Raw genomic sequence first — 144,179 nt, forward strand, 5'->3', positions numbered from 1 at the left:
GTTATGTATGGGGGGGAGGGGAACAGGCGGGGGGTGGAATATTAATTTTGTTCGTCATTCATTTTTTTAGAATTAATGTTTAATTCCTCTTGATTGCATATTAATTTCTGGGCTGAGGCAGAGGGGAAGGAACTAGCTCCATCAGAATGATACCAGAACTCAGAGGTTATACCTATCAGGAAAGATTGAACAAGCTGGGGCTCTTTTCTCGAGAAAAGAGAAGGCTGAGGGATGACATGATAGAGGTCTTCAAGGGTTTGATAGGGTAGTCATAGAGAAGATGTAGGCAAGACCAGAACTAGGTGCCACAAATATAAGATAGTCACTAATAAATCCAATTGGGAATTCAGGAGAAACTTCTATACCCAGAGAGTGGTGAGACTGTGGAACTCGCTACCATGGGGAGTACCCTATAGTTGAAGCAAATAGGATAGATAAATTCAAGGGGAAGCTACATAACCACATGAGGGAGAAAGGGATAGAAGGACATGTTGATGGGGTTAGATGAAGAGAGGTGGGAGGAAGCTCATGTGGAGCAAAAACACCAGTATGGACCTGTTGGGCCGAATGGCCTGTTTCTGTGCTGTAAATACTTTGTAGCTCACTGAGGAGATACAGTACAACTGCTTCAATATCAGAAAGTGCAGGAATTGCAGCCCCTCAATTACTCTTCATTGCCATCCTGGAAGTCTCCGTGCAGACAGTGACATTAAGGCAGCATTCCTGATGCAAACGGCTGAGTTTCAACATCACCATGGGTGGGGGAAGAGAGGAAGAGCAAAGAGAGAGAGAGAGAGAGCGAGACCAAGATAAATATGTGAATTTATTGCATAATCCTGCTGCATATCTATCCCAACATGGTTGAAGCTGTGGCATTGACTACTACAGTGACAGTGATAACTACACTTCACTGACTTGACTGGGACAACAGAAGCTGGTTCTTTGTATACACTGTGTGTATAATGCCAGATTGTGATGACCTTTAGTATTAAAATTAGATGATTAAGAAAAATGTAATGTTTCACTTAAATGGACATCAAGAGTAGCTGATGGTCTTAGAGTAGACTTGCAGCTGTAATATTGAGGCAAGTTTACTCTAAGATTCAGTGGAAAGGTTTCCTCGGTGTGCTACATGTAGCAAAGTTATAATCGGGTCAATAAAGTTTATGCAAAAACAAAATACTGTGGATGCTGGAAAGCTGAAAAACAGAAACTGCTGGAAATACTCAGCAGGTCAGGGAACCTCTGTGGAGAGGGAAACAGCGTTAACATTTCAGGTCGATGAGAAGGTGTAAATACCAATAGCAGAGCTCTACTTGCATAAAGCCTGTTTTATCTCCAACTATTTCCGGTTCTGATGAAAGGTCATCGACCTAAAACGTTAACTTTGTTTCTCTTTGCATAGTGGCTGCCTGATCTGCTGAGTATTTCCAGTGTTTTCTTATTTTTTTTAAATGTTTATGATTTTACTACATTGTCCTCACAAAGGACACCATCTTTGCCCTAAGAAGGTAACATATATGGTAGAACCTGAAATGTTCATCACTTTATTTACAAACAAGACGCGGTTCACAATTACATACAGGACCGATTGGTTCGGGCTTGTGTATTTGGTGGGATTATTTACCTACTGCATAAATTTCAGACTTAAGAATCACAATTACAGAGCTGACAGCCATTAATCATAGATAGCCGTGAAGCACCTGTTTGTCTGGTTGATATTCTTCTTCTGAAGACAGAATAAGTCATTCAATGTAGGAAATAAAGAGCAAAGTAGTACATTGGGGCTTGACATTAAGTCCAAAGTTCTACTAGAAGTTTTTTTCACTGGCCTATGTGGATTGCCTTTAAAAGCAATCACTGTTGCCGTTGTTAAGATGTACTAAAGACCGATGATTTTCAAGCATATACATCACACACCACAGCTGCCATGTTGAGTTGTGCAGGTGCATCAGATCATGGTGGGCACCCAGAAGGCACAACAATACATTAGACTTCCCAGTCGCAGGATTTAATTGTGAATTCCAATGACTCTACAGCCTTGTTATCAACTGCCTCCCAGTGCAGATCTCGTTAATGCTACCTGAAGACTGGTTTCATTGGGATTTACAGCTTAATTGATGATGGTTATAGACGTGTGTGATTTATCACTAAATCAATGCAAATTAAAAAGATCTAGAAAAAAACACAATAATGAGAATGTTTATATTCAAGTATAAAAGCATTCCTGAATGTCTACCACGGTCTGGTATTTTGTGTATAGACTGGCACCACTTCCTAAGCAGTCTATAGGCTGCCACTGGCACACACATTGGTTGCTGCAACTGAATCTGAGGAGAAGGCAGGATCAGCGAAGTTAGGAATGAACAAACAGCTAAGAAAAAAAGTTTGAATAAACACGCTCAGTTTTGATTTAAAACAGTTTATTTAAAAATATTACCGTATATACTCGCGTATCATGCGACTTTTGAAGACCTAAATTGTAACCTAAATTTGGGGGGTCGCATGATACGCGAGATACAAAATTTGCGGGTGTGAAGTGCTGTCCAAGATTAGGCTGTTAGGCTGTTAAGCAGACCGTATCCACGCTGAATCTCGGCATGCTCCAACAATCCTCTATATAAAGACATTTCTCTTGGTTTCTCCTCTCACTCTCCATGATGGTTGTAAATCGAATATCCCTGGTTGATATTAGTTCCTCGATACTCATGACCAAATCATTAGTTTATGTGGAAAACAAGCCAAGTTCCTGCAGCACACCACTAACTACATCCTCCCAATGCAAAAAAAAATCCATTTGACTCCTGCTGAAATTCTTCTCTTCAGGGGGAGAGAGAGTCGGGGAGGTCGGGGGGGGAGAGAGAGAGTCGCGGAGGTCGGGGGGGGGGAGAGAGTCGCGGAGGTCGGGGGGGAGAGAGAGTCGCGGAGGTCGGGGGGAGAGAGAGAGTCGCGGAGGTCGGGGGGAGAGAGAGAGTCGCGGAGGTCGGGGGGGGAGAGAGAGTCGAGGAGGTCGGGGGGGGAGAGAGAGTCGCGGAGGTCGGGGGGGGAGAGAGAGTCGCGGAGGTCGGGGGGGGAGAGAGAGTCGCGGAGGTCGGGGGGGAGAGAGTCGCGGAGGTCGGGGGGGGAGAGAGAGTCGCGGAGGTCGGGGGGGGAGAGAGAGTCGAGGAGGTCGGGGGGGGAGAGAGAGTCGAGGAGGTCGGGGGGGGAGAGAGAGTCGCGGAGGTCGGGGGGGGGAGAGTCGCGGAGGTCGGGGGGGAGAGAGTCGCGGAGGTCGGGGGGGAGAGAGAGTCGCGGAGGTCGGGGGGGGAGAGAGAGTCGCGGAGGTCGGGGGGGGAGAGAGTCGCGGAGGTCGGGGGGGAGAGAGAGTCGCGGAGGTCGGGGGGGGAGAGAGAGTCGCGGAGGTCGGGGGGGAGAGAGAGTCGCGGAGGTCGGGGGGGAGAGAGAGTCGCGGAGGTCGGGGGGGGAGAGAGTCGCGGAGGTCGGAGGGGAGAGAGAGTCGTGGAGGTCGGGGGGGAGAGAGAGTCGCGGAGGTCGGGGGGGGAGAGAGAGTCGCGGAGGTCGGGGGGGAGAGAGAGTCGCAGAGGTCGGGGGGGGAGAGAGTCGCGGAGGTCGGAGGGGAGAGAGAGTCGTGGAGGTCGGGGGGGAGAGAGAGTCGCGGAGGTCGGGGGGGGAGAGAGAGTCGCGGAGGTCGGGGGGGGAGAGAGAGTCGCGGAGGTTGGGGGGGGAGAGTACGGAGAGAGAGTACGGGGAGAGAGTACGGGGAGAGAGTACGGAGAGAGAGCACGGAGAGAGAGCACGGAGAGAGAGCAGAATCCACTCGATGTTTCATGTTAAGGTCTGTATTCGATCTCAAAAAAGTGACTCGCATGATACATGAGATATATGGTAAAATCATGTTTTGGGGACGAAAATTTAGGGGTCGCATGGTACGCGAGATCGCAGGATACGCGAGTATATACGGTATGTAGAATTACAAAGTCTTTACAGCACAGAAACAGGCTGTTTGGCCCAACTGGTCCATGCTGGTTTTTATGCTCCACATGAGCCTCCTCTCACTCCTCTTCATCTAACATTATCAACATATCCTTCTATTCCTTTTTCCCTCATGTGTTATCTTGCTTCCCCTCAAATGCATCTATGCTAGTCACCGCAACTACTCCATGTGGTAGCGAGTTCCACATTCTAACCTCGAGGTAAGGTCGTTTCTCCTGAATTGTCTATTGGATTTATTAGTGATTGTCTTATATTTACGGCCTCTAATTTTGGTCTCCCCCAAGAAGTGGAAACAGCTTCTCTATAAAACATCTGCCCTTTAAAACCCCTTCATAATCTAGAAGACCTCCATCAGGTCACATCTCGGCCTTCTCTTTATTAGAAAAATGAACCCCAGCCTGTTCAATTTATCCCGACAGGTATAACCTCTCAGTTCCAGTATCACCCTTGTAAATCCTTCTCCTTTTTATAATATGGAGACCCAGAACTGTACACAGTACTCCAAGTGTGGTCTAACCAAGGTTCTATACGTTTAATGTAACTTCTGTGCTTCTACAAATGTACCTGTGTTGCTCCTTTTAGTGATTAGTGTATCTGTACCCCCAGATCCCTTTGCTCCTCTACCTGTTTAGACTCTTATTTTCCAAGGAGTATGTGGCCTCCTTGTTCTGTGTTATGTGGTTCAAGAAGTGTTGTAAATCTATGGAATTCTCTGCCCCAAAGAGCTGTGGAGGCTGGGTCATTGAATATATTTAAGGCGGAGATAGACAGATTTTTTAACGATAAGGGACTAAGGGGTTATGGGGAGCGGGCAGGGAATTGGAGTTGAGGCCAAGATCAGATCAGCCATGATCTTATTGAATGGCGGAGCAGGCCCGAGGAGCCAAATGGCCTACTCCTGCTCCTATTTTTTATGTTCTTATTAAGAAGAAGGCCCACCATTACTTTCACAAGGACAACTAGGGATTAGCAATAAATGCTGGCCTTGGCAGCGACACCCACATCCCGAGAATGAATTTTAAAAATTGCTTCATCACGTACATTTAAAAAAACCTCGGGTTGAATCTTTTTGGTAATCAGTTGAGTTTTCTAATGCTGCCGAGGAAAATTTGAGTGAGGCAGTCATCACTGAACGAGCAATGGGGGAAAAAATCCTAAATTAGAAACCATGTAGTCAAGAAGGGAAAATTGGTGAATGAGTGTGGAGATAAAATGACTGATTTCTTTAAAAAATGTTTCTGAATCCGGTTTAGCTCATCTTATTGCAATTTTGTGAAACCTTTGTTGTAGGTAATGTTTGAGCTCCCCCGATGGTTCAGTTGGTCAGTTCACTGCTAATTGTGGAAATGAGCTACACAGACCAAGAAGGCCCCCACATTTGACCCCAATCCATGTTGATTTGGCTAATCTTAGAGCTGATGGCAGGGGTGGTATAATTTGTCTCAGTGCACTGGGAAAGGGAAAGCAAACATTGAAGGGGGGAAAGTTGTGGTCGGAGGCTTCCTTCGTATGAACGCCTCTGACCCCCAAAAAATCTACAAATGTACCTGGTGGTCTTGGAGGAACATTGGATTCCGGTCGGAGACCTAGATTCGTTGTGCAGCACATGGGGAGATGTTTTTCACATATGCTGAAGTCACGTGGGCCTGGACCACCAATCACTATGCAGCATTCTCATTACTAATAATGGGAACTCTGTTTGTATGGACTCCCATTAGTATCATTGAGAAAAACCCTTAAAACACCGAAACATAGCATAATAAATAAATAAAACAGTTCACATATTTATAATTAATTGAAATTAAATGTAATTAAATGTTTAAAAAAAAATATATATATATTTTTTGGAATTTTTTTAATGTGTTTTAATAGGGTTAAAAATAAACTTACCTTAATGGACAGGGTTTTTAATACAAAAATGAATGTTTAAATTTAATTTTTATATGTTTTAAAAGTGTTACACTCGTAAAAGTAAGCTATGCGCTTGCTTTTACCAGGCGTAAAAGTTTGAAGGATATTTGCTGGGCATGAGTTGGGCAAATAGCTCAATCTCTCCCGGGCAGATGTCCTTCTCCTGGGGATGCGGAGGGTCTATACAGAGAAATCTTGACAAATCGGAAAAGCCAGTTCTCGGCACATGCGTGCGCACTTTGTACGGACCCAGGGAGGCCAGAATTTTTAGCCCTGACAATCCTGATTCTGAGGGCCATGGAGTGATTGCTGCGGGAGAGTGCCCATGTGTGTACAGGATTGGGTTCAGCTGTGATGCTCCATTTGGCCAAACATCCGGACAATTCACACGAGGCTCACACATGAAGAATGCCGCTTGAGTGACAAAGCAGCCAGTTTGAGTCAGCACTTTCAGCAGAAGATGGGAGAAACCTAGAGAAGCAAAAAAATAAACAAAGAAAGAAATAAAATTTGAGGCTAGTCAGTATTTCAATTGTGCAAATCTAGTTATTTATCTTTTGAGTCTGTTAAAGATTTTCAAGTGGTATAGTTCCACATCTCATAGCATATGGGCAATGGACATTCATATTGGCCCTGAATTTGCAGTTGGAGGCTTCCTGCGTGGAAATGCCTCCGATTCGCAAATAAAATGCCCACGTACCTGGTGGTCCGGGAGGTACAGAGACTCACGGTCTTGGGCCTCTCTGGGTACCTGCAGATAGAGGCCCACGTACCTCAGGGGCGCACACGGTTTGCAAGCATCCCTGGGATCACATGGGCCAGCCCAACCAATCAAAGGAGGGGATCCCCATTCATAATTATGGGGATTCTGTATATATAGAATCCCCATTTTTTGAATGGGAATATCCCAAAAAATACAACTGCACTTCAAATCAATAGAAAATCCATTACATATTTAAAATTATGGAGTGATTATTTGCAACAATTTTTTGTGTTTCCTTCTCCGTATGCGCGCCCTGGACTCTGTCCCCCTCCGTCCCACGCATGCGCAGACTCGAACCCCAAACCAGAAGTGGGGCCTGTATCGAGCCCAGAGTTGATGCCGTCCACATTGCTTTGCAGAGGAGCCCGGACCTTCTGTGCTGTTGCTGACCACGTTGCTTTGCTAATTCAGACGTTTGCCTAAAATATTGCTGTGATTATCTAAACGAACATTTTCACTGCCTTCTGTGGGGGAGAACAAAATCAGAGGAGACTCCCCCAGTGAGAGACTCGGGGGAGAGACGGGGGAGAGAGAAACTGGGGGGAGAGAGAGAGTGCTTGGGTGGAGAGTGAGAGAGACTGGGGGGAGAGTGAGATAGACTGGGGAAGAGTGAGAGACTGGGTAGAGAGAGAGAGACTGGGGAGTGAGAGATAGACTGAATGGAGAGTGAGTGAGACTGTGGAGGGAGAGCGAGAGATACTGGGGAGGGGGAGAGAGAGCGGCAGAGAGAGAGAAAATGCGGCAGATAGAGAGAGACTGGGGTAGTGAGAGGAGACGAGTGAGAGGAAACACGGCAGAGGGGATTGGAAGGGAGAGAGAGAGTGAGAGGGCACTCAGGGAAAACCCCACCCCCTTTACACCCACACCCAATTTTTCGGAAAGCTCGGTGCGTGTGTGACAAGTGATAGCATTGGAGTGGATGAAATCCAGAAGTCACAGCACTGTCACTATTCACTTCATACCCAATAAACCTGTTAACAATCTGTGACCCACATACAATGCCCCATCTATGGTGCAGCAGGAGGGCTAAGGTCAGGAACTTGGGCTGGAGGGGACAGGAACTTGGGCTGTGGGGGCAGGAACTTGGGCTGGGTGGGGAGGGTTGGTGGGTGCATGAACTGGGATGAGGCAGGAAATTGGGATGGGGCAGGGACTTGGGCTGGGGGGAATCAGGAACTTGGGCCAGGGGATGGGGCAGGAACTTGGAAGGGAGGCAGGTCTTAACCTGTGCAAATGAGCTCTGTCCTGTCTGGAGTCAGTAGTTAGAATGGCTCGAATTTCACTTTGCAAAGTCACTGAGAACTTGGGCTGGGTGGTTCTAATTACACATTCGAGAGAAACTGCTAGGTGTATCTTATCCTCCAAGGGGACCAATCAGCAATCAGGTAATGTGATTAAAGGACCCAATCAGAGCATTTTTCTGTTGCAAATAAGCATGTCCTTAAAATTAATTAAAATGGCATTTAATTAAATATATTAAAACAAAAATGTAATTTTTTCAAAAATAAATGTACATGTTTTAAAGAGGTTAAAAATTAACTTACCTTATTGCATAGGGTTTTTAATGCATAAATGATTGATAAAATTTTATTTTTATGTTTTTTTTAAACTCTTATGATGGCAAAAGCAAGCCTTACGCCTCCTTTTACCATGCTTAAGAATTTCACGGGCATTCGCTGGACAGATGTTGGGCAGATAGCCCAACTCTCTGCCGTCAGATGTCCTTTTCCCAGGGATGCATTGGATCTGTCAAGAAAATTCTCGCAGATCACAAGTTCCGGATTTTTGCACATGCGCTTTGCGCGCAAACCCTGAACTTGCGTGGCCCCTACCAATGCATGCGCACCCCGTACTCACCCGTAAGGGCAGCAAATTATGGCCTAATGTGTTTCGCAGTGATGGCATGGTTACAAATTAGTGCGTATGTAATTTTGACAATTGCAAGAGAAATGCAGGGAACAGCACCAGCCCCTGTACATGACCTTCTTTGACCTTACAAAGGCTTTGACACCGTAAACCACGAGGGACTATGGAGCGTCCTCCTCCGTTTCTACTGTATATGGTCCACATCTCTGAGCCATACGGGAGGGCAGGTATTACTACAGACCTGTAGACCATAAGCTTGGTGCCAGATTTGACGGCCTTCAAACACTCTCTTCCTCAGGCGGCCGAAGGCTGCGCTGGCGCACTGGAGGCGGCGTTGAACCTCGTCGTCGATGTCTGCCCTTGCTGATAATCGGCTCCCGAGGTATGGAAAGTGGTCCACATTGTCCAGGGCCATGCCGTGGATCTTGATGACTGGGGGGCAGTGCTGTGCGGTGGTGTAGTAATACCTGCCCTCCCGTATGGCTCAGAGATGTGGACCATATACAGTAGACATCTGAAATCGCTGGAGAAATACCACCAACGATGTCTCCGCAAGATCCTGCAAGTCCCCTGGGAGGACAGACCCACCAACGTCAGTGTTCTCGATCAGGCCAACATCCCCAGCATTGAGGCACTGACCACACTCGACCAGCTCCATTGGGTGGGTCACATTGTTCGCATGCCTGTCACAAGACTCCCAAATCAAGCGCTCTATTTGGAACTCCTACACGGCAAGCAAACCCCAGGTGGGCAGAGGAAACGTTTCAAGGACAACCTCAAAGTCTCTTTGATAAAGTGCAACATCCCCACCAGCACCTGGGAATCCTTGGCCAAAGACCGCCCTAAGTGGAGGAAGAGCATCCGGGAGGGCGCTGAGCACCTCGAGTCTCGTCGCCGAGAGCATGCAGAAAACAAGCACAGGCAGCGGAAAGAGCGTGCGGCAAACCAGTACCACCCAACCCTTCCCTCAACGACTGTCTGTCCCACCTGTGACAGAGACTGTAATTCCCGTATTGGACTGTACAGTCACCTAAGAACTCAGTTTTGGAGTGGAAGCTTCCTCGATTTCGAGGGACTGCCTATGATGATGATGATGTATTTTTGACAACTTTTCCCCTTTTGTTTTCTTAATAACTTTCTTCTGCACACAAATAACTGCAGCTGAGGCTGAGGTGATGGTGGGAGTTGATGAAAAGGGATTACAAACATTTGTTTGAGTAAATAGGGCTCATTATGAAATGTGCTTTCTGTGACCTCATGCCACTTTTTCCTTCTATGACAAAGGTTACTTTGCCACTATACGGTGCCTTCCTCTCCAGTGCCCCAAAGGCAAATTGGCAAACATTGGGAGCCACCAACAGCCATATTTATGGATTTGTGTTCAAGCGCACAGATTGTATTATGAACAGGAATCATATATAGAACTAAGTCCTGATGTCACATTATTAAACGAATGACATAAACTAAACACTTCAAGGGGGGACAGTAGGTAGCGTAACTATGACTTCATTAGAGATAATTAAAATAAAAAATGATGATTGATCGGTACCCAATACTCTAAATACTTAGAAGAGCCTCACTGGAACATAGGAACCTTGATCTTTGATATAACATTTCTTTCTTATAGGTCCTTATCTGACACCATAGAAAATACACTCCAAATTCTTTGGCATAACACATTTCTATGTCTTATTAATATAATGCTAATCTATTGTTATTATTTCAGTCATAGTTTTATTTTTTTAGAATTGGTATTTCCTCTTTGACTTTGGGGTAGTTCCTTTGAAATTAGGAAGTATTCTATCCAACAAGGAGGTTAAAGAGAGATCATTTCACTTTTCCCAGCCAAATAAAGGTCAACTGTTTGACTCATCTGTCATGCTTAATCAGCTGATGAAAAGTCGACTGAGTTACAGCTTGCGGCGCCTCTATTTCAGGCATAAATCTTACACAGTATCTGTTCATAATGTGTTACTTCCTGATAACTTTTGTTTTCCCCTAATAGCATTGTACTCAAGGGTGTACTCCTGAAACTGTAAGAGTGCACACGTAGTGAGTTTTTATTCTGGTTTTGAAATGCAGTTGTTGTTTTTCGGGAAATTTTACAGAAGAACTTTGTAACCTCCCAAAACTTCTGTTTCCCAATTCTATCCAAATAAACTTGGCTAAGTACACACCTAGGTTCAATGCAAGCATTTTACTTGGGCCTGAAAGGACTCATTATTCTGATTCTGTTGTATTATGTGCGTAGATCTGGAGATTGTAGAGATAGGTAAAGTCTGAGAAAATCAAATACTTCACACAATATGCTGGGCAGGGGAAAGGGGAATATTGCCTGTCAAGTACAGCAAAGCCAGGATTCAATAGGGGAAATGTGAGGATAGATGAGAGTTCAAGAGTTTTGCTTGATTACCTTTGTGGATCTTGAAGCATTTGTGCAGAGATTAATGGGGTAATTTTATAAAAATTGAGCTCCCAGTACAGAGTATCGCTCTCCCACTTTCCCCGGTTGCATATTGGGAATTTGGGCAAGAGCCCCACTCACCACCCCCCCCGCCAAGATATTCTGTCAAAAAAAACCATAGGAGTGTGAATTTGTAAAAGAGTGTGTCAGCTGTGGCTCAGTGATAGCACTCTCCTCTCTGAATTAGAAGGTTGTGGGTTCAAGAGACTTAAGCACATAATCCAGGTTACACTTCAGTGCAGTGCTAAGACAGTGCTGCACAGTCGGAGGTGCCATCTTTTGGATGAGACGTTAAATTGAGGCCTTGTCTGCCCCTTTAGGTAGATGTGAAAGATCCTGTGGCAATATTTAAAGAAAAGCAGTTAAGTTCTCCCTGGTGTCCTGGCCAATATTTACCCATCAAACAACATCATTATAACAGATTATCTGGTAATTATCACATTGCTGTTTGTGGGAGCTTGCTGTGTGCTAATTGGCTGCCGCATTTCCTATATTACAACAGTGACACTAAACATCCGGAAGACAAAGGTCCTCCACCAGCCTGTCCTCGCTGCACAGCACTGCCCCCCAGTCATCAAGATCCACGGCGCGGCCCTGGACAACATGGACCATTCCCATATCTCGGGAGCCTCCTATCAACAAGTGCAGACATTGACGACGAGATTCAACACAGCCTCCAGTGCGCCAGTGCAGCCTTCGGCCGCCTGAGGAAAAAAGTGTTTAAAGATGAGGCCCTCAAAACTGCCACTAAGCTCATGGTCTACAGGTCTGTAATAATACCCGCCCTCTTGTATGGCTCAGAGACATCATCATCATCATAGGCAGTCCCTCGGAATCGAGGAAGACTTGCTTCCACTCCCAAGGTGAGTTCTTTGATGGCTGAACTTGTTACAGACCTTGTTACAGACATTCGTCGGGGGAAGGGATCGGTGGGGCTGGTTTGCCGCGCGCTCCTTCCGCTGCCTGCGCTTGGCCTCTTCATGTTCCTTGCGTTGAGACTCAAAGAGCTCCTCGCCCTCCCGGATGGACTTTCTCCACCTCGGGCGGTCTGCGGCCAGGGTCTCCCAGGTATCAATGGTGATGTCAGGGAGGCTTTGAGGGTGACCTTATAACATTTCCGCTGTCCTCCTTTGGCTCATTTACCATGAAGGAGCTCCGCATAAAGCATTTTGCTTAGGGAGTCTCGTATCTGGCATGCGTACTATGTGGCCTGCCCAGCGAAGCTGATCGAGTGTGGTCAGTGCTTCAATATTGGGATGTTAGCCTGGTCGAGAACACTGATGTCGGTGCGCCTGTCCTCCCAGGGGATTTGCAGGATCTTGCGGCGACATCATTGGTGATATGTTTCCAGCGACGTGGACCATGTACAATAGATACCTCAAGTCACAGGAGAAATACCACCAACGATGCCTTCGCAAGATCCTACAAATCCACTGGGAGGACAAACGCACCAACATTAGCGTACTCAACCAGGCCAAAATCTCCAGCATTGAAGCACTGACCACACTTAATCAGCTCCACTGGGTAGGCCACCTCGTTCGCATGCCAGACACGAGACTCTCAAAGCAAGCGCTCTACTTGGAACTCCTTCACGGCAAACGAGCCAAAGCTGGGCAGAGGAAATGTTACAGGCACACCCTCAAAGCCTCCCTGATAAAGTGCAACATCCCCACTGAAACCGCCCTAAGTGGAGGAAGAGCATCCGGGAGGGCGCTGAGCACCTCGAGTCTCATCGCCAAGAGCATACAGAAATCAAGCGCAGGCAATGGAAAGAGCGTGCGGCAAACCAGTCCCACCCACCCTTTCCCTCAATGACTATCTGTCCCACCTGTGACAGGGACTGTGGCTCTCGTATTGGACTGTTCAGCCATCTAAGGACTCATTTTAAGAGTGGAAGCAAATGTTCCTCGATTCCGAGGGACTGCCTATGATGATATGATGATGACATTTCAAAAAGTATTTCAATGACTGTAAAGCGATTTGGGACATGCTGAGGCCGTGAAAGACGCTATATAAATACAAGTTTTTCTTTTCTTTTTCTTGAAATGATTTGGGCATGGTCCCTGATGGGGAAAGTTGCATGTGGTCTGTGGAAAGAGTGGGGTTGATGAGTTGAACGACCTTTTCCCATTGTAGGGTTCTTATGCTGGAATTAAACCAATGACAAATCTTCCCAATCTGTCATCTCTAACACTAATCAAAATAAAACTCGAACCAAATCTCTTATCATGAATTTCACTTAGTCAGCCCTGGGCACAAATTTCTATTTTGTCTTTCATTCACTTTTTTAAGGATTTTTTGTTGTTGCTCTGAATAAGGTAGTTTGCTTTCCTTCCCCTTATAAACCCCATAACCAAGTTCACTGCAAGGGTAGGATTTCATAGGCTTACGCATAGGATTACATAGGATATACAGCACAGAAACAGGCCATTCGGCCCAACCAGTTCATGCCGGCGTTAATGCTCCACTCGAGTCTCTGTCGTTTCTCCTCATCTAAATCTATCAGCATGACCCTCTATTCCCTTCTCCCTCAAATGATTGCCTAGCCTCCCTTAAATGCACCTATACTATTCGCTTCAACCACTCCCTATAATAATGAGTTCCACATTCACACCACTCTTTGGGTAAAGGTTTTTCTCCTGAATTCCCTATTTGATTTCTTGGTGACTATCTTATATTGATGGCCTCTAGTTATGTTCTTCTCCACAATTGGAAACATTCTCTCTGTAGCCACTCTATCAAAACCTTTCATAATTTTAAAGACCTCTATTAGGTCACCCTTCAGCCTTCTTTTTTCAAGAGAGAGGAGCCCCAGCCTGTTCATCCTTCCCTGCATTTCTGATATCCTCCTTGTAAATCTTTTCTGCACCCTCTTCAGTGCCTCTATATCCTTTTTATAATATGGTGACAAGAACTGTGCACAGTGCTCTAAGGGCTGGATTTTAGGCTGTTACGTTTTTGGGGCGATAATGGCAGCAGGGCGGGAAAGTTAGCAGCCGGGAATAGTTTGCGCCTCAGTAGGTAAGTTTGGGCATTTGGGCCCGGCGTCAGGGGAAGCAGCGCTAAGGGAGGCATTGTACACCTCTCGGTGCAAGGATGGGAAACTCCCTAGCTAAAGCGCCAGCCTGGGATTGCTCCGAGAGAGGCCTGGTGGTGGGGGGGGGGCGGTTGGGAGGGGGGGGAGCGGGGTGGAGAGCGGCGAAACCTGAAAAAAACACAAAAACATTCCTAAAACATTGCCCACGCCACCACAACTCAAATCGCAAACAAAAATGTAAAGAAAAAACAATCACACTTACCTTAGGAGTCCATTACTCACCTCTTCACCGATGGGATCATTGAACCGCCCTGATTTCCCAGGCGGTCATTGCGAGGCGCGATTCCGAGCATACGGATTTGACAGGAGCTCAAACTCGAGCCGGTGTCGCAACCAGGGGCGTTGCACACCACCGGCGCAGCTCTTCCAGGCAGTGTTGCTCCACGCCAGCACAAAATCGGACCCAAGGATCGCTGCGGGACACTGGAGGCTGACCGCCCACCCAGAAGACCTCACCACCACCATTCCCGCTGCTCTGGGGCAAAAAACGGAGTGGAGAAGACCGGAAAATCCAACCCAAAGTGTGGTCTAACCAAGGTTCAATACAGGTTTAGCATAACTTCCCTATTTTTCAATTCTATACCTCTAGAAATAAACCCTAGAGCTTGGTTTGCTTTTATTCATCATCATCATAAGCAGTCGCTCGAAACGAGGATGACTTGCTTCCACGCCAAACAGGGATGAGCTCACAGGTGGTTCAATGAAGGACCTAATATTCCAGATCCCGAACTACATCTTGAAGGGTGGAAGATGCCTGTGTGTGGATTTTTTTAACGTGTGGTGGCCATTGCACACCAGCCACCACACAGGCTTGACAAAGCTAGGTCTTGGTCCAGTGGCAAGGATTACCCCAGGACAACTGGAGACCAGCTCTGCTGCACAGACCGAGCGCGCACACATATTGCAGTGTGGGCTGGCCCATGCTGCACCTGGGCCCTCGCCTCTTCTGGGCCCCAGATTCACGCCTCTCCTTTTATTATGGCCTTGCTAACCTGCGTCGCAGCTTTTAGTGACTTGTGTATTTGTACTCCGAGATCCCTTTGTTCCTCTACCCCACCCAGACTCATAACCTCCAAGTAATAAGTGACCTCCCTATTCTTCCTACCAAAATGTAATAACTCACATTTATCTGTGTTGAACTTCATTTGCAAATTATATGTCCATTCTGCAAGTTTATTAATATCCTCCTGTAATTTGTTGCAGTCCTCTTCAGTATTGACAACCCCCCCCCAATTTGGTGTCAGCTGCAAATTTAGAAACTGTGTTTTTGATTCCAAAGTCTAAATCGTTAATATAAATTGTGAACAACAAAAAAAAGTGCTCATTAAAATAATCTAGTTATGAATGATTTGTGCATATTGGGTTTTTTTGTGACCTAACCTCCAATGTCGTTGATGTTGGGATGTCAGATACTACAACTCATATTGCTGGGTACAACGCTACAGAGGTAGATACTCCAGTTGGACTCATGCCAAGTGCCAGATTTAGCAGTTAATCAGTTAATCTACTTAATTACCTTGTTAAATTAAGAGCAGCAGATCAAATTTGTTCATCTCATAAGGGATGTTGACTCCAAAGAAAATTAAAACATCTTGCCTTGTAACAGTACCCTTCTAGCCAGGAGACTGTCAGGACAAACATTTGCTGAGCTCACCCATCTAACCCTATAAATGTATCTAAGTGGCTTCTCCTCACTATCAGTATGTTTACCAGTGATCATCTCTGCTGCACCACATTTCCAATAATTCCTTTAGAGTTGTATATGACTTGGAAACATCAGTGAACTCCTTAAATAGTAATGACTACATGGTTGGCGGGGTGGGAGGTGGGAGATGAGGACTGGGACGTTTGAACTTCGGGGCTTCATTACCATCTCCCAGGTGAGTCCGCATACCTGACTCTGGCAGGAATCAGTACCTGACCGGTGGGCAGGAGCAGGATTTGGGGCAACAGGAGACCATCATCAGGGACCTGCGGAACTGGTTCCTGTCACTAAGATAAGTAGATTGTGGGTGAGTACGGAGGAGATGGCTAATTGGGTAGGTGGAGGGAAGCCCAGGGCATGGGAGGCCCATTTCCTTGTGGGACCCAGAGGAACAACGCCCATGTTCCTCCTGACCCACAAAGAACCCCTCCTCCCCACCTCCCCCACCGCGCCCCACCCCCAAAAGCACCTTCACGGCCTAATTTTGGGCTTCCTCCTCCTCCTGCTTGGCAGCAGGACTCTCTGCTCTTCCACTGGATATCGCTCACCCGACTATGCCCTAAATCACATTGGGGTCCTATTTGTGTCATATACCCCTGATATTTGCAGGGAGGCCCTCACACCCTGCCTGAAACACGACGGCAGGAGTGCACAGCCAATTCAGAGGGAATAATGGGGCCTTGGTTTTCAGCCCAGGTGTAGGTGGAGGGGTTAAAATCAGCCCTTTGGTTTGCTGACGAGGTCCTGGATATTACTGTAGGAGGAATGCCCTGAATGGGGCAGAAGACCAACCAACAAATAGGAACAGGATGCAGACAATTTTTTGAGGCGATGTCACGGGAAATAAACATGGTTCCTGTCACCCACCGAGCAGGGAAAGATACCAATAAGATGTCCACCTTGAGGAAATGTGAAAAGACAATTAGTGAGGATCTGAATTCCTGAAGATTGCCAGCCTGGCAAAGGCAGCCATTTGACCTTTGACCAGATGGTCTGTTTTTTGAGAGGTGTGTCTGGAGATCTGTCACTGAAAGAAAACACCAAAGGATAGGACTTTCCATTTCTCTTTTCATTGACCGCATCTCATATGTGTGGAGAGGGGCAGAACTTCCATCCACCACAGAGGCACACCCCTGATCATAGCCAATGATCCAGCTTGAAGAACATTTATGTTTTGGGAGGGAGCTCCCTGTGTGCTGTTGCAGAGTCATGCCAGATTGGAGGGGGTGGATGGGTGGGTGGGGACTGAGGGAGCGAGCCCCACTCCCCACCCCATCAGTTTGTCTCAACCCCCTTTAACTGCTCACTCCTGGCTCAGCTTCCCCAAGATGCTGCCAGCTTCTCACATTGTGGGGGAGCTGCCTGCCAGCGCTCATTGGGTGCTCGCCAGCTTACCTCAATAACATTCATGAGGCCCAATGCAGACATTGGGCAGGTTCACACCACTGTCTCTGTGCCCCTATTGAATGGGAGCTAAAAATTGATCCCACAATGCTCTATCAAGATGCCGAGCAATGACCATGAACTGATCATCTGCTGTCTCCTCTTTTTGCAGAAAGCCAATGAAGGAGTAAACCAGTCCCTTGGGTCTTCAGTCCACGTTATAATACTCTGCATCTGGCCTTGGAGAGGGTGCAGAGGAGATTTAGCAGAATGGTAAATGAGGGATTTCATATATGTGGAGAGACTGGAGAAGTTGGGGTTGTTCTCCTTAAAGCAAAGAAGTTTAAGGGGGGATTTGATAGAAAGAAAGACTTGGATTTATATAGCATCTTTCATGACCACCGGACGTCTTAAAGCGCATTACAGCCAATTAAGTACCTTTTGGAGTGTAGTCACTGTTGTAATGTAGGAAACACGGCAGCCAATTTGTGCACAAGCAAGCTCCCACAAACAGTAATGTGATAATGACCAGATAATAAGTTTTTGCTTGAGGTATAAATATTGGCCAGAACACTGGGGATAACTCCCCTGCTCTTCTTCAAAATAGTGCAGTGGGATCTTTTACATCCACTTGAGAGAGCAGACAGGGCCTTGATTTAACATCTCAGCTGAAAGGACAGCACTCCCTCAGGAGTGTCAGCCTAGATATTCATGCTCAAGTCTGGAACTTGAACCCACAAACTCCTGACTCAGAAGCAAGTGTGCTACCCACTGAGCCACAGTTGACACAAAGTGTTTAAAATCATGAGGTGTTTTGATAGAGTAAATAGAGAGAAACTCTTTCCAGTGGCAGAAGGGTCAGTCACCGGAGGACACAGATTTAAGGTATTTGGCAAAAGAACCAGGGGCGACTTGAGAAAATTTTTTTACTGCAGTGGATCGTTATGATCTGGAATGCATGCCTGAAAGGGCGGTGGAAGCAGATTCAACAGTAATTTTCAAAGGCAATTGGATAAATGCTTGAGAAGGAAAAATTTGCAGGCTGTGGGAAAAGAGCAGGGGAGTGGAGCTCAGCAATTCCCCTCCTCCAGTCTGGAAACATACACTGCAATGCAGCCTCCTGCATGAGGCAGGTGTCCTAAATGTGCCCCTGGAGACTCAGGAGCCTGCCGGGGCGTTTTAATTAGGTGATCTGTATGCTAAGTGCAAGGGTCATTGACCTGTTGATTTTGGGGTCCAGTAATGTTATCTAAAAAGTAGCAAAAAGGAATTTTCAAAATAAACCAAGCAAAAATGAATGCACTTAAGCAATCATTAAGTAACTGAAGTTTCCATGTGCAGAGTTCAGGAGCAGGACTGACCCATTACACCTCTGATGTACCAGTCTTGCTCCTTGTACAGGATGCTTGTGACTTGTGCTCACCATTATCCTCCTTTGGTGACATACATGGCTGACCTTCATCTTCAGGTTGTGTGGTGATGCCTCTGTTTGCTGCTGTGTTGTGCATCATATTGCAAACAACAGCGATTCGCCTCTCTCTCTCCAGCGCATATTTCAACAGCACGGGCAAATGTTACCCACCATTCCGTTACCACGGACACACCAAATTGGTATGTCTTAATGCATATTCAGCACCGTGCTGCCTATAACACAAATAGAGCAGTTTAGCCCCTACCCCCCTGGGAGAGATTACAAGGCAGTAGTCCAAAATGGTTCAAGTGATCTCAAATGAAATAAGATAAGATTTCAACCTTGAATTCACACCATGCTTTCAATTATTTGTTTATGAGTTCTGTGGGGTCATATTTGGGTTTGGGCCTGTTTTTATGCTGGTGGGGGATGGGGGGTGGGGGGTGGAGGGGGTTCGGTGGGATGGGGGCTAGATTATCAACTTCTGCTCAAAATAGGGTGCCCACCCAAGGCTAGTCGGGAGGCCCAAATCATTTTGAGGTGCGGGTGTGGTTTAACATTTACCGGCGCGTTCAGAGTGCCAAACGGGCACTCCACCACAGCTCGCTGGTTTCAGGCGGTGGAAAATCATTTGGCTTCTGCACGGAGCTGACCGGCATATGGGGGTGGGAGGAGGGGGGGTTGGAGGGGGGGCGGGTGGTGGGGGAATGGATCTTACATGGCTGGGGGCCAGGAATGAGAACAGGCCAGCAATGCTCCTCCTGGACGGACAAACCTCCTAAACAGAAAGCAAAGATTTACCCTCTTACTCAGTGGCGCTTTAAGGACTATTGGTTAGGCCGCTGAAACTTTAGGCCCTGTACAACTTTGACTAACATGCACAATGTATGCTCGGCCCATTTTTCCATTAACATTGCATGCAGGGTCCTACAATCCGTGTATCTCCATGCTTATACAGCTTTACGCCTATTTTAGGAACCTATTTATAGGCCTGGCTGTAAATTGAATCTGGTGAACGATTGGGTGTCCGAGGTGCCCACCAGATTCTGCTCTGCCAATCGCCCGTTGTGCAGGTGAGAACCGGCCGGCCGGAAGGTGAAGATACACCCCACCACTCCTGTGTCACTGGCACTGACAATACTGTACAGCTGATTACCAAGAAATAATGGTTGGAATTATTCCCTCATTTTTCAGTGGCGCAAGGGATGAAGAGCTTTCCCAGTGTGTATGTATATCACAGCAATCCCAGCTCTGAGTAAAAGAACAAAAGAACAAAACAAAGTGTGGAATGAGAAAAGGCAGTAAGCCTGTAAAGTTGGCATTATGATACAATAAAAACCAATGTATGCACACAAGAAAAATATAAGATTAATCCTGACTGCTCCCAGAATAGATGGATCTAAAATTCAATACCCATTGTTTGAGGCACAGTGGTGCACAGACAGATGACACAGACAGCTTAATAAGAGAGAGTGCTTTCAAGCCTTACCAAGAGCAAAGGTTGGTTAATATTATAGAGAAGCAGTCTATGCTTGACAGATTATGGGTTTCAGCAAATGACTATGGCTGGCGTCAGTCATTCCTTTCAATGTTTACCTGTTGAAAATCTTTGAAGGACAAACATCTAACATCTCGACTCCTGCTGCCTTTATTACTCCCATAAAACTAAGGCTGAGGCAGTATTCTTACCAAATGTAATTTTGTGTTCAGTCTTCCAATATCTTGCTAGCGCAAATATTCATTCCCCCTGCCTGAACAGCACAGTTTAACTAATCACAGTGTTATCACCTAGGCTGAGGCTTCTAACAGATAATCCTATCTTTATCCTAAGAAAAAAAACACAGTCAGATACTGGAATTTAATCCTGGTATAGCCAAGGGGGAAAATAATTAACAATCTACTTGAGTGGGAGAAAGAAAAACTTTAACTGTTTTATGAACCCCTTTGTACTTCAAATGAACTTCAAGCACTAAATAACATTGCAATACTGAACCTCTCTAGCAGTAACTCAGAGCCCCAGTGGCCCATGCTGATGATGATGCCAACATAAATATCAAAGTGTTAGCACCGTGTCATTCAAGCTTTGAGATGTCTAATTGCACCTGTATTAAAGAAGCTAACATCAGGCTGGGCGCAGAGATTGAATTTAGGCCGGTGCTTTGTGCACACCTGATCCCTGTTTGCTCAACACTGCATTATATTATCTGACATGAGTGCTGACTTGGTTAACATCACCCTTTATAAAGACATCGTGCCACATGTAATTATTTTTAAAAGGAAAAAATGTAACAAAAGAACTCTTGTCTTGATGAATGCTCGCTTGTGTTTTTTTTTCAAAAATAAACTTTTGTCCTTGCACCTTATTTGATGTGGTGCCAGGTCATTCCTCTGAGACCTTCTTGTGACACCCATGGAGGCACGAATAAATGTCACTAGTTGTACTGATCTGCGATTTACTTGGGATGGACCGCTCGGTGCTGTTTGTACAGGCAACGACAACAAAAAACAGAGCTGAAATCCCTCAGGTTACATTAAGATTACCCCCAACCATGTTCTCCACCATGGCCCAGCTGGAGTTCGAGGGGTCCGTGGAAAGGTGTCTAATTTGCATGGGCCAGGCAGCCACCAGCAGCACATCAGGCTCCTCTCCTGCGGCCTGTCCATCCACTACCACTGCAAACTGATGCCCTCCAGCCCATTATGCTTGGGTATTGCCCAGCTGCCTCAACTCCAGCAAATTTCCAATCAGCCCCCTGAACAAGGGGGCAAATCTTTAAAAAAAATCTTCTTCAGGATTCCAGGCTACTCACCTGGTTTGCACGCCACTGGTGAACTTCACATAAATCCTATGGAGGCCAGATTAGCCTACCCACCACATAAAGACTGGGTTCCAAAAGTGTCTCAAAAGCTGGGAGTCCTGGCTTGGGGAGACTCAATCCCCTGCCCATTACTTGCCTTGCGAGACGGAGTTTCCACCCCTTACAAGTTAGTGAAGGAACTTGTGGAAATGGTGGAGAAATGGTGAAAACAGGTCTTCGGTTTCCACCAGTTATGGCTCAAGACCGACTGCACCTCAACGGAATCTCAGGGCCATAGTATCTTTGCTCTAGCTGCAGTTTGACACAAACTCCCCAGAATTTAGAACCAAAGAACAACAGTTATTTACCAACATAACAAAAGTCATTACATTTGAATCCAGTTAATTGAATGTGAAGCGCTGGAAATGCTTCTGAGAGATGTGGTAAGGTGCTGTAGTCTTTCTTTCAAAAATGCTTGTGCCCTGGGGGATGAATCTCACAGCTGAGGTTTAAAAGGACAGTATCTTCATGAAAAACAGTTCAGTGAGTTTATTTACTGATAATTATTAATTGCACGATGTGTTTACAGAAATTGAACTCGAAATGTGCCTGCGAGCATCCGTTTGTGATGTCATTATGACAAAGGTGACATGTGACTTTCCTGGCTGTTCTCCCTCCACAAAAACAACAGCTTTGCCAAATGCTTTTTACGAGGTCAGCAGCCCTTTAGCACAGAGTCGCATGCATTCTAGGCTAATCATTTAACACCCTTTAATAAAGTAATGGAACATTGAAAGTTTTTTCTTTTAAAATGTCCCATAGTGGTTTAATTTATGGTCAGCTGGTTGATCATAGCAAGGGAAATGTTGCAACACTTGTAGCTGCAGGGATTCCTGAGTCGAACACAGACAAATGCAGTGTCTAACGTACACAGGTGCTGATTGTGTTTGTGTGGAAAAGAAAAGAGGGCAAATATTCAGCAGGCCACTGACTGATATAAACAAGGTTGCTGCACTGAGTGTGGCTGTGAGCACTCAATGCTGGACCTGGGTTCTGATACCATCAGTTATCAGAAAGACTGCGCAATTTAGGTTTCCTCGTCCATCGACTTCTTCCTTTCACATCCCGATTTTCAGGCCCTTGAACCTCTGTAGGCAAGCAGCTTTCTGCATTAAACTCTCCTCCATGATGAAATGGTAGCTGTTTGCAATAACTCTTACTAACATTCACCGGATAGCCAGTATGGTATTGAACATATAGGGGGGCTCCATGATCCATGTAAAGGTAGATGGGCACCTCACTGAAGCTTTTTCTCTTAACAGAGCAGTCAGATAAAGTTTCTCATTATCACCAATGTTCCCATTAAGTTGAGCAGCCACATGGCTGCCCAAAGCTCTGGAGCTCCCGCGCAGGGAACATTGATTGTCACTCATTTTATTCAATGGGCTGAAAGTGATCACGGGCGGTGATGCAAAATAGACGGTATTGCACGGGTCGCCCCTTATACTCTCCGGCCAATATTCACTTCCATTGACTTCACTCGAGTTGACTATTGGGCGTGTCGTATGACAGTCGATAAGTGCGATTCCGCCTGTTTTGTATCCCACCCATATCCAATTTCACCCCCAATGTATTCATCCACAATGTGTTAAATGGCATCATAAAGGATAGCCTCAGGGTGTCCCTATTGAGCGTTTCTGAAACAAACTCCTTATCATGGTGTATTGTTGGCAGACTCACCCGGGGATCGAGCATGCTCCACACACTGTCATTTTTGGCTTCAAAAGGCAAAATAACAATCGATTTTGCACTGGGGGGAGTATATCCCTAGACACCCCCCAGAAAATAATTTTGTATAAATACTGTTCATTTGCCTCTTCGATTTTTAAAAAATCCACCACTGCAAAAATTGCACTTTTGTATACGTCAGGTTTTTTTCCCTATAATAATACAAGTGATGAGATATTGTGAACCAGCTGCAGCTACAGTTATGACAAGCTGATGTCCCACTGCACTCCCACTGTAACTATTTCCTTTCATCTGACATAGCTGAGGCCATTGAGTTTCAGTTTCTACAGAAAAATAACTGCCATGCAGAAAGTATATTAAAAAATCCTGAAATCCAATGTAATAAAAAAGAAACAACTTAATTAGTTGCCTTCAAGTAATGATCTTGACGTCAGTCTTTACAAAGGGCTGTTTTTCAGTTGTGTGTTGTTCTTTAAAGATTTGAGTTCTTTTTTAAGCTTCCTTCAGCTATTTGAGAGTTTTGTAGGTTGGCAATATGGGGAAGTGCCTGGGTAAGTGCTGAGTGAGGAGAGGATAAGATGTGACCATAATGACTACCCCCTCCGCTCCCCATCCCAGAGCTGGAATGCCAGCCTGCCAACACTCATTGTCTGATGAAGGGTCATCGACCTGAAACGTTATCCCTGTTTCGTTCCACAGATGCTGCCTGACCCGTTGAGTATTTCCAGCATTTTCTGGTTTTATTTCAGATTCCAGCATCCGCAGTATTTTGCTTTTGTACTCACTGTCTAGATTTGCACATGAAGGGGCCAAGTTTCGGCCTGAGTTGCTCCTGTTTTTTTGGAGCAACTGGTTTAGAATGGAGTATCTTAGAAATTGCAATTCTCGGCATTTAGTTTGCTCCAGTTCTAGTCAGTTAGAACAGTTTCAGTTTGGAACAGATTTTTTTTTCAAAAGGGGGCGTGTCCGGCCACTTATGCCCGTTTTGAAAGTTTAGGCAGTTTAGGAAAGTTTAGGAAAACATACTCCAAACTAACTTAGAATGGAGTAAGTGTAGATTTTTGTACGCTCAGAAAAACCTTGTCTACACTTAGAAAATCAGGCGTAGGTTATAAATCAGGTGTAGGGAATGGGGGGGGCGGGTGGGTTTAAAGGGAAGTTTACAAACATTAAACACATCAGTTTTACAAATAAAGAGCCATCATCAATAATAAATGATAAATACATCAATAAATCAACCAATAAATCAATCAAAAAAAATTAATAAAAAATAAAAAAAATAAATAAAACATTTTCTACTTACCGACTGCAGCACCGGGAGTCCTCCAACAGCGTGTTGGGATGGCCCCCCCCCCCCCCCAGTGTGTCTCTGTCAGTGTCTCTATCTCTCTGTCTGTCTGTGTGTGTGTGTCTCTCACTCTCTGTCTGTCAGTGTCTGTTTCTGACAGTGAGGGGAGGGGGGTGGGGGGGAGAGGGGGAGGAAGGAGGAGGGAGGTAGAGGGGGGGATTGGGGAGGGAGGGGGAGAGGGCGAGAGGGAGAGGGGAGGGGGGCAGGAGGAGGAGGAGGAGGGGAGGAGAAGGGGCAGGGGGGAGGAGGGAAGGAGAGAGGAGAGAGGGAGGGAGGGAGAGGGGAGGGAGGGGAAGGGAGGGGGGAGGGAGGGAAGGAGACAGGAGGGAGGGGAGGGGGGGGAGGGAGGGAAGGAGAGGGGATGGGAGGGAGGGAGGGAGAGAAGGAGGCTGAACGGACGGGCCCAAGATTTCGGGCTGGATTTACAGGTAGGTGGCGTCGGGTCTCGGGTCCGGGGGGGGGTTGCGGAGATCGGGGTGGGGGGTCGCGGAGATCGGGGGGGTGGGAAAGAGAGTCGCAGAGATCGGGGGGGGTGGAAAGAGAGTTGCGGAGATCGGGGGGGGGGGTGGAAAGAGAGGCGCGGAGATCGAGGGGGGAGGGAAAGAGAGTCACGGAGGTTGGGGTGGAGGAGAGTCGCGGAGGTCGGGCGGGCGGGAGAGAGGGTCGGGGGGGAGAGAAAGAGAGTTGCGGAGATCGGGTCGCCGGGGGGGGAGGGGCGGAGGTCGGGTCGTGGGGGTGGAACGGAGGTCGGGTCGCCGGGGGGGCGGGGGGGAGCGGAGGTTGGTGGGGGTGGGGAGCGCGGAGGTCGGGTCGCCGGGGGGGGGGGGTGTTGGGGGAGCGGAGGTCGGGTCGCCGGGGTGGGGAGAGTGGGAGTCAAGTTGGGTCGGGATGGAGCTGGGCGTGGGAGGTGAGCCTTATGCACGCAGCCCCAGTGAGGCCATTGGGCCAGGGCTAGGGGCTGCGTGCTTCAGGCCCCTCCCACAGTTTTGGGCACCTGGAGCTACTGCACATGCTCGCCCACTGTAGCGCGCATGTGCAGAGGTCCCGGCACTGTTTTCAGTGCAGGGACCTGGCTCCGCCCCCCCACAGCTCATGCTGCGCTGCGCCCAGCTCCAGAGGACCTGCAGGGAGCCGGCGAATAGGTGAGTTTTTTTTAGGCGCATTTTGTGGCGCGAAAAATGGGCGTCCAGGTCCAGGCTGCGCCGTTTTAGGCGCGGCCCGAAACTTGGGCCAAAGAGTTGCCACTTGGACAAAGTACAGAAGTGTGGTATCCATGGTTCAAACATTCGGCAGCATTTTCAGGTTTGGAGGTGAGGAAAAACTGGATGTAAGTAGAAATCATACCACTCACCCAGCAGGATGGATAAAGGATAAATTTCTGGGAGACTGCAAAAATAAAACACTGAGTGGCAATGAAGCGGACATAACTCATTAATGCAAAAGGTCAGTTCATAGCCCACTTTCACAACCTGCTTTACTTTTCAGTAAACCGCATGTCATTTATCTGGTTCCAACCACTTGTTAGTGGTTTGGGAACAATACTATTAAAGCCTGGTAAATTTATGGCTGTGGTGATGGTCCTGATTCAAAGTCACATGGCATCAAAGAAACCTTCTCCAGGTGAAAAATCTACAACTGTAAACAACTCTGAGGCCTAGGGGCTACATGTGTGGTACAGCATGAGAGCACGAATGCTGGCTACAATATGTGCTCCTTAAAGCATAACTTCACAGAACATTTGCATGGTTTAAATCAAATGGGATTTATTTGGCATAGCTCCGCAGAGCACGTGTGCTGTGTAACTCTTTAGCACCCTTTCTAAGGTCTCTAGTTATATTGTTTCCTTAAAGGAGCTAACCCTGTATTTCAAAACAACAATTTTGTTCCGATGCATGGTGCCTCCCGCACTCCCAAGACAGCAGAGCAGAGCGGTTCAAAGTCCTGTCAAGTGCACGCTGCCTGTTTAACAATTCTTGCCAATGCTGAGCTGCTGACTCACTTGGAGGATGGCATCTCTTTTTCTGTGATAAATCATTACACAGGATGTTTCAGTTCACTGATGCTCATGGCCTAATATTCGCACTCCTGGCTAATTCTGGCTGCCGCGAGCAGAAGCAGACAGCTCCTCTGGTTGGGCGAGTCCCTCTTATCATCTTGACATGTTCTCCTCCAGATCTGGCTCTTCTCAGAATGAGCTCCATGTGATTGCAGTACAGTATTGGAGAGAAAATGACAAATACATTCCACCTAAAGCAAGTTGGCACAACTGTGTTGTGTCACTTCAGTCACTAATGCCGTTAAATTTGATATATATATAAAAGAAATAGCTTTCATCAGTTGCTATGAGTGACTCATGGAGTTGCTTTAAATTAATCAAATATCATTTCAAACTACAGTACAATATGATCCATAAACAATGCTTTTATACATACCCTTTGACTCTGCAGGCCTTGCTTGGATATATAACACAGACATTATACAATTTCTGGCCACATTTTCATAATGCCCCAGCTGGAACAAAAATGTTTTGCTACAAAAATAAGATTCTTCACAGTGTGAGGTCCTAGCTGATGAATCAGTGGCTGCAGTAATAACTGCACAGTGCAAACTCTGCTGTGATTTTACATTGAGGTCTAGATTTGAGTGGAGCTGTGTTGCAAGGGCTTTTACTACTGGCAGGAAATAGACACAATAAAAAAACATTTTTTCAAATGAGGAATTCCACAAATCCGGCCCTTAATACTTAAAACTGCCCAAGCTGCAATGTCTATATTTTGACCCTTGACCCTTTTATATCTCACTGAGGGAAGGGCACCATGGGTATGCTTGCAGCTCGGAGTGGCAACCCACAAGCACAGTGCCTTTCTGGGGAAACTGGAGTCAAACTTCTACAAGGCGGGTGTAACAAGGGCACGCTTTGCTTCTCACAAGTGAAAGCGTATTGTTTAACGTACCTCGCTCATGCCAACGTTCTGTCGCAACCAGAAGTAAAGCAAAAGCCTTGGCGGATCAGAGGAGTGGCTGGCATGAAAAATAATAGTGTTGTACTGATATACTCAGGATGCTGTGCTGAGATTAGTATTAAATCGTGCTGGCAGAACAGAGTAAAGGCAACTTCACTCTGCATCCCATGCTCTCGCTGATTGAGAAAGGCTGGATCTCAGATTCACCTGAAATAGTAGAAACTGCTGGATACACAATTACAAAAAACATATCACAATTTTCAAGTTAACTGAACTCAGAGATCATTTGAAAGGAGTCAGCTAATTTCCACATGATGATCACAAAGGACTATGTATGAAATCGATAAATATAGTAATCAGAGAATATTGTTATTATTTGACAATTTTCTTTTAATTAACTTGAGGATTGTAAAGCATTTCTACAGCAGGAAAACAAACTTAACAAGAATGTAACATCTCTGGTTTATTGGCAAGGTATTGTGCTTAAGGGGTTGTTCCCTGGATTACTATATTTGTCAAATTTTCATGGACAATATTCCACATAGGAAGACATTCTATCAAATGTTACATAATAGAATCCATCTGTGTGTTGTGGGAGTAGAAAAGAACCTTTAAATCTCTATGTTAATCATTTAAATCTAGTCTGGATATGTTATTTGCATTGAATTTTAAAATATATATTTCTGCCCCTCCAATTCAAGCCAGTTTGCTCATTTAAAGGATGTTACAGTGAGGCTTGCAAAAGGCTATCAATGGCAGGAGGTGTGCTTGTGTAAATAATGCTGCAGCTTATACTGCAGATACCAATCTCAGACTCGCAGACCTGAGCTGTACCATCAACAGTACCTCGCATGAAATTTAGCAGCAAAGTGCTCTAAGCACTGTGAGCTTGGATGCAGTGAAGAGTTTTGCTCCCTGGATAATTCACTTTGAGCCTTAGGAAAATGCAGACGGGAATGGCCTAAAAATTTGCCTCCTTTGGGACTCCTGTTAGCGCCTCCGGAGGGGCGATAACGGAGCATGAAGGGCTTTGCGACCGGTCGCAGCGAGACTATCGATGCCCGCAAAATTCCCGTCGAGGTTTGCGGCAGCAGTAACCCGTAGCGCCACGATCTCCTGCACCCGACGATCGCGACATCATCGTGTTGCGCATCGCGCCGGTAACGCCCCGGATCCGAACTTCGGTTCCACCCCCTGCAGCATTGCGGGGTGACAACACCGACAGCTGCAGGAGGCGTTGTTGGGGAGACCGGGCGCTTGGGGAGTGGCATTTAAAGGTAAGGCTGCTTGTGTCCATAAAAAAATTTTTTTCACTCTTTATGTTGTGTTTTGAACATCTTGATGGATTAGCCCTGCCCTCTGTTAGAGTGCTTGGGCTGATCATTGCAGATCGCAGTTGGCATCGGCGATGAGGGACGGCGTTGAAATGCAGAGCCTGCAATGCTGGCCCTCCCCTTTAAGGGAGGGAAGGAGCCTCCGTTCCCGGCAGCCAGGTAGTAGCTGGGATACTAGTGGACAGTATTCGCAGATGTGCTGAATTCAGCACTGCTTGTTTATACTGGCTAGATTCCATGTACCTCTGAATCGCCACAAGTCTCAGGCCACCTGGATTTCATTGGGCAGCTGTAAAATTACCAGTTGAGGTTGTTTAAAATGGCAATCGAGGATTGCTTATTTTGGCAATAAACAGTAATAATTTGGAGTTTAAAATTAATGTCATAGTTACCAGCTCTACCCTTGTAGTGTCTCATTGACTAAACAAATAACTCTACACTGTACATGGTCCATGTCTCTGAGCCATACAGAAGGCAGGTATTACTACGGCCCTGTAGACCATGAGCTTAGTGACAGTTTTGAGGGACTGATCTTCAAACACTCTTTTCCTCAGGCGGCCAAAGGCTGCACTGGAGGCGGTGTTGGATCTCATCATCAATGCCTGCTCTTGTTGATATGTGGCTCCCGAGATAGGGGAAGTGGTCCATGTTGTCCAGGGCCACGCCGTGGATCTTGATGTTTGGGGGCAGTGCTGTGCGGCGAGGACAGGCTGGTGGAGGACCTTTGTCTTACTAATGTTTAGCGTAAGGCCCATGTTTTCATACGCCTCGGTAAATACGTCGACTATGACCTGGAGTTCAGCCTCTGTGTGTGCACAGACGTAGGCACTGTCCGCGTACTGTAGCTCGACGACAGAGGTTGGAGTGGTCTTGGACCTGGCCTGGAGACGGCGAAGGTTGAACAGCTTCCCACTGGTTCTGTAGTTTAGCTCCACTCCAGCGGGGAGCTTATCAACTGTGAGGTGGAGCATGGCAGCGAGGAAGATTGAAAAGAGGGTTGGGGCGATGACGCAGCCCTGCTTGACTCCAGTCCGGACATGAATTGGGTCTGTGATGGATCCATTGGTAAGGATCACGGCCTGCATGTCGTCGTGGAGCAGGTGGAGTATGGTGACGTACTTTTGGGGGTTGCATCCGAAACGGAGGACGGTCCATAGACCCTCGCAGTTGACAGTGTCAAAGGCCTTTGTAAGGTTGAAGAAAGCTATGTACAGTAGACACCTCAAGGCGCTGGAGAAATACCACCAATGAAGTCTCTGCAAGATCCTGCAAATCCCCTGGGAGGACAGACGCACAAACATTAGCGTCCTCGTCCAGGCCAACATCCCTAGCATTGAAACACTGACCACACTTGATCAGCTCCACTGGGCAGGCCACATAGTTCACATAGAAACATAGAAAATAGGTGCAAGACTAGGCCATTCGGCCCTTCGAGCCTGCACCGCCATTCAATGAGTTCATGGCTGAACATGCAACTTCAGTACCCCATTCCTGCTTTCTCGCCATACCCCCTGATCCCCCTAGTAGTAAGGACTACATCTAACTCCTTTTTGAATATATTTAGTGAATTGGCCTCAACAACTTTCTGTGGTAGAGAATTCCACAGGTTCACCACTCTCTGGGTGAAGACGTTTCTCCTCATCTCGGTCCTAAATGGCTTACCCCTTATCCTTAGGCTGTGACCCCTGGTTCTGGACTTCCCCAACATTGGGAACATGCTTCCTGCATCTAACCTGTCTAAACCCGTCAGAATTTTAAACGTTTCTATGAGATCTCCTCTCATTCTTCTGAACTCCAGTGAATACAAGCCCAGTTGGTCCAGTCTTTCTTGATATGTCAGTCCCGCCATCCTGGGAATCAGTCTGCTGAACCTTCGCTGCACTCCCTCAATAGCAAGAATGTCCTTCCTCAAGTTAGGAGACCAAAACTGTACACCATACTCCAGGTGTGGCCTCACCAAGGCCCTGTACAACTGTAGTAACACCTCCCTGCCCCTGTACTCAAATCCCCTCGCTATGAAGGCCAACATGCCATTTGCTTTCTTAACCGCCTGCTGTACCTGCATGCCAACCTTCAATGACTGATGTACTATGACACCCAGGTCTCGTTGCACCTCCCGTTTTCCTAATCTGTCAGACGCATGCCAGACACGAGACTCCCAAAGCAAGCGCTCTACTCGGAACTCGTCCACAGCAAACGAGCCAAAGGCGGGCAGAGGAAACGTTACAAGGACAGCCTCAAAACCTCCCTGATAAAGTGCGACACCCCACTGACAGCTGGGATTCCTTGATCATAGACCGCCCTAAGTGGAGAAAGTGCATTCGGCAGGGCGCTGAGCTCTTCGAGTATCGTCGCCGAGAGCATGCAGAAATCAAGCGCAGGCAGCAGAAGGAGCATGCGGCAAACCAGGCTCCCTGCCCATCTTTTCCCTCAGCGACTATCTGTCCCACCTGTGATAGAAACTGTGTTTCTCGTATTGGACTGTACAGCCACCTAAGAACTCATGCTAAGAGTGGAAGCAAGTCTTCCTCGATCCCGAGGGACTGCCTATGATTACTATGATTACTATGAACTTTATAGATTGCCTTTTGCAAGAGGAGTTTACTGGAATATGTATTGCAACGTGAAGAAAAAAGTGATTCGCAATGTGGATTTCTTACTCATGTTTTCAATCATATTGGCTGTTCTTTTTTTAAAAAAAAAAAGCAAGGCATTGGAATCTGAAGTCATATGTATCGTCTCACCATATCTCAGATTATTTTTCTGAAGGATTTTCTGTTTTGAACTCTTGCTTTCTTTCACAGCACTAAACCGTAGATAAGAGAAATGAGTTGGCTCACGGCTGACCAGCGCTGGATGGAATGACTAATTTGGTAATATGCAGGGTACACAATGACATTTACTGTATTTTTCAGTTCAAGTGATATGAAACATACAGCTTAGCGAGCCTTCTGGTATTTGTTATGTGAGAGCTACACAGATCAGACCCATTCTGATTTCTGCAAGCATGCCTCCTGTCATGTCTTAATGCAACACCACTGAGTATAAGCAACTAAAAGGCAGCTGAGATGTAACAGTCACTGTGTTTTTATTATTAGTTAACTATTCACGGTTGTCATTTGTTATACAGTTAATAATATCCCTATACTTAACTTGATAAGCGCCTGTGCGCATTCTTGCATTATGTTCCATAGAATCATACAGCACAGAAGGTGCCATTCAGCCTATCATGCCTGTGCTGGCTCTGTGAAAGAGCTAGCCAATTAGTCCCACTCCCCACACTTTCCCCATAGCCCTGAAAATTTTTCCTTTTCAAGTATATATTTTATATTACGCTACCATGTGCTTATGACCATTTGTTTTGTTCTAAAGCTACTATTCTGCACATGATGTGTGCATGTGTGTGAACCCAGCTCAGCGAGGCGGGAAAATTAAGTCAGGAGAATTTTAAGTAAATGATGAAAGAACATGTTAGGAGTGGAAAAAGTATTTATTTCATGAAGAAAATTTAAGACAGCAGCATAATAGTATTATCCTTTCTGAGTTTTCATGAATTTAATGCTGTCAACTTTTTGCTCTCATTTAATGCTGCAAGTTCTGCACAGATAAATAAAGTAACTCAGCTTTGCTATTGATAATAAGAATCAGCAATTCATTCAAACCACAGAGGCTCTGATCAGTTATTAGTTTCTTCTTGTCCTCTCTCAGCCTATCTTTTCTCTGGACATCCTACTGCAGTATTTTGCCTGTGGGCCTCCTCTCACACTTCCCTGCATTACTCCTATCATCCACACTGTAGGTTCTGTTCCTCCCCCCCCAATGGTAAAAACTGGACTATTGAATATAAATACTCAGAACTGCATCACAGCTTGCAAAAAGAGCTGGGCAGGAAAGGGTTAATTCTTACATTGTGGCCAAACCATCAGACATCATGAGGGACAATAATACAGGATATCTGCCATCAACCAAAATCACTAGACAATGGCAGCAGAAGAGAGACATTCACATCTTCAATGGTTTCCTGCCTGAAAAGATACAGGAACATTCATATATTCATTTACCTTAAGGGGTTGGTTACATTGTTTAAAGAATGTACCCTGGACTGTGGCTCCAGAAAAGCTGGTATCAGGGTAGACCTAGACAATGGACCAGACCCTGAGCCACGCGGATATGAATACTAATAGAAAATCCCATCATCATAGGCAGTCCCTCGAAATGAGGATGACTTGCTTCCACGGCAAAAAAGGGATGAGTTCACAGGTGTTTCAATGAAGGACTCGAACTACATCCTCAAGGGTGCAACATGCCTGTGTGTGGATTTTTTTAACATGTGGTGGCCGTTGCACACCAGCCACCACATGGGCTTGACAGAGCTAGTTCTTGGTCCAGTGGCAAGGATGGAAACATAGAAACATAGAAAATAGCTGCAGGAATAGGCCATTTGGCCCTTCGAGCCTGCACCGCCATTCAATAAGTTCATGGCTGAACATGCAACCTCAGTACCCCATTCCTGCTTTCTCGCCATACCCCTGATCCCCCTAGTAGTAAGGACTACATCTAACTCCTTTTTGAATATATTTAGTGAATTGGCCTCAACAACTTTCTGTGGTAGAGAATTCCACAGGTTCACCACTCTCTGGGTGAAGAAGTTTCTCCTCATCTCAGTCCTAAATGGCTTACCCCTTATCCTTAGACTGTGACCCCTAGTTCTGGACTTCCCCAACATTGGGAACATTCTTCCTGCATCTAACCTGTCTAAACCCGTCAGAATTTTAAACATTTCTATGAGATCCCCTCTCATTCTTCTGAACTCCAGTGAATACAAGCCCAGTTGATCCAGTCTTTCTTGATATGTCAGTCCTGCCATCCCGGGAATCAGTCTGGTGAACCTTCGCTGCACTCCCTCAATAGCAAGAATGTCCTTCCTCAAGTTAGGAGATCAAAACTGTACACCATACTCCAGATGTGGCCTCACCAAGGCCCTGTACAACTGTAGTAACACCTCCCTACCCCTGTACTCAAATCCCCTTGCTATGAAGGCCAACATGCCATTTGCTTTCTTAACCGCCTGCTGTACCTGCATGCCAACATTCAATGACTGATGTACCATGACACCCAGGTCTAGTTGCACCTCCCCTTTTCCTAATCTGTCACCATTCAAATAATAGTCTGTCTCTCTGGTTTTACCACCAAAGTGGATAACCTCACATTTAGCCACATTATACTTCATCTGCCATGCATTTGCCCACTCACCTAACCTATCCAAGTCACTCTGCAGCCTCATAGCATCCTCCTCGCAGCTCACACTGCCACCCAACTTAGTGTCATCCGCAAATTTGGAGATACTACATTTAATCCCCTCGTCTAAATCATTAATGTACAATGTAAACAGCTGGGGCCCCAGCACAGAACCTTGTGGTACCCCACTAGTCACTGCCTGCCATTCTGAAAAGTACCCATTTACTCCTACTCTTTGCTTCCTGTCTGCCAACCAGTTCTCAATCCACGTCAGCACACTACCCCCAATCCCATGTGCTTTAACTTTGCACATTAATCTTTTGTGTGGGACCTTGTCGAAAGCCTTCTGAAAGTCCAAATACACCACATCAACTGGTTCTCCCTTGTCCACTCTACTGGAAACATCCTCAAAAAATTCCAGAAGATTTGTCAAACATGATTTTCCTTTCACAAATCCATGCTGACTTGGAGCTATCATGTCACCTCTTTCCAAATGCGCTGCTATGACATCCTTAATAATTGATTCCATCATTTTACCCACTACCGATGTCAGGTTGACCGGTCTATAAGTCCCTGTTTTCTCTCTCCCTCCTTTTTTAAAAAGTGGGGTTACATTGGCTACCCTCCACTCCATAGGAACTGATCCAGAGTCTATGGAATGTTGGAAAATGACTGTCAATGCATTCGCTACTCTGGGATGCAGTCCATCAGGCCCTGGGGATTTATCGGCCTTCAATCCCATCAATTTCCCAAACACAATTTCCCGACTAATAAGGATTTCCCTCAGTTCCTCCTTCTTACTGGACCCTCTGACCCCTTTTATATCCGGAAGGTTGTTTGTGTCCTCCATAGTGAATACCGAATCAAAGTACTTGTTCAATTGGTCTGCTATTTCTTTGTTCCCCATTATGACTTCCCCTGATTCTGACTGCAGGGACCTACATTTGTCTTTACTAACCTTTTTCTCTTTACATATCTATAGAAACTTTTGCAGTCCGTCTTAATGTTCCCTGCAAGCTTCCTCTCGTACTCTATTTTCCCTGCCCTAATCAAACCCTTTGTCCTCCTCTGCTGAGTTCTAAATTTCTCCCAGTCTCCGGGTTCACTGCTATTTCTGGCCAATTTGTATGCCACTTCCTTGGCTTTAATACCATCCCTGATTTCCCTTGATAGCCACGGTTGAGCCATCTTCCCTTTTTTATTTTTACGCCAGACAGGTATGTACAATTGTTGTCGTTCATCCATGCGGTCTCTAAAATGTCTGCCATTGCCCATCCACAGTCAACCCCTTAAGTATCATTCGCCAATCTATCCGAGTCAATTCACGCCTCATACCTTCAAAGTTACCCTTCTTTAACTTCTGGACCATGGTCTCTGAATTAACTGTTTCATTCTCCATCCTAATGTAGAATTCCACCATATTATGGTCACTCTTTCCCAAGGGGCCTCGCACAACGAGATTGCTAATTAATCCTCTCTCATTACACAACACCCAGTCTAAGATGGCCTCCCCCCTGGTTGGTTCCTCGACATATTGGTCTAGAAAACCATCCCTTATGCACTCCAGAAAATCCTCCTCCACCGTACTGAAGTTGCATGTTCAGCCATGAACTCATTGAATGGCGGTGCAGGCTAGAAGGGCCGAATGGCCTACTCCTGCACCTATTTTCTATGTTTCTATGTTTCTATGTATTGCTTCCAGTTTGGTTAGCCCAATCTATATGCATATTAAAGTCACCCATGATAATACCTTTATTGCATGCACCCCTAATTTCCTGTTTGATGCCCTCCCCAACATCACTACTACTGTTTGGAGGTCTGTACACAACTCCCACTAATGTTTTTTGCCCTTTGGTGTTCTGCAGCTCTACCCATATAGATGCCACATCATCCAAGCTAATGTCCTTCCTAACTATTGCATTAATCTCCTCTTTAACCACCTTCTTTTCCTTTTATTCTATCCTTCCTGAATGTTGAAGACCCATGGATGTTGAGTTCCCAACCCTGATCATCCTGGAGCCATGTCTCTGTAATCCCAATCACATAATATCTGTTAACATCTATTTGCACAGTTAATTCATCTACCTTATTACGGATACTCCTTGCATTAAGACACAAAGCATTCAGGCTTGTTTTTTTAACACCCTTTGTCCTTTTAAAATTATGATGTTGTGTGGCCCTTTTTATTTCTTGCCTTTGTTTACTCGGCCTTCCACTATTGCTTTTTACCTTTCTACCATCTGTTTCTGACTCCATATTACTTCGCCCTATCTCGCTGCATAGGTTCCCATCTCCCCGCCATATTAGTTTAAACACTCCCGAACTGCATTATCAAATGTTACCCCCAGGACATCAGTTCCAGTCCAGCCCAAGTGCAGACCGTCCGTTTTGTACAGGTCCCACTTCCCCCAGAACTGGTTCCAATGTCCCAGGAATTTGAATCCCTCCATCTTGCACCACTGCTCAAGCCACGTATTTATTCTAACTATGCTGCTCCCTCTACTCTGATTAGCACGTGGTACTGGTAGCAATCCAGAGATTACTACCTTTGAGGTCCTACTTTTTAATTTAACTCCTAGCTCCCTAAATTCAGCTTGTAGGACCTCTTCCCGCTTCTTACCTATATCGTTGGTACCTACATGTACCATGACAACTGGCTGTTCACCCTCCCTCTCCAGAATGCTCTGCAGCCGCTCCGAGACATCCTTGACCCTTGCACCAGGGAGGCAACATACCATCCTGGAGTCTCGGTTGCGGCCGCAGAAACTCCTATCTATTCCCCTTACAATAGAGTCCCCTATCACTATGGCTCTCCCACTCTTTTTCCCGCCCTTTTGTGCAGCAGAGCCACCCACGGTGCCATGAACCTGGCTGCTGGTGCTTTCCCCTGGTAAGTCATCTCCCCCAACAGTATCCAAAACGGTATATCTGTTTTGGAGAGAGATGACCGCAGGGGACTCCTGCACTACCTTCCTGTTCTTGCCTTGTCTCTTGGTCAACCATTCACTATCTGTCCTAACCCTTACCTGCGGTGTGACCAACTCACTAAATGTGCTATCCACAACATTCTCAGCATCGCGCATGCTCCAGAGTGAGTCCATCCGCAGCTCCAGTGCCATCATGCAGTCTGTCAGGAGCTGCAGCTGGACACACTTCCCGCACACATAGTAGTCAGGGACACTGGAAGCGTCCCTGACTTCCCACATTGCACAGGAGCAGCATGACATGGGTCCAAGCTCTCCTGCCATGACTTAACCCTTAAATTAATTTACTTACTAAAATTTACTTAAACACCAAACAACTAGTTAGTAGTTCGCTGCCAATTAAACCAATCTGAACATCAGTCTAAAAGAGAGTTATACTTACCAGTCGAACAGCCAACCACTTACCAGCTTGGCTGTGATGTCACCTCTCGATTTTGCACCCCTCTATCTTTGTCTGCAACTAGTTGGGCTGGTCTCTGGGTCTCCGTCTCCTATTCTCGCAGTCCTTATCAGCTGCTCTAGTGTCAGCACTGGTAGGAAAAACAAGACAAAACAGCACCTGCTACCCCGCTTGCCCGAACTCACCCACTTACCAAACTCACAAATGCCACTCAATGCTGTTGCAGTCTGTGCTCTGCATGAGCTGCCTCTTTTTAAACTGTATCTAGGTCAGATTACTCACTACTGGTCAGTCGTTTACAGAACTGGTTTTTAACTAGCTGCTAATTGCCTCCTACTGGAGAGTTACCTTGTTTTTCTCTGCCTAAACCTGAAAGATTCCCAACTATTTAACTTTTCCCCTTTAAATTAAACTGCTACTTACTTAGAAGCTACTGGCAAGATTACCCAAGATGACTGGAGACCAGCTTGCTGCACGGACCTAGTGTGCACACATATCGCAGCGTGGGCTGGCCCGTGCTGCCCCTGAGGACCTCATAAAAATCATGGACAATAACTCTAGATGGGGAATAATTAGCCAGCAAAAGTTCACATTTGATGCGGCCATCATGTTCAATCTGTTCCAAGATTGCAAGTTGGTTTTTGATATAAAGAAGACCCATTTTCGAAGGCAGAAGTCAGCAGAACACAACAGTAAAGGAACAGTAACAGAAGCCAGTCTTTGGGACATAAGCTGCAACCAAGGAAAGGGCCTACAGTCAGCCTCAGAAGGCAGCCAAGGAATTGGTGATTGTATGTTTTGTTCCAGCCAAATTATAGAAGGGTTTTGTGATTGGGTTTGGGTAACTTTATATGTAATAGTCAAATCGCGTATGAGTTTAATTTTGTCAAGTTGTGCCAATGCAAAATGACCTTTTCATAGAGGTTTGTATTCTGGGTTTGTTAGTCCCACATAGATCGTAGTGATTTATACTAGGGAGGTAGTTGTGTGTATGTTCAATAAAACGTACAAATCTTGGTTGAGCTAAAACCCTGTGCCGTGTGTGATTTTGTTCTTATAAAACCTGACGTCAAGAACTGTGTAATGGGGGACTAGGCATTTAGTAACCCTTACAAGGCCAAAGCTCTTATCACCACTGCTGCAGATGCTTCAGTACTTCTGCCAATTAGGGGACTTAGTTGAAAAGATAGAGTTGCACTGTTGAGACAGTTTCAGAAAGCTTGGTGTTTAATGCTAGCCATTGCCAAGTCTGGCTTAGAATTGTTTGAAAAAGAATCAAAACACAATATTGAGGGTCTAAATACAAAAGTAGACATAGTTAGTGGTATCAACAGATTGGTTTTGCTGTCTGACACGAACATACAAACAATGACAAACGGGTAAACACCTTCTTGTCCATCGAGCCTGTCCCACACAATTGCGATGCATCACAATATATACTCTCCCCACCTCACCCGAAACCATGTGATCTCCTGGGAAAGGCAACAAACAGATAAAATCCCAGGCCAATGTAGGGGGAAAAATCTGGGAAATTCCTCTCCGACTCATCTAGGGGATCGAAACTAGTCTAGGAGATCACTCTGGCCCTGAATTCTCTGAAGTACCTACCTTCTGTCAGAGGTAATGTCCGCCCCAACCACAAAGAGGTCCAACTTTCCCTTGAAGCAATTCAGCGAGTTCGCGTACACCGCACAAGACAGCAGCCTGTTTCAGAGGTCCATTATTCTCTGGGAGAAGAACCACCTCCTGACATAAACTAGATCTGGCCTTATACAACTTAACATTGTGACCCCCTGATCCTCCTTAACCTATTTAATTGAAACAAATTCAATTGGAACGCAATCTATTCACTTCATCATCTTACAAACCTCAATCAGATCCCCCTAAGTCTACACTTCTTAAAGAGTACAGTCCCAATTCTTTTAATCTATCTTGATAACTGAGATGCTCTATACTTGGAATAAGCCTCAACATCACCATGAGATGGGACCAAAACTGGACAGAGTCTTCCAAGTGCGGCCTAACCAATGTCTTGTACAAGAACAAAATAGTGTGCCTCATCTTATACTCAATTGTCCTATGAATACACTCCAACACCCTATCTGCTCTAGCTATTGCTTCCCAGCATTGCTCATGTACCTTTAGAGATGTATGCACTAAACTGCCCAAATCTCTTTCTTTCTCATGAAGGGTGTATGAATGTTGAACGTTGGTGATGCCCACTTGCACTTATCCAAGTTAAACATCATTTGCCAGTCATGAGCCCAATCTTCCAACACATTAAGATCTGCCTGAAACAGACAAGAATCATCTACAGTTCTAATCCTCGCACAGATCTTGGTATCATCTGCAAATATGCAGATCGTGCCTCCAAAACCTACATCAATAAAAATAACAAAGTGTAAGAGTCCCAACATTGATCCCTGCGGGACACCATTGGTGACCGGTCTCCAGACAGATCCAAATCCATCTGTAATGACTTTTTGCCTACGTCCTGTCAGCCAGTTCTGAATCTAGCTCAATATATTACGACTAATACCAAAAGCTTCGATCTAATAAAGAAGCAAATTGTGCGGTACCTTATCAAACGTTTTTTGGAAGTCTATGTAGACAATATCTACTGGGCTTCCCTCATCCACCAAGTTCATAACTTCTTCAACAAATACAAGTAAGACAAGACCTCCTTTTTATGAAGCCATGTTGGGTGTCCCTAATATGTCCCTCTCTAGCCAAGCATTTATATATTGCATCCCTAATGATTCCCTCAAGCATCTTTCTTATTACTGATGTCAAGCTAACGGGCCTGTAGATAACCGGGTCTGTCTTGTCACTCTTTTTAAAGATTGGGACGATATTAGCCTTCTTCCAGTCTACGGGAACCATCACAGAGTGCAGTTAGCTATTAAAAATATAGGGGCTCGCACAGCATGACCAGTGATGCGTGGGCAAATGCAAGATTTACGATTGAATAAAATCAGATTATATAGTAGAGATAAAAAGAAGTAACTGAGAAGACTTTTTAATATAACATCTAACATGTTACACCTCTTTCCAGTGTTTTAACTCTAATTACAGGCTATTAAACTTTTAGCTGCCTTTTTATGAAAATAGTCAGTGGATCTGCACTCTTGACCTCCACCTGTTCCATTCCCACTTTGATTTGCTGTTGCTTCCCAACGTGACCATGCTGGTTCTAACCAAGGATCCCACTGTAACTAATAGCCCTGTTTTTCTCTATGCGCTGCAGAATGACGTCTCCAATGCTCCTGTTTGAAAATTAGGAATTATGTTTTAAATGTCTCTTTAAAGGTCGATGATGGTAAAATTAACCCTCAACACGGAATTTCCCAAATTGATTGTTTTCCTATGGTACTTGTCAATCGCCTAATGACTGAGTAGTGAATCTACTCCTTGAAAGGGGGTGGGGGGGGAGGGGAAGTCCCTTTGGGGTTGAGTCAGCTCCAAAATGGCTCTGCTGGCAATGGAGAAAGGAAGTGAAACAACTCCTTGTGGCAGATTCGGCAACTTGATACCCCTGAAGCAGGCGGGCTTGCAGTATGCCAGGAGGCCTTTAAAGATTGACCACTTAAACTCCCCATTCGATTCCAGATAAGCTTCCAAGACAATGTTGTAATGGATAGGGCAATCCTTTCTGAATAAGCAGCTGGAAGCTCGTTGTGCTGGTCAACTGTGTAGTTTTTAGTTGACCAAACCTCACCAGTATCCCCTGTGCAAATTTGGTGGTCCCGAAAGCTTAGCTCTTGGTGACCTGTGCCTAAATTCTCTCGGATTAGGTCAGGATGTGTTCCTATGGGGAGAGAGTGCGCACTTTCTATTGGGCAAACAGAAAAATCACCTGTGTGGATTTTGTCATGTTTTAGGTTTGGAAACTCTTAAGCACAATGATGGGTTTCTACAAATCAGGCAACTAGGTCACCGAAAGGAAAAGTCATACATCCAACTACTCAATACCTTGAAGCTTATTGTTTAAATTATGACTTTTTCTTTATATGTGACAGTGCTTATTTTACATTCTTAGCAGTCTCAGAGCCGATTTCCCTGGCCCACCTTTACTCCATTCCTGGACAGGAGCAATGCAATCAAGGTGTGCAGTCCCTCTCCAGATCAAGCCGTGGCTAATTTCGGTGTCCCTGGCCATTAATGTTACTTGGGAGAAATCCCAACGCAGGCCTGCCCCCGGCTGGGATTAATGTTGGAAAGCTGGGCAGGAAAAAAAGAATGCAGCTGTGGGCCTGGCCAGAAACCTTGGGCTCTTCTAGCTGTTGATGGAGAGCAGCAGACAGAAGGCCAACGGGTATTTCCTTGAGTTTAGACAGTTGAGGGGTGATCTAACTGAGGTGTTTAAAATGATAAAAAGGATTTGATAGGGTAGATACAGAGAAGTTATTTCCTCTGATGGGAGAATCCAGAACAAGGGGGCACGATCTTAAAATTAGTGCTAAGCCATTCAAGAGTGAAATCAGGAAGCACTTTTTCAGACAAAGGGTAGCAGAAATCTGTAATCCTCTCCCCCAAAAGGTTGTGGATGCTAGGTCAATTGAAATTGTCTATACTGAGAGTGACATGAGATTTCTATTAGGTAAGTGTATTAAGGAATATGGGTCAAAGGAGATCATCCATGACTTTCAGAAGAGTCTCGAGGACTCCTAATGTTTTTATGTTCCTAATGTTTTTATGTTCCAATCAACACCAGACCCTATCTAGCCATTCGTTCATTTGTTGTTTGTGGAAGTTTGCTTTGTGCAAATTGGGTGATGCATTTGCCTATATAACAACAATGAATATACTCCAAAAATGGTCAGTTGGTTGTAAACTGCTTTAGGGTTTCCTGAGGTGAGGTGCTGTACAAATGCAAGTCTTTTTTTGTTTAATGCCTAATTAGGACCAGGCTTACACTGTAGCCCCCATGTTCACTAGGAATTGGATTACGATTGCCCAAACTAATTTCACGTAGGATCTTTATAGCTAGCGCAGAGAGGAGACCTACATCTCATCTGGGTTGGATTAAAACCCAGGGCCGAGAGTGAAAAGATTGCATGTTATCCCACTGCGCCACCTAGGAACATCAAATTAAAACAACAGTTACTGCAACTAAATGTATTAAATTTAACACAAATTGCAATAATTCTATTGTGAGACATTTACTCATTGGTAACTCCTCACAGTGACTGCCATCTTCAAACTTCAAAATATCCAATATTCATCCAGTTTTATGTCAGATTACCAGCACCATAATATGTCAATGAACTTCATTTTGAAACAGCACCATTTCTCTTCTAATAAAATATATCCCTTTGTTTATCAACACATCACTTCAAGGTGTGAACCTCCAAACTATTTCATTTCCCACATTGTTCACTTTCCTTATTGAAAGTGCATTCAGGTTACTTAAATTTCCAGTCTTATATCATAAGGTTTTTTATGCCTCTTTTACAGTACAGGGCTGATTTTACAAAATTGCTCTCCCATCGGGGGACCTCACCCACTGGTAGCGCATGTTAGGAAATCATAGATGTACACCCTATACATGGAAAATTGTTACATGTCCCCTCCTGATTTCCTGTTATGCACCAAGGGTGAGTGAGGCATCACACTGGGGCATGGAATTCATAAGATTGGCCCTTACAATTCTGTTACTGGCCCTTACAACTGTTATTCACGGCAGCCATGATTGTTGCGGCAGTGTTGACTTGACTATTCCAACGCACTCCTGGTTGGCCTCCCACATTCTATCCTATGTAAGCTAGAGGTGATCCAAAACATGGCTGCCCATGTCTTAACTCACACCAAGTCCTGCTCAACCATCACCCTTGTGTTCCCGGTTAAGCAGCACCTTGATTTCAAAATTCTCATCCTTGTTTTCAAATCCCTCCATGGCCTCACCCCTCCCTATCTCTGTATTCTCCTTCAGCCCCACAACCACCCAAGATAAGCATAAGAATTAAGAAATAGAAGCAGCAGTAGGCCATACGGCCACTCGAGCCTGCTCCGCCATTTAATAAAATCATGGCTGATCCGATCATGAATGCAGGTCCACTTCCCTACCTGCTTCCCATAACCCCTTATTCCCTTATCAGTTAAGAAACTGTCTGTCTTAAATTTATTCAAGACCCAGTTTCCACAGCTCTCTGAGGCAGCGAATTCCACAGATTTACACCCCTCTGAGAGAGGAAATTCCTCCTCATCTCAGTTTTAAATTGGCGGCCCCATATTCTAAGATTATGCCCCCTAGTTCTAGTGTCCCCTATCAATGGAAACTCTAAAAATGAATCCTTAGGTGGCTGAACAGTCCAATACGAGAGCCACAGTCCCTGTCACAGGTGGGATAGATAGTCGTTGAGGGAAATGGTGGATGGGACTGGTTTGCCGCACGCTCGTTCCGCTGCCTGCACTTGATTTCTGCATGCTCTCAGCGACGAGACTCGAGGTGCTCAGCGCCCTCCTGTATGCACTTCCTCCACTTCGGCCGATCTTTGGCCAGGGACTCCCAGGTGTCAGTGGGGATGTTGCACTTTATCAGGGAGGCTTTGAGGATGTCCTTGTAACGTTTCCTCTGCCCAGCTTTGGCTTGTTTGCCGTGGATGAGTTCAGAGTAGAGCGCTTGCTTTGGGAGTCTCGTGTCTGGCATGCGAACGATGTGGCCTGCCCAGCGGAGCTGATCAAGTGTGGTCAGTGCTTCAATGTTGGGGATGTTGGCCTGGTCGAGGATGCTAATGTCGGTGTGTCTGTCCTCCCAGGGGATTTGTAGGATCTTGTGGAGACATCATTGGTGGTATTTCTCCAGCAACTTGAGATGTCTACTGTACATGGTCCATTACTCTGAGCCATACAGGAGGGCAGGTATTACTACAGCCCTTTAAACCATGAGCATGGTGGCAAATTTGAGGGCCTGGTCTTCGAACACTCTTTTCCTCAGGCAGCCGAAGGCGTGCTGGCTCACTGGAGGCGGTGTTGAATCGTTGTCATTGACCCAGCTTCCACAGCACTCTGAGGCAGCGAATTCCACAGATGTACAACCCTCTGAGAGAAGAAATTCCTCCTCATCTCAGTTTTAAATGGGCGGTCCCATATTCTAAGATTATGCCCCCTTGTTCTAGTCTCCTCTATCAGTGGAAACATCCACTCTGCATCCACCTTGTCAAGCTCTCTCATAATCTTATACATTTTGATAAGATCACCTCTCATTCTTCTGAATTTCAATGAGTAGAGGCCCAACCTACTCAACCTTTCCTCATAAGTCAAACCCCTCATCCCCGTAATCAACCTAGTGAACCTTCTCTGAACTGCCTCCAAAGCAAGTCATCATTATAGGCAGTCCCTCGGAATCGAGGAAGACTTGCTTCCACTCTAAAAATGAGTCTTAGGTGGCTGAACTGTCCAATACAAGAACCACACAGATCTATCTATCACAGTTGGGATAGATAGTTGTTGAGGGAAAGGGTGGGTGGGCCTGGTTTGCAGCACGCTCTTTCTGCTGCCCTGCGCTTGATTTCTGCATGCTCTCGGTGATGAGACTCGAGGTGCTCAGCGCCCTCTTCAACCAAAACTGTACACAGTATTCCAGGTGTGGCCTGACCAATACCTTGTATAACTAGCAAGACTTCCTTGCTTTTATACTCCATCCCTTTTGCAATAAAGGCCAAGATACCATTGACCTTCCTGATCACTTGCTGTACCTGCATACTAACCTTTTGTGTTCCATGCACAAGTACCCCCAGGTCCTGCTGTACTGCAGCATTTTGTAATTTTTCACCATCTAAATAATAACTTGCTCTTCGATTTTTCCTACCAAAGTGCATAACCTCACACTTTCCAACATTATACTCCATCTGCCAAATTTTTGCCCACTCACTTAGCCTGTCTATGTCCTTTTGCAGGTTTTTTGTGTCCTCCACACATTGCTTTTCCTCCCATCTTTGCATCGTCAGCAAACTTGGCTACGTTACACTGGGTTCCTTCTTCCAAGTGAGAAAATAAATATCTGCGCTCCTCTAATTCTGACCTCTTGAGCATCTCTGATTATAATCGCGCAACCTGTTGCCTAGACCCTAAGTTCTGGAATTCCCTGCCTAAACCACTCCGCTTCCCTACCTCTCTTTCCTCCTTCAAGACACTCCTTTAAACCTACCTCTTCTGCCCTAGATTCTCTTTATGTGGCTCAGTGTCAAATTTTGTTTTATAACACTCCTGTGAAGCACCTTGCAACATTTTACTATTGCTACATAAATGCAAGTTAACATAAGAACATAAGAACATAGTTGTTGTTATTGCTGTTGTGGTGTTCTGGAACCATTTCTGCAGGCATAGCCCAGCATTTTGTCTGGCTGACAACTCGGCTTATGTGTGTACGCCAGACAGTGAGAAAAGTCAGAAATAAAGTCTAGAATTTCAGCCTTCAAAGAACAGTGTATGCACAGTGGTTTGTCTCTTGCTCGAGTGCTGCAGAATACACTCTGCAATGCAGATGAGGTGGATTCTAAAGCCCAGGAAGTGTCGGGAATTGCAAAATCTCCTCTCCTTGAAATGTTTCCATAATACAGTGACTCTGCAGCGGTGTGATTTCAGCATTGTAATACCATAGGGCTACTTTCCAATATTGTGAGCTACAACATGGGACCAGCTATCAGAATGGAGAATCAGTGTGATCAGTGTGGAGAATCAGTGTGATCAGTGTGGAGAATCAGTGTGATCAGCATGGAGAATCAGTGTGATCAGTGTGGAGAATCAGTGTGGTCAGTCTGGAGAATCAGTGTGATCAGTGTGGAGAATCAGTGTGATCAGTGTGGAGAATCAGTGTGATCAGTGTGGAGAATCAGTGTGGTCAGTCTGGAGAATCAGTGTGATCAGTGTGGAGAATCAGTGTGATCAGTGTGGAGAATCAGTGTGATCAGTGTGGAGAATCAGTGTGATCAGTATGGAGAATCAGTGTGATCAGTGTGGAGAATCAGTGTGATCAGTATGGAGAATCAGTGTGATCAGTATGAGGAATCAGTGTGATCAATATGAGGAACCAATGTATCAAATTTCAGTTTTTAAAGGGAAATAAAAGAACATTAAGCAACAAAACACAACCATCTCAATGCAGGAGCACTTAAAGAAAGTTAAATCTGTGGAGCTTTTAAACAAATAGCAGGTCCCCATGGTGTTGTTTACAATAAATCCTATGATAGGCTGTTTTATAATGATACAACCATCACACCATGTCAAATACAATATATTATATGTAGCCTATTAGTTTAAGGCCACATGTCTAATTAGTTTAAATGCTGAGGTCAGAGGTTAACTGTGTTGGTGAAAGGAGTCTACAGATTGGCGGGTACTTGTAAATTTTTGGGTCCAGGTGAGAGGAACCAGAATGAGAATACTCTTTCAAATAACTCTTAATACTTTGAAGTGCGATGGCTAAATTGTGATGGATGTGCAATAAATGCAAGATGCTTATATGACTCAGAATGATTTTTTAAGTATAGTCTCTGAAATCTCAATAATCTATGAAGATCTGACAAACCCAGCTGCCAACGTATCGACCAAAACACCGCAGGAAATTAGTGTTCCTCCATGATGGCTCACAAATATGATAGTCATCTATTATTTGATTTTACTTTGCTTATGCCAGCCCTTTTTGACATTTGTTGCCATTATCATACGAGTCCCACTGTGACAGCATTTAAATATTCCAGTACGGTAACCAATCATTTTACCAAGGCCATGATATACCATGACGTCATCACGCCTGCTGTTTCTGGCTCCCTTGCTAATACGTTACATGACACACCCTCTTTTCAGCTGTAGTGTAGTGGTAGCACCTTTGTCTCTGACTCAGAAGGTTGTGAGTTCAAGCCTTATTCCAGAAATTTGCGCAAATAATCTAGGCTGACACATGAAGTAATAAGAATGTGCTGCATTGTCGGAGGTGTCATCTTTTGGATGAGACGTTAATCTGAGGCCCATTCTGCCCTATCAGTTGGGCCTAAAAAATCCCATGACACTTTTCAAAGAAGAACAGGTGACTTCTCCCCAGTGTTCTGGCCAATATTTATCCCTCAACCAGCATCAGTAAGTTTGGGTTCCGCCAGGACACTCAGCATTACAGCCTTGGTCCAAATAGAGACAAAAGAGCTGAATTCCAGAGGTGAGATGAGTGTGACTGCCCTTTGACATCAAGGCAGCATTTGACTGTGTGGCATTGAGCAGCCCTAGTAAAACTGAAGTCAATGGGAATCAGAGGCAAATTCTTCACTGGCTGGAATCATACCTAACACAAAGGAAGATGGCTGTTGGAGGCCAAATATCTCAGCCACACAAATGCCAGGCAATGACTATCTCCAATAAGCGAGAGTCTAACCACCACCCCTTGACATTCAACAGCTTTACCATCGCCGAATCCCCCACCATCAACATCCTGAGGGTCACCATTGACCAGATACTTAACTGGATCAGCCACATAAATGCTGTGGCTACAAGAACAGGTCAGAGGCTGGGTCTACTGCAGTGGATCTCTCACTCCTGACTCCCCAAAGCCTTTCCACCATTTACAAGGCACAAGTAAGGAATGTGATGGAATACTCTCCACTTGCCTGGATGAGTGCAGCTCCAACAACACTCAAGAAGCTCGACACTATCCAGGACAAAGCAGCTTGCTTTATTGGCACCTTAAACATTCATTCCCTCCACCACCAGCGCACTGTGGCTGCAGTGTGTACCATGAATATTGACCCCAGGACATCGGGAAGAATTCCTCTGCTCTTCTTCACATAGTGCCGTGGAATCTTTTGCGTCCACGTGAGAGGACAGACTCAGTTAAAATCCAAAAGGTGACACCTCCGACAGCGCAGCGCTGCACTGAAATGTCAGCTTAGTTTTTATCCTGAAGACTCCGGAATGGGACTTGAACCCTTGACTTTCTTGGCAGTGTCAGCTGTGGCTCAGTGGGCAGCACTCTCGCCTCCTGAGTCAGAAGGTTGTGGGTTCAAGTCTCACTCCAGGGACTTAAGGACATAAATCTAGGCTGACACTCTGGTGCGGTACTGAGGGAGCGCTGCACTTTGGCAGCACTCTCAAACCGGCAACCTTTATCACCTAGAAGGCCAGGGTAGCGGATGCATGGGAACACCATCACATCCAAGTTCCCCTCCAAGTCACACACAATCCTGTCTTGGAAATACATCACTATTCCTTCATGGTCACTGGGTCAAAATCCTAGAACCCCTCCCTAACAGCCCTGTGAGAGAACCTTCACCACATGGACTGCAGCGGTTCAAGAAGGTAGCTCACCACCACCTTCTCAAGGGCAATTAGGAATTGGCAATAAATGCTGGCCTTGCCAATGACGCCCACATCACATAAATGAATTCAAAAAATCAGATTATCTGGTCATGATCACATTGCTGTATGTGGGAGCTTGCTGTGCGAAAATTGGCTGCTGTGTTTCCAACATTACAAAAGTGACTACACTTCAAAAAGTACTTTAGCTGTGCCATGAAAGGTGCAATATAAATGCAAGTCTTTCTTTCTTGAAACATTTCCACTCACTAACAAGCTTATTATATATTTTTCTGCCTCGGCCTCACAATATTTATTTTTAGGTCTTTATTTCTCTTCCTGGGCTGCAGATTTAGCACAGCAGTGGCAGCTGCATTGTAGTCAATCCATTGCTCTGGTCTAAAGATAGGGATGACACCTTAAGTGAGACTTCTCACCTTATTTAGATGAAGCAGGTACAATCTACCCCCACCATCACCCCCATTAGCTCCTCTGCACTTTCCATTTACTAGATGTAGAGGAATGTCTCACCTACTTGTTGTATGTTTTTCTTGCGAACTGTTTGCAAATGAACTGGCTTTATGTTCTGCAAGTGATAAAGCCTTTCTTGGGGCTGCCCACTGTTAGCTGTGATATCCTGCACCCTCCAAGTGTGAGCAGAAATCTAAAACTGACCTTGTGGTAGGAATTGATTCCCATTAGAAATGTTCATGTAAATTCAGTACAATTCCTGCTCTCAGCAGCTAACTAGCTCCCCCTTCAGAAATTTGTGTTGCTTGCAAACTTAATATTTAGTTTGGAATGTATAGCCCCTGTGCTGCCCATTTCATTCTATCAAATCATAGTTAACCATAATGCACAGTAGATAAGTAGAGAACACACTGATTCCTCATACTGATCACACTAATTCTCCATTCTCCACACTGATTCTCCACAAAATCACACTGATTCTCCACACTGATCACATTGATTCTCCGCACTGATCACACTAATTCTCCATTCTCCACACTGATCACACTGATTCTCCACAAGATCACACTGATTCACTCCACACTGATCACATTGATTCTCCGCACTGATCACATTGATTCTCCGCACTGATCACACTGATTCTCCACACTGATCACATTGATTCTCCACACTGATCACATTGATTCTCCACACTGATCACATTGATTTTCCACACTGATCACATTGATTTTCCACACTGATCACACTGATTCTCCACACTGATCACATTGATTCTCCACACTGATCATACTGATTCTCCACTCTGACCATACTGGTTTTCCACACTGATCACACTGATTCTCCATACTGATCACATTGATTCTCCACACTGATCACACTGATTCTCCACACTGATCACACTGATTATCCACACTGATCATCCATTCTGATCATACTGGTTTTCCACACTGATCACACTGATTCTCCACACTGATCACATTGATTCTCCACAATGATCACATTGATTTTCCACACTGATCACATTGATTCTCCACACTGATCACATTGATTCTCCACACTGATCACACTGATTCTCCATACTGACCAGACTGATTCTCCATACTGATCACACTGATTCTCCACAAGATCGCACTGATTCCCCACACTGATCACATTGATTATCCAAACTGATCACACTGATTCTCCACTCTGACCATACTGGTTTTCCACACTGATCACACTGATTCTCCACACTGACCATACTGATTCTCCATACTGATCACACTGATTCTCCACACTGTTCACACGGATTCTCCAAACTGACCATACTGATTCTCCATACTGATCACACTGATTCTCCATACTGATCACACTAATTCTCCACACTGACCAAACTGATTCTCCATACCGATCACACTGATTCTCCACACTGTTCACACTGATTCTCCAAACTGACCACACTGATTCTCCACACTGATCACACTGATTCTCCACACTGACCATACTGATTCTCCATACTGATCACATTGATTCTCCACACTGACCATACTGATTCTCCACACAGATCACGCTGATTCTCCACACTGATCACACTGATTCGCCACACTGACCACACTGATTCTCCACACTGATCACACTGATTCTCCATGCTGATCACATTGATTCTCCACACTGATCACACTGATTCTCCATACTGATCACACTGATTCTACAAACTGATCACACCGATTGTCCATACTGATCACACTGATTCTCCAAATTGATCACACTGATTCTCCACACTGATCACACTGATTCTCCATACGGATCACACTGATTTTCCACACTGATCACATTGATTCACCACACTGATCACACTGATTCTCCATACTGATCACACTGATACTCCAGACTGATCACATTGTTTCACCACACTGATCACACTGATTCTCCAGACTGATCACACTGATTCTCCACACTGATCACATTGATTCACCACACTGATCACACTGATTCTCCATACTGATCACACTGATTCTCCAGACTGATCACACTGATTCCCCACACTGATCACACTGATTCACCACACTGATCACACTGATTCACCATATGGATCACACTGATTTTCCACACTGATCACACTGATTCTCCAGACTGATCACACTGATTCTCCATACTGATCACACTGATTCTCCAGACTGATCACACTGATTCCCCACACTGATCACACTGATTCTCCACACTGACCACACTGATTTTCCACACTGATCACACTGATTCTCCACACTGATCACATTGATTCACCACACTGATCACACTGATTCTTTATACTGATCACACTGATTCTCCAGACTGATCACACTGATTCCCCACACTGATCACACTGATTCACCACACTGATCACACTGATTCACCATACGGATCACACTGATTTTCCACACTGATCACACTGATTCTCCACACTGACTCTACAAACTGATCACACCGATTGTCCATACTGATCACACTGATTCTCCAAACTGATTACACTGATTCTCCACACTGATCACACTGATTCTCCATACGGATCACACTGATTTTCCACACTGATCACACTGATTCTCCACTCTGACCATACTGGTTTCCACACTGATCACACTGATTCTACACACTGACCATACTGATTCTCCATACTGATCACACTGATTCTCCACACTGGCCACACTGATTCTCCATACTGATCACACTGATTCTCCACACTGACCATACTGATTCTCCATACTGACCACACTGATTCCCCACACTGATCACACTGATTCTCCATACTGATCACACAGATTCTCCACATTGATTCTCGAAACTGGTCTCATTGATTCCCCACACTGATCACACTGATTCTCCAAATTGATCACACTGATTCTCCATACTGACCTCAATGATTCCTCATACTGATCACAGTGGTTCTCCATACTGATCACACTGATTCTCCATACTGATCACACTGATCACACTGATTCTCCACGCTGATCACACTGATTCTCCACACTGATCACACTGATTCTCCAGACTGATCACACTAATTCCCCACACTGATCACACTGATTCACCACACTGATCACACTGATTTTCCACACTGATCACACTGATTCTCCACACTGATCACACTGATTCTCCAGACTGATCACACTGATTCCCCACATTGATCACACTGATTCACCACACTGATCACACTGATTCTCCATACGGATCACACTGATTTTCAACACTGACCATACTGATTCTCCAGACTGATCACACTGATTCTACACACTGACCATACTGATTCTCCATACTGATCACACTGATTCTCCACACTGACCATACTGATTCTCCATACTGATCACACTGATTCTCCACACTGACCATACTGATTCTCCATACTGACCACACTGATTCTCCATACTGGTCACACTGATTCTCCACACTGATCACACAGATTCTCAACACTGATCACACTGATTCTCCAGACTGATCACACTAATTCCCCACACTGATCACACTGATTCACCACACTGATCACACTGATTTTCCACACTGATCACACTGATTCTCCACACTGATCACACTGATTCTCCAGACTGATCACACTGATTCCCCACATTGATCACACTGATTCACCACACTGATCACACTGATTCTCCATACGGATCACACTGATTTTCAACACTGACCATACTGATTCTCCAGACTGATCACACTGATTCTACACACTGACCATACTGATTCTCCATACTGATCACACTGATTCTCCACACTGACCATACTGATTCTCCATACTGATCACACTGATTCTCCATACTGACCATACTGATTCTCCACACTGACCATACTGATTCTCCATACTGACCACACTGATTCTCCATACTGATGACACTGATTGTCCAAACTGGTCACATTGATTCCCCACACTGATCACACTGATTCTCCATACTAATCACACAGATTCTCCACATTGATTCTCCATACTGATCACACTGATTCTCCAAACTGGTCTCATTGATTCCCCACACTGATCACACTGATTCTCCAAATTGATCACACTGATTCTCCATACTGACCTCAATGATTCCTCATACTGATCACAGTGGTTCTCCATACTGATCACACTGATTCTCCACACTGATCACACTGATTCTCCACACTGATCACACTGATTCTCCACACTGATCACATTGATTCACCACACTGATCACACTGATTCGCCACACTGATCACACTGATTCTCCACACTGATCACACTGATTCCCCATACGGATCACACTGATTCCCCATACGGATCACACTGATTCTCCACACTGATCACACTGATTCTCCACACTGATCACACTGATTCTCCACTCTGACCACACTGGTTTTCCACTCTGACCACACTGGTTTTCCACTCTGATCACACTGATTCTCCAGACTGATCACACTGATTCTCCAAACTGACCATACTGATTCTCCATACTGATAACACTGATTCTCCACACTGATCACACTGATTCTCCACACTGATCACACTGATTCTCCATACTGAACACACTAATTCTCCATGATGATCACACTGATTCTCCAAACTGATCACACTGATTCTCCATACTGAACACACTAATTCTCCACACTGATCACACAGATTCTCCACACTGATCACACTGATTCTCCATACTGATCACACTGATTCTCCATACTGATCACACTGATTTTCCACACTGATCACACTGATTCTCCACACTGACCATACTGGTTTTCCACTCTGATCACACTGATTCTCCAAACTGACCATCCTGATTCACGATACTGATAACACTGATTCTCCATGCTGATCACACTGATTCTCCATACTGAACGATTCCCCATACGGATCACACTGATTTTCCACACTGATCATACTGATTCTCCACACTGACCATACTGGTTTTCCACTCTGATCACACTGATTCACCATACTGATCACACTGATTCTCCAAACTGACCATACTGATTCACGATACTGATAACACTGATTCTCCATACTGATCACACTGATTCTCCATACTGAACACACTAATTCTCCATCATGATCACACTGATTCTCCAAACTGATCACACTGATTCTCCATACTGAACACACTAATTCTCCACACTGATCACACAGATTCTCCACACTGATCACACTGATTCTCCATACCGATCACACTGATTCTCCAAACTGATCACACTGATTCTCCAAACTGATCACACCGATTATCCATACTGATCACACTGATTCTCCAAACTGATCACACTGATTCTCCACACTGATCACACTGATTCTCCATGCCGATCACACTGATTCACCACACTGATCACACTGATTCTCCATACGGATCACACTGATTCTCCACACTGATCACATTGATTCACCACACTGATCACACTGATTCTCCATACTGATCACACTGATTCTCCAGACTGATCACACTGATTCTCCACACTGATCACATTGATTCACCACACTGATCACACTGATTCTCCATACTGATCACACTGATTCTCCACACTGATCACACTGATTCACCACACAGATCACACTGATTCACCATACGGATCACACTGATTTTCCACACTGATCACACTGATTCTCCAGACTGATCACACTGATTCTCCACACTGATCACACTGATTCTCCACACTGATCACACTGATTCTCCACACTGATCACATTGATTCACCACACTGATCACACTGATTCTCCATACTGATCACACTGATTCTCCACACTGATCACACTGATTCACCACACAGATCACACTGATTAACCATACGGATCACACTGATTTTCCACACTGATCACACTGATTCTCCAGACTGATCACACTGATTCTCCACACTGATCACACTGATTCTCCAGACTGATCACACTGATTCCCCACACTGATCACACTGATTCACCACACTGATCACACTGATTTTCCACACTGATCACACTGATTCTCCATACTGATCGCACTGATTCCTCATACTGATCACACTGATTCTCCACACTGACCATACTGGTTTTCCACTCTGATCACACTGATTCTCCATACTGATCACACTGATTCTCCAAACTGACCACACTGATTCACGATACTGATAACACTGATTCTCCATACTGATCACACTGATTCTCCATACTGAACACACGAATTCTCCATCATGATCACACTGATTCTCCAAACTGATCACACTGATTCTCCATACTGAACACACTAATTCTCCACACTGATCACACAGATTCTCCACACTGATCACACTGATTCTCCATACTGATCACACTGATTCTCCAAACTGATCACACTGAATATCCAAACTGATCACACCGATTGTCCATACTGATCACACTGATTCTCCAAACTGATCACACTGATTCTCCACACTGATCACACTGATTCTCCATGCGGATCACACTGATTTTCCACACTGATCACACTGATTCACCACACTGATCACACTGATTCTCCATACGGATCACACTGATTCTCCACACTGATCACATTGATTCACCACACTGATCACACTGATTCTCCATACTGATCACACTGATTCTCCAGACTGATCACACTGATTCTCCAGACTGATCACACTGATTCTCCACACTGATCACATTGATTCACCACACTGATCACACTTATTCTCCATACTGATCACACTGATTCTCCAGACTGATCACACTGATTCTCCACATTGATCACACTGATTCTCCACACTGATCACACTGATTCTCCACACTGATCACATTGATTCACCACACTGATCACACTGATTCTCCATACTGATCACACTGATTTTCCACACTGATCACACTGATTCTCCACACTGACCACACTGGTTTTCCACTCTGATCACACTGATTCTCCAAACTGACCATCCTGATTCACGATACTGATAACACTGATTCTCCATACTGATCACACTGATTCTCCATACTGAACGATTCCCCATACGGATCACACTGATTTTCCACACTGATCATACTGATTCTCCACACTGACCATACTGGTTTTCCACTCTGATCACACTGATTCTCCATACTGATCACACTGATTCTCCAAACTGACCATACTGATTCACGATACTGATAACACTGATTCTCCATACTGATCACACTGATTCTCCATACTGAACACACTAATTCTCCATCATGATCACACTGATTCTCCAAACTGATCACACTGATTCTCCATACTGAACACACTAATTCTCCATCATGATCACACTGATTCTCCACACTGATCACACTAATTCTCCACACTGATCACACAGATTCTCCACACTGATCACACTGATTCTCCATACTGATCACACTGATTCTCCAAACTGATCACACTGATTCTCCAAACTGATCACACCGATTATCCATACTGATCACACTGATTCTCCAAACTGATCACACTGATTCTCCACACTGATCACACTGATTCTCCATGCCGATCACACTGATTCACCACACTGATCACACTGATTCTCCATACGGATCACACTGATTCTCCACACTGATCACATTGATTCACCACACTGATCACACTGATTCTCCATACTGATCACACTGATTCTCCAGACTGATCACACTGATTCTCCACACTGATCACATTGATTCACCACACTGATCACACTGATTCTCCATACTGATCACACTGATTCTCCACACTGATCACACTGATTCACCACACAGATCACACTGATTCACCATACGGATCACACTGATTTTCCACACTGATCACACTGATTCTCCAGACTGATCACACTGATTCTCCACACTGATTACACTGATTCTCCACACTGATCACACTGATTCTCCACACTGATCACATTGATTCACCACACTGATCACACTGATTCTCCATACTGATCACACTGATTCTCCATACTGATCACATTGATTCCCCATACGGATCACACAGATTCCCCATACGGATCACACTGATTTTCCACACTGATCACACTGATTCTCCACACTGACCATACTGGTTTTCCACTCTGATCACACTGATTCTCCATACTGATTACACTGATTCTCCAAACTGACCATACTGATTCACGATACTGATAACACTAATTCTCCATCATGATCACACTGATTCTCCAAACTGATCACACTGATTCTCCATACTGAACACACTAATTCTCCACACTGACCACACAGATTCTCCACACTGATCACACTGATTCTCCATACTGATCACACTGATTCTCTAAACTGATCACACTGATGCTCCAAACTGATCACACCGATTGTCCATACTGATCACACTGATTCTCCAAACTGATCACACTGATTCTCCACACTGATCACACTGATTCTCCATGCGGATCACACTGATGTTCCACACTGATCACACTGATTCACCACACTGATCACACTGATTCTCCATACTGATCACACTGATTCTCCAGACTGATCACACTGATTCTCCAGACTGATCACACTGATTCTCCACACTGATCACATTGATTCACCACACTGATCACACTGATTCTCCATACTGATCACACTGATTCTCCACACTGATCACACTGATTCACCACACAGATCACACTGATTCACCATACGGATCGCACTGATTTTCCACACTGATCACACTGATTCTCCAGACTGATCACACTGATTCTCCACATTGATCACACTGATTCTCCAGACTGATCACACTGATTCCCCACACTGATCACACTGATTCACCACTCTGATCACACTGATTCTCCACACTGATCACACTGATTCTCCACACTGATCACATTGATTCACCACACTGATCACACTGATTCTCCATACTGATCACACTGATTCTCCATACTGATCACACTGATTCCCCATACGGATCACACTGATTTTCCACACTGATCACACTGATTCTCCACACTGACCATACTGGTTTTCCACTCTGATCACACTGATTCTCCAAACTGACCATCCTGATTCACGATACTGATAACACTGATTCTCCATACTGATCACACTGATTCTCCATACTGAACGATTCCCCATACGGATCACACTGATTTTCCACACTGATCATACTGATTCTCCACACTGACCATACTGGTTTTCCACTCTGATAACACTGATTCTCCATACTGATCACACTGATTCTCCATACTGAACACACTAATTCTCCATCATGATCACACTGATTCTCCAAACTGATCACACTGATTCTCCATACTGAACACACTAATTCTCCACACTGATCACACAGATTCTCCACACTGATCACACTGATTCTCCACACTGATCACACTGATTCTCCAAACTGATCACACTGATTCTCCAAACTGATCACACCGATTATCCATACTGATCACACTGATTCTCCAAACTGATCACACTGATTCTCTACACTGATCACACTGATTCTCCATGCGGATCACACTGATTCACCACACTGATCACACTGATTCTCCATACGGATCACACTGATTCTCCACACTGATCACATTGATTCACCACACTGATCACACTGATTCTCCATACTGATCACACTGATTCTACAGACTGATCACACTGATTCTCCACACTGATCACATTGATTCACCACACTGATCACACTGATTCTCCATACTGATCACACTGATTCTCCACACTGATCACACTGATTCACCACACAGATCACACTGATTCACCATACGGATCACACTGATTTTCCACACTGATCACACTGATTCTCCAGACTGATCACACTGATTCTCCACACTGATCACACTGATTCTCCAGACTGATCACACTGATTCCCCACACTGATCACACTGATTCACCACACTGATCACACTGATTTTCCACACTGATCACACTGATTCTCCACACTGATCACATTGATTCACCACACTGATCACACTGATTCTCCATACTGATCACACTGATTCTCCAGACTGATCACACTGATTCCCCACACTGATCACACTGATTCACCACACTATTCACACTGATTCCCCACACTGATCACACTGATTCACCACACTGATCACACTGATTCACCATACGGATCACACTGATTTTCCACATTGATCACACTGATTCTCCACACTGATTCTACAAACTGATCACACAGATTGTCCATACTGATCACACTGATTCTCCATACGGATCACACTCATATTCCACACTGATCACACTGATTCTCCACTCTGACCATACTGGTTTTCCACACTGATCACACTGATTCTACACACTGACCATACTGATTCTCCATACTGATCACACTGATTCTCCACATTGACCATACTGATTCTCCATACTGATCACACTGATTCTCCACACTGATTCTCCATACAGACCACACTGATTCTCCTTACTGGTCTCATTGATTCCCCACACTGATCACACTGATTCTCCAAATTGATCACACTGATTCTCCATACTGACCTCAATGATTCCTCATACTGATCACAGTGGTTCTCCATACTGATCACACTGATTCTCCATACTGATCACACTGATTCTCCATACTGATCACACAGATTCTCAACACTGATTCTCCATACTGATGACACTGATTGTCCAAACTGGTCACATTGATTCCCCACACTGATCACACTGATTCTCCACACTGATCACACAGATCCTCCACATTGATTCTCCATACTGATCACACTGATTCTCCAAACTGGTCTCATTGATTCCCCACACTGATCACACTGATTCTCCAAATTGATCACACTGATTCTCCATACTGACCTCAATGATTCCTCATACTGATCACAGTGGTTCTCCATACTGATCACACTGATTCTCCACACTGATCACACTGATTCTCCAGACTGATCACACTGATTCTCCACACTGATCACACTGATTCTCCACACTGATCACACTGATTCTCCACACTGATCACATTGATTCACCACACTGATCACACTGATTCTCCATACTGATCACACTGATTCTCCATACTGATCACACTGATTCCCCATACGGATCACACTGATTCCCCATACGGATCACACTGATTTTCCACACTGATCACACTGATTCTCCACACTGATCAGACTGATTCTCCACTCTGACCATACTGGTTTTCCACTCTGATCACACTGATTCTCCATACTGATCACACTGATTCTCCAAACTCACCATACTGATAACACTGATTCTCCATACTGATCACACTGATTCTCCATACTGATCACACTGATTCTCCAAACTGATCATACTGATTCTCCACAATTATTACACTGATTCTCCATACTGAACACACTAATTCTCCACACTGATCACACTGATTCTCCAAACTGATCACACTGATTCTCCACACTGATCACACTGTTTCTCCATACTGATCTCACTGATTCCTCATACTGATCACACTGATTCTCAATACTGATCACACTGATGCCTCATACTGATCACACTGATTCTCCATACTGGTCAGACAGATTCTCCACATTGATCACATTGATTCTCCATCCTGATCACAGTGATTCTCCACACTGATCACATTGATTCACCACACTGATCACACTGATTCTCGACACTGATCAAACTGATTCTCCACTCTGATCATACTCGTTTTCCACACTGATCACACTGATTCTACACACTGACCATACTGATTCTCCATACTGATCACACTGATTCGCCATACTGATCACACTTATTCTCCACACTGATCAAACTGATTGTCCATACTGATCACACTGATTGTCCATACTGATCACACTGATTCTCCACACTGATCACATTGATTCACTACACTGATCACACTGATTCTCCATACTGATCACACTGATTCTCCAGACTGATCATACTGATTCCCCACACTGATCACACTGATTCACCATACGGATCACACTGATTTTCCACACTGGTCACACTGATTCTCCACTCTGACCATACTGGTTTTCCACACTGATCACACTGATTCTCCACACTGAGCAGACTGATTCTACAAACTGATCACACCGATTGTCCATACTGATTCTCCAAACTGATCACACTGATTCTCCACACTGATCACACTGATTCTCCATACGGATCAAACTGATTTTCCACACTGATCACACTGATTCTCCACTCTGACCATTCTGGTTTTCCACACTGATTCTACACACTGACCATACTGATTCTCCACACTGACCATACTGATTCTCCACACTGACCACACTGATTCGCCAGACTGGTCACACTGATTCTCCACACTGATCACACTGATTCTCCAGACTGATCACACTGATTCTCCACACTGATCACACTGATTCTCCAAACTGATCACACTGATTCTCCACACTGATCACACTGATTCTCCATACGGATCACACTGATTTTCCACACTGATCACATTGATTCACCACACTGATCACACTGATTCTCCAGACTGATCACACTGATTCTCCAGACTGATCACACTGATTCTCCACACTGATCACATTGATCACATTGATTCACCACACTGATCACACTGATTCTCCATACTGATCACACTGATTCTCCAGACTGATCACACTGATTCCCCACACTGATCACACTGATTCACCACACTGATCACACTGATTCACCATACAGATCACACTGATTTTCCACACTGATCACACTGATTCTCCAGACTGATCACACTGATTCACCACACTGATCACACTGATTTTCCACACTGATCACACTGATTCTCCACACTGATCACATTGATTCACAACACTGATCACACTAATTCTCCATACTGATCACACTGATTCTCCAGACTGATCACACTGATTCCCCACACTGATTACAGTGATTCTACAAACTGATCACACCGATTGTCCATACTGATCACACTGATTCTCCAAACTGATCACACTGATTCTCCACACTGATCACACTGATTCTCCATACGGATCACACTGATTTTCCACACTGATCACACTGATTCTCCACTCTGACCATACTGGTTTTCCACACTGATCTCACTGATTCTACACACTGACCATACTGATTCTCCATACTGATCACACTGATTCTTCACACTGACCATACTGATTCTCCATACTGATCACACTGATTCTCCACACTGACCATACTGATTCTCCATACTGACCACACTGATTCTCCATACTGGTCACACTGATTCTCCACACTGATCACATAGATTCTCAACACTGATTCTCCATACTGATGACACTGATTGTCCAAACTGGTCACATTGATTCCCCACACTGATCACACTGATTCTCCATGCTGATCACACAGATTCTCCACGTTGATTCTCCATACTGATCACACTGATTCTCCATACTGACCTCAATGATTCCTCATACTGATCACAGTGGTTCTCCATACTGATCACACTGATTCTCCATACTGAACACACTGATTCTCCACACTGATCACACTGATTCTCCACACTGATCACACTGATTCTCCACACTGATCACACTGATTCTCCACACTGATCACACTGATTCACCACACTGATCACACTGATTCTCCATACTGATCACACTGATTCTCCATACTGATCACACTGATTCCCCATACGGATCACACTGATTCCCCATACGGATCACACTGATTTTCCACACTGATCACACTGATTCTCCACACTGACCATACTGGTTTTCCACTCTGATCACACTGATTCTCCATACTGATCACACTGATTCTCCAAACTGACCATACTGATTCACGATACTGATAACACTGATTCTCCATACTGATCACACTGATTCTCCATACTGAACACACTAATTCTCCATCATGATCACACTGATTCTCCAAACTGATCACACTGATTCTCCATACTGAACACACTAATTCTCCACACTGATCACACAGATTCTCCACACTGATCACACTGGTTCTCCATACTGATCACACTGATTCTCCAAACTGATCACACTGATTCTCCAAACTGATCACACCGATTGTCCATACTGATCACACTGATTCTCCAAACTGATCACACTGATTCTCCACACTGATCACACTGATTCTCCATGCGGATCACACTGATTTTCCACACTGATCACACTGATTCACCACACTGATCACACTGATTCTCCATACGTATCACACTGATTCTCCACACTGATCACATTGATTCACCACACTGATCACACTGATTCTCCATACTGATCACACTGATTCTCCAGACTGATCACACTGATTCTCCACACTGATCACATTGATTCACCACACTGATCACACTGATTCTCCATACTGATCACACTGATTCTCCACACTGATCACACTGATTCGCCACACAGATCACACTGATTCACCATACGGATCACACTGATTTTCCGCACTGATCACACTGATTCTCCAGACTGATCACACTGATTCTCCACACTGATCACACTGATTCTCCAGACTGATCACACTGATTCCCCACACTGATCACACTGATTCACCACACTGATCACACTGATTTTCCACACTGATCACACTGATTCTCCACACTGATCACATTGATTCACCACACTGATCACACTGATTCTCCATACTGATCACACTGATTCTCCAGACTGATCACACTGATTCCCCACACTGATCACACTGATTCACCACACTGATCACACTGATTCACCATACGGATCACACTGATTTTCCACACTGATCACACTGATTCTCCACACTGATTCTACAAACTGATCACACAGATTGTCCATACTGATCACACTGATTCTCCATACGGATCACACTGATTTTCCACACTGATCACACTGATTCTCCACTCTGACCATACTGGTTTTCCACACTGATCACACTGATTCTACACACTGACCATACTGATTCTCCATACTGATCACACTGATTCTCCACATTGATTCTCCATACTGACCACACTGATTCTCCATACTGGTCACACTGATTCTCCACACTGATCACACTGATTTTCCACACTGATCACACTGATTCTCCACACTGAATATCCACACTGATCACACTGATTCTCCACACTGATCACACTGATTCTCCACACTGAACACATTGATTCACCACACTGATCACACTGATTCTCCATACGGATCACACTGATTTTCCACACTGATCACACTGATTCTCCACACTGACCATACTGATTCTCCATACTGATCACACTGATTCTCCACATTGATTCTCCATACTGACCACACTGATTCTCCATACTGGTCACACTGATTCTCCACACTGATCACACAGATTCTCAACACTGATTCTCCATACTGATGACACTGATTGTCCAAACTGGTCACATTGATTCCCCACACTGATCACACTGATTCTCCATACTGATCACACAGATTCTCCACATTGATTCTCCATACTGATCACACTGATTCTCCAAACTGGTCTCATTGATTCCCCACACTGATCACACTGATTCTCCAAATTGATCACACTGATTCTCCATACTGACCTCAATGATTCCTCACACTGATCACAGTGGTTCTCCATACTGATCACACTGATTCTCCATACTGATCACACTGATTCTCCACACTGATCATACTGATTCTCCACACTGATCACACTGATTCTCCACACTGATCACACTGATTCTCCACACTGATCACATTGATTCACCACACTGATCACACTGATTCTCCATACTGATCACACTGATTCTCCATACTGATCACACTGATTCCCCATACGGATCACACTGATTCCCCATACGGATCACACTGATTTTCCACACTGATCACACTGATTCTCCACACTGATCAGACTGATTCTCCACTCTGACCATCCTGGTTTTCCACTCTGATCACACTGATTCTCCATACTGATCACACTGATTCTCCAAACTCACCATACTGATAACACTGATTCTCCATACTGATCACACTGATTCTCCATACTGATCACACTGATTCTCCAAACTGATCATACTGATTCTCCACACTTATTACACTGATTCTCCACACTGAACACACTAATTCTCCACACTGATCACACTGATTCTCCAAACTGATCACACTGATCCTCCACACTGATCACACTGTTTCTCCATACTGATCTCACTGATTCTCCAAACTGACCATACTGATTCTCCAAACTGATCACACTGATTCTCCACACTGATCACACTGTTTCTCCATACTGATCTCACTGATTCCTCATACTGATCACACTGATTCTCAATACTGATCACACTGATGCCTCATACTGATCACACTGATTCTCCATACTGGTCAGACAGATTCTCCACATTGATCACATTGATTCTCCATACTGATCACAGTGATTCTCCACACTGATCACATTGATTCACCACACTGATCACACTGATTCTCGACACTGGTCAAACTGATTCTCCACTCTGGCCATACTCGTTTTCCACACTGATCACACTGATTCTACACACTGACCATACTGATTCTCCATACTGATCACACTGATTCGCCATACTGATCACACTTATTCTCCACACTGATCACACTGATTGTCCATACTGATCACACTGATTGTCCATACTGATCACACTGATTCTCCACACTGATCACATTGATTCACCACACTGATCACACTGATTCTCCATACTGATCACACTGATTCTCCAGACTGATCACACTGATTCCCCACACTGATCACACTGATTCACCATACGGATCACACTGATTTTCCACACTGGTCACACTGATTCTCCACTCTGACCATACTGGTTTTCCACACAGATCACACTGATTCTCCACACTGATCAGACTGATTCTACAAACTGATCACACCGATTGTCCATACTGATTCTCCAAACTGATCACACTGATTCTCCACACTGATCACGCTGATTCTCCATACGGATCACACTGATTTTCCACACTGATCACACTGATTCTCCACTCTGATCATACTGGTTTTCCACACTGATCACACTGATTCTACACACTGACCATACTGATTCTCCACACTGACCATACTGATTCTCCATACTGACCACACTGATTCTCCATACTGGTCACACTGATTCTCCACACTGATCACACAGATTCTCCACACTGATTCTCCATACTGATGACACTGATTGTCCAAACTGGTCACATTGATTCCCCACACTGATCACACTGATTCTCCATACTGATCACACAGATTCTCCACATTGATTCTCCATACTGATCACACTGATTCTCCAAACTGGTCTCATTGATTCCCCACACTGATCACACTGATTCTCCAAACTGATCACACTGATTCTCCACACTGATCACACTGATTCTCCAGACTGATCACACTGATTCTCCACACTGATCACATTGATTCACCACACTGATCATACTGATTCTCCATACTGATCACACTGATTCTCCAGACTGATCACACTGATTCTCCACACTGATCACATTGATTCACCACACTGATCACACTGATTCTCCATACTGATCACACTGATTCTCCAGACTGATCACACTGATTCCCCACACTGATGCACCACACTGATCACACTGATTCACCATACGGATCACACTGATTTTCCACACTGATCACACTGATTCCCCACACTGATCACACTGATTCACCACACTGATCACACTGATTTTCCACACTGATCACACTGATTCTCCACACTGATTCTCCATACTGATCACACTGATTCCCCACACTGATCACACTGATTCACCACACTGATCACACTGATTCACCATACAGATCACACTGATTTTCCACACTGATCACACTGATTCTCCACACTGATTCTACAAACTGATCACACTGATTCTCCACACTGATCACACTGATTCTCCATACGGATCACACTGATTTTCCACACTGATCACACTGATTCTCCACTCTGACCATACTGGTTTTCCACACTGATCACACTGATTCTACACACTGACCATACTGATTCTCCATACTGATCACACTGATTCTCCACACTGACCATACTGATTGTCCATACTGATCACACTGATTCTCCACATTGACCATACTGATTCTCCATACTGGTCACACTTATTCTCCACACTGATCACACAGATTCTCAACACTGATTCTCCATACTGATGACACTGATTGTCTAAACTGGTGACATTGATTCCCCACACTGATCACACTGATTCTCCATACTGATCACACAGATTCTCCACATTGATTCCCCACACTGATCACACTGATTCTCCAAATTGATCACACTGATTCTCCATACTGACCTCAATGATTCCTCATACTGATCACAGTGGTTCTCCATACTGATCACACTGATTCTCCAAACTGATCATACTGATTCTCCATGCTGATCACATTGATTCTCCATACTGATCACACTGATTCTCCATACTGATCACACTGATTCTCCATTCTGATCATGCTGATTCCTCACACTGATCACGCTGATTCTCCATGCTGATCACATTGATTCGCCATGCTGATCACACTGATTCTCCATACTGATCACACTGATTCTCCATTCTGATCATGCTGATTCCTCACACTGATCACGCTGATTCTCCATACTGATCACACTGATTTTCCACGTTGATCGCACTGATTCTCCATACTGATCTCACTGATTCTCCACACTGATCACACTGATTCTGCATACTGAGCACACTGATTCTCCATACTTATCACACTGATTCTCCATACTGATCGCACTGATTCCTCATACTGATCACACTGATTCTCCACACTGACCATACTGGTTTTCCACTCTGATAACACTGATTCTCCATACTGATCACACTGATTCTCCAAACTGACCATACTGATTCACGATACTGATAACACTGATTCTCCATACTGATCACACTGATTCTCCATACTGAACACACTAATTCTCCATCATGATCACACTGATTCTCCAAACTGATCACACTGATTCTCCATACTGAACACACTAATTCTCCACACTGATCACACAGATTCTCCACACTGATCACACTGATTCTCCATACTGATCACACTGATTCTCCAAACTGATCACACTGATTCTCCAAACTGATCACACCGATTGTCCATACTGATCACACTGATTCTCCAAACTGATCACACTGATTCTCCACACTGATCACACTGATTCTCCATGCGGATCACACTGATTTTCCACACTGATCACACTGATTCACCACACTGATCACACTGATTCTCCATACGGATCACACTGATTCTCCACACTGATCACATTGATTCACCACACTGATCACACTGATTCTCCGTACTGATCACACTGATTCTCCAGACTGATCACACTGATTCTCCACACTGATCACATTGATTCACCACACTGATCACACTGATTCTCCATACTGATCACACTGATTCTCCACACTGATCACACTGATTCACCACACAGATCACACTGATTCACCATACGGATCACACTGATTTTCCACACTGATCACACTGATTCTCCAGACTGATCACACTGATTCTCCACACTGATCACACTGATTCTCCAGACTGATCACACTGATTCCCCACACTGATCACACTGATTCACCACACTGATCACACTGATTTTCCACACTGATCACACTGATTCTCCACACTGATCACATTGATTCACCACACTGATCACACTGATTCTCCTTACTGATCACACTTATTCTCCAGACTGATCACACTGATTCCCCACACTGATCACACTGATTCACCACACTGATCACACTTATTCACCATACGGATCACACTGATTTTCCACACTGATCACACTGATTCTCCACACTGATTCTATAAACTGATCACACAGATTGTCCATACTGATCACACTGATTCTCCATACGGATCACACTGATTTTGCACACTGATCACACTGATTCTCCACTCTGACCATACTGATTCTCCATACTGATCACACTGATTCTCCACACTGACCATACTGATTCTCCATACTGATCTCACTGATTCTCCACACTGATTCTGCATACTGACCACACTGATTCTCCATACTGGTCACACTGATTCTCCACACTGATCACACAGATTCTCAACACTGATTCTCCATACTGATGACACTGATTGTCCAAACTGGTCACATTGATTCCCCACACTGATCACACTGATTCTCCATACTGATCACACAGATTCTCCACATTGATTCTCCATACTGATCACACTGATTCTCCAAACTGGTCTCATTGATTCCCCACACTGATTACACTGATTCTCCAAATTGATCACACTGATTCTCCATACTGACCTCAATGATTCCTCATACTGATCACAGTGGTTCTCCATACTGATTCTCCATACTGATCACACTGATTCTCCACACTGATCACACTGATTCTCCACACTGATCACACTGATTCTCCACACTGATCACACTGATTCTCCACACTGATCACACTGATTCTCCACACTGATCAGACTGATTCTCCACTCTGACCATACTGGTTTTCCACTCTGATCACACTGATTCTCCATACTGATTACACTGATTCTCCAAACTCACCATACTGATAACACTGATTCTCCATACTGATCACACTGATTCTCCATACTGATCACACTGATTCTCCAAACTGATCAGACTGATTCTCCACACTTATTACACTGATTCTCCATACTGAACACACTAATTCTCCACACTGATCACACTGATTCTCCAAACTGATCACACTGATTCTCCACACTGATCACACTGTTTCTCCATACTGATCTCACTGATTCCTCATACTGATCACACTGATTCTCAATACTGATCACACTGATGCCTCATACTGATCACACTGATTCTCCATACTGGTCAGACAGATTCTCCACATTGATCACATTGATTCTCCATCCTGATCACAGTGATTCTCCACACTGATCACACTGATTCTCGACACTGATCAAACTGATTCTCCACTCTGACCATACTCGTTTTCCACACTGATCACACTGATTCTACACACTGACCATACTGATTCTCCATACTGATCACACTGATTCGCCATACTGATCACACTTATTCTCCACACTGATCACACTGATTGTCCATACTGATCACACTGATTGTCCATACTGATCACACTGATTCTCCACACTGATCACATTGATTCACCACACTGATCACACTGATTCTCCATACTGATCACACTGATTCTCCAGACTGATCACACTGATTCCCCACACTGATCACACTGATTCACCATACGGATCACACTGATTTTCCACACTGGTCACACTGATTCTCCACTCTGACCACACTAGTTTTCCACACTGATCACACTGATTCTCCACACTGATCAGACTGATTCTACAAACTGATCACACCGATTGTCCATACTGATTCTCCACACTGATCACGCTGATTCTCCATACGGATCACACTGATTTTCCACACTGATCACACTGATTCTCCACACTGACCATACTGATTCTCCATACTGATCACACTGATTCTCCACACTGATTCTCCATACAGACCACACTGATTCTCCATGCTGGTCACACTGATTCTGCACACTGATCACACAGATTCTCAACACTGATTCTCCATACTGATGACACTGATTGTCCAAACTGGTCACATTGATTCCCCACACTGATCACACTGATTCTCCATACTGATCACACAGATCCTCCACATTGATTCTCCATACTGATCACACTGATTCTCCAAACTGGTCTCATTGATTCCCCACACTGATCACACTGATTCTCCAAATTGATCACACTGATTCTCCATACTGACCTCAATGATTCCTCATACTGATCACAGTGGTTCTCCATACTGATCACACTGATTCTCCACACTGATCACACTGATTCTCCAGACTGATCACACTGATTCTCCACACTGATCACACTGATTCTCCACACTGATCACACTGATTCTCCACACTGATCACATTGATTCACCACACTGATCACACTGATTCTCCATACTGATCACACTGATTCTCCAGACTGATCACACTGATTCTCCATACTGATCACACTGATTCTCCAAACTGATCATACTGATTCTCCACAATTATTACACTGATTCTCCATACTGAACACACTAATTCTCCACACTGATCACACTGATTCTCCAAACTGATCACACTGATTCTCCACACTGATCACATTGATTCACCACACTGATCACACCGATTCTCCATACTGATCACACTGATTCTCCATACTGATCACACTGATTCCCCATACGGATCACACTGATTCCCCATACGGATCACACTGATTTTCCACACTGATCACACTGATTCTCCACACTGATCAGACTGATTCTCCACTCTGACCATACTGGTTTTCCACTCTGATCACACTGATTCTCCATACTGATCACACTGATTCTCCAAACTCACCATACTGATAACACTGATTCTCCATACTGATCACACTTTTTCTCAATACTGATCACACTGATGCCTCATACTGATCACACTGATTCTCCATACTGGTCAGACAGATTCTCCACATTGATCACATTGATTCTCCATCCTGATCACAGTGATTCTCCACACTGATCACACTGATTCTCGACACTGATCAAACTGATTCTCCACTCTGACCATACTCGTTTTCCACACTGATCACACTGATTCTACACACTGACCATACTGATTCTCCATACTGATCACACTGATTCGCCATACTGATCACACTTATTCTCCACACTGATCACACTGATTGTCCATACTGATCACACTGATTGTCCATACTGATCACACTGATTCTCCACACTGATCACATTGATTCACCACACTGATCACACTGATTCTCCATACTGATCACACTGATTCTCCAGACTGATCACACTGATTCCCCACACTGATCACACTGATTCACCATACGGATCACACTGATTTTCCACACTGGTCACACTGATTCTCCACTCTGACCACACTAGTTTTCCACACTGATCACACTGATTCTCCACACTGATCAGACTGATTCTACAAACTGATCACACCGATTGTCCATACTGATTCTCCAAACTGATCACACTGATTCTCCACACTGATCACGCTGATTCTCCATACGGATCACACTGATTTTCCACACTGATCACACTGATTCTCCACACTGACCATACTGATTCTCCATACTGATCACACTGATTCTCCACACTGATTCTCCATACAGACCACACTGATTCTCCATACTGGTCACACTGATTCTCCACACTGATCACACAGATTCTCAACACTGATTCTCCATACTGATGACACTGATTGTCCAAACTGGTCACATTGATTCCCCACACTGATCACACTGATTCTCCATACTGATCACACAGATCCTCCACATTGATTCTCCATACTGATCACACTGATTCTCCAAACTGGTCTCATTGATTCCCCACACTGATCACACTGATTCTCCAAATTGATCACACTGATTCTCCATACTGACCTCAATGATTCCTCATACTGATCACAGTGGTTCTCCATACTGATCACACTGATTCTCCACACTGATCACACTGATTCTCCACACTGATCACACTGATTCTCCACACTGATCACACTGATTCTCCACACTGATCACACTGATTCTCCACACTGATCACATTGATTCACCACACTGATCACACTGATTCTCCATACTGATCACACTGATTCTCCATACTGATCACACTGATTCCCCATACGGATCACACTGATTCCCCATACGGATCACACTGATTTTCCACACTGATCACACTGATTCTCCACACTGATCAGACTGATTCTCCACTCTGACCATACTGGTTTTCCACTCTGATCACACTGATTCTCCATACTGATCACACTGATTCTCCAAACTCACCATACTGATAACACTGATTCTCCATACTGATCACACTGATTCTCCATACTGATCACACTGATTCTCCAAACTGATCATACTGATTCTCCACAATTATTACACTGATTCTCCATACTGAACACACTAATTCTCCACACTGATCATACTGATTCTCCAAACTGATCACACTGATGCTCCACACTGATCACATTGATTCACCACACTGATCACACTGATTCTCCATACTGATCACACTGATTCTCCATACTGATCACACTGATTCCCCATACGGATCACACTGATTCCCCATACGGATCACACTGATTTTCCACACTGATCACACTGATTCTCCACACTGATCAGACTGATTCTCCACTCTGACCATACTGGTTTTCCACTCTGATCACACTGATTCTCCATACTGATCACACTGATTCTCCAAACTCACCATACTGATAACACTGATTCTCCATACTGATCACACTGATTCTCCATACTGATCACACTGATTCTCCAAACTGATCATACTGATTCTCCACAATTATTACACTGATTCTCCATACTGAACACACTAATTCTCCACACTGATCACACTGATTCTCCAAACTGATCACACTGATTCTCCACACTGATCACACTGTTTCTCCATACTGATCTCACTGATTCCTCATACTGATCACACTTTTTCTCAATACTGATCACACTGATGCCTCATACTGATCACACTGATTCTCCATACTGGTCAGACAGATTCTCCACATTGATCACATTGATTCTCCATCCTGATCACAGTGATTCTCCACACTGATCACATTGATTCACCACACTGATCACACTGATTCTCGACACTGATCAAACTGATTCTCCACTCTGATCATACTCGTTTTCCACACTGATCACACTGATTCTACACACTGACCATACTGATTCTCCATACTGATCACACTGATTCGCGATACTGATCACACTTATTCTCCACACTGATCACACTGATTGTCCATACTGATCACACTGATTGTCCATACTGATCACACTGATTCTCCACACTGATCACATTGATTCACTACACTGATCACACTGATTCTCCATACTGATCACACTGATTCTCCAGACTGATCACACTGATTCCCCACACTGATCACACTGATTCACCATACGGATCACACTGATTTTCCACACTGGTCACACTGATTCTCCACTCTGACCATACTGGTTTTCCACACTGATCACACTGATTCTCCACACTGATCAGACTGATTCTACAAACTGATCACACCGATTGTCCATACTGATTCTCCAAACTGATCACACAGATTCTCCACACTGATCACACTGATTCTCCATACGGATCACACTGATTTTCCACACTGATCACACTGATTCTCCACTCTGACCATTCTGGTTTTCCACACTGATTCTACACACTGACCATACTGATTCTCCACACTGACCACACTGATTCGCCAGACTGGTCACACTGATTCTCCACACTGATCACACTGATTCTCCAGACTGATCACACTGATTCTCCACACTGATCACACTGATTCTCCACACTGATCACACTGATTCTCCACACTGATCACACTGATTCTCCATACGGATCACACTGATTTTCCACACTGATCACATTGATTCACCACACTGATCACACTGATTCTCCACACTGATCACACTGATTCTCCAGACTGATCACACTGATTCTCCACACTGATCACATTGATCACATTGATTCACCACACTGATCACACTGATTCTCCATACTGATCACACTGATTCTCCAGACTGATCACACTGATTCCCCACACTGATCACACTGATTCACCACACTGATCACACTGATTCACCATACGGATCACACTGATTTTCCACACTGATCACACTGATTCTCCAGACTGATCACACTGATTCACCACACTGATCAGACTGATTCTACAAACTGATCACACCGATTGTCCATACTGATTCTCCAAACTGATCACACTGATTCTCCACACTGATCACGCTGATTCTCCATACGGATCACACTGATTCTCCACACTGATCACATTGATCACATTGATTCACCACACTGATCACACTGATTCTCCATACTGATCACACTGATTCTCCAGACTGATCACACTGATTCCCCACACTGATCACACTGATTCACCATACGGATCACACTGATTTTCCACACTGGTCACACTGATTCTCCACTCTGACCACACTAGTTTTCCACACTGATCACACTGATTCTCCACACTGATCAGACTGATTCTACAAACTGATCACACCGATTGTCCATACTGATTCTCCAAACTGATCACACTGATTCTCCACACTGATCACGCTGATTCTCCATACGGATCACACTGATTTTCCACACTGATCACACTGATTCTCCACACTGACCATACTGATTCTCCATACTGATCACACTGATTCTCCACACTGATTCTCCATACAGACCACACTGATTCTCCATACTGGTCACACTGATTCTCCACACTGATCACACAGATTCTCAACACTGATTCTCCATACTGATGACACTGATTGTCCAAACTGGTCACATTGATTCCCCACACTGATCACACTGATTCTCCATACTGATCACACAGATCCTCCACATTGATTCTCCATACTGATCACACTGATTCTCCAAACTGGTCTCATTGATTCCCCACACTGATCACACTGATTCTCCAAATTGATCACACTGATTCTCCATACTGACCTCAATGATTCCTCATACTGATCACAGTGGTTCTCCATACTGATCACACTGATTCTCCACACTGATCACACTGATTCTCCACACTGATCACACTGATTCTCCACACTGATCACACTGATTCTCCACACTGATCACACTGATTCTCCACACTGATCACATTGATTCACCACACTGATCACACTGATTCTCCATACTGATCACACTGATTCTCCATACTGATCACACTGATTCCCCATACGGATCACACTGATTCCCCATACGGATCACACTGATTTTCCACACTGATCACACTGATTCTCCACACTGATCAGACTGATTCTCCACTCTGACCATACTGGTTTTCCACTCTGATCACACTGATTCTCCATACTGATCACACTGATTCTCCAAACTCACCATACTGATAACACTGATTCTCCATACTGATCACACTGATTCTCCATACTGATCACACTGATTCTCCAAACTGATCATACTGATTCTCCACAATTATTACACTGATTCTCCATACTGAACACACTAATTCTCCACACTGATCATACTGATTCTCCAAACTGATCACACTGATGCTCCACACTGATCACATTGATTCACCACACTGATCACACTGATTCTCCATACTGATCACACTGATTCTCCATACTGATCACACTGATTCCCCATACGGATCACACTGATTCCCCATACGGATCACACTGATTTTCCACACTGATCACACTGATTCTCCACACTGATCAGACTGATTCTCCACTCTGACCATACTGGTTTTCCACTCTGATCACACTGATTCTCCATACTGATCACACTGATTCTCCAAACTCACCATACTGATAACACTGATTCTCCATACTGATCACACTGATTCTCCATACTGATCACACTGATTCTCCAAACTGATCATACTGATTCTCCACAATTATTACACTGATTCTCCATACTGAACACACTAATTCTCCACACTGATCACACTGATTCTCCAAACTGATCACACTGATTCTCCACACTGATCACACTGTTTCTCCATACTGATCTCACTGATTCCTCATACTGATCACACTTTTTCTCAATACTGATCACACTGATGCCTCATACTGATCACACTGATTCTCCATACTGGTCAGACAGATTCTCCACATTGATCACATTGATTCTCCATCCTGATCACAGTGATTCTCCACACTGATCACATTGATTCACCACACTGATCACACTGATTCTCGACACTGATCAAACTGATTCTCCACTCTGATCATACTCGTTTTCCACACTGATCACACTGATTCTACACACTGACCATACTGATTCTCCATACTGATCACACTGATTCGCGATACTGATCACACTTATTCTCCACACTGATCACACTGATTGTCCATACTGATCACACTGATTGTCCATACTGATCACACTGATTCTCCACACTGATCACATTGATTCACTACACTGATCACACTGATTCTCCATACTGATCACACTGATTCTCCAGACTGATCACACTGATTCCCCACACTGATCACACTGATTCACCATACGGATCACACTGATTTTCCACACTGGTCACACTGATTCTCCACTCTGACCATACTGGTTTTCCACACTGATCACACTGATTCTCCACACTGATCAGACTGATTCTACAAACTGATCACACCGATTGTCCATACTGATTCTCCAAACTGATCACACAGATTCTCCACACTGATCACACTGATTCTCCATACGGATCACACTGATTTTCCACACTGATCACACTGATTCTCCACTCTGACCATTCTGGTTTTCCACACTGATTCTACACACTGACCATACTGATTCTCCACACTGACCACACTGATTCGCCAGACTGGTCACACTGATTCTCCACACTGATCACACTGATTCTCCAGACTGATCACACTGATTCTCCACACTGATCACACTGATTCTCCACACTGATCACACTGATTCTCCACACTGATCACACTGATTCTCCATACGGATCACACTGATTTTCCACACTGATCACATTGATTCACCACACTGATCACACTGATTCTCCATACTGATCACACTGATTCTCCAGACTGATCACACTGATTCTCCACACTGATCACATTGATCACATTGATTCACCACACTGATCACACTGATTCTCCATACTGATCACACTGATTCTCCAGACTGATCACACTGATTCCCCACACTGATCACACTGATTCACCACACTGATCACACTGATTCACCATACGGATCACACTGATTTTCCACACTGATCACACTGATTCTCCAGACTGATCACACTGATTCACCACACTGATCACACTGATTTTCCACACTGATCACACTGATTCTCCACACTGATCACATTGATTCACCACACTGATCACACTAATTCTCCATACTGATCACACTGATTCTCCAGACTGATCACACTGATTCCCCACACTGATTACACTGATTCTACAAACTGATCACACCGATTGTCCATACTGATCACACTGATTCTCCAAACTGATCACACTGATTCTCCACACTGATCACACTGATTCTCCAAACGGATCACACTGATTTTCCACACTGATCACACTGATTCTCCACTCTGACCATACTGGTTTTCCACACTGATCTCACTGATTCTACACACTGACCATACTGATTCTCCATACTGATCACACTGATTCTTCACACTGACCATACTGATTCTCCATACTGATCACACTGATTCTCCACACTGACCATACTGATTCTCCATACTGACCACACTGATTCTCCATACTGGTCACACTGATTCTCCACACTGATCACATAGATTCTCAACACTGATTCTCCATACTGATGACACTGATTGTCCAAACTGGTCACATTGATTCCCCACACTGATCACACTGATTCTCCATACTGATCACACAGATTCTCCACGTTGATTCTCCATACTGATCACACTGATTCTCCAAACTGGTCTCATTGATTCCCCACACTGATCACACTGATTCTCCAAATTGATCACACTGATTCTCCATACTGACCTCAATGATTCCTCATACTGATCACAGTGGTTCTCCATACTGATCACACTGATTCTCCATACTGAACACACTGATTCTCCACACTGATCACACTGATTCTCCACACTGATCACACTGATTCTCCACTCTGATCACACTGATTCTCGATACTGATCACACTGATTCTCCAAACTGACCATACTGATTCACGATACTGATAACACTGATTCTCCATACTGATCACACTGATTCTCCATACTGAACACACTAATTCTCCATCATGATCACACTGATTCTCCAAACTGATCACACTGATTCTCCATACTGAACACACTAATTCTCCACACTGATCACACAGATTCTCCACACTGATCACACTGGTTCACCACAATGATCACACTGATTCTCCATACTGATCACACTGATTCTCCATACTGATCACACTGATTCACCACACTGATCACACTGATTCTCCATACGGATCACACTGATTCTCCACACTGATCACATTGATTCACCACACTGATCACACTGATTCTCCATACTGATCACACTGATTCTCCAGACTGATCACACTGATTCTCCACACTGATCACATTGATTCACTACACTGATCACACTGATTCTCCATACTGATCACACTGATTCTCCACACTGATCACACTGATTCACCACACAGATCACACTGATTCACCATACGGATCACACTGATTTTCCGCACTGATCACACTGATTCTCCAGACTGATCACACTGATTCTCCACACTGATCACACTGATTCTCCAGACTGATCACACTGATTCCCCACACTGATCACACTGATTCACCACACTGATCACACTGATTTTCCACATTGATCACACTGATTCTCCACACTGATCACATTGATTCACCACACTGATCACACTGATTCTCCATACTGATCACACTGATTCTCCAGACTGATCACACTGATTCCCCACACTGATCACACTGATTCACCACACTGATCACACTGATTCACCATACGGATCACACTGATTTTCCACACTGATCACACTGATTCTCCACACGGATTCTACAAACTGATCACACAGATTGTCCATACTGATCACACTGATTCTCCATACGGATCACACTGATTTTCCACACTGATCACACTGATTCTCCACTCTGACCATACTGGTTTTCCACACTGATCACACTGATTCTACACACTGACCATACTGATTCTCCATACTGATCACACTGATTCTCCACACTGACCATACTGATTCTCCATACTGATCACACTGATTCTCCACATTGATTCTCCATACTGACCACACTGATTCTCCATACTGGTCACACTGATTCTCCACACTGATCACACAGATTCTCAACACTGATTCTCCATACTGATGACACTGATTGTCCAAACTGGTCACATTGATTCCCCACACTGATCACACTGATTCTCCATACTGATCACACAGATTCTCCACATTGATTCTCCATACTGATCACACTGATTCTCCAAACTGGTCTCATTGATTCCCCACACTGATCACACTGATTCTCCAAATTGATCACACTGATTCTCCATACTGACCTCAATGATTCCTCACACTGATCACAGTGGTTCTCCATACTGATCACACTGATTCTCCATACTGATCACACTGATTCTCCAGACTGATCACACTGATTCTCCACACTGATCACACTGATTCTCCACACTGATCACACTGATTCTCCACACTGATCACATTGATTCACCACACTGATCACACTGATTCTCCATACTGATCACACTGATTCCCCATACGGATCACACTGATTCCCCATACGGATCACACTGATTTTCCACACTGATCACACTGATTCTCCACACTGATCAGACTGATTCTCCACTCTGACCATACTGGTTTTCCACTCTGATCACACTGATTCTCCATACTGATCACACTGATTCTCCAAACTCACCATACTGATAACACTGATTCTCCATACTGATCACACTGATTCTCCACACTGATCACACTGATTCTCCAAACTGATCATACTGATTCTCCACACTTATTACACTGATTCTCCATACTGAACACACTAATTCTCCACACTGATCACACTTGATTCTCCACACTGACCACACTGTTTCTCCATACTGATCTCACTGATTCCTAATACTGATCACACTGATTCTCAATACTGATCACACTGATGCCTCATACTGATCACACTGATTCTCCATACTGGTCAGACAGATTCTCCACATTGATCACATTGATTCTCCATACTGATCACACTTATTCTCCACACTGATCACACTGATTGTCCATACTGATCACACTGATTGTCCATACTGATCACACTGATTCTCCACACTGATCACATTGATTCACCACACTGATCACACTGATTCTCCATACTGATCACACTGATTCTCCAGACTGATCACACTGATTCCCCACACTGATCACACTGATTCACCATACGGATCACACTGATTTTCCACACTGGTCACACTGATTCTCCACTCTGACCATACTGGTTTTCCACACAGATCACACTGATTCTCCACACTGATCAGACTGATTCTACAAACTGATCACACCGATTGTCCATACTGATTCTCCAAACTGATCACACTGATTCTCCACACTGATCACGCTGATTCTCCATACGGATCACACTGATTTTCCACACTGATCACACTGATTCTCCACTCTGACCATACTGGTTTTCCACACTGATCACACTGATTCTACACACTGACCATACTGATTCTCCACACTGACCATACTGATTCTCCATACTGAACACACTGATTCTCCATACTGGTCACACTGATTCTCCACACTGATCACACAGATTCTCCACACTGATTCTCCATACTGATGACACTGATTGTCCAAACTGGTCACATTGATTCCCCACACTGATCACACTGATTCTCCATACTGATCACACAGATTCTCCACATTGATTCTCCATACTGATCACACTGATTCTCCAAACTGGTCTCATTGATTCCCCACACTGATCACACTGATTCTCCAAACTGATCACACTGATTCTCCACACTGATCACACTGATTCTCCAGACTGATCACACTGATTCTCCACACTGATCACATTGATTCACCACACTGATCATACTGATTCTCCATACTGATCACACTGATTCTCCAGACTGATCACACTGATTCTCCACACTGATCACATTGATTCACCACACTGATCACACTGATTCTCCATACTGATCACACTGATTCTCCAGACTGATCACACTGATTCCCCACACTGATGCACCACACTGATCACACTGATTCACCATACGGATCACACTGATTTTCCACACTGATCACACTGATTCCCCACACTGATCACACTGATTCACCACACTGATCACACTGATTTTCCACACTGATCACACTGATTCTCCACACTGATTCTCCATACTGATCACACTGATTCCCCACACTGATCACACTGATTCACCACTCTGATCACACTGATTCACCATAAAGATCACACTGATTTTCCACACTGATCACACTGATTCTCCACACTGATTCTACAAACTGATCACACTGATTGTCCAAACTGATCACACTGATTCTCCACACTGATCACACTGATTCTCCATACGGATCACACTGATTTTCCACACTGATCACACTGATTCTCCACTCTGACCATACTGGTTTTCCACACTGATCACACTGATTCTACACACTGACCATACTGATTCTCCATACTGATCACACTGATTCTCCACACTGACCATACTGATTGTCCATACTGATCACACTGATTCTCCACATTGACCATACTGATTCTCCATACTGGTCACACTGATTCTCCACACTGATCACACAGATTCTCAACACTGATTCTCCATACTGATGACACTGATTGTCCAAACTGGTCACATTGATTCCCCACACTGATCACACTGATTCTCCATACTGATCACACTGATTCTCCACACTGATCACACTGATTCTCCACACTGATCACACTGATTCACCACACTGATCACACTGATTCTCCATACTGATCACACTGATTCTCCATACTGATCACACTGATTCCCCGTACGGATCACACTGATTCCCCATACGGATCACACTGATTTTCCACACTGATCACACTGATTCTCCACACTGACCATACTGGTTTTCCACTCTGATCACACTGATTCTCGATACTGATCACACTGATTCTCCAAACTGACCATACTGATTCACGATACTGATAACACTGATTCTCCATACTGATCACACTGATTCTCCATACTGAACACACTAATTCTCCATCATGATCACACTGATTCTCCAAACTGATCACACTGATTCTCCATACTGAACACACTAATTCTCCACACTGATCACACAGATTCTCCACACTGATCACACTGGTTCACCACACTGATCACACTGATTCTCCATACTGATCACACTGATTCTCCATACTGATCACACTGATTCACCACACTGATCACACTGATTCTCCATACGGATCACACTGATTCTCCACACTGATCACATTGATTCACCACACTGATCACACTGATTCTCCATACTGATCACACTGATTCTCCAGACTGATCACACTGATTCTCCACACTGATCACATTGATTCACTACACTGATCACACTGATTCTCCATACTGATCACACTGATTCTCCACACTGATCACACTGATTCACCACACAGATCACACTGATTCACCATACGGATCACACTGATTTTCCGCACTGATCACACTGATTCTCCAGACTGATCACACTGATTCTCCACACTGATCACACTGATTCTCCAGACTGATCACACTGATTCCCCACACTGATCACACTGATTCACCACACTGATCACACTGATTTTCCACATTGATCACACTGATTCTCCACACTGATCACATTGATTCACCACACTGATCACACTGATTCTCCATACTGATCACACTGATTCTCCAGACTGATCACACTGATTCCCCACACTGATCACACTGATTCACCACACTGATCACACTGATTCACCATACGGATCACACTGATTTTCCACACTGATCACACTGATTCTCCACACGGATTCTACAAACTGATCACACAGATTGTCCATACTGATCACACTGATTCTCCATACGGATCACACTGATTTTCCACACTGATCACACTGATTCTCCACTCTGACCATACTGGTTTTCCACACTGATCACACTGATTCTACACACTGACCATACTGATTCTCCATACTGATCACACTGATTCTCCACACTGACCATACTGATTCTCCATACTGATCACACTGATTCTCCACATTGATTCTCCATACTGACCACACTGATTCTCCATACTGGTCACACTGATTCTCCACACTGATCACACAGATTCTCAACACTGATTCTCCATACTGATGACACTGATTGTCCAAACTGGTCACATTGATTCCCCACACTGATCACACTGATTCTCCATACTGATCACACAGATTCTCCACATTGATTCTCCATACTGATCACACTGATTCTCCAAACTGGTCTCATTGATTCCCCACACTGATCACACTGATTCTCCAAATTGATCACACTGATTCTCCATACTGACCTCAATGATTCCTCACACTGATCACAGTGGTTCTCCATACTGATCACACTGATTCTCCATACTGATCACACTGATTCTCCAGACTGATCACACTGATTCTCCACACTGATCACACTGATTCTCCACACTGATCACACTGATTCACCACACTGATCACACTGATTCTCCATACTGATCACACTGATTCTCCATACTGATCACACTGATTCCCCGTACGGATCACACTGATTCCCCATACGGATCACACTGATTTTCCACACTGATCACACTGATTCTCCACACTGACCATACTGGTTTTCCACTCTGATCACACTGATTCTCGATACTGATCACACTGATTCTCCAAACTGACCATACTGATTCACGATACTGATAACACTGATTCTCCATACTGATCACACTGATTCTCCATACTGAACACACTAATTCTCCATCATGATCACACTGATTCTCCAAACTGATCACACTGATTCTCCATACTGAACACACTAATTCTCCACACTGATCACACAGATTCTCCACACTGATCACACTGGTTCACCACACTGATCACACTGATTCTCCATACTGATCACACTGATTCTCCATACTGATCACACTGATTCACCACACTGATCACACTGATTCTCCATACGGATCACACTGATTCTCCACACTGATCACATTGATTCACCACACTGATCACACTGATTCTCCATACTGATCACACTGATTCTCCAGACTGATCACACTGATTCTCCACACTGATCACATTGATTCACTACACTGATCACACTGATTCTCCATACTGATCACACTGATTCTCCACACTGATCACACTGATTCACCACACAGATCACACTGATTCACCATACGGATCACACTGATTTTCCGCACTGATCACACTGATTCTCCAGACTGATCACACTGATTCTCCACACTGATCACACTGATTCTCCAGACTGATCACACTGATTCCCCACACTGATCACACTGATTCACCACACTGATCACACTGATTTTCCACATTGATCACACTGATTCTCCACACTGATCACATTGATTCACCACACTGATCACACTGATTCTCCATACTGATCACACTGATTCTCCAGACTGATCACACTGATTCCCCACACTGATCACACTGATTCACCACACTGATCACACTGATTCACCATACGGATCACACTGATTTTCCACACTGATCACACTGATTCTCCACACGGATTCTACAAACTGATCACACAGATTGTCCATACTGATCACACTGATTCTCCATACGGATCACACTGATTTTCCACACTGATCACACTGATTCTCCACTCTGACCATACTGGTTTTCCACACTGATCACACTGATTCTACACACTGACCATACTGATTCTCCATACTGATCACACTGATTCTCCACACTGACCATACTGATTCTCCATACTGATCACACTGATTCTCCACATTGATTCTCCATACTGACCACACTGATTCTCCATACTGGTCACACTGATTCTCCACACTGATCACACAGATTCTCAACACTGATTCTCCATACTGATGACACTGATTGTCCAAACTGGTCACATTGATTCCCCACACTGATCACACTGATTCTCCATACTGATCACACAGATTCTCCACATTGATTCTCCATACTGATCACACTGATTCTCCAAACTGGTCTCATTGATTCCCCACACTGATCACACTGATTCTCCAAATTGATCACACTGATTCTCCATACTGACCTCAATGATTCCTCACACTGATCACAGTGGTTCTCCATACTGATCACACTGATTCTCCATACTGATCACACTGATTCTCCAGACTGATCACACTGATTCTCCACACTGATCACACTGATTCTCCACACTGATCACACTGATTCTCCACACTGATCACATTGATTCACCACACTGATCACACTGATTCTCCATACTGATCACACTGATTCCCCATACGGATCACACTGATTCCCCATACGGATCACACTGATTTTCCACACTGATCACACTGATTCTCCACACTGATCAGACTGATTCTCCACTCTGACCATACTGGTTTTCCACTCTGATCACACTGATTCTCCATACTGATCACACTGATTCTCCAAACTCACCATACTGATAACACTGATTCTCCATACTGATCACACTGATTCTCCACACTGATCACACTGATTCTCCAAACTGATCATACTGATTCTCCACACTTATTACACTGATTCTCCATACTGAACACACTAATTCTCCACACTGATCACACTTGATTCTCCACACTGATCACACTGTTTCTCCATACTGATCTCACTGATTCCTAATACTGATCACACTGATTCTCAATACTGATCACACTGATGCCTCATACTGATCACACTGATTCTCCATACTGGTCAGACAGATTCTCCACATTGATCACATTGATTCTCCATACTGATCACACTTATTCTCCACACTGATCACACTGATTGTCCATACTGATCACACTGATTGTCCATACTGATCACACTGATTCTCCACACTGATCACATTGATTCACCACACTGATCACACTGATTCTCCATACTGATCACACTGATTCTCCAGACTGATCACACTGATTCCCCACACTGATCACACTGATTCACCATACGGATCACACTGATTTTCCACACTGGTCACACTGATTCTCCACTCTGACCATACTGGTTTTCCACACAGATCACACTGATTCTCCACACTGATCAGACTGATTCTACAAACTGATCACACCGATTGTCCATACTGATTCTCCAAACTGATCACACTGATTCTCCACACTGATCACGCTGATTCTCCATACGGATCACACTGATTTTCCACACTGATCACACTGATTCTCCACTCTGACCATACTGGTTTTCCACACTGATCACACTGATTCTACACACTGACCATACTGATTCTCCACACTGACCATACTGATTCTCCATACTGAACACACTGATTCTCCATACTGGTCACACTGATTCTCCACACTGATCACACAGATTCTCCACACTGATTCTCCATACTGATGACACTGATTGTCCAAACTGGTCACATTGATTCCCCACACTGATCACACTGATTCTCCATACTGATCACACAGATTCTCCACATTGATTCTCCATACTGATCACACTGATTCTCCAAACTGGTCTCATTGATTCCCCACACTGATCACACTGATTCTCCAAACTGATCACACTGATTCTCCACACTGATCACACTGATTCTCCAGACTGATCACACTGATTCTCCACACTGATCACATTGATTCACCACACTGATCATACTGATTCTCCATACTGATCACACTGATTCTCCAGACTGATCACACTGATTCTCCACACTGATCACATTGATTCACCACACTGATCACACTGATTCTCCATACTGATCACACTGATTCTCCAGACTGATCACACTGATTCCCCACACTGATGCACCACACTGATCACACTGATTCACCATACGGATCACACTGATTTTCCACACTGATCACACTGATTCCCCACACTGATCACACTGATTCACCACACTGATCACACTGATTTTCCACACTGATCACACTGATTCTCCACACTGATTCTCCATACTGATCACACTGATTCCCCACACTGATCACACTGATTCACCACTCTGATCACACTGATTCACCATAAAGATCACACTGATTTTCCACACTGATCACACTGATTCTCCACACTGATTCTACAAACTGATCACACTGATTGTCCAAACTGATCACACTGATTCTCCACACTGATCACACTGATTCTCCATACGGATCACACTGATTTTCCACACTGATCACACTGATTCTCCACTCTGACCATACTGGTTTTCCACACTGATCACACTGATTCTACACACTGACCATACTGATTCTCCATACTGATCACACTGATTCTCCACACTGACCATACTGATTGTCCATACTGATCACACTGATTCTCCACATTGACCATACTGATTCTCCATACTGGTCACACTGATTCTCCACACTGATCACACAGATTCTCAACACTGATTCTCCATACTGATGACACTGATTGTCCAAACTGGTCACATTGATTCCCCACACTGATCACACTGATTCTCCATACTGATCACACTGATTCTCCACACTGATCACACTGATTCTCCACACTGATCACACTGATTCACCACACTGATCACACTGATTCTCCATACTGATCACACTGATTCTCCATACTGATCACACTGATTCCCCGTACGGATCACACTGATTCCCCATACGGATCACACTGATTTTCCACACTGATCACACTGATTCTCCACACTGACCATACTGGTTTTCCACTCTGATCACACTGATTCTCGATACTGATCACACTGATTCTCCAAACTGACCATACTGATTCACGATACTGATAACACTGATTCTCCATACTGATCACACTGATTCTCCATACTGAACACACTAATTCTCCATCATGATCACACTGATTCTCCAAACTGATCACACTGATTCTCCATACTGAACACACTAATTCTCCACACTGATCACACAGATTCTCCACACTGATCACACTGGTTCACCACACTGATCACACTGATTCTCCATACTGATCACACTGATTCTCCATACTGATCACACTGATTCACCACACTGATCACACTGATTCTCCATACGGATCACACTGATTCTCCACACTGATCACATTGATTCACCACACTGATCACACTGATTCTCCATACTGATCACACTGATTCTCCAGACTGATCACACTGATTCTCCACACTGATCACATTGATTCACTACACTGATCACACTGATTCTCCATACTGATCACACTGATTCTCCACACTGATCACACTGATTCACCACACAGATCACACTGATTCACCATACGGATCACACTGATTTTCCGCACTGATCACACTGATTCTCCAGACTGATCACACTGATTCTCCACACTGATCACACTGATTCTCCAGACTGATCACACTGATTCCCCACACTGATCACACTGATTCACCACACTGATCACACTGATTTTCCACATTGATCACACTGATTCTCCACACTGATCACATTGATTCACCACACTGATCACACTGATTCTCCATACTGATCACACTGATTCTCCAGACTGATCACACTGATTCCCCACACTGATCACACTGATTCACCACACTGATCACACTGATTCACCATACGGATCACACTGATTTTCCACACTGATCACACTGATTCTCCACACGGATTCTACAAACTGATCACACAGATTGTCCATACTGATCACACTGATTCTCCATACGGATCACACTGATTTTCCACACTGATCACACTGATTCTCCACTCTGACCATACTGGTTTTCCACACTGATCACACTGATTCTACACACTGACCATACTGATTCTCCATACTGATCACACTGATTCTCCACACTGACCATACTGATTCTCCATACTGATCACACTGATTCTCCACATTGATTCTCCATACTGACCACACTGATTCTCCATACTGGTCACACTGATTCTCCACACTGATCACACAGATTCTCAACACTGATTCTCCATACTGATGACACTGATTGTCCAAACTGGTCACATTGATTCCCCACACTGATCACACTGATTCTCCATACTGATCACACAGATTCTCCACATTGATTCTCCATACTGATCACACTGATTCTCCAAACTGGTCTCATTGATTCCCCACACTGATCACACTGATTCTCCAAATTGATCACACTGATTCTCCATACTGACCTCAATGATTCCTCACACTGATCACAGTGGTTCTCCATACTGATCACACTGATTCTCCATACTGATCACACTGATTCTCCACACTGATCACACTGATTCTCCACACTGATCACACTGATTCTCCACACTGATCACACTGATTCTCCACACTGATCACATTGATTCACCACACTGATCACACTGATTCTCCATACTGATCACACTGATTCCCCATACGGATCACACTGATTCCCCATACGGATCACACTGATTTTCCACACTGATCACACTGATTCTCCACACTGATCAGACTGATTCTCCACTCTGACCATACTGGTTTTCCACTCTGATCACACTGATTCTCCATACTGATCACACTGATTCTCCAAACTCACCATACTGATAACACTGATTCTCCATACTGATCACACTGATTCTCCACACTGATCACACTGATTCTCCAAACTGATCATACTGATTCTCCACACTTATTACACTGATTCTCCATACTGAACACACTAATTCTCCACACTGATCACACTTGATTCTCCACACTGATCACACTGTTTCTCCATACTGATCTCACTGATTCCTAATACTGATCACACTGATTCTCAATACTGATCACACTGATGCCTCATACTGATCACACTGATTCTCCATACTGGTCAGACAGATTCTCCACATTGATCACATTGATTCTCCATACTGATCACACTTATTCTCCACACTGATCACACTGATTGTCCATACTGATCACACTGATTGTCCATACTGATCACACTGATTCTCCACACTGATCACATTGATTCACCACACTGATCACACTGATTCTCCATACTGATCACACTGATTCTCCAGACTGATCACACTGATTCCCCACACTGATCACACTGATTCACCATACGGATCACACTGATTTTCCACACTGGTCACACTGATTCTCCACTCTGACCATACTGGTTTTCCACACAGATCACACTGATTCTCCACACTGATCAGACTGATTCTACAAACTGATCACACCGATTGTCCATACTGATTCTCCAAACTGATCACACTGATTCTCCACACTGATCACGCTGATTCTCCATACGGATCACACTGATTTTCCACACTGATCACACTGATTCTCCACTCTGACCATACTGGTTTTCCACACTGATCACACTGATTCTACACACTGACCATACTGATTCTCCACACTGACCATACTGATTCTCCATACTGACCACACTGATTCTCCATACTGGTCACACTGATTCTCCACACTGATCACACAGATTCTCCACACTGATTCTCCATACTGATGACACTGATTGTCCAAACTGGTCACATTGATTCCCCACACTGATCACACTGATTCTCCATACTGATCACACAGATTCTCCACATTGATTCTCCATACTGATCACACTGATTCTCCAAACTGGTCTCATTGATTCCCCACACTGATCACACTGATTCTCCAAACTGATCACACTGATTCTCCACACTGATCACACTGATTCTCCAGACTGATCACACTGATTCTCCACACTGATCACATTGATTCACCACACTGATCATACTGATTCTCCATACTGATCACACTGATTCTCCAGACTGATCACACTGATTCTCCACACTGATCACATTGATTCACCACACTGATCACACTGATTCTCCATACTGATCACACTGATTCTCCAGACTGATCACACTGATTCCCCACACTGATGCACCACACTGATCACACTGATTCACCATACGGATCACACTGATTTTCCACACTGATCACACTGATTCCCCACACTGATCACACTGATTCACCACACTGATCACACTGATTTTCCACACTGATCACACTGATTCTCCACACTGATTCTCCATACTGATCACACTGATTCCCCACACTGATCACACTGATTCACCACACTGATCACACTGATTCACCATACAGATCACACTGATTTTCCACACTGATCACACTGATTCTCCACACTGATTCTACAAACTGATCACACTGATTGTCCAAACTGATCACACTGATTCTCCACACTGATCACACTGATTCTCCATACGGATCACACTGATTTTCCACACTGATCACACTGATTCTCCACTCTGACCATACTGGTTTTCCACACTGATCACACTGATTCTACACACTGACCATACTGATTCTCCATACTGATCACACTGATTCTCCACACTGACCATACTGATTGTCCATACTGATCACACTGATTCTCCACATTGACCATACTGATTCTCCATACTGGTCACACTGATTCTCCACACTGATCACACAGATTCTCAACACTGATTCTCCATACTGATGACACTGATTGTCTAAACTGGTCACATTGATTCCCCACACTGATCACACTGATTCTCCATACTGATCACACAGATTCTCCACATTGATTCTCCATACTGATCACACTGATTCTCCAAACTGGTCTCATTGATTCCCCACACTGATCACACTGATTCTCCAAATTGATCACACTGATTCTCCATACTGACCTCAATGATTCCTCATACTGATCACAGTGGTTCTCCATACTGATCACACTGATTCTCCAAACTGATCACACTGATTCTCCACACTGATCACACTGATTCTCCATGCGGATCACACTGATTCTCCACACTGATCACACTGATTCTGCATACTGAGCACACTGATTCTCCATACTTATCACACTGATTCTCCATACTGATCGCACTGATTCCTCATACTGATCACACTGATTCTCCACACTGACCATACTGGTTTTCCACTCTGATCACACTGATTCTCCATACTGATCACACTGATTCTCCAAACTGACCATACTGATTCACGATACTGATAACACTGATTCTCCATACTGATCACACTGATTCTCCATACTGAACACACTAATTCTCCATCATGATCACACTGATTCTCCAAACTGATCACACTGATTCTCCATACTGATCACACTGATTCTCCAAACTGATCACACTGATTCTCCAAACTGATCACACCGATTGTCCATACTGATCACACTGATTCTCCAAACTGATCACACTGATTCTCCACACTGATCACACGGATTCTCCATGCGGATCACACTGATTTTCCACACTGATCACACTGATTCACCACACTGATCACACTGATTCTCCATACGGATCACACTGATTCTCCACACTGATCACATTGATTCACCACACTGATCACACTGATTCTCCATACTGATCACACTGATTCTCCAGACTGATCACACTGATTCTCCACACTGATCACATTGATTCACCACACTGATCACACTGATTCTCCATACTGATCACACTGATTCTCCACACTGATCACACTGATTCACCACACAGATCACACTGATTCACCATACGGATCACACTGATTTTCCACACTGATCACACTGATTCTCCAGACTGATCACACTGATTCTCCACACTGATCACACTGATTCTCCAGACTGATCACACTGATTTTCCACACTGATCACACTGATTCTCCACACTGATCACATTGATTCACCACACTGATCACACTGATTCTCCTTACTGATCACACTGATTCTCCAGACTGATCACACTGATTCCCCACACTGATCACACTGATTCACCACACTGATCACACTGATTCACCATACGGATCACACTGATTTTCCACACTGATCACACTGATTCTCCACACTGATTCTATAAACTGATCACACAGATTGTCCATACTGATCACACTGATTCTCCATACGGATCACACTGATTTTCCACACTGATCACACTGATTCTCCACTCTGACCATACTGGTTTTCCACACTGATCACACTGATTCTACACACTGACCATACTGATTCTCCATACTGATCACACTGATTCTCCACACTGACCATACTGATTCTCCATACTGATCACACTGATTCTCGACACTGATTCTCCATAGTGACCACACTGATTCTCCATACTGGTCACACTGATTCTCCACACTGATCACACAGATTCTCAACACTGATTCTCCATACTGGTCACACTGATTCCCCACACTGATCACACTGATTTTCCACACTGATCACACTGATTCTCCACACTGATTCTACAAACTGATCACACCGATTGTCCAAACTGATCACACTGATTCTCCACACTGATCACACTGATTCTCCATACGGATCACACTGATTTTCCACACTGATCACACTGATTCTCCACTTGACCATACTGGTTTTCCACACTGATCACACTGATTCTACACACTGACCATACTGATTCTCCATACTGATCACACTGATTCTCCACACTGCCCATACTGATTGTCCATACTGATCACACTGATTCTCCACACTGACCATACTGATTCTCCATACTGGTCACACTGATTCTCCACACTGATCACACAGATTCTCAACACTGATTCTCCATACTGATGACACTGATTGTCCAAACTGGTCACATTGATTCCCCACACTGATCACACTGATTCTCCATACTGATCACACAGATTCTCCACATTGATTCTCCATACTGATCACACTGATTCTCCAAACTGGTCTCATTGATTCCCCACACTGATCACACTGATTCTCCAAATTGATCACACTGATTCTCCATACTGACCTCAATGATTCCTCATACTGATCACAGTGGTTCTCCACTCTGATCACACTGATTCCTCACTCTGATCACACTGATTCTCCATGCTGATCACATTGATTCTCCATACTGATCACACTGATTCTCCATACTGATCACACTGATTCTCCATTCTGATCACGCTGATTCCTCATACTGATCACGCTGATTCTCCATACTGATCACACTGATTTTCCACGTTGATCGCACTGATTCTCCATACTGATCTCACTGATTCTCCACACTGATCACACTGATTCTGCATACTGATCACACTGATTCTCCATACTTATCACACTGATTCTCCATACTGATCGCACTGATTCCTCATACTTATCACACTGATTCTCCACACTGATCACACTGATTCTGCATACTGATCACACTGATTCTCCATACTTATCACACTGATTCTCCATACTGCTCACACTGATTCTCCACACTGATCACACTGATTCTCCATCCTGATCACATTGATTCTCCATACTGATCACACTGATTCTCCATACTGATCACATTGATGCTCCACACTGATCACACTGATTCTCCATACTGATCGCACTGATTCCTCATACTGATCACACTGATTCTCCACACTGATCACACTGATTCTGCATACTGATCACACTGATACTCCATACTGATCACACTGATTCTCCATACTGATCGCACTGATTCGCCATACTGATCACACTGATTCTCCACACTGATCACACTGATTCTCCATATTGATAATACTGATTCTCCATACTGATCACACTGATTCTCCACACTGATTCTCCACAGTGATCACACAGATTGTCCACACTGATCACACAGATTCAAAACACTGTTCACACTGATTCTCCATTCTGATCAGAATGATTCTCGATACTGATCACACTGATTCTCCATACTGATCACGCTGATTCTCCAAACTGATCACACCAATTCTCCACTCTGATCATACTGATTCTCCATACTGATCACACAGATTCTCCACACTGATCACACTGATTCTTCATACTGATCACACTGATTCTCCACACTGATCACACTGATTCCCCACACTGATCATACTGATTCTCCAAACTGATCACACCGATTCTCCAAACTGATCACACTGATTCTCCACACTGATCACACTGATTCTCCATACTGATCTCACTGATTCCTCATACTGATCACACTGATTCTTAATACTGATCACACTGATGCCTCATACTGATCACATTGATTCTCCATACTGATCACAGTGATTCTCCACACTGATCACATTGATTCTCCATACTGATCACACTGATTCTCCATACTGATCACATTGATGCTCCACACTGATCACACTGATTCTCCATACTGATCGCACTGATTCCTCATACTGATCACACTGATTCTCCACACTGATCACACTGATTCTGCATACTGATCACACTGATACTCCATACTGATCACACTGATTCTCCATACTGATCGCACTGATTCGCCATACTGATCACACTGATTCTCCACACTGATCACACTGATTCTCCATATTGATAATACTGATTCTCCATACTGATCACACTGATTCTCCACACTGATTCTCCACAGTGATCACACAGATTGTCCACACTGATCACACAGATTCAAAACACTGTTCACACTGATTCTCCATTCTGATCAGAATGATTCTCGATACTGATCACACTGATTCTCCATACTGATCACGCTGATTCTCCAAACTGATCACACCAATTCTCCACTCTGATCATACTGATTCTCCATACTGATCACACAGATTCTCCACACTGATCACACTGATTCTTCATACTGATCACACTGATTCTCCACACTGATCACACTGATTCCCCACACTGATCATACTGATTCTCCAAACTGATCACACCGATTCTCCAAACTGATCACACTGATTCTCCACACTGATCACACTGATTCTCCATACTGATCTCACTGATTCCTCATACTGATCACACTGATTCTTAATACTGATCACACTGATGCCTCATACTGATCACATTGATTCTCCATACTGATCACAGTGATTCTCCACACTGATCACATTGATTCACCACACTGATCACACTGATTCTCGACACTGATCAAACTGATTCTCCACTCTGATCATACTCGTTTTCCACACTGATCACACTGATTCTACACACTGACCATACTGATTCTCCATACTGATCACACTGATTCGCCATACTGATCACACTTATTCTCCACACTGATCACACTGATTGTCCATACTGATCACACTGATTGTCCATACTGATCACACTGATTCTCCACACTGATCACATTGATTCACCACACTGATCACACTGATTCTCCATACTGATCACACTGATTCTCCAGACTGATCACACTGATTCCCCACACTGATCACACTGATTCACCATACGGATCACACTGATTTTCCACACTGGTCACACTGATTCTCCACTTTGACCATACTGGTTTTCCACACTGATCACACTGATTCTCCACACTGATCAGACTGATTCTACAAACTGATCACACCGATTGTCCATACTGATTCTCCAAACTGATCACACTGATTCTCCACACTGATCACACTGATTCTCCATACGGATCACACTGATTTTCCACACTGATCACACTGATTCTCCACTCTGACCATACTGGTTTTCCACACTGATCACACTGATTCTACACACTGACCATACTGATTCTCCACACTGACCATACTGATTCTCCATACTGACCACACTGATTCTCCATACTGGTCACACTGATTCTCCACACTGATCACACAGATTCTCCACACTGATTCTCCATACTGATGACACTGATTGTCCAAACTGGTCACATTGATTCCCCACACTGATCACACTGATTCTCCATACTGATCACACAGATTCTCCACATTGATTCTCCATACTGATCACACTGATTCTCCAAACTGGTCTCATTGATTCCCCACACTGATCACACTGATTCTCCACTCTGATCATACTCGTTTTCCACACTGATCACACTGATTCTACACACTGACCATACTGATTCTCCATACTGATCACACTGATTCGCCATACTGATCACACTTATTCTCCACACTAATCACACTGATTGTCCATACTGATCACACTGATTGTCCATACTGATCACACTGATTCTCCACACTGATCACATTGATTCACCACACTGATCACACTGATTCTCCATACTGATCACACTGATTCTCCAGACTGATCACACTGATTCCCCACACTGATCACACTGATTCACCATACGGATCACACTGATTTTCCACACTGGTCACACTGATTCTCCACTTTGACCATACTGGTTTTCCACACTGATCACACTGATTCTCCACACTGATCAGACTGATTCTACAAACTGATCACACCGATTGTCCATACTGATTCTCCAAACTGATCACACTGATTCTCCACACTGATCACACTGATTTTCCATACGGATCACACTGATTTTCCACACTGATCACACTGATTCTCCACTCTGACCATACTGGTTTTCCACACTGATCACACTGATTCTACACACTGACCATACTGATTCTCCACACTGACCATACTGATTCTCCATACTGACCACACTGATTCTCCATACTGGTCACACTGATTCTCTACACTGATCACACAGATTCTCCACACTGATTCTCCATACTGATGACACTGATTGTCCAAACTGGTCACATTGATTCCCCACACTGATCACACTGACTCTCCATACTGATCACACAGATTCTCCACATTTATTCTCCACACTGATCACACTGATTCACCACACTGATCACACTGATTCACCATACAGATCACACTGATTTTCCACACTGATCACACTGATGTTCCACACTGATTCTACAAACTGATCACACCGATTGTCCAAACTGATCACACTGATTCTCCACACTGATCACACTGATTCTCCATACGGATCACACTGATTTTCCACACTGATCACACTGATTCTCCACTTGACCATACTGGTTTTCCACACTGATCACACTGATTCTACACACTGACCATACTGATTCTCCATACTGATCACACTGATTCTCCACGCTGACCATACTGATTGTCCATACTGATCACACTGATTCTCCACACTGACCATACTGATTCTCCATACTGGTCACACTGATTCTCCACACTGATCACACAGATTCTCAACACTGATTCTCCATACTGATGACACTGATTGTCCAAACTGGTCACATTGATTCCCCACACTGATCACACTGATTCTCCATACTGATCACACAGATTCTCCACATTGATTCTCCATACTGATCACACTGATTCTCCAAACTGGTCTCATTGATTCCCCACACTGATCACACTGATTCTCCACTCTGATCATACTGGTTTTCCACACTGATCACACTGATTCTACACACTGACCATACTGATTCTCCACACTGACCATACTGATTCTCCATACTGACCACACTGATTCTCCATACTGGTCACACTGATTCTCCACACTGATCACACAGATTCTCCACACTGATTCTCCAAACTGATCACACTGATTCTCCATACTGATCACACTGATTCTCCAGACTGATCACACTGATTCTCCACACTGATCACATTGATTCACCACACTGATCACACTGATTCTCCATACTGATCACACTGATTCTCCAGACTGATCACACTGATTCTCCACACTGATCACATTGATTCACCACACTGATCACACTGATTCTCCATACTGATCACACTGATTCTCCAGACTGATCACACTGATTCCCCACACTGATTCACCACACTGATCACACTGATTCACCATACGGATCACACTGATTTTCCACACTGATCACACTGATTCTCCAGACTGATCACACTGATTCTCCAGACTGATCACACTGATTCCCCACACTGATCACACTGATTTTCCACACTGATCACACTGATTCTCCACACTGATTCTCCATACTGATCACACTGATTCCCCACACTGATCACACTGATTTTCCACACTGATCACACTGATTCTCCACACTGATTCTACAAACTGATCACACCGATTGTCCAAACTGATCACACTGATTCTCCACACTGATCACACTGATTCTCCATACGGATCACACTGATTTTCCACACTGATCACACTGATTCTCCACTTGACTATACTGGTTTTCCACACTGATCACACTGATTCTACACACTGACCATACTGATTCTCCATACTGATCACACTGATTCTCCACACTGCCCATACTGATTGTCCATACTGATCACACTGATTCTCCACACTGACCATACTGATTCTCCATACTGGTCACACTGATTCTCCACACTGATCACACAGATTCTCAACACTGATTCTCCATACTGATGACACTGATTGTCCAAACTGGTCACATTGATTCCCCACACTGATCACACTGATTCTCCATACTGATCACACAGATTCTCCACATTGATTCTCCATACTGATCACACTGATTCTCCAAACTGGTCTCATTGATTCCCCACACTGATCACACTGATTCTCCAAATTGATCACACTGATTCTCCATACTGACCTCAATGATTCCTCATACTGATCACAGTGGTTCTCCACTCTGATCACACTGATTCCTCACTCTGATCACACTGATTCTCCATGCTGATCACATTGATTCTCCATACTGATCACACTGATTCTCCATACTGATCACACTGATTCTCCATTCTGATCACGCTGATTCCTCATACTGATCACGCTGATTCTCCATACTGATCACACTGATTTTCCACGTTGATCGCACTGATTCTCCATACTGATCTCACTGATTCTCCACACTGATCACACTGATTCTGCATACTGATCACACTGATTCTCCATACTTATCACACTGATTCTCCATACTGATCGCACTGATTCCTCATACTGATCACACTGATTCTCCACACTGATCACACTGATTCTGCATACTGATCACACTGATTCTCCATACTTATCACACTGATTCTCCATACTGCTCACACTGATTCTCCACACTGATCACACTGATTCTCCATCCTGATCACATTGATTCTCCATACTGATCACACTGATTCTCCATACTGATCACATTGATGCTCCACACTGATCACACTGATTCTCCATACTTATCGCACTGATTCCTCATACTGATCACACTGATTCTCCACACTGATCACACTGATTCTGCATACTGATCACACTGATTCTCCATACTGATCACACTGATTCTCCATACTGATCGCACTGATTCGCCATACTGATCACACTGATTCTCCACACTGATCACACTGATTCTCCATATTGATAATACTGATTCTCCATACTGATCACACTGATTCTCCACACTGATTCTCCACACTGATCACACAGATTGTCCACACTGATCACACAGATTCAAAACACTGTTCACACTGATTCTCCATTCTGATCACAATGATTCTCGATACTGATCACACTGATTCTCCATACTGATCACGCTGATTCTCCAAACTGATCACACCAATTCTCCACTCTGATCATACTGATTCTCCATACTGATCACACAGATTCTCCACACTGATCACACTGATTCTTCATACTGATCACACTGATTCTCCACACTGATCACACTGATTCCCCACACTGATCATACTGATTCTCCAAACTGATCACACCGATTCTCCAAACTGATCACACTGATTCTCCACACTGATCACACTGATTCTCCATACTGATCTCACTGATTCCTCATACTGATCACACTGATTCTTAATACTGATCACACTGATGCCTCATACTGATCACATTGATTCTCCATACTGATCACAGTGATTCTCCACACTGATCACATTGATTCACCACACTGATCACACTGATTCTCGACACTGATCAAACTGATTCTCCACTCTGATCATACTCGTTTTCCACACTGATCACACTGATTCTACACACTGACCATACTGATTCTCCATACTGATCACACTGATTCGCCATACTGATCACACTTATTCTCCACACTGATCACACTGATTGTCCATACTGATCACACTGATTGTCCATACTGATCACACTGATTCTCCACACTGATCACATTGATTCACCACACTGATCACACTGATTCTCCATACTGATCACACTGATTCTCCAGACTGATCACACTGATTCCCCACACTGATCACACTGATTCACCATACGGATCACACTGATTTTCAACACTGGTCACACTGATTCTCCACTTTGACCATACTGGTTTTCCACACTGATCACACTGATTCTCCACACTGATCAGACTGATTCTACAAACTGATCACACCGATTGTCCATACTGATTCTCCAAACTGATCACACTGATTCTCCACACTGATCACACTGATTCTCCATACGGATCACACTGATTTTCCACACTGATCACACTGATTCTCCACTCTGACCATACTGGTTTGCCACACTGATCACACTGATTCTACACACTGATCACACTGATTCTGCATACTGATCACACTGATTCTCCATACTTATCACACTGATTCTCCATACTGATCGCACTGATTCCTCATACTGATCACACTGATTCTCCACACTGATCACACTGATTCTGCATACTGATCACACTGATTCTCCATACTTATCACACTGATTCTCCATACTGCTCACACTGATTCTCCACACTGATCACACTGATTCTCCATCCTGATCACATTGATTCTCCATACTGATCACACTGATTCTCCATACTGATCACATTGATGCTCCACACTGATCACACTGATTCTCCATACTGATCGCACTGATTCCTCATACTGATCACACTGATTCTCCACACTGATCACACTGATTCTGCATACTGATCACACTGATTCTCCATACTGATCACACTGATTCTCCATACTGATCGCACTGATTCGCCATACTGATCACACTGATTCTCCACACTGATCACACTGATTCTCCATATTGATAATACTGATTCTCCATACTGATCACACTGATTCTCCACACTGATTCTCCACACTGATCACACAGATTGTCCACACTGATCACACAGATTCAAAACACTGTTCACACTGATTCTCCATTCTGATCACAATGATTCTCGATACTGATCACACTGATTCTCCATACTGATCACGCTGATTCTCCAAACTGATCACACCAATTCTCCACTCTGATCATACTGATTCTCCATACTGATCACACAGATTCTCCACACTGATCATACTGATTCTCCAAACTGATCACACCGATTCTCCAAACTGATCACACTGATTCTCCACACTGATCACACTGATTCTCCATACTGATCTCACTGATTCCTCATACTGATCACACTGGTTCTCCATAATGATCACACTGATTCTCAATACTGATCACACTGATTCCCCATACTGATCACACTGATTCTCCATACTGATCACACTGATTCCTCATACTGATCACATTGATTCTCCATACTGATTCCTCATACTGATCATATTGATTATCCAAAATGAGCACATTGCACTGACTCACCAGACTGCTCGCACTGAGTCGCCATACTGATCACATTGACTCCTCATACTGATCACACTGATTCTCCACACTGATCCTCCAGAATGATCACACTGATTCTCCATACTGATCACACTGATTCTCCATACTGATCACACTGATTCTCCATACTGATCACACTGATTCTCAATACTGATTGATTACACTGATTCTCCAGAATGATCACACTGATTCTCCATACTGATCACACTGATTCTCCATACTGATCACACTGATTCTCCATACGGATCACACTGATTCTCCACACTGATCACACTGATTCTCCATACTGATCACACTGATTCTCCATACTGATCATACTGATTCCTCATATTGATTACATTGATTCGCCACACTGATCACATTGATTCTCCACACTGATCACACTGATTCTCCAGACGGATCAAACTGATTCTCCAACTGATCACATTGATTCTCCAAACTGATCACACCGATTCCCCTTGCTGATCATACTGATTCTCCACACTGATCACACTGATTCCTCATACTTATCACATTGATTCTCCATAATGATCACACTGATTCTCCAAAATGATCACACTGATTCTCCAAACTGAACACACTGATTCTCCACACTGATCACACTGATTCTGCAAACTGATCACACTGATTCTCCACAATGATCACACTGATTCTCCAAACTGAACACACTGATACTCCACACTGATCACATTGATTCTCCATGCTGATCACATTGATTCTCCACACCGATCACACTGATTCTCCATACTGATCACGCTCATTCCTCATACTGATCATGTTGATTCTCCATAGTGATCACACTGATTCCTAATACTGATCACACTGATTCTCCATACTGATCACATTCATTCTCCATACTGATCACACTGATTCTCCACACTGATCACACTGATTCTCCATACTGATCACACTGATTCTCCATACTGATCATTTTGATTCTCCATACTGATCACACTGATTCCTAATACTGATCACACTGATTCTCCATACTGATCACATTGATTCTCCATACTGAACACACTGATTCTGCACAATGATCTCACTGATTCTCCATATTGATCACACTGATTCTCCATACTGATCATTTTGATTCTCCACACTGATCACACTGATTCCTAATACTGATCACACTGATTCTCCATACTGATCACATTGATTCTCCATACTGAATACACTGATTCTGCACAATGATCTCACTGATTCTCAACACTGATCACATTGATTCCCCACAGTTATCACACTGATTCTCCATACTGATCACACTGAATCTCCATACTGCTCTCACTGATTCTCCATACTTATCACACTGATTCTTCAAACTGATCACAATGATTCTCAATACTGATCATATTGATTCTCCATACTGATCTCACTGATTCTCCATACTGATCACACTGATTCTGCACAATTATCTCACTGATTCTCAACACTGATCACATTGATTCCCCACAGTTATCACACTGATTCTCCATACTGATCACACTGATTCCTCAGACTGATCACACTGATTCTCCATACTGATCACACTGATTCTCCATACTGATCGCACTGATTCGCCATACTGATCACACTGATTCTCCACACTGATCACACTGATTCTCCATATTGATAATACTGATTCTCCATACTGATCACACTGATTCTCCACACTGATTCTCCACACTGATCACACAGATTGTCCACACTGATCACACAGATTCAAAACACTGTTCACACTGATTCTCCATTCTGATCACAATGATTCTCGATACTGATCACACTGATTCTCCATACTGATCACGCTGATTCTCCAAACTGATCACACCAATTCTCCACTCTGATCATACTGATTCTCCATACTGATCACACAGATTCTCCACACTGATCACACTGATTCTTCATACTGATCACACTGATTCTCCACACTGATCACACTGATTCCCCACACTGATCATACTGATTCTCCAAACTGATCACACCGATTCTCCAAACTGATCACACTGATTCTCCACACTGATCACACTGATTCTCCATACTGATCTCACTGATTCCTCATACTGATCACACTGGTTCTCCATAATGATCACACTGATTCTCAATACTGATCACACTGATTCCCCATACTGATCACACTGATTCTCCATACTGATCACACTGATTCCTCATACTGATCACATTGATTCTCCATACTGATTCCTCATACTGATCATATTGATTATCCAAAATGAGCACATTGCACTGACTCACCAGACTGCTTGCACTGAGTCGCCATACTGATCACATTGACTCCTCATACTGATCACACTGATTCTCCACACTGATCCTCCAGAATGATCACACTGATTCTCCATACTGATCACACTGATTCTCCATACTGATCACACTGATTCTCCATACTGATCACACTGATTCTCAATACTGATTGATTACACTGATTCTCCAGAATGATCACACTGATTCTCCATACTGATCACACTGATTCTCCATACTGATCACACTGATTCTCCATACGGATCACACTGATTCTCCACACTGATCACACTGATTCTCCATACTGATCACACTGATTCTCCATACTGATCATACTGATTCCTCATATTGATTACATTGATTCGCCACACTGATCACATTGATTCTCCACACTGATCACACTGATTCTCCAAACGGATCAAACTGATTCTCCAACTGATCACATTGATTCTCCAAACTGATCACACCGATTCCCCTTGCTGATCATACTGATTCTCCACACTGATCACACTGATTCCTCATACTTATCACATTGATTCTCCATAATGATCACACTGATTCTCCAAAATGATCACACTGATTCTCCAAACTGAACACACTGATTCTCCACACTGATCACACTGATTCTGCAAACTGATCACACTGATTCTCCACAATGATCACACTGATTCTCCAAACTGAACACACTGATACTCCACACTGATCACATTGATTCTCCATGCTGATCACATTGATTCTCCACACCGATCACACTGATTCTCCATACTGATCACGCTCATTCCTCATACTGATCATGTTGATTCTCCATAGTGATCACACTGATTCCTAATACTGATCACACTGATTCTCCATACTGATCACATTCATTCTCCATACTGATCACACTGATTCTCCACACTGATCACACTGATTCTCCATACTGATCACACTGATTCTCCATACTGATCATTTTGATTCTCCATACTGATCACACTGATTCCTAATACTGATCACACTGATTCTCCATACTGATCACATTGATTCTCCATACTGAACACACTGATTCTGCACAATGATCTCACTGATTCTCCATACTGATCACACTGATTCTCCATACTGATCATTTTGATTCTCCATACTGATCACACTGATTCCTAATACTGATCACACTGATTCTCCATACTGATCACATTGATTCTCCATACTGAATACACTGATTCTGCACAATGATCTCACTGATTCTCAACACTGATCACATTGATTCCCCACAGTTATCACACTGATTCTCCATACTGATCACACTGACTCTCCATACTGCTCTCACTGATTCTCCATACTTATCACACTGATTCTTCAAACTGATCACAATGATTCTCAATACTGATCATATTGATTCTCCATACTGATCTCACTGATTCTCCATACTGATCACACTGATTCTGCACAATTATCTCACTGATTCTCAACACTGATCACATTGATTCCCCACAGTTATCACACTGATTCTCCATACTGATCACACTGATTCCTCAGACTGATCACACTGATTCTCCATACTGATCACAATGATTCTCCATACTGATCACACTGATTCTCCATTCTGATCACACTGATTCTCAGCACTGATCACATTGATTCTCAACACCGATCACACTGATTCTCCATACTGATCACACTGATTCTCCACAATGATCTCACTGATTCTCAACACTGATCGCATTGATTCCCCACAGTTATCACACTGATTCTCCATACTGATCACACTGATTCTCCACACTGATCACACTGATTCTCCACACTGATCACACTGATTCCCCAAACTGATCACACTGATTCTCCATACAGATCACGCTGATTCTCCCGACTGATCACACTGATTTTCCATATTGATCACACTGATTCTCAACAGTGATTACATTCACTCTCCACACTGACCACACTGATTCTCCATACAGATCACACTGATTCTCCACACTGATACTCAATACTGATTGATTACACTGATTCTCCACAATGAGCACACTGATTCTCCATACTGATCACATTGATTCTCCATACTGATCACACTGATTCTCCACACTGATCACACTTATTCCCCAAACTGATCACACTGATTCTCCATACAGATCACGCTGATTCTCCATACTGATCACATTGATTCTCTATACTGATCACACTGATTCCCCACACTGATCATACTGATTCTCCCGACTGATCACACTGATTTTCCATATTGATCGCACTGATTCTCAACAGTGATTACATTCACTCTCCACACTGACCACACTGATTTTCCATACTGATCACACTGATTCTCCACACTGTCCTCAATACTGATTGATTACACTGATTCTCCACAATGCAAAGTTAGAGCACATGGGATTGGGGGTAGTGTACTGACATGGATTGAGAACTGGTTGTCAGACAGGAAGCAAAGAGTAGGAGTAAATGGGTACTTTTCAGAATGGCAGGCAGTGACTAGTGGGGTACCGCAAGGTTCTGTGCTGGGGCCCCAGCTGTTTACACTGTACATTAATGATTTAGATGAGGGGATTAAATGTAGTATCTCCAAATTTGCAGATGACACTAAGTTGGGTGGCAGTGTGAGCTGCGAGGAGGATGCTGTGAGGCTGCAGAGCGACTTGGATAGGTTAGGTGAGTGGGCAAATGCATGGCAGATGAAGTATAATGTGGATAAATGTGAGGTTATCCACTTTGGTGGTAAAAACAGAGAGACAGACTATTATCTGAATGGTGACAGATTAGGAAAAGGGGAGGTGCAAAGAGACCTGGGTGTCATGGTACATCAGTCATTGAAGGTTGGCATGCAGGTGCAGCAGGCGGTTAAGAAAGCAAATGGCATGTTGGCCTTCATAGCAAGGGGATTTGAGTACAGGGGCAGGGAGGTGTTGCTACAGTTGTACAGGGCATTGGTGAGGCCACACCTGGAGTATTGTGTACAGTTTTGGTCTCCTAACCTGAGGAAGGACATTCTTGCTATTGAGGGAGTGCAGCGAAGGTTCACCAGACTGATTCCCGGGATGGCGGGACTGACCTATCAAGAAAGACTGGATCAACTGGGCTTGTATTCACTGGAGTTCAGAAGAATGAGAGGGGACCTCAGAGAAACATTTAAAATTCTGACGGGGTTAGACAGGTTAGATGCAGGAAGAATGTTCCCAATGTTGGGGAAGTCCAGAACCAGAGGTCACAGTCTAAGGATAAGGGGTAAGCCATTTAGGACCGAGATGCGGAGGAACTTCTTCACCCAGAGAGTGGTGAACCTGTGGAATTCTCTACCACAGAAAGTTGTTGAGGCCAATTAACTAAATATATTCAAAAAGGAGTTAGATGAGGTCCTTACTATTAGGCGGATCAAGGGGTATGGCGAGAAAGCAGGAATGGGGTACTGAAGTTGCATGTTCAGCCATGAACTCATTGAATGGCGGTGCAGGCTAGAAGGGCCGAATGGCCTACTTCTGCACCTATTTTCTATGTTTCTATGTTTCTATCACACTGATTCTCCATACTGATCACGCTGATTCTCCACACTGATTCTCCACACTGATCACACTGATTCTCCACACTGGTCACACTGATTCTCCACACTAATTTCACTGATTCCTCATACTGATCACACAGATTCTCCATACTGATCACATTGATGCTCCATACTGATCACGCTGATTCTCCACACTGATCTCACTGATTCTCCATACTTATCACACTGATTCTTCAAACTGATCACACTGATTCTCCATACTGATCATATTGATTCTCCATACTGATCTCACTGATTCGTCGTACTGATCACACTGATTCTCCATATTGATCACACTGATTCTCCACAATGATCTCACTGATTCTCAACACTGATCACATTGATTCCCCACAGTTATCACACTGATTCTCCACACTGATCACACTGATTCCCCATACTGATCACACTGATTCCCCACACTGATCACACTGATTCTCCATACTGATCACACTGATTCTCAACACTGATCACACTGATTCTCCATACTGATCACACTGATTCTCCATTCTGATGAAACTGATTCTCAGCACTGATCACACTGATTCTCAACACCGATCACACTGATTCTCCATACTTATCACAGTGATTCTCCACAATGATCTCACTGATTCTCCACAATGATCTCACTGATTCTCAACACTGATCACATTGATTCCCCACAGTTATCACACTGATTTTCCATACTGATCATACTGATTCTCCACACTGATCACACTGATTCCCCAAACTGATCACACTGATTCTCCATACTGATCACACTGATTCTCCATACTGATCACACTGATTCTCTACACTGACCACACTGATTCCCCACACTGATCATACCGATTCTCCCTACCGATCACACTGATTTTCCATATTGATCACACTGATTCTCAACACTGATTCTCCATGCTGATCACATTGATTCTCCATACTGATCACCCTGATTCTCCACACTGATCACACTGATCACATTGATTCTCCACACTGATCATACTAATTCTCCATACTGATCACAGTGATTCTGCAAACTGATCACCCTGATTCTCCATACTGATCACATTGATTCTCCATACTGATCATACTGATTCCTCATATTGATTACGTTGATTCGCCACACTGATCACATTGATTCTCCACACTGATCACACTGATTCTCCAGACGGATCAAACTGATTCTCCATAATGATCACACTGATTCTCCAAACTGATCACACTGATTCTCCAAACTGAACACACTGATTCTCCACACTGATCACACTGATTCTGCAAACTGATCACACTGATTCTCCACACTGATCACATTGATTCTCCACTCTGATCACACTAATTCCCCACACTGATCACACTGATTCTCCATGCTGATCACATTGATTCTCCACACCGATCACACTGATTCTCCATACTGATCACGCGCATTTCTCATACTGATCACGCTGATTCTCCATACTGATCACACTGATTCTCCATACTGATCACACTGATTCTCCACACTCATCAGTCTGATTGTCCATGCTGATCACACTGATTCCTCATACTGATCACTCTGATTCTCCATAGTAATCACACTGATTCCTAATACTGATCACACTGATTCTCCACACTCATCAGTCTGATTGTCCATACTGATCACACTGATTCCTCATACTGATCACACTGATTCCTAATACTGATCACACTGATTCTCCATACTGATCACACTGATTCTCCACACTGATTCTCCATACTGATCACACTGATTCTCCACACTGATCACACTGATTCTCCATACTGGTCACACTGATTCTCTATGCTGATCACACTGATTCTCCATACTGATCACACTGATTCTCCATACTGATCACACTGATTCCCCACACTGATGACACTGATTCTCCATACTGATCACACTAATTCTCCAGACTGATCACACTGATTCTCCATACTGATCACATTGATTATCCACTATGATCACACTGATTTCTTACACTGAACGCACTGATTCTCCATACTGATCACATTGATTCTCCACACTGATCACACTCACTCTCCATACTGATCACACTGATTCTCCATACTGATCACACTGATTCTCCATCCTGATCACATTGATTCTCCATACTGATCACACTGATTCTCCATACTGATCACATTGATGCTCCACACTGATCACACTGATTTTCCATACTGATCGCACTGATTCCTCATACTGATCACACTGATTCTCCACACTGATCACACTGATTCTCCATACTGATCGCACTGATTCTCCACACTGATTCTCCATCCTGATCACACTGATTCTCCATACTGATCACATTGATGCTCCACACTGATCACACTGATTCTCCACACTGATCACACTGATTCTCCATCCTGATCACATTGATTCTCCACACTGATCACATTGATCCTCCATGCTGATCACATTAGAATACAATCGCAATCTCGCGATAACCTTTAGAGATGTAGGTTTTCATATACATTTTAAATAAACAGAGTGACTATGTATCCGTGTCCCGACACATGCGCGGAAGCCAGAATTAGGACAAACCGTCTCCGACTCCACCCCACTCCGAGCAATTTCCCCTAACCCTTGTCTGTTCATGCGCCCTCCTCTCTCCCCCGCCCCCCACCCCAATGCCTGATCCAATACCGGAACCGAAGCGGAATCGGCCCTGAAACTCTTTTGAGTTAACCTGCAAAAACATAAAACATTAAAACCATGCCACCCGACCTGGGTGACACAGCAGACATTTTCAAGGCCCCTTTTTTTTTTTTGGTTTTTGTTTTTTTTTTTGGGGCGCTAAAATCAAATTTTTCCAGTGCCCCCTATAAAAGGGGAGGGGGACACTAAAAGCACCGGCAATGAAAACAAATTAAACTTTAAAACGTAAAATCAAATTAAAATTTGGTTGCCGGGCGTGATGATGCACTCCAGTCCCTCCGGTGCCCACCTCTCGCGGAAGGCCGCGAGCGTACCGGTGGACACCGCGTGCTCCATCTCCAAGGACAGTCGGCCCTGAACACCACATTGTCTCTGATCCGCTCAGCCTCCGATTAGGTCACGTGTGGTCAAGACCAGTTCCTTTCTCAGCGGCAGTTTGAGTAAAGAGTGCAGGGGGAGGGAGGAATGAGAGAAGCGGGTTGGCGGGGGGGGTGGAGAAGCGGGTCGCCCGTGGGTAGAGGAAGAGAAGCGGGGGGGGGGGGTAGAGGGAGAGAAGCGGGGGGGGTAGAGGGAGAGAACCGGGGGGGGGGGTAGAGGGAGAGAAGCGGGGGGGGGTAGAGGGAGAGAAGCGGGTCGGGGGGGGGTAGAGGGAGAGAAGCGGGAGGGGGGGGTAGAGGGAGAGAAGCGGGGGTGGGGGGGGTAGAGGGAGAGAAGCGGGTCGGGGGGGGGGGTAGAGGGAGAGAAGCGGGTCGGGGGGGGGTAGAGGGAGAGAAGCGGGGGTGGGGGGGGTAGAGGGAGAGAAGCGGGTCGGGAGGGGGGGAGAAGCGGGTCGGGAGGGGGTGAGAAGCGGGTCGGGAGGGGGGGAGAAGCGGGTCGGGAGGGGGGGGGGGAGAAGCGGGTCGGGAGGGGGGGGGGAGAAGCGGGTCGGGAGGGGGGGAGAAGCGGGTCGGGAGGGTGGGGGGAGAAGCGGGTCGGGAGGGGGGGGGGGAGAAGCAGGTCGGGAGGGGGGGGGGGAGAAGCGGGTCGGGAGGGGGGGGGGGGGAGAAGCGGGTCGGGGGGGGGGGAGAAGCGGGTCGGGGGGGGGGAGAGAAGCGGGTCGAGGGGGGGGAGAGAAGCGGGTCGGGAGGGGGGGGGGGAGAGAAGCGGGTCGGGGGGGGAGAGAAGCGGGTCGGGAGAGGGGGGGGAGAGAAGCGGGTCGGGGGGGGAGAGAAGCGGGTCGGGAGGGGGGGAGAAGCGGGTCGGGGGGGGGGGAGAGAAGCGGGTCGGGGGGGAGAGAAGCGGGTCGGGAGGGGGGGGGGAGAGAAGCGGGTCGGGGGGGGGGAGAGAAGCGGGTCGGGGGGGGAGAGAAGCGGGTCGGGAGGGGGGGGGGAGAGAAGCGGGTCGGGGGGGGAGAGAAGCGGGTCGGGGGTGGGGGGAGAGAAGCGGGTCGGGAGGGGGGGAGAAGCGGGTCGGGAGGGGGGGAGAAGCGGGTCGGGAGGGGGGGGGGGAGAAGCGGGTCGGGAGGGGGGGGGGAGAAGCGGGTCGGGAGGGGGGGAGAAGCGGGTCGGGAGGGTGGGGGGAGAAGCGGGTCGGGAGGGGGGGGGGGGGAGAAGCGGGTCGGGAGGGGGGGGGAGAAGCGGGTCGGGAGGGGGGGGGGAGAAGCGGGTCGGGAGGGGGGGGGGGAGAAGCGGGTCGGGAGGGGGGGGGGAGAAGCGGGTCGGGGGGGGGGGGAGAAGCGGGTCGCGGGGGGGGGAGAGAAGCGGGTCGAGGGGGGGGAGAGAAGCGGGTCGGGAGGGGGGGGGGAGAGAAGCAGGTCGGGGGGGGGGGGGAGAAGCGGGTCGGGAGGGGGGGGGGGAGAAGCGGGTCGGGGGGGGGAGAGAAGCGGGTCGAGGGGGGGGAGAGAAGCGGGTCGGGAGGGGGGGGGGAGAGAAGCGGGTCGGGGGGGGAGAGAAGCGGGTCGGGGGGGGGAGAAGCGGGTCGGGGGGGGGGGAGAGAAGCGGGTCGGGGGGGGGGGAGAGAAGCGGGTCGGGAGGTGGGGGGGAGAGAAGCGGGTCGGGGGGGGAGAGAAGCGGGTCGGGGGGGGGAGAGAAGCGGGTCGGGGGGGGGGGGAGAGAAGCGGGTCGGGGGGGGGGGGAGAGAAGCGGGTCGAGGGGGGGGAGAGAAGCGGGTCGGGGGGGGGGAGAGAAGCGGGTCGGGAGGGGGGGGAGAGAAGCGGGTCGGGGGGGGGGGGAGAGAAGCGGGTCGGGGGGGGGTGGAGAGAAGCGGGTCGGGGGGGGGGGGGAGAGAAGCGGGTCGGGGGGGGGGAGAGAAGCGGGTCGGGGGGGGGGGAGAGAAGCGGGTCGGGGGGGGGGAGAGAAGCGGGTCGGGGGGGGGGGAGAGAAGCGTGTCGGGGGGGGGGGAGAGAAGCGGGTCGAGGGGGGGGAGAGAAGCGGGTCGGGAGGGGGGGGGGAGAGAAGCGGGTCGGGGGGGGGGGGAGAGAAGCGGGTCGAGGGGGGGGAGAGAAGCGGGTCGGGAGGGGGGGGGGAGAGAAGCGGGTCGGGGGGGGAGAGAAGCGGGTCGGGAGGGGGGAGAAGCGGGTCGGGGGGGGGGGGGAGAGAAGCGGGTCGGGGGGGGAGAGAAGGCGGGTCGGGGAGGGGGGGGGGAGAGAAGCGGGTCGGGGGGGGAGAGAAGCGGGTCGGGGGGGGGAGAGAAGCGGGTCGGGGGGGGGGGAGAGAAGCGGGTCGGGAGGGGGGGAGAAGCGGGTCGGGAGGGGGGGAGAAGCGGGTCGGGAGGGGGGGGGGGAGAAGCGGGTCGGGAGGGGGGGGGGAGAAGCGGGTCGGGGGGGGGGGGGGAGAAGCGGGTCGGGAGGGGGGGGGGGGGAGAAGCGGGTCGGGAGGGGGGGAGAAGCGGGTCGGGAGGGGGGGAGAAGCGGGTCGGGAGGGGGGGGGGAGAAGCGGGTCGGGAGGGGGGGAGAAGCGGGTCGGGAGGGTGGGGGGAGAAGCGGGTCGGGAGGGGGGGGGGGGAGAAGCAGGTCGGGAGGGGGGGGGGGGAGAAGCGGGTCGGGAGGGGGGGGGAGAAGCGGGTCGGGAGGGGGGGGGGGAGAAGCGGGTCGGGAGGGGGGGGGGAGAAGCGGGTCGGGAGGGGGTGGGGAGAAGCGGGTCGGGGGGGGGGGGGAGAAGCGGGTCGCGGGGGGGGGAGAGAAGCGGGTCGAGGGGGGGGAGAGAAGCGGGTCGGGAGGGGGGGGGAGAGAAGCGGGTCGGGGGGGGAGAGAAGCGGGTCGGGGGGGGGAGAAGCGGGTCGGAGGGGGGGGGGGGAGAAGCGGGTCGGGAGGGGGGGGGGAGAAGCGGGTCGGGGGGGGGGGGAGAGAAGCGGGTCGGGGGGGGAGAGAAGCGGGTCGGGAGGGGGGGGGGAGAGAAGCGGGTCGGGGGGGGAGAGAAGCGGGTCGGAGGGGGGGAGAAGCGGGTCGGGGGGGGGGAGAGAAGCGGGTCGGGGGGGGAGAGAAGCGGGTCGGGAGGGGGGGGGGAGAGAAGCGGGTCGGGGGGGGGGGAGAGAAGCGGGTCGGGGGGGGGGGGAGAGAAGCGGGTCGGGGGGGGGGGAGAGAAGCGGGTCGGGGGGGGGGAGAGAAGCGGGTCGGGGGGGGGAGAGAAGCGGGTCGGGGGGGGGGGGAGAGAAGCGGGTCGGGGGGGGGGGGGGAGAGAAGCGGGTCGAGGCGGGGAGAGAAGCGGGTCGGGGGGGGGGAGAGAAGCGGGTCGGGGGGGGGGGAGAGAAGCGGGTCGGGGGGGGGGGAGAGAAGCGGGTCGGGGGGGGGGAGAGAAGCGGGTCGGGGGGGGGGGGAGAGAAGCGGGTCGGGGGGGGGAGAGAAGCGGGTCGGGGGGGGGGGGGAGAGAAGCGGGTCGGGGGGGGGGGAGAGAAGCGGGTCGGGGGGGGGGAGAGAAGCAGGTCGGGGGGGGGGAGAGAAGCGGGTCGGGGGGGGGGGAGAGAAGCGTGTCGGGGGGGGGGAGAGAAGCGGGTCGGGGGGGGGGAGATAAGCGGGTCGGGGGGGGGTGGGGGGGGAGAGAAGCGGGTTGGGGGGGGTGGGGGGGGAGAGAAGCGGGTCGGGCGGGTCGGGGGGGGGGGGAGAGAAGCGGGTCGGGGGGGGGTGGGGGGGGAGAGAAGCGGGTTGGGGGGGGTGGGGGGGGAGAGAAGCGGGTCGGGCGGGTCGGGGGGGGGGGGGGAGAGAAGCGGGTCGGGGGGGGGGGGGAGAGAAGCGGGTCGGGGGGGGGGGAGAGAAGCGGGTCGGGGGGGGGAGAGAAGCGGGTCGGGGGGGGGGGGGAAGAGAAGCGGGTCGGGGGGGGGGGGAAGAGAAGCGGGTCGGGAGAGAAGCGGGTCGGGGGGGGGGGGGGGGGAGAGAAGCTGGTCGGTGGGGGGGAGAGAAGCGGGTCGGGAGAGAAGCGGGTCGGTGGGGGGGGGGGGGAGAGAAGCGGGTCGGGGGGGGGGAGAGAAGCGGGTCGGTGGGGAGGGTAAGAGAAGTGGGTCGGTGGAGAGAGAGAGAGAGAGAAGCGGGTCGGTGGGGAGAGAGAGAGAGAAGCGGGTCGGTGGGGAGAGAGAGAGAAGCGGGTCGGTGGGGAGAGAGAAGTGGGTCGGTGGGGAGGGGGAGAGAAGTGGGTCGGTGGAGAGAGAGAGAAGCGGGTCGGTGGGGAGGGGGAGAGAAGTGGGTCGGTGGAGAGAGAGAGAAGCGGGTCGATGGGGAGAGGGAGAGAAGTGGGTCGGTGGGGAGAGAGAGAGAAGCGGGTCGGTGGGGAGAGAGAGAAGCGGGTCGATGGGGAGAGGGAGAGAAGTGGGTCGGTGGGGAGAGAGAGAGAAGTGGGTCGGTGGGGAGAGAGAGAGAGAGAAGCGGGTCGGTGGGGAGAGAGAGAGAGAGAAGCGGGTCGGTGGGGAGAGAGAGAGAGAAGCGGGTCGGTGGGGAGAGAGAGAGAGAGAGAGAGAAGTGGGTCGGTGGGGAGAGAGAGAGAGAGAGAAGCGGGTCGGTGGGGAGAGAGAGAGAGAGAGAGAGAAGCGGGTCGGTGGGGAGAGAGAGAGAGAGAGAGAGAAGTGGGTCGGTGGGGAGAGAGAGAGAGAGAGAAGCGGGTCGGTGGGGAGAGAGAGAGAGAGAGAAGTGTGTCGGTGGGGAGAGAGAGAGAGAGAGAGAGAAGTGGGTCGGTGGGGAGAGAGAGAGAGAGAGAAGTGGGTCGGTGGGGAGAGAGAGAGAGAGAGAAGCGGGTCGGTGGGGAGAGAGAGAGAGAGAGAGAGAAGTGGGTCGGTGGGGAGAGAGAGAGAGAGAGAAGTGGGTCGGTGGGGAGAGAGAGAGAGAGAGAAGCGGGTCGGTGGGGAGAGAGAGAGAGAGAGAGAGAAGTGGGTCGGTGGGGAGAGAGAGAGAGAGAGAAGCGGGTCGGTGGGGAGAGAGAGAGAGAGAGAAGTGTGTCGGTGGGGAGAGAGAGAGAGAGAGAGAAGTGTGTCGGTGGGGAGAGAGAGAAGTGTGTCGGTGGGGAGAGAGAGAGAAATGGGTCGGCGGGGACGGAGAGAAGCGGGGCAGCCAAGAGCAGTTTGTTTCTCCTTCAGCACCAGTTTGAGTGAAGAGATAAACGGCACAGTTAAGTGCTCCGAGAGGAGAGAGACACGGTGTGGAGAGAGAGAGCCTAGGGGCGGCGGAAAGAGAGAGAGGGAGAGATATGGGGGGGACAGAGAGAGTTGCGGGGGGGCGGTTGGAGAGAGAGAGCTTGGAGGGGGGGAAAGAGAGTCACGCGGGGAGGGAGGAGAGAGAGAGAGCCTGAGGGAGGGAGAGACACACACTGTGGGGGAAGAGAGATAGAGACGCACACGGTGAGGGGAGAGTGATCGAGTGCCTGGGGGAAGAGAGGGAGACACGGGGGGAGAGAGAGAGAACCTGGGGAAGGGGAGAGAGAGACACACACTTAGAGGGGTGTTTGCAATGAAAGGAAACCTGCATTTATTCTTATTAAATAGTAGCATTATTCTGGTTTTAACAATTCATTTTAGAATGGGGCCTATCATTCTGCTGGGATATATTTGCCTTGGAAGTGTTCAGTGCAAATTCACCAGGTATCACCAGGGCTAATAGGGTTAATTTATGAGAATAGTTGGCTTGACTGGGCTTGAATTCTCGAGTTCAGAAGATTTAGGGGTGATCTAATTGAGGTGCTTAAGATATTTAAAGGAGTTGTTACAGTAGATAGAAAAAGAAAGAAAGACTTGGATTGATATGGCGCCTTTCACGACCACTGGAAGTCTCAAAGCGCTTTACAGTCAATTAAGTAATTTTGGAGTGTAGTCACTGTTGCAATGTGGGAAACGCAGCAGCCAGTTTGCGCACAAGCAAGCTCCCACAGTACTGATACCCACATTCCTATATGGCTCAGAGACGTGGACTATATACAGTCGACATCTCAAGACACTGGAGAAGTACCATCAGCGCTGCCTGTGCAAGATCCTGAAAATCCACTGGAAGGATAGACGCACCAATGTCAGTGTTCTCGTTCAGGCCAATATCACCACCATCAAAGCCCTGACCACGCTCGACCAGCTCCGTTAGGCGGGCCACATCGTCCGCATGCCCAACACGAGACTCCCTAAGCAAGCGCTCTACTCGGAACTTCTACATGGCAAGTGAGCCCCAGGTGGGGGCAGAGGAAACGCTTCAAGAACACCCTCAAAGCCTCCTTGACAGTGCAACAACCCCATCGGCACCTGAGAATGCCTGGTCCAAGGCCGCCCAAAGTGGAGGAAGAGCATCCGGGTGGGCGCTGAGCACCTCGAGTCTCATCGCCGAGAGCATACAGAAAGCAAGCACAGACAGTACAAGGATCATGTGGCAAACCAGGCTCCCCACCCACCCTCTCCTTCAACTACTGCTATAGAGACTGTAATTCCCATATTGGACTGTACAGCCACCTGAGAACTCATTTTTAGGGACTGCCTATGATGATGATGATGATAATGATGATGGCTGCAAACACTGACAAGCACTGCACAAAGGTGCACGGCTGCACCCCAGGCTCTCACATGACTCCCTCCATAAGCATATGGAGGCAGTTACTGTATGCAGGGAGGTTCTTGTCCCTTCCAATGGGCAGAAGAGACCTGCCCAGGAACCAACGCAGCCTGGTTGCACGTTGTACAGGAGGGCACAAGCAGGGATGTCATCAGGAGGATGAAGCTGCAGTTGCGCAAATCTTTCAATGATCTCAGAAGATCACAAAACATTACTGCAAAGCCACACTCAACCTCATTCTGCTGTGCCACTCATCACATCCCCATCATTCTGCTTTTCCTACCCTACTCCTGCACATCTTTACTCACACCAACTTATCTTGGACCTCCACCCATCCCTCTCTATCTACATTATCACATCCCCATCTCACTAGCCACCCCTCACACTCACCCTCATCCTAGTCCAATCATACCAATTAACAACACACAAGGGTAGGCACTTGGGTGTTATCGCCAATGCTGAAGTAAAGTTTCTGCTAATGAGTTGTGAAGCATTGAAATCGATATTTTCAACATTTTGCTTTCTTAGACAGATCTGTGTGCACCTTTGGAAGTGGCTTAGTGAGTTGCAGTGAATGGTGAGACATAATGGTAGACCCCCCCTCCCCCGCCAACCCCCCCACCCCCCGCCCAATGGTGATGAGTATGAAAGGAATGACTTGAGCATTGTAGGGATTGTTATGTATGTACACATTGTAACTGTGTAAGACTTGCCACCAGAGGGCGCAACAGTTGGAGGCCCAAGGGTCACCTGCACACCTCATGCAAGGGAGTATAAAAGGTTGTCTGCCATGCTGCTTAGGCACTCTGGAGTTGTATTAAAGAGACTAAGGTCACATCAGTTTTAGCTCACAGTACTCAGTCTTGTGGAGTTCTTCTATACTTAAGAATTGGTGACGAGTAACAGATTACGAACTTTCACACGGTGGTGGCTGCCATTGGTATTTTAGAGCGATTTGTAGAGGGTGATGATTGGGAAGCCTTCATTGAGCATCTCAACCAGTGCGTTGTGGCCAACGAGCTGGATGGGGATGATAAAGCGATCAAGCGCAGGGCGATTCTCCTCACCGTGTGTGGGTCCACAATAAATGGCCTCATCAAGAATCAGTTAGTACAGGAGAAACCAACGGAGAAGACATATACAGAGTTATGTACGCTGCTTCGGGAACACCTCAAGCCGAAGGAGAGCGTCATAATGGCCAGGTATCGCTTCTACACGCACCACCGCTCCGAGGGCCAGGACGTGGCGAGTTATGTTGCCGACCTGAGGCGTGTTGTCAATTTGTGAATTTGCTGGATTTTTGGGGAAATGCTGCCGGACTTTTTTGTGCTTGGCATCGGCCACGACGTCATTCTTCGCAAGCTGCTGTCTGCCGAATCCCTCGATCTGAGCAAGGCCATCACGATAGCCCAGGCATTCATATCCACGAGCGATAATACCAGACAGATATCTACCCAGCAGCGAAGCTCACCGGCAAGTACTGTGCATAAAATAACGTCACTAGCAGGCAGAACTGCATATGGCAGGGCCTGCATGTCTATGTCCGCCATCGGGCATAAATGCAAATCCATTAGCACCATGTTGGCACTGCGGGGATAATCATCGAGCCCATCAATGTCGATTCAAACACTACGTGTGCAAAGGCTGCAAAACAATGAGGCACCTCCAGCGAATACGCAAGAGTGCTGCGACTCACCACGTGGAAGAGCCGGCAGAGGATGATCGATTGGGCACGGATCACGCAGAACAAACAAGAGAGGCAACTCAACCCGGGTACACACCTTCACCACCAAGAGCCCTCCTATTATGCTGAAAGTCAAATTGAATGGTATTCCGGTATCAATAGAGTTGGACACGGGGGCGAATCAGTCAATTATGAGCCAGAAAGCTTTTGAGAAACTGTGGGGCAACAAGGCACAAAGGCCCAAACTGAGCCCGATTCAGACAAAGCTGTGCACCTACACCAAAGAGCTCGTACCAGTCATTGACAGTGCACCAGTTAAGATACCGTACGATGGAGCTGTTCATGATTTATCACTGTGGATTGTACCAGGCAATAGCCTAACGGTATTTGGCAGAAGCTGGCTGGGAAAGATTCAATGGAACTGGGATGACATCAAAGCACTACCTTCAGTGGATGATGCCTCGTGCACCCAAGTGCTGAGCACGTTTCCGTCGCTATTTCAACCAAGCATCGGCAACTTCACAGGCGCCAAGGTGCAGATCCATCTAGTCCCTGATGCAAGACCTGTTCATCACAAGGCTTGAGTTGTTCCATATATGATGATGGAGAAAGTCGAGATCGAACTGGACAGACTTCAATGAGAGGGAATCATATCGTCAGTCGAGTTCAACGAGTGGGCCAGTCCGATTGTTCCGGTGTTGAAAAGCGATGGCACGGTCAGAATCTGCAGAGACTACAAGGTAACGATCAACAGAGTCTCGTTACAGGACCAGTACCCACTACCCAAGGAAGATGACCTTTTTGCAACATTAGCAGGGGGGAAGTCGTTCACCAAGTTGGACCTAACCTCCGCATACATGACACAGGAGCTGGCTGAATCTTTGAAAAGATTGACGTGCATCAACACGCACAAAGGACTGTTTATATACCACAGGTGCCCTTTTGGGATTCGCTTGGCTGCTGCCCTCTTCCAGAGGAACATGGAGAGTCTGCTGAAATCGGTACTGCGCACCGTTGTGTTTCAAGACGACATTCTGATCACCAGTCGTGACACCACAGAACACCTGCACAACCTGGAAGAGGTTCTAAGTCGACTAGACAGAGTGGGGCTCAGGCTGAAACGCTCCAAGTGTGTTTTCCTGGCACCAGAGATCGAATTTTGGGGGAGAAAGATTGCGGCAGATGGCATCAGACCCACGGACGCAAAGACAGAGGCCATCAAGAATGCATCCATACCACAGCATGTGATGGAACTGCGTTCATTCCTGGGACTCCTTAACTATTTTGGTAACTTTCAAACCGGGTTAAGCACTTTGCTGGAACCGTTGCACATGTTGCTGTGTAAGGGTGACAACTGCGTTTGGGGTAAATCTCAAGAGCCAGCCTTTGAGAAGGCCAGAAACCTACTTTGTTCTAATAAGTTATTTGTACTGTATGACCTGTGTAAACGATTAGTGCTAGCTTGTGATGCATCTTCGTACGGGGTCGTCTGTGTACAGCAAACCAAAGTATCGGGCAAACTTCAACCGGTTGCATTCGCATCTAGAAGTCTGTCCAAGGCTGAAAGAGCCTACAGCATGGTCAAGAAAGAGGCGTTAGCATGTGTATATGGGGTTAAGAAAATGCATCAATACCTATTTGGACTTTGGTTTGAGCTTGAAACTGACCACAAACCGCTCATTTCGCTGTTTTCAGAAAGCAAAGGTATAAACACCAATGCTTCGTCCCGCATCCAAAGGTGGCCACTAACATTATCCGCCTATGACTATGTTATCCACCACAGACCAGGCACGGAGAACTGTGCTGATGCCCTCAGTCGGCTACCATTGCCCACTACCGGGTTGGAAATGGCGCAGCCCGCAGACTTGCTTCTGGTCATGGATGCTTTTGAAAGCGAGGGGTCACCCGTCACTGCTCGCCAGATCAGGACCTGGACCAGCCAGGATCCTGTGCTATCACTTGTAAAAAGTTGCATCCTCAATGGGAGCTGGTCGGCCGTACCGGGGAAATGCAAGATAAAATTAAGCCAACGCAAAGATGAAATGTCCATCCAGTTGGATTGTCTCTTATGGGGTAGTCGCGGGAACTAAAGAACAGGTGGTGGATGGAGAAAGCACAGGAGATACAGCAGCTGGCCGACAACCATGATATGCGAGGTTTCTTCACCACAGTCAAGGCCACATACGGACCAAACTCCCAAGGCCCCACCCCAGTCCTGGCCAAGAACGGGGAAACGCTCATCAAGGATACCGAGACAGTCAGGGCCCGCTGGAAGGAACACTTTGAAGATCTCCTCAATCGAGACTCTGCCTTTGACGCGAGTGTTCTCGACTCCATTCCGCAACATTCTACCCGCCACCACCTCAATGAGACCCCAACACTGCAGGAGATAGAAAAGGCCAGAAGACAGCTAAAAAAACAAGGCTATGGGAGTGGCTGGAATCCCTACTAAGGCACTGAAGTATGACGGAGAGGCACTACTGGTGCGAATGCACAATCTCATCTCTCTCATCTGGAGGGAGGAGAGCATGCCGGGAGATCTTAGAGATGCAATGATTGTGACCATCTTTAAAAAAGAGAGCAAGTCCGACTGCGGCAACTACAGAGGAATCTCCCTGCTATCAACCACTGGGAAAGTCATCACTAGAGTCCTCCTCAACCGACTTCTCCCCATGGCAGAGGAGCTCCTCCTGGAGTCACAGTGTGGATTTTGTCCCCTCCAGGGCACAATGGACATGATTTTTGCAGCGCGACAGCTGCAGGAAAAATGCAAGCAACAGCACCAGCCCTTATACATGGCCTTCTTCGACCTTACAAAGGCCTTTGGCACTGTCAACTGCGAGGGTCTATGGAATGTCCTCCTCCGTTTCGGATGCCCCCAAAAGTATGTCACCATTCTCTGCCTGCTCCACGATGACATGCAAGCCATGATCCTTACCAACAGATCCATCACAGACCCAATTCACATCCGGACCGGGGTCAAGCAGGGCTTCGTCATTCCCCCAATCCTCTTCTCAATCTTCCTCGCTGCCATGCTCCACCTCACAGTCGATAATCTCCCCGCTGGAGTGGAACTAAAGTACAGAACCAGTGGGAAGCGGTTCAACTTTCGCCATTTCCAGGCCAGGTCCAAGACCACTCCAACCTCTGTCGTCGAGCTACAGTACGCGGACGACGCCTGCATCAGTGCACACACACAAGCTGAACTCCAGGACATAGTCGACGTATTTACCGAGGCGTATGAAAGCATGGGCCTTATGCTAAACATTAGTAAGGCAAAGGTCCTCCACCAGCCTGTCCTCGCTGCACAGCACTGCCCCCCAGACATCAAGATTCATGGCATGGCCCTGGACAATGTGACCACTTCCCCTATCTCGAGAGCCTCCTATCAACAAGAGCAGGCATTGATGATGAGATCCAACACCGCAATGCACCAAGGGAGGCCCCATTGAGTCTATGGTTATGGCCCTCCAAACCGTGGTCCCGGATCCACGTAGATTTTGCTGGCCCCTTTCTCGGAAAGATGTTTTTAGTTGTAGTGGACACTTACTCTAAATGGATTGAAGGCGCAATCATGTCATCCAGCACATCCACTGCCACCATTGAAAGCTTCCGGGCAATGTTTGCCACCCATGGCTTGCCCGACGTCCTTGTCATTGACAATGGACCGTGTTTCACCAGCTCGGAATTCAACGAGTTTATGACCCGCAATGGCATCAAGCATGTCAGGTCTGCCCCGTTTAAGCCCGCATCCAACGGTCAAGCGGAATGAGCAGTCCAAACTATCAAGCAGAGCTTGAAACGCGTGACGGAAGGCTCCTTGCAGATCCACTTACATAAGAACATAAGAACATAAGAATTAGGAACAGGAGTAGGCCATCTAGCCCCTCGAGACTGCTCCGCCATTCGATAAGATCATGGCTGATCTGGCCGTGGACTCAGCTCCACTTACCCGCTCACTCCCCATAACCCTTAATTCCCTTATTGGTTAAAAATCTATCTATCTGTGACTTGAATACATTCAATGAGCTAGCCTCAGCTGCTTCCTTAGGCAGAGAATTCCACAGATTCACAACCCTCTGGGAGAAGAAATTCCTTCTCAATTAGGTTTTAAATTGGCTCCCCTGTATTTTGAGGCTGTGCCCCCTAGTTCTAGTCTCCCCGACCAGTGAAAACAACCTCTCTGCCTCTATCTTGTCTATCCCTTTCATTATTTTAAATGTTTCTATTAGATCACCCCTCACCCTTCTGAACTCCAACGAGTAAAGACCCAGTCTACTCAATCTATCATCATAAGGTAACCCCCTCATCTCCGGAATCAGCCTAGTGAATCGTCTCTGTACCCCCTCCAAAGCTAGTATATCCTTCCTTAAGTAAGGTGACCAAAACTGCACGCAGTAGTCCAGGTGCAGCCTCACCAATACCCTATACAGTTGCTCAGCTACCGGACGCGACCCCACTCGCTCACTGGGGTTCCCCCTGTAGAATTGTTAATGAAGAGAGCACTCAAAACCAGGCTCTCCCTAGTGTACCCAGATCTAAATGATCATGTGGAAACCCGGCGTCACCATCAAAACATGTACCACGATCGCGTGGCTGTATCACGTGACATTGATGTTAACGACCCTGTGTTTGTTCTGAATTACGGTCATGGTCCTAAATGGGTCACTGGCACTGTCTTGGCCAAGGAGGGGAATAGAGTGTTTATAGTCAAACTATTGAATGGACAACCGTGCAGAAAGCATTTGGATCAGACTAAACTACGGTTCACCGACAACAAGGAACAACCTGAAAAGAACATCACCATCATCGATCCACCAACACACACCCAACCAGCAATCGACCTCACTGTCAATCAAGAGGATGAACCCACCATTCCCAACAGTCCTGTCGGACCAGCTGCGTCGCAGTGCAGCAATGGTCCGACCAACTCACCCATACCAGAGTTTGAACTCAGACGATCAACCAGGGAGCGTAGGGCCCCGGATCGTCTCAACTTGTAAATAATTTGTATCAGAGACTGTGGGGGGGGGGGGGGAGTGATGTTATGTATGTAAACATTGTAACTGTGTAAGTCTTGCCACCAGAGGCCTGTTGGAGGCCCAAGGGTCACCTGTACACCTCGTGCAAGGGAGTATAAAAGGTTGTCTGCCATGCTGCTTAGGCACTCTGGAGTTGTATTAAAGAGACTAAGGTCACATCAGTTTTAGCTCACAGTACTCAGTCTTGTGGAGTTCTTTCATACTTAACAGAGATGCTTTATGCTGTTGGTGTGGGGTGATGCCAACTTGACTCATCATGTGGCAGCCAGGATGTACAGCATCAAGTGAAGTAAATGTGGCCATGGTGAGGCCATCCCTGGCCTCCCAGGCAGCAATGTGATTGAGTGCTGATGTCCTGTGTCCTGTCCAGCATCAGGTGATTGCGGAGAAGGTTGGTGTTGTTGTTAGTATTGCTGGTGTGCCTGGTGATGCTGGTGTTGGGGCTGATTGTGGTTGGATTCTGAGGACCAAGCTAAGATTTTTTCAAGGGCAGCAATGCTAATGGAATAGATGGCAGCTAAAACTGAAATGAAAGAAGCAATTTGTCAATGGTGAGATAGGTTGCTCCAAGGAGGTGACACTGGATAGAGAGTCTACTGCAAACATTTAAAACTTCCATAAAGCTGAAAATCCAGCTTCTTTGTTTGGAAATTGAACAGCTGTGAAATGGTAGCTGTCAACTATTCAAATCAGTACAGAGTTATTGAGAACCCGACACACTTACCTGACGTGATACCTGAGGGATGGAAACCTTGTAAAAAACTTGGGAAAATCCTTTGGACCTGGTAAAATGCTGCTTAAATAGCAGGCAGAGCGGCACTTTGGAAATTCACAAGGAGACAAGTTCAAAGCGGACTTCCGCCCCGCTGTCAATCACGGCCATTTTGACAGCGGCTCCACCTCCAAACTCGCACTCGTAGGGCTGGTAAGATTCCAGCCATGTTGCCTCATTATTATCCATGTATCTCTCTATTTGCCTGACTTTCACATTCTTTCTTTCTCTCTCACTCTGTTAGAAAGTTAAACAGAAGTTCATTTTTGAATAAATCTGCATGGCCAGTTAGAGTTGCTGCAGTTGTACAGGGCCTTGGTGAGGCCTCACCTGGAATATTGTGTTCAATTTTGGTCTCCTAATCTGAGGAAGGATGTTCTTGCTATTGAGGGAGTGCAGCGAAGGTTCACCAAACTGATTCCAGGGATGGCTGGACTGTCATATGAGGAGAGATTGGATCTTTATTCACTGGAGTTTAGAAGAATGAGAGAGGATCTCATAGAAACATATAAGATTCTGACGGGACTTGACAGATTAGATGCGGGAAGAATGTTCCCGATGTTGGGGAAGTCCAGAACCAGAGGACATAGTCTTAGGATAAGGGGTAGGCCATTTAGGACTGAGATGAGGAGAAACTTCTTCACTCAGAGAATTGTTAACCTATGGAATTCCCTGCTGCAGAGAGTTGTTGATGCCAGTTCATTGGATATATTCAAGAGGGAGTTAGTTATGGCCCTTACAGCTAAGGGGATCAAGGGGTATGGAGAGAAAGCCGGAAAGGGGTACTGAGGGAATAATCAGCCATGATCTTATTGAATGGCGGTGCAGGCTCGAAGGGCCGAATGGCCTACTCCTGCACCTATTTTCTATGTTTCTATGTAATAACAGTTGTAAGTCTTACAGCAAATGGATTTTTTTTTTGCTAATTTGAACACATATTCATCAATATTGCTTTACCTGATCTCATCAGTAAGGTTACTACCACTCTCTAAAGGCATTCAACTTATACTTTTTTTTTGATTCTGCATTTGATTTGCAATTTTATAAGGAAATATTTAAACTATTTCAAATGACCATTACTATTGGCACAACCTATCTCTTTCTGTCAACAAACTCCTTAGCATCTTGTTACTATATCCAGGATGCCACACACCTGATGTAATATTTGGCCAGGATGTGGGAATAGGGACATAGGACAATGGTACATCCAATAACACAGTTTTTGGGAATTTGGAAATTGAGTGGAAACAGCGATCTTTCAAGACTGAAAAGATCTGATAAATATGATGATATTCTTCTGGCTTAATTAGATTTATATATAGCTTTATAAAGTTACATGTTGAAAGCATCCTTCAGGAAGTCAGTATTGAGTAATGGCTTGATCATTATTAATCTAATATGTCACCGATCAATAAGGCACTCAAAAGTAGTACTCACAGTGACACGTGACACTCTATTTCTTAAATTATATATTTAGAAGGGGATCATTGTTCTGATATCTGTACTTTGAATCCAGACTTGGATGCTGTTACTTGGATTCAGTTTATCAAATTCATGACTACGGCTTGAGTAGTGCTGCTCTGTTGATACCGCTGGCTCACAAAAAGGAAGTACCACGGGCGTGGCAATTAACTACCTATTTACACATCCGCAACACGGCCTGCTTCTGCCCTTACCTCATCCACACCTCTACTCAAACAACCATCCCCACCTCTACTCAAACAACCATCCACACCTCCAGGCTTGACTTCTTCAACGTTCTATTCAATAGCCTCTTGAAATTCACCCTATCTAAATTTCAACAGCCTAATTTCTACCATTTGCATCTAATCCTACACTAAGTCCTACTCATCCATCTCCCTTGTTCTAACCTGCATTATCACATTGAATTCAAAATTATCTTCCTTATTTTCAGATCCCTCCATGGCCTTGCACCTTGAAACTGCAACCTCCTATGATCCTATGTGGCAGTGTATGTCTTCCAATCTTCTGACATTGGCTTTCTGCACATTCTCCCCCTCCACTTCAACTTTGGTGGTGGAGCCATCAGCCATTTTTGCCCCATTCTCTGGAACTTTCACCTCACTCAACTCCCATAATTCTATTAGTAATGCTTGCTGTCCATTTTGTTCTCCTTTGTTAATCACCATGGGAATTTACTACATTAAAGGTGCTATATAAATATGAGTTATTTATTTATACACCAGATGTTGCATATACCATCGCCAATGTTTCTTTGGCAGCACCTCCCAACCGTACATCCTCCACCACTCAGAAGGATTGGTGCATGGGAATACCATCACCTCCAAGTCACACATCATCCTGATTCGGATATATAAGACCATTCTTTCATTATCACTAAGTCAAAAATCTGTAATTTCCTACCTAATAGCATTGTGGGAGCACATTCACCACACGGACTGCAGCAGTTCAAGAAGAAGGCTTACCTCCACCTTCTTAAGGGCAAGTAGGGATGGGAAATAAATCAAAAGCAAAATACTCCGGATGTTGGAAACCTGGAATAAAAACACAAAATGCAGGATACTGTGGACCAAAAAACAAAGTTAACATTTCAGGTTGATGACTTTTTATCAGAACTGGAAAAGTTAGAGATGTAACCGGTCTTAAGCAAGTTGAAGATGTAAAAAGCACACCTAAAATAGTGGGGAACCAAGGGTCTAATGAGGGTGAGGAACTTAATGTCATTAATATAAGTTGAGAAAAAGTACTAGAGAAACTAATGGGACTAAAAGACGACAACCCCCCCGGACCTGACGGTCTACATCCTAGGGTTCTAAAAGAGGTGGCTGCAGAGATAGTGGATGCATTGGTTTTGATCTTCCAAAATTCCCTACATTCTAGAATGGCCCCAGTGGATTGGAAGGTAGCAAATGTAACACCTCTATACAAGAAAGGAGGGAGAGAGAAAACAAAGAATTACAGGCCAGTTAGCCTGACATTAGTAGTCGGGAAAATGCTGGAATCCATCGTTAAGGAAGTGGTATCAGGGCACTTAGATAAGCTGTCAACATGGTTTTATGAAAGGGAAATCGTGTTTGACAAATTTATTAGAGTTTTTTGAGGATGTAACTAGTAGGGTAGATAAAGGGGAACCTGTGGATGCAGTATATTTGGATTTCCAAAAGGCATTCGATAAGATGCCACACATACACAAGATAAGGCTCATGGGATTGAAGGTAATGTATTAGCATGGATAGAGGATTGGTTAATGGAGAGAAAGCAAAGAGTAGGAATAAGCGGGTCTTTTTCATGTTGGCAGGGTGTAACTAGTGGGGTGCCACAAGGATCAATGCTGGGGCCTCAGCTATTTACAATCTATATTAATGACCTAGATGATGAAGGAACCGAGTGTAAAGTATCTAAGTTTGCTGTTGATACAAAGCTAGGTGGGACAGTAAGCTTTGAGGAGAACACAAAGTGTCTGCAAAGGGATTATAGAAAGACTAAGTGAATGGACAGTAAGGTGGCAGATGGAGTATAATGTAGGGAAATGTGAGGTTATTCACTTTGGTAGGAAGAATAGAAAAACATAATATTTTTTAAATGGTGAGAAACTTAAAAATGTCGGTGTTGAGAGAGATTTGTGTGTCCTTGTGCAAGAAACGCAGAAAGCTAACATGCAGGTATTGCAAGTAATAAGGAAGGCAAAGGGCATGTTGTCCTTTACTGCAATGGGATTGGAGTATAAGAGTAAGGAAGGCTTGCTACAATTGTACAGGGCCTTGGTGAGAACACACCTGGAATAATGTGCACAGTTTTGGTCTCCTTATATACTTGCCTTGGAAGGATATACTTGCCTTGGAAGCAGTACAACGGAGGTTCACTAGATTGATTCCTGGGATGAGAGGGCTGTCTTATGGTGGGAGATTGTATAGAATAGGCCTATACTCTCTGGAGTTAGAAGAATGAGAGATGATCTCATTGAAACATACAAGATTCTGAAGGGGGTTGACAGGATAGATGCTGAGAGGTTGTTTCCCCTGGCTGGAGTGTCTAGAACTAGGGGGCACAGTCTCAGGATAAGGGGTAGGCCATTTAAGATAGAGATGAGGAGGAATTTCTTCACTCAGAGGGTTGTGAATCTTTGGAATTCTTTGACCCAGAGGGCTGTGGAAGCTGAGTCTCTGAATATATTCAAGGCTGAGATATAGATTTTTGGAGTCTAGGGGAATTACGGGATATGGAGATCGGGCAGGAAAGTGGAGTTGAGGTCGATGATAAGCCATGATCTTATTGAAAGGTGGAGCAGGTTTAAGGGGTCATAGGGCCTACTCCTGCTCCTATTTTAATGTTCTTAAGTACAGACACAGGGAAAGGGGGAGAGGAGGAAAGAACAAAAGGGAAGCTCTGTGATAGGGTGGAAGGCAGAAGAGATTAAATGACAATAGGGACGATGGTGCAAAGCAAAAGGAGATGGTAACGGGACAAGTAAACAAACAAAAGATGGGTCTACAAGAGTGTAAATGAGAATAGCATAATCAAAACCAATACCCACTGACCAAAAGAAATGGGTGCAGCGGTTATGATCTGAAATCAATCCAAGGCAATAAATGCCTGCCTTGCTAGCGAAGCCCACACACCCAGAATTAATACAAAAAACCCCCACAAAAATAACTTACTTCAGATGCTGCATATGTACACATCATACACTGTCCAGATACACATGTTCGACATTTTATACATACATCTATCAGACACTATATACAAACCCATGTTAGACACTGTATATGTGCAGTAGGCACTACTTACTGTACGTACACACATCAGATATTGCAGCCCCTGATGGAAATATACTTCTTTAACTGAAATGAAACCTCTGTAGAATATAAATCTATGTTTTTTTTTTACCACCTAACATCCACACTAATGACATTCAATAATAGTTAATGATGCTACCTATTACATAAAGCGAATGCCAATAAAACACAACATAAAACATGCCTGCTTTGACTGGAATGAGAAACTAAATTTTTTTTTTCAAATGGTACAAGTCAGGCGACGTGCTATTAATGCCATAAATTAAAATATACCATAAAAATTTCCACATATCTTTGTGCCAAGCTAACCCAGACTGTTACCGGAGGCTCTCGGGAATCATCCATACAATATGCAGGTTCCTCTAACTCTTCCCTAGGTAAAGATTACAATTGGGCTCCTGATTCCAGAAGAATCTGCCTGTTTTCAGTGAGTGGGGCAACACACATACAGTGGAGGGACTGTACAACATCTTACATCCTCGCAACATTCCTCGTGTACACTGACATCTCAGAGCATTTTATCAGTAGCTATACTTAACTTGTAAAAGCCAATGGTGCGAATACACAAGCTGAAAAGAAGCCTGTTTTTCACAAAACATAAAGGCAGCAGATACAGCATCCAAATTACATACAGAAAAGTAGATTCTCACTTGTAGACAATATTGACTTAGATTTACTACTACATTGCAGTGTTCAGGGTTTTAACGGCCCGAATTTGGTGAAGGCCCCTGCCTGCCCAAGTGCCGCCCAAAGGACCGCCGATGGCCGCCGAGGTACCTGACAGTACTTTGGGCGGGATTTTCATCAAAAAAGTCCTTCATAGGGCGGCGGGCGGCAAATGAGGGACTTATGCCACCAATCAGGGCGACAGCCAACGGGAGCTCCCAATCCCAGCAGCAGAGGCGCTTGTTGCCCAAGTGCCGCCGAGGATGGAGTCGGGCCCACGGAGGGTCGAAGAACTGCATAGAAAAAGTTTCAAAAGAAAACACTGGAACAACTTCAGGGGACCCTATCCAGGTAAGTCCCTGTAAAGAAAAAAATTTAAAAATGTTTACTCACCTTTTTCTTCAGCTCTTCAGACCTACCGTTGGGGACAGACCAGCCTCCTCACAGCAGTCCACCCCCATTCTGGTGCCGACTCCCACCCACACCAATCTGGCATCTCGGCGGGCGGGAGTCGACTTACGCCACTTGGCCGTCCGCTGACATCAGCGGGCGGTTCCCGACGGTTCTCCCCTCCGGCCCGCTCCAGCCCAAAGCGAAACTGGCACTGGGCGCAACTCGAGGAGGAATGTCGGTGGCAGTGGACGGTAAGGCCATCAATTTCGGGCCCTAAATACCTCTATAGCTAAATATAAAATAGATTTTCGACAGCAACAAGTCCCATTGTTTACTTCTAATTTACTCTCTCACGCTTCCTCTTGTAAAGGTTTAGACCTATCTCAGCCAAATGATCATTGGCTCATCTCATTCTCGACAGTGAGTATTGTCAATGAAAAATAAAAACAGAAAATACTAGCAAACATTTAGCAGGTCAGGCAGCATTGGTGGGGAGAGAAACAGAGTTAAGGTTTCAGGTCAATGACCCTATTCAAGGTTTTGCGACCTATCAGATCTCCTGCTGAGTATTTCCAGTATTTTCTGTTTTTATTTCAGATATCCAGCATCTGCAATCAGTTGCTTTTCTTTGAGTGCGGTCGATCATAGTGTGCTCACTACCATGACTGAGATAGGCTTCTCATCACAGCTGGAAACTGGAGGTTTGCTGGTCTGTATGATTCAATCCACACCAGGCAGCACGGCTACGCAGTGAGCTAGTGAGAGAATATTTTGGAGGTTTTAACTTAAGACCATCAAATAAAATGATTGTAGATGGAAAGAAGTTCCAATGATATGTTCTTGGTGGGACTGTTATTTCTCTGTACAAATGTATCAATTTGTTTCTTGTTTTTAAAACAAAGCACATTGACAGAAAGTCACATTATTTTATTACTGACTTATTATTTTGTCAGTGTCTCATTTCATTTCCGCTGGGCCTGCTTTCAGAAATTTCTGCTGCGTGACAATGTCATTCGACTAAATCAAAAACACTGACAAGCACTATAGGTAAAGATAAAAACATGGAGGGTAATTGTTGGGTGGCAGTGACAATATCAGATTTGAATGTAATGCTCCTCAGGAACATCATTCACTGCAGGACCAGCTCAATTGGAACAGAAAATGGTTTGATACACATTTATCAGAAGCTGCAGTTCTACAGAGGAACATAGGAGCAGGAGTAGGCCATTCAATTAGATCACGGCTGATTATATACCTCAGTTCCATTTATCTGCCTTAACTCATATCCCATGATACCCTTACCCAATAAAAATATATCAATCTCAGTCTTGAAAGCTCCTATTGTCCCAGCATCCATAGCATTTTTAGAGGACGAAATTCCAGATTTCTACTGAAAGTGAAAAAGTGCTTCCTGATATCCCTGTTAAATGGCCGAGCTCTAATTTTAAAATGATGTCCTCTCATTCTGGATTTCCTCACCAGAGGAAATATCTGTATCTATCCTGTCGAATCCTTTTAACATTTTAAACATCTCGATCAGATCACTCCCTCAATCTCCTATATTCAAGCGAATACAAGCCAAATTTATGCAACCTTCCTCATAATTTGACCCGCTAAGCCCGGAATCATTTTACAGTGGCATAACTAGTATTGTATATTTATCTATAAATAAAGGTTTTGTGACTGTAATGTCAATCAAGTTTATGGTGCCAATCCTCATTGGCCAAGTGTCTTCCTTCTCCCTCATTGGTTAAAAAGCTACATTTTACTTCTATCCGGTTTATTTTCCACTTTTATTACTCACTGACCAGATTTCACAAATTCTTCCTCCTCTCCAATTTTCTGGACAATCTCATTGCAACAACAAAAGATGATCTCAGAGACAACCACAATGACCAACCCTGACCAATCCCACTCTAGGGCCCTAAAATAAACTTTATCACAGAATCAACATATACTTTTTTTTAAAAATCAATATTTTATGAAAAAAAGGTTGCAATCTTACCCATAAACTTCCTCAATCCCACCCTTCACTATCTCCGACGTTTCCTTCAATGTAAATCAACCACCTGGAGCCGAGCTACTCCTTCTCCTACGAGCAAACGGCAGCACATTGATGCACAACCCAAGACCCAATGTGAAGAACAGCTGTACATGCACAGCAGGTCAAAGACACATGCTGATGTTTCCATCCCTCCTTATCTTCCGGTGCTGATGCTAGTTACTCCGCAGTCATTCGCTCCTATGCCTCTCCACCAGTTCCAGCCACTCCTTATTCTAAAGTTTGTTCTTGCAGTTCTGGTTTGCAAGTGGTACAAAGCACAGTAGTAAAGAGAGAAAAAGGAAGAGTAATAGACACACCCAAAGTGAGAAACAGAAAGAGGCATCGATATAGATGAACAGAGAGAAACACAGAGAGAAAACTAGAGAGTAATAGGCACGCAATAAAGAAAAAGAGTTTTTTCAAACAGATTTTTAGAAATCCCATAAGTAACAGCGAGAGAAAAACAGAAAAAAGAAGAGAGCAGCATATTTATAGGGGACCACAAAGCAGCTCTTTCAGTGGATAATGTGGCCCTGCATACAGACCACCTATAGGATGGACCCATGAGCAGAGTAGTCTCCTTTGACCCTCAAACATTCACCACCAGAATACAAAGCACTCCAGCAGCAGCACCAATTTAAGCACAGCTTCTCAGGACAGAAGGGAGACAAGAACCTATCCCACCATTTTTTTTAGTATGGTTTATGTTCCCTTCTCCGAATCGTGAAATTGCCTCTGATATCTCATCTGTTGCACCTCTATTATAAAGATCACAGCATATGGATTTCTTTTGCAGTAACATAAGTTTGAAGAAACGTTAACGAAAAAAACTCACAGGGGAAGATGTTTATATGAATTAGGGACTGTAGATGAGTTGTTCAAATCAAAAAGTTTTCATTTCTGGCAAATTCAGTATTTGTCTAATTTTGAAAAAAAATCAATGAATATTTTATGTAAAGCCTCTTTGAATTATATTTAATCTGTGATTTATCTCATCCCTGACGTAATCCTATTTGAAGTACTTGAGCACCTGAATCGCATTATTGAAAACTACAGTATCTAATGTATTTGGTGCATTGGAAAAGTGATCACTTGTGAACAGATATTTGAATTATAAATGTCCATTTTATCACATATTTTGGTCTTTCCTTTCTCGACATTTTATATGAAAATAAAATCAATTTGTCATTTAGCATGAAGCAATCCATTGAAGGTGCTTGCTTTTTGGGGGGCAGTATGTGGGAGGTGTGCAACCAGCAGCATAAGGGGACAATCCAGGATGGATGTGTGGGTTTATCCATTATTGAATCATGACCTATATAGGGAGATGACATCACGGTTTTAAAGGTGACAGTCTTGTGAAACGTTTTGTAGGTGTACAGCCTCGCACGTTAAACTACTTTCTTTTCTATATTGAACTTCCTGTCACTACAGTTCTCAATAAGTTACAGGCCTGTTTGAGCCATTCCCTCCTTGAATGGTTCATCATGGGAATTGTACTTTATGCTCTTAGAAAGTAGAAGAAACAGTTCAATCGAGGGGTAGAGTAAGGGCTGGCGCAAAATTGAAAGCGTCACACTCAGACCGTGCCAGGCAGAGTCTCCTGCCAGCAGCACATCTGCAAAGGCTGCATTCTGAGCTTCAATCTTTCTCGGAACTGAACCCACTCGGGTCGCACATCATGTATGTTCAAGAGAGAAAGAGTGGACACTTAAAGGGGCGACTCTGCCTTATGAAAGTGAATGTGAATGCTCTATAGCACTTTGAACTGGTACTGTTTAGAAGTTTTGCTTGATTCACCTTTGGAATCAGGGGGTATATTTGCAGAACTTTCGCTCAGGAGATGAAATGGGCTGGTTGGACCCCTTGGTAGATGTGTAAGGTGAAAACTCAAAACTCGGTCACATGAGAATTTCTCAAGAAAAAAATGGACATTGAGTTTCATATAATTTATGTAACATGTTTTTAACTGTTTGAAAGACATAATCCATCATCCTCATATCACTATTTTCAGCATATATTTCAAGGGTAATTTCCCCAATCCCGTGCTCCCAGCGAGGGCCCAAGCTTCAAGGGAAAGTGGGTTAGAGAATTGTCACAAAAGGCAAAATACTGCGGATGGTAGAAATATGAAACATAAGCAGAAAATGCTGAAAATACTCAGCAGGTCAGGCAGGGTTTTGTAGCCCTCTCTTCAACTCGTGCTCCATTCAAGCGCAGCTTCCAGCTTGGAGCGTGAGATCAGTGAATTTACTCGACTGTTTCAACTTAAAGCGATCTACTTACAAGCAAATATTTTCCCCAAATCCACTTTCCTTTTCTCACTAGTACTGAGTGCCAGCATATCTGCAATGTCATTATAGCAATTTCATTCAGGAATAAGAATATAAGAACATAAAAATTAGAAGCAGGAGTAGGCCATTCGGCCCTCGAGCCTGTTCCGCCATTCAATGAGTTCATGGCGATCTTCTACCGCAACTCCACTTTCCTGCACTATCCCCATATCCCTCGATTCCCTTAATACAGGTTGCACGTCTGAAATCCGGAGTTCCGAATTTCAGAATGTTCCGGAATCCAGACACCGGGCCGATCCGTGGCGGGGTTGTCCGGAATCCGGAAAATGTTCAAAAATCCTGATTATTTTTTTAACCGATTACCACTCCGAGGGGGAAAAACCCCCCCAAAAAATTCCAAAAAGCAAACAATAAAAATTCACAAAACATTCACAAAACCCTTACCCACTAAATTGCTGAACAAGAATTTAAAAATCAAAACTTTAACTTTCCTTTTTTGCAGGTCTTCAACGCAGGTTTTTCCGGCCACCGACCCCCCGCTCCGCTGATCCCCGCCACCGACCCCCCCCGCTCTGCTGAACCCCTGCTCTGCTGAACTCCTGCTCTGCCGACCCCCCGCCTCCGACAGCCAGCCACCGACCCCCCGCTCTGTTGCCCCCCCGCTCTGCCGACACCCCGCCGCCGAACCCCTGCTCTGCCGACCCCCCCGCTGGCGACCCCCCGCTCCGTCGACCCCCCCGCTGCCGACACTCCGCCGCCAACCCCCCGCTCTGCCGACCCCCCGCTGGCGACCCCCCGCTCCGCCGATCCCCTGCTCCGCCGATCCCCCACTCTGCCGACCCCCCCGCTGCCGACACTCCGCCGCCAACCCCCCGCTCTGCCGACCCCCCGCTGGCGACCCCCCGCTCCGCCGACCCCCTGCTCCGCCGATCCCCTGCTCCGCCAACCCCCCGCTCTGCCGACCCCCCGCTGGCGACCCCCTGCTCCGCCGATCCCCTGCTCCGCCGATCCCCCGCTCTGCCGACCCCCAGCTGCCTACCTCCCACCTCCAACCCCCCACTCTGCCGACCCTTCGCTGCCGACCCCCCTACCCTTCCCCCTTACCTCAGCTTGGACGTTTCCGGATTCGAGACATCAGAAAGACGTTCCGAAATCTGGAAATACCCGGAATCCTGAATGGCCTCAGTCCCGAGGTTTCCAGATTTTGAATGCTCCACCTGTATTCGAAAATCTTGACTATACTCAATGACTGAGCAGCCCTCTGGGGTAGAGAATTCCAAAGGTTCACCACCCTCTGAGTGAAGACACTTCTCCTCATCTCAGTCCTAAATGGCCTGAGTATATTCAAGACTGAGATCGATAGACTTTTGGATATTAAGGGAATCGAGGGATATGGGGATAGAGCAGGCAAGTGGAGTTGAGGTAGAAGATGAACCATGACCTCACTGAATGGCAGAGAAGGCTCAAGGGGCCAAATGGCTTACTCCTATTTTTTATGCTCTTATGTTCTGTTTTAGTGCATAGTATTTTAACATACTTCATTCTGGACACTGTCCTTGGCCAGGCCTGAGAACTGGTAAACTGCTGCTGCTAACTCTTGGTCTTCCAACAACTTGGAAGTCGTAAGTTTTCTCAGACTTTGAGATAAAGATCTACGCACAGCTTCTTTACTGCTAGCTCCTGCTGTACTTTCTTGCAGTAATCTGGTTGCAGCTTCAGCTGCAGGTGTACTGCAACTCATTCACCTAGAGCAGGTGCACAATGTGCCCTGAGAAGGTCTGATGATGAACCTTGATGGACAGAAATGATCGGCGGTCTGATATAATCGTCTATCTGTTACTCCGGTTAATTTTGTCGCATACGTTTAAGCCACAAACATATTTAGTAAAGCCGCCTAACCACCAACTTTTATTAGCCTCTGTCAGTCTCTTCCTCTGTAGCAACTGTGATTGTTTTTGAGTCTGTGCCTGAGCTGGTGACCACATATTTTGATTTTGAAAGCGTGCGATAAGCTAACTTAATACCACTCTCAGGTTTGAGATACCTTTGGCTCCCCTAAAAACTGATAATACAAATAACTTTCTTAAGAATTCACAAATGAACACCAGGAAACAGAAATCTTTTGCACAATGTCTTATATGCTTCTAACTGTGTTGGAAATGTTGTGTGAACTATTTTATACAAGGTACATGTGCAACTTTGTTAGGTGTTGATGTGCTAATCAAAGTGCCAGCAAAGTCTATTGAGGAAATGGTTAATCCTGAAGGATCAGTTGATAATTCTCTCTAACATTAACATGCGGGTATAATAATGCAGAATGATAACTTTGAAATTCATGCGCTACCTCTGGTCACCAGCAGTTTGAGCGGGTTATTACCACAGTTTTTGCCACTGTAGAGGAATTTATTCTACTGCATGTGTGAGGCCGCTGTAGCACATGGCATCCACTATTCCATAAAATGAACTTAGGTTGTGCTGAAAGACATTGGAAGAGAAAAATACACCTTGTCAAAATCCAAGAGGAACCATTTTTAGCTCTTAGTAAAATTTGGGAGCCAAGCCCTAGGTTAATGTGATTGTCCCCTTCATGAACTCCCGATGGGGATGGGCGAGGGAGCACCCAAGTCCATGTTATAATGATATTTGCACTGAAATAGCAATTATTCATAAGAACATAAGAATTAGGAGCAGGAGGGGCCTCGGCCCCTCGAGCCTGCTCCAACATTCAATAAGATCATGGCTGAACTTCTACCTCAACTCCACTTTCCTGCACTATACTCATATCCCTTGATTCCCTTAATATCCAAAAATCTAGCGATCTCTGTCTTGAATATACTCAAAGACTGAGCCTCCACAGCCATCTGGGGTAGAGAATTCCAAAGATTCATCACCCTCTGAGTGAAGACATTTCTCCTCATCTCAGTTCTAAATGGCTGACCCCTTATTCTGAGACTGTGACCCCTGTTTCTAGACTCCCCAGGCAGAGGCAACACCCTCCCTGCATCTACCCTGTCAAGCCCTGTAAGAATTTTTCATATCATATCAAAGCATAACATATAGTGCTTCATATAGTGAATTATTTCAGCGTGCTTTGATCTTTACTTTGTCAACAAACCCAGCAGCCATTATATACCAGGAATGAGGAAGAAACACGGTTGTGGCCAGAGAGCAGGACAGTGGGATTAGAATTGCATTGCTCTAGCAAAATGCTAGTACAAATACAATGGGCTGAATGACCTCCTTCTGCATCGTAAACTTTCATGGTTTTCTGCTTGAAGAAAGCAGCAATGAGATGATTGACTAATTAATCTGTTTTTTTGTAGTATTGATTGAGGGAATAATACCAGCCAGGAGAGCAGAACTCCCTGCTATTCTTCAAATCGTGCCATAATATCTTTAATCCACCTAAACCTGCAGATTTGGTAGTAGTATTTTTAACAATGTAACTATTTGTACTGCACTTTTTTTGCGCATGCGTCTGTCAAGCCCCGCCCAGCCCCGAATCATTCACTCCACATAGTGCAGAGAGGCAGGACCTGAGGCCCGAGACTGCTGACCTGATCTCGGCGGGGGGCTGAGACTGCCCGCGAGCAGCCGAGAGCGGGGGAGGTTGAGAGCGGCGGCGGGTGGCCGAGAGGGTGGTGGAAGAGAGAAAGAGACTGGGGGAGGGAGAGAGAGACTGGGGGGAGAGAGAGACTTGGAGAGAGGGAGAGAGAGAGACTGAGAAAGAGGGAGAGAGAGGCTGGGAGAAAGGGAAAGAGAGGGTGGGAGAAAGGGAGAGAGAGAAACTGGGGGGGGGGGCGGAGGTGAGAGAGACAGAGGCTGGGAGAGAGAGAGAGACTGGAGGAGGGAGAGGGAGAGAGAGACTGGGGGAGAGAAAGAGAGAGACTGGGGGAGGGAGAGGGAGAGAGAGACTGGGGGGTAGAGAGAGAGACTGGGAGAGAGGGAGAGAGAGAGGCTGGGAGAGAGAGGCTGGGGGGGGAGAGAGAGAGAGAGAGACTGGAGGAGGGAGAGGGAGACAGAGACTGGGGAGAGAGAGAGACTTGGAGAGAGGGAGAAAGAGAGACTGAGAAAAAGGCTGGGAGAAAGGGAGAGAGAGAAGCTGGGGGCGGGGGGACGGGGGTGGTGGTGAGAGAGAGGGACTGGGGAAGAGAGAGACTAGGGGAGGAAGAGGGAGAGAGAGACAGTGGAGAGAGAGAGACTGGGAGAGAGGGAGAGAGAGAGGCTGGGGAAGAGAGAGACTGGGGGAGGGAGAGGGAGAGAGAGGCGGGGGAATGGGAGAGGGGGAGAAAGAGAGGCTGGGAGAGAGGGAGAGAGAGAGGCTGGGGGGAGAGTGAGAGAGAGACTGGAGGAGGGAGGGGGAGAGAGAGACTGGGGGTGAGAGAGAGACTGGGGGAGAGAGAGATTGCGAGAGAGAGAGAGAGAGAGAGGCTGGGGGAGAGAGAGAAAGAGATTGGGGGGGGAGAGAGAGAGGCTGGGGGAGAGAGAGAAAGAGATTGGGGGGGAGAGAGAGAGGCTGGGGGAGAGAGAGGGAGGCTGGGGGAGAGAGAAAGAGACTGGGAGAGAGAGAAAGACTGGGGGAGAGAGAGAGGCGGGGAGGGGGAGCGACACAGGTTGGGGGGGAGGGGTCAGAGCGGAGAGGGAGAACTCAGGGAAGACGGATCACGTTCTTCCAACCCCTCCAAGAGACATCATTGGAAGGGATGAAGTCCAGAAGTCACGACACTGTCAATATTCACTTCATACCCAATAAACCTGTTAACAATCTGTACACAATGCCCCATCTACAGTGGGGTGGGGGTGGGGGGGGAGGGTGGTAAGGTGTAAGGAGGGACTTTGGCTGGGGGAGGGATGCACTAGCACTGTGGCTGGCCCTTGCTGTCTTTAGAGGAGCTCTGTCCTCTGTTGCTTCAGGAAGCCAAAGTGGATCAAGTTACAATTTGCAACGTCAGTGAGACCTTGGGATGGGCAGTTCCAGTTACACATTCCAGTGAAACGTCAGGATGTAGCTTATCCTCCAAGAGGACCAATCATAGACAAAGGGTAGAGCATGGTGGCCATTTTTGCAGTACAAATAAGCACATCCTATTTTTACTTACGTTATATAAAGCTTTGATTCATCTGTATTTTAAGTATTGCGTCCTATTTTGGTCCACACATCTAGTACTGAATATTAAGGCTGAAGGGAGGCTACAGTCAAGGGCAACAAGAAGCATACGTTAACTTGAATCTCTTCTTTACAACAATAGAGAAGTTTGGGTCATTTACTCTGAAGAAGCAGAGGCTTAAGAGGGGATATGATTTGAGGCTTTTACGGTTATGGAAATATTAGGTGCCGTCAGACTAGGGGACATGGCCATAAACTATATAGGCTAAGAGTCTGATTTGATGTCAGGAGTTATTTATTTTCTTTTAAGAGGATTATTGCCATCTATCACAGCTTATCAGCGAATGTAGTAAGGGTCCTGTAAGTGGGGACTTGACAATTCCCTGCAGCATATTGGGTAAGTTGGGAGGGGTTTTCTGTAGTTTGCTTGAAAACCTTCTGGAGTCAGGGAGGAATTTCCTAGCGTTTTCCTGAAATTCCTTTTTTTGTTGTTTTTTGTCTCCTCCAGGGGTTTACATTACTGACACTGAGGCCGGGTACTGTGTAATGTTGCATTGTCTATTAGATTGAGGGTCTTTTCTCACCCTTACTTTTGTATGTTCTTTTGTATCATCATTATAATAATCCAACATAGCCGGCTTTCTCAGCAAACAGAAGAGGAACCCGAGAAAGTTTCAAATGTATGGCTTTAACTGCAAAAAAACCTATCCAATTGGTAAAACAACCCAGAGTCACTTCAGCTAACTTGTAGGTACCTGGTGGCGGAGGAGGTGGTGGTTGCAGAGATGGTCAGAGTAGCGGATGTTCCTGCTTCCCGTGGGTTCAGGCGGGACCTATGCAGATGAGGCAAGGGAGTTATAATCTCCCAGACCTCATGTTACAGAGGGCCGGTCAATTTGTTGCCTGCTTTAGCCCCCCTGCCCCCGCTACTCCGGGCCGGGAGTAAAACAAATCGGGGTCTATATATTTTGTTCATCTTTGCACATTGAATAAAACCCCATTCTGTAACAATAACAAAAAAATTACTTCGGACCAAGCTTAACCAACCTGATTGTGTCAACCCTAATGTAACATGCAAAAGCTGTCTATGTTTGTATGTTACATTAGCTTTGACACACTAAGCTTTATTATTCCTGGTATCCCACCAAGGAACCATTCCATCATCAGGGTGAAAACTGCTATGGAATTTTCTAATTAACATTGTAAATGGTTTTAAATGTTACGTAAAAAAATGTATCTCAGGTAGTTAACCCTTTGAAGCTGAATCTAACCTTTATAGCAATATCATAACATGAATTAAAGCAAAAATCCCTTCCGGGCCAGTAAGGGAAAAGTCCCAAAATATTTCACTCAACATGACCGGCTGTTTATAAAATGAACGCCAGAGTAGCGACAAAAAGTAGAAAGCAATAGTCACAAAACAACTACGAAATAATGAATGAATTGTTTTTTAAACTAAATCTTTCAATAACTAATGCATGCAAATGGCTTGAACATAGGCATCGTTTACTAAGGCTAAGGATGACACATGAGAGGGGCAAAACAGTAAATTAGCCTGACAGCTCTAGTTGCTCCAAATATGATGCTGGCTAAATTAGACTGGCAAATACCCATTGAAAGCAGGTGCAGAATGAACTTTGTGCCTCCCAGGGAAAAAACATTGAACACTGGAGAGAGATGCACCTGTGCTATTGTTATGATAGAAAAAGCAGCTTTTAAGTGTAAAAGCACTGACATCTGAATAAGAGGATGAAGAAGTGGTGCGATTTCTACATCCTTACATGTTCACTTTCTAATCAGTCAGCCTTCATTTCTGAATTTACAAATGGAAAATGTCAACAACATTTGAAAACAAGGATGAGAATTTTGAAATGGTCATTCTGTAGATTAACTTTTTTTTCATAACGATAACAATTATGTATATTTATAGCACACTTGAGAAAAAGTGTGTTCAGATTTGTTTTTGTTTTTTTTAAAGGGTTATCGTGCCTCACCCAAAAGACACTGAAGTGCAATAATTCTGGTAACGGCTTGATGTTATCAACCTTGGCTCAGCGGTACCACTTTCACCTCTGATTCAGAAGGCTATGGGTTTAAATCACACTTCAGAGACTTGAACATGTAGTCTAGGCTGACGCTTCACTGCAGTACTGAGGGATTGTTGCTTTGTTGGAGATGCTGGGGCTGAAATTTAACTTCGCCCGAAACGGGTCACACATTCCGCTCCTGAAGTGTTTTTCTGCCGCTCCGGATGAGGTTGCCTCTTTCGTTAAATTCAGCTCTTTGTCCTTTTTTTGCAGCGGACTGGAAGTCGGTCATAATGGGAGTGGAAGTGGGGCAGTAAGTATTGTAGAGGGGTGAAAGTGGGGCAGTAAGTACTGTAGAGGGGTGAAAGTGGGGCAGTAAGTACTGTAGAGGGGTGAAAGTGGGACAGTAAGTACTGTAGAGGGGTGAAAGTGGGGCAGTAAGTACTGTAGAGGGGTGAAAGTGGGGCAGTAAGTACTGTCGAGGGGTGAAAGTGGGGCAGTAGGTACTGTAGAGGGGTGAAAGTGGGGCAGTAGGTACTGTCGAGGGGTGAAAGTAGGGCAGTAAGTACTGTCGAGGGGTGAAAGTGGGGCAGTAGGTACTGTAGAGGGGTGAAAGTGGGGCAGTAGGTACTGTCGAGGGGTGAAAGTGGGGCAGTAAGTACTGTAGAGGGGTGAAAGTGGGGCAGTAAGTACTGTAGAGGGGTGAAAGTGGGGCAGTAGGTACTGTCGAGGGGTGAAAGTGGGGCAGTAGGTACTGTAGAGGGGTGAAAGTGGGGCAGTAAGTACTGTAGAGGGGTGAAAGTGGGGCAGTAAGTACTGCTGAGGGGTGAAAGTGGGGCAGTAAGTACTGTAGAGGGGTGAAAGTGGGGCAGTAGGTACTGTAGAGGGGTGAAAGTGGGGCAGTAAGTACTATCGAGGGGTGAAAGTGGGGCAGTAGGTACTGTAGAGGGGTGAAAGTGGGGCAGTAAGTACTGTAGAGGGGTGAAAGTGGGACAGTAGGTACTGTAGAGGGGTGAAAGTGGGGCAGTAAGTACTGTAGAGGAGTGAAAGTGGGGCAGTAGGTACTGTCGAGGGGTGAAAGTGGGGCAGTAAGTACTGCCGAGGGGTGAAAGTGGGGCAGTAAGTACTGTAGAGGGGTGAAAGTGGGGCAGTAGGTACTGTAGAGGGGTGAAAGTGGGGCAGTAAGTACTGCCGAGGGGTGAAAGTGGGGCAGTAAGTACTGTAGAGGAGTGAAAGTGGAGCAGTAAGTACTGTAGAGGGGTGAAAGTGGGGCAGTAAGTACTGTAGAGGGGTGAA

The sequence above is a fragment of the Pristiophorus japonicus genome, chromosome 7, assembly GCF_044704955.1.
Source record: "Pristiophorus japonicus isolate sPriJap1 chromosome 7, sPriJap1.hap1, whole genome shotgun sequence".
NCBI lineage: Eukaryota > Metazoa > Chordata > Chondrichthyes > Pristiophoridae > Pristiophorus > Pristiophorus japonicus.